Genomic DNA, 142,546 nt, shown 5'->3' on the forward strand with positions numbered 1-142,546 from the left:
CTGGCGCACATTAAGCACTGGTGAGGGCACATGCAGTGATGACTCTTGCACGACGCCTTGGCACTGGGATTGCGATTTGCTCCTTGCCCTGCATCCAAACAGCGGGGCCCTCCCACTCCACTTGCCTCTGAAGGGAGTTTCCATGCCATTCACGTTGCCTCCGAGTGCATTGCCCCAGGCGTGGGGCGTGGGCCCATCCCCTGCGCACCCAGCTCCGGGGGCAGCTCGCTGCTGCTCCTCGGGGTGGGTGCCGCGTGTCATTGGCCAGGCAGCGGGAGCACGTGGGGCTGGCTGTAATCTGCAGGCTCAGCCTGGGAGGGGAGGGCGCCCGTCTGACTCACTCGCTGACTCTAATCCCGCCGGAGGAGAAGTCAGGACACAAACAGACTTGAGGAGCGAGTCCAGCCGGACGGGCCAGGGAGCCGCGCAGAGCCGGGGTGGCGAGCCGGAGGCCGAAGGGGGGGAGATGAAGGCATCGAGCCCTTTGCCGACGCTGTTCGGTGCCATCCTCGCCGTCTCGGCTGTGACGGGTGAGTTTGGATCAGAGGCGTAGTTTGACTTCTATATTTGGGGGTGGGGGGCAGCTCCAGCCAGGGCCAATGGGGCTGTGTGTGTGTAGGGGGGGGACCTGTCCGAGGCTTGTTTGTGGGGCAGCTCCCCCTCCTGTCCCCCTAACTACGCCTATGGTTTGGATCTTTGGCCTCTCCCTCCTCCCACTGTCTGTCCCGCTTCAGGGTCTCCCGGGTGTCTCGCCCTCCCCATGCTGAAAATCTGGGGTGCAAGGGCGGGGGCATACCCAGCCTGGCCCGCTTGTCACTCTCCGCCTGCTGCTGCACATCAAAGTCCGGGATCCTCTGGCTGTGGGATTCGCCTCGTCCCCAGGTGTCGGGGTGGAGAGGGCCAAGCAGCAGTTGCTCAGTCCCCTTCCGGTTCTGGCTGATGTTGAGAGCTGGGAGAAGGGGCCCCAGCAGGAGGGGTACGGCGCTGTACGGCGGACGCTCAGCATTGCCGCCATCAGACCTCACTAACACCTAGCTCTTTGCTCAGTAGTGCTTCACTGGCCTGAGTGCACAAGTCCTCGCAGCCCGCCCCTGGGAGTCAGGGCCGCTGCCCCCGTTTTACAGAGGGGGAGGTGAGGCACAGAAGGGGGGTGAGGCTGTGGGTGTACAGCTCAGGACTCACACCTGGCGGCTGTAAATAGAACCTAGGAGGGTGGGCTCCCGGCTTCTAGCCACTCGCTACACAAGCCCATGGTCCTGACTGACATCCCAGGCCCCAGTCTTCTCCCCCAGAGCTGGGAAGAGATCCCAGGAGTAAGCCCATGGTCCTGACTGACATCCCAGGCCCCAGTCTTCTCCCCCAGAGCTGGGAAGAGATCCCAGGAGTTCTGGCTGACAGACTCCCCTGCTCTAACTATTAGATAACACTTTCCTCCTATATAACAAAACACCCTTCCTTGTTTGTATGGCCCTTAGCTGGGAAGGGAGGAATGGGCATGCGGTGAGCGCAGGGCTGGCCAAGGGAGGCGGGGAGGTGGTGAAGAAGCTGTACTGGCGGGGTGGGAGGTAGGGATGGGGTGAGGGGCTGAGAGGGTGGAATATGTGGGTAACAGGTAGAGGTGAGGGACAGGATATGGGATGAAACACTGGGAGTAGAGGGAAAAGAAGGGGGGGGGCACTCGCTGGAGCCTGGGCCCTGGGGCAGTGAGGGAGCGAGGCTGGCACAGGGGCAGTGGAGGGCAAGCAGTTTTGGTTGGGAGGGGCACCCATTTTCCCCTGACCCATGCTTCCAACCCAGAGGGGCTGGGATATGCAGCCCAGAGCCTCACAGGACGTTATTTTTGCCTCCCTGCCAGTTCTTGGAGCCACATAAGCAAACATTTCCAAAGGTGGCTGGTGATTTTGGGTGTCTCAGTTGGGAGCCTAGTGTGGGACAGTTGGGGCCTGATTCTCAGGGTACTCGCAGCTCCAGTCAAAGGCAGTGGGGAGCGGGAGGTGCTGCATGGCTCTGAAAATCTGGCCCCAGCTGTCCCAGACACTGAGGCACCCCAAATCACTGGTGGCTTTTGAAAGTATGGCCCTTCCCTTGCCTGCTGACAATGGAGTGTGGCCAATGAGACCTGCTGGAGAGAGGACAAGGGGGAGAGGGAGGGGGAAGCTCAGTTACTTGTGATATTTAAAATGTGCATAGCTTATTGGGGCCCATTCTGCCCTGGGGAGGAATGCGGTAGAGTGGCTTTTCCAGCCCCTTCTCCTCTACCTGGTCTCCTCTGCCTTGCTGTGTCCTGGCCCCAGTGTGAACCAGATGCTCCTGTAGTGGAGGCAGCTGGCACAGCAGATGCTTGGGGGACACACACTTGTCAACCTTGTGTCTCTGTACGTAGCCAGTACCTCTCCGCAGACCCAGCGCTGTGTGTAAAGCCTTGGCCAACTGGCTATAAGGATCCTTGATACTGAGTTTCTGATTCCCCAGGAGACTTGAGGAGCATGGGGCAGGTAAATAGCCCCCACTCCTTGATGAATGAAATGGGTAAAGACATCCCCACTCCCCATTGGCCCTTCAGCATCTCCCTTCTCCTTCTCCTCCTCTGCTGTAGCTCATGGCAGTGCATTGATGGAAGATGAGGTCATGCAGAGCCAGGCTGGGTGGCACAGGCATAAATTTGACCTGGTGCCCAAGCTCTTCCGCTTTCTCAGGCTGGGCTATAGGGGCAGCAGCAGCGTTTCGGAAGCCTCCAGTTAACACAGGCCGGCCCGCTCCATCTGCCACGAGCACGCCCTGTGGATGTGGAGGGTTGGGATGTGGGATTAGTTCTGAGGAGCCTTGCTATTAAAAGACTAATTGGAAATAACTCCCTGAGCAGTGGCTTAGGCTAATGAGATCTGTGCTGTTCAGTGCAGCTCTGGGCAGTGAGCTCTCAGCTCATTAAGTACCCACACAGGTAGTTGTGTGTGTGAGGGGAGGCTGTCCCGGGGGTCTCCACCTGAGCTAAACCCTTGATCTAATGCCTGCAGCATGAGCCGACGGGGCAGAGAGAAGCTTGGTGTCAGGAGACAAGCTGCCCCAGTGCTTGCTAATGAGAGACGCAACCTTTCACCCACGGGTCACCCATTTGAATCCGCCCAGGTCGGTCACCCATTTGAATCCGCCCAGGTCGGCATGGAGGGCCCTAGAAGTTATACCCAGTTGCCAGCCAGCTGTTTGGCAGTCGTCCCCCTCACCCCGCTGTGTGAAATGAACTGGTGGGTTGCAGCCCAGCTTCCGGGCACAGCCAAAACCACTTTCACGATTGGCTTCTCGGCCGGTAGTGTCATTAGTGAAACCAGGGGCCGAATGGCTATAGAGGAGTTCCCCCTCTTGTCCCTATTGAGGGTGCTGAGGCCTCACTGGCTGACAGGGGATGGGCAGGAGGAGTTTTCCCTGTACTGTGTGAGCTATGCCTGTCCTAGGAATGGAGATTTTCCATCTCCAGGGGAGTCTCTCACAGAGCGCGGTCCTGGACAAAGGTTGGTCTGCTGCACAGAGCCATCTACAGGTGGGGAGCATGTGGAAGCAGGTGGGAAGACTTCTCCTGGGCACTCCTTGGGGCAGATGCCCTGACGGACCCTGGGGACCTCCCCCTGCACCCAGGAAATGGACACAGACAGGAAGTGCCCTCTGGATAAGATGCATTTTCTTGGGACAGGTCTGAGCCGCCTGGGGGGCTGACCCGCCTTGTGCTCGCTTGCTCTTTGGAGCAGCAGCTGGCCCTGTCTCCAGGCCGTGATAGGCCGCTGGCCTGTACCCCCCTCTGCTCCACTCAGCCTGGCTCCTGGGCTTCCACACTGTTTGTTCCTTAGGAGATGCCGGTTTTTCAGTCTTTCACAAATATAAACCGACTTAACTGAAATATCAGATGCTCGGCCCATCTGATTCCTGGGGTGAGGGCATCTGGTGCCCTATTCAGTCACCCCACTCTGCTCTGCTCCCTGCACTGCTGGGATACAGGTTTAGGGGGTGGAAGGAGGAACGTTCGCTCCTCCACTTACTCTGGAGGGCAATGTTGGCTCTGAGTATCCATAGTCCACCCCTTCTTCCCAGGAAGTCTGTGGTCATTTCACAGCCTCCCCTGGCCCAGTTAACTAGGAGGAATGGGTTGGAGCAAAGCACATTTAGGCTGAATAATAAGGAAGTTCCTGAAGAGTGAGATTGCCTAGGGACAAAGCCGTGGGGCACAGACTGAGGAATCAGCTGCCCTGGCCCCCAGTGCAGGATGGTCAAGGTGTGGAGGGGTATGTGGTGGGGAGGGGGAAGGACATGGGAGATGGGGAACTATCACTGTCAAACTGCAAGATGTGGCAAGATGTGGGGTGATGTGCTGGGAAGATTGGTGTCAGCAGCTCCTTGGTGGCTCACTGTGGGGTGATGTGCTGGGAAGATTGGTGTCAGTGGCTCCTTGGTGGCTCACTAGGGCAACTGGAGTCAAAGCAAAGGCCCAGTTGCAGAACAGCGGGCACTGATAGTTCCCTTCTCCCTGAGCCTCCCACGCCCTCCTGCTCCTAGCATGCCTCACCTTGGGCATTACCCTGCAGTGCTGGAGGAGGGTGAGACATTCAGGCACAAGAGGAGAGCTGGAAACTCCTTGGGGGACTTACGAGGGACTTTGGTCTCCGGGGCAGACGCTGTGGAATTGCACCGAGAATGTAGGGTGGTACCATGGACACTGTGAGGGTGGGAGCTGGGCAAGTTTCCTCCTCCCAGCTCTGCTGGTTCCCTCTGTACTGACTGCTCTTCCAGTCCTGGAACCCCATACATAGCTCTGCCGGTGCGTCTCAGTCCTGCCTTGCAGCACTGGGTGTGAACTCAGCCTGGGGCCCCCCACGTACAGCTGTGCCACTGCACTTCAGACTGTGCTGCACCCAAAGTAACATGGATGAGCTCTGTAAAGGCAGGATATCTGCTTTTGAATTTTCCTGAAAGATCAGATTTCAGTCAAAGACCTGAGTCTGTAGCTGGCTCATGTGTGGTTTCCCTGGCAGTTAGTGTTTGTAATGACTTGTGGCCTTGGTTACAGGTGATTTCTGTGATGTGAACCACTGTGAGAACGGGGGTACCTGCCTGACTGGTAGCAGTGAGACTCCATTCTTCTGTATCTGCCCTGAAGGTTTCACTGGGATTGACTGCAATGACACGGAGAAAGGTACAGCCCATGCGAGAGGCGGGTCCAGACGCTCTGAGACTAGAATCTCATCTGTATGTGATTGTGATGCATCAACAATAACACAGCAAAGTGCGTGGATCTGCAGATCCATGTGTGCCCTGGGGGTGCTAGCACGTAGCAAAGTTCCCATGTCATGACCCTGTCCACTGGCTGCTTCCAAGTTCCAACCCTGCCGATGATTTGTACAGGGTGGTGTTTTAAAACTGGTGCCTATAACAAGGACATGAACATGGGTAGATCTTAGACTCTTAGGATGAGCTTCTTCTCATGGGGAAATAACTAACAGACTGTCAAAGTATGTGTCATACCTTTCTCCAGTGATTGGTCTACTGCAGGATAACATCATACTACTGCTACCTAGCAATGGAGTGGTAGAGGTCTCTGTTATGGAGCTGAAGGTCCCAGTTTCAAACACGGATGACAAACAGGCTTGTACCAGATTCACACACACTTCAGGAGCACTAACCCAGAGCCAAATGCTGTTATGTCAGATCCATACATGACTTGGGGTTGTTATGCTTATAAGAAGCACATAGAATCTTTTAAAAGGAGCTAAGGCAATACTCTGTGTTATTTAGTGTACAATTTAAGCATTGAAATCAGCATATGCTTACACATGCACACACGGTTCTGCAGCTGGATCTCATAGTTACTAGTCCTTTGTGTTGTTCGGTCCATTCCAATGGCCAGCTGAAACTGCACATGAGGGAGGGGGAACACACCCTTCTTTTATAGTGATAAGTTCCCATACAAGTCTATGGACCTTGCTGTGCCACACTGGAGCTGTCAATCACGAGGTATTCAAAGTTGCTCTGTTTAGAATTATTTTGAGTTGTTCCCCGGGAGGATCCGCAGCTGTTTCTTATCTGTCCCTTTGGCTCAACTCCTTATCTAGTCCTTGGGGTGTAAGCCTTTGCTTTAAGGTCATCAATCTGCCATCCGGGTGATTGATAATAAAGTTGGTGCCTCTTGACTGCTCCACTCCCCTCTCGACCATCTGGCCCAGCTGGCCTGTCTCAGTTAATCACCATACATTCTTCACTCACACCAAACCCTAAATAAGGCTATTACAGCCATAAAACTTCTATCCTTCTAAGAGCGAATGTTAACACAATCAGCAAAGAATAAACTCAGAACAATTTACTAATTCAACGAATGTTAACACAATCAGCAAAGAATAAACTCAGAACAATTTACTAATTCAAGGTTACAATTTCTTCTTACTAATTCAAAGCTAGCAAAATGGAGTACAATTCCACTTGAGACAACTTCTTCCCATTAGGCTTTTGGCCTACAGGGTCACCAAGTCACAGTAACGGGCATCCTTATACCAGAGCCCTGCACCCCTGGAACAGTGTGGATTCTTCCTTTCCCTGTTCCCACTGGACAACTGTTTGCTTCCTCTGTTTCCTTCCCCAGGCCCCTGCCACCCTAATCCCTGCCACAACAATGGCGAGTGCCAGCTGGTGCCCAACCGGGGTGATGTCTTTATGGAATATGTCTGCAAGTGCCCTGCGGGGTATGCAGGCATCCACTGCCAAAAGAGTGAGTATGGGTTGCTTCTGCAAGGGTGGAACCACGCACTGGCTCTGGGGGAGATGGGGACATGACAAAAGACCTCCCTGCAGGAGGAGCTGCCAAGGTGGGAGAGGAGCATGAAGACCAGGTGTCCATGTGGTGGATTGTGTTTGTGTATGTACCCCCGTTACCGTCCAGATATTGTTGGGGTATGTGTAAGTGACTAATCCAGCAAAATACCCCACTGAGTTTGTTTTCATCAAGGCATCGGATGTTTCTCACCCTGAGCTGCTGGCAATGCACTAGGCAGCCTTGCACGATGACTCTCCGCTCACATGCCTCTGAACTGACTTGCTGGCTCTGGTGCCCACTGGCAGGGATTAGGTGATTCCATCCATTCTGCAGCAGCCCAGCTGTCAGATCTACTCTGGATTGCTGGTCCTGGAGCCACCCCTGGAAATCTAGGAGCTGGAGTGGGAGGGGAGCCCTAGAGACCAGCGTGAGGTGGGGTGTGGGAGCTGGTGCCACTTGGAATAAGTAGTCCAGCTCCAAGTGAAATGCAGGGACTGGTGTTGGGTGCGATGTGGAGAAGTGCCAGGAGAGGCAGAGGTACTGGGTAGGATGCGATTGCCAACTCTTGGTCGGATGCAGGGCCTGGTGGTTGGTACAATGTTGGACCAGAGCCAGGTGGATGCAGGGGCTGGCACCAGGTGGGTTGCAGGGTTCAGCATTGAGTGCACTGAGAGAACTATAGAAATGATAAAGATACTGAGGGAGAAGGTAGTGCAATGGGTATGTCTGGCCTCTGCATCTTAACCATCGCCTGGCCAATGGCAGTTCTGCTTTTAGGACACCTGTGGCTCTGTCTGCTCCAGAGGGGAATTTGTGCATCATCTGCAGTGTAGAGTGGGACCCTCCCCAGAGCTTCACACAGATGCGTAGAAGAACCAGTGCCTCTAAGCCCAGTCCACTCCAGTGGGAGAGGCTCCCTCCCACAGTGGCATAGCTGGGCATCTCAGCTAGACCCCCCCCACCACTACAAGCAGCCTGGCAGTCACCCGAGGGCCGATATGAATGCAGTTTGGATTAAAGCCCTCACTTAGCTTGCCAGAGCAGCTGTCTGCTGATAACTCTCTGCGTAAGTGATGGGACTCCCCATCCCACCATGTGGTGCTGGGTTTGCGGCTGGAGTGGGCAGAGGCTCTCTCTCATCTTCTTCACTCCTGTCTCCCCTAGACGTGAACGAGTGCTCCTCACAGCCATGCAAAAATGGAGGCACCTGCCTAGACCTGAACGGCGACTATGCCTGCAAATGCCCCTCTCCATTCTTGGGGAAGACCTGCCATGTCCGTAAGTCCCTGACCGTGACAGGCGGCTACAGACCCTGCCCCCCCCCCCAACTTCCTGTTGCCCCTCTCTGCTCTCAGCAGTACCAGCAAGCACAAACGAGGCCTTGTTGGTTGGCATTAAGAAAAACAGAGGTCGATGGCTTTTGAAGCCAGCTTCATTGTTGTCCATTAGCCCCATGACACTGGAGAGCCCAGTGCTAATGAAATTAGTGCTGGAGGAGGCAACCCAGAGAAATCTCCTGCTCTTCTCACATCTCATGACTCTGGGATAGTCCCAGAGACTGGATCATAACACATCACAGAGTGGGCTTTCCCTTTTCAGATCTCCTTACATCTTGTTGCTGTGGTGGGACAGCCGTGGTGGCTGGATAGTGGAGAAGGGAGGTTCATACAAGGAGCGTTCCCTCTTCAGGTTGTCCAGGCCTGTGACGGTGGTGAAAAGCTGCCTGGAGAGCTCTGCACACACCTGGACATCTTCTTTTCTGAGAGCATTCAAGACAGTTGCTGACCAACTGGTCCTGAACAATCTTGGTTCGGGAAGTGCAGAGGGCATAGCTCTGCGGAGGGGTTAGGGTGAAGCCAGATGCGACTGGGGAGCAGAAAGAACCAGCCACCTTCTCATTTTAATGAGACACCAAACCAGTGCCCCAAGTGGGCAATGAAGGTCCTTGCTCTGGTCTAGTTTCCATTTCATACCCATGAGACAAGAGGTGTCTCCAGAGAACCAGGAATGTGATGGTCAGAGTGTCACCTTCTCTTTCTCTCTTTTTCTCCTCTTCCTCTCTGTTCTCACTCTTCTTTTACTGATGACCTGCTCCTCTTCCTTTTCATTCCCAATCTCCCTCCCTTTTCTTTCCCCGTTTCCCCTTCCCCTGCTCCAGGCTGTGCTGTTTTACTGGGCATGGAGGGAAGGGCCATTGCAGATGCCCAGCTCTCGGCCTCATCTGTGTACTATGGGTTCCTAGGCCTGCAGCGCTGGGGTCCCGAGCTGGCCCGACTCAACAACAATGGAATTGTCAATGCCTGGACCTCCAGCAACTATGACAAGAGCCCCTGGATTCAGGTACCAGCTGGCTGAACACACAAACTTTCCCTTGGGTGGGTCATGAGCTCATTGCAGAACAGGTTCCTCTGAAGCACCAGGCACTGCCCAGTGCTGGAAGTGGGATGCTGGGCTTGTTGGAACACTGGTTTGTTCTCATGTGGCAGTTCCTACCAGCGCTTCCCCATGCTCCAGGGCTGGGACTTGGGGACTGCTCTGAATTCTGTTTGCCAATGGGAATGTAAACCCACTGTCCTATTCCCTGCTGAAATCTCCACCTTGGAGAAGGAGCAGTTTCAGATCGGAAGCCTCCTAATGTTAACATGACTATAAAAAGGCGGTGTCCCAGGGCAGCATCCCTTTGGGGGCAGGCAGCTGGCACTTCTTGATGCAGGATGCTCAATCTCCTGGGAGGAGGCACTCAGGAAACACCTTGCATTGCTCTGCAGCAATGCTCTCTGGTGGTACAGATGGGCATCCTTCTCTCCTTGATCAGGGGACAGGGATCACGGTGTGAGGCTGTGGGGATGGGGAGTTCTAGCACAGGAATAATGGGGCAGCCTGCAGATGGACAGAACACCCACCGCAGGTCAGCCCCTTTCAAGGGTGCTGAGGCTGAGTTGGTTCCCAGGAGTCCAGCTGGGCTGCAGGTCACATAGACTAATACTCTATGGGAGACCTGGGATGACAGGGGCATAGCACGGACCGTACTCTGTGTTAAGCTCTGTAGCATGTTCCCTGTCCCACCCCAGTAACCCTCTGTCATGCCACAGGCAAACCTGCTGAGGAAGATGCGGCTGACAGGGATCATCATGCAGGGTGCCCGTCGTGCGGGCTGGGCAGAATACGTCCACTCCTTCAAAATAGCACACAGCCTGGACGGGCGTGTGTTTGTGTTCTGCAGGGACGAGAAACAGGATCAAGACAAGGTGGGTACTGCAGTAATGAGCCTGCTGCCTCCACGCGTGGGGGGGAAACGGGCCTGGGGCATGGGGCTGTGTCAGGGTGGGGTGAGGAGATCGATGCACTGGGGGTGTTAGCACATGGGCATGTTACCACTGTGAAATTATGGCACTGGCGGGGGCCTTGTGTCACTTTGTGGGGGTGGTGTCTGCTCAGAGGAGATGCTGTGTGATTGCAGGGGCTGCAAACAGGATCGGGGGGTTCTCAGAAAGGTATTGAGTACAATAAATACCAGTGGTTTCATAAAAATATAAATGATTATACACACACACTACAGCTGCCTAGACAGAGCACAGCAACTAGTCAACATTCAGAGAATCCCTGATTTGTGACTAACACCCCAAGTTTGCTTTGCTCTGATTCACAAGCTTCTGGGTAGCTTCTGGGTAGTACATCTCCTGTTTAAAATGTTTGTAAGCCTATCAGGGAGCAGGCTCAATGCCATGTTTCTTGGGTGACCAGCCACACAACAAGAAGAGCCAACAGTGAAGAGTACATAAACTCCCTACAGGTGTCAATGATTTGTTCAGCCCCATCAGGCCTAGTCTTGACAGCAGATACATTTGTGGGAAACAAGACTGGTCTTTGAACAATGTGCTAGAGGGGCTGAACTGGTAACAAGTAAATCAAGCGTCTCTACTATATGCTACAGTGTACAATACTGTATATGTGTATATTTACAGAACCAATAGCACATATATACTGTCTACTTCCCTATAAGTCACCTGATGTATAAGCTGTCCTACTAATTGACAGCAGTGTTACCAACTCTCAGGATTTTATCACACATCTTGTGATGATTGGTGTATTTCTTAAAACCCCAGCTGCTGTGATCCTGTGACTATATGAGAATCTCAGCCTTCATCATAAAAAAAAAAAAAATTTAACCCTCATGGTTGCAGAGAAAAGCATGTAAATGTGACCCCAGTGTATTTGGAAGGGTAAAAACAAAAAGAAACACACACACACACAAGACAAGTGGGAAAAAAAGAATCCAACATTTCTTGTTTTAAAACAATCTCATGATATTTAAGCCAATCTCCTGATTTTGGGGGGCTTGACTCATGATCTTGTAACATTTTGGTTTGGCAACACTGAGTCCAAGGCATTCTTCAGTGTTGGTGGTGAGTTGGTCTGTCACGTGGCTTTTGTTACTGAGTCTACAAGATAAAAATCGGTCCGCTGGGTCAGGGATTACTATGGACAAGGGTATGGGGTAGAGAAGGGATGAGGACTTGATACTGGCCCCCATTCCTGGCCACTAAACACACTCATCTTGGTCTGTGCCCTTACAGGTTTTCCTGGGGAACACAAATAATGATGGCATGCAGTCCAACACGTTCAATCCTCCGATCACAGCCCAGTACATCCGCATCTACCCTGTGATGTGTCACAGGGCTTGCACGCTGCGCTTTGAGCTGGTGGGCTGCGAATTGAATGGTAAATGTCTGCTCCGGGCCAAGAATATGGTGTACTGCTCCAGAGCACTAATGCCCCTGTCTGTTGGATCTCTGAGGCGGATGTGCATGTCCACGGCACGAGCTGTGATTTCATCAGATCACACATGTTGGGCCGGGTCAGTGCTTGGATGGGTGACCTCTAAAGATACCTCAGATGTAGGAACCTTGTTGAGACTCAGTAGGGGGTGTTCTTCCCTCTGTCAGTGCTAACCTTAGTGTCTCAATGTGGCACTAGAAGGCAGTGTGTTGCAGGGGAGTGGTGCGGGTGACGGGGGGGGGGGGGAGGGGTGCTGTCACCTCGGAGTCATTACTGATCCCAGTGCAGTGCTGTGGGATTTTGTGCTGCTGGAGGTGTTGCCTTTCTGATGAGACCTGATCACCCTTAGTTGCGAAAGATCCGTTGGCTCTTTTTGTGAGAATAGGGGTGTTAACTCCAGGGTCTCAGCCAAATCACATCCTAGATAATGACATTCTACTCCCTAAATCCTTCCCAGGCAGTCTCAATCAGGATCTTCCTGCACTCAGTCCCAAACCCCTGAGCAGTGCTGCTGTGCGGCTGTTGAACAGCTGCTGAGGTCATTTCCCTGCTGGCTGAAACAACTTCTGTAGAGTTTGCAAAATTCTTTAGGATCAAAGTCCCCTAGAAAATGTAACTTAGCAGTAGGCTCAGCCAATCAGATTTCTCTCTCGCTAGCTCAGCATTCCTAACATGACACATGTGCTCGGCAGTGGTTGGCGAAACGGGCCCAGTTCCGAGTCTCTGGATTGCTCCAGGATTGCCCTTCTCGTTGAAATGTTGTACGTTGTGTTTGTCCAGTCAGTGCTTTCAGGGAGGCTGGGAACGACCCTCTGCTGCCTGGCTGTTTGGTGGCCCCGGTGTATTGCAGTGGGACTGGTGCATCCGTGTATCAGCTGGGGCCTTCAGCAGAGGCCAAGGATCAAACTGGGCGTGAACACCAGCCTCCCCTTAGGGGAGAATGGTCAGGGCTGGGGCCCAAGAGCAGGGTGGAGGGGGAGTTAAGCTTGCCCTGCCACTGCCCACGGCTCGGGGGGATAGAGGCCTCCGTCTCTAGCGCTGTGAATCTTCTAAGTTCACCCTATGTTTCGTGCCCGTGGGTTCCTGATCTGGACTCTGCCAGGGCCCTGTCCCTCACAGGGATGGGTGAGGAACCTGGGAGAGAGAGGCCTGCAGGAATACTGCAACAGGGGTCCAATCCCTGGGAACACCCAGGGCAAGCAATTGGAATTAGCCTACATGGACGCAGGATCTGGAGTTCATCTGAAGCCTTTCAGGGAAAGTGAGCAATGCTTGTGGTGGGGGCTGGACGTGGCCCTGGGGCCAGGCACCGACTGGCAGGTCTGGGCCCCAGCTACTTTGGCACTGGGTGCTCAGGTCTAATTCCAGGAGTGTCTGTGTTTTGGTTTTCCCCCAGTCTTCTCTTTGTCTGCATCAGTGACCACAGTGACACCCACTGGTAACAATGAGAATTGCAGGGCTGGTCACATCTTGGCTGCAAGGTTACAGGGTGAACTGGACCCGTGGTACAATCCAGCTAGGCCAGAGGTGGGCAAACTACGGCCCATGGGCCACATCCTGCCTGCAGGCCCGTCCTGCCCAGCCTCTGAGCTCCTGGCTGGGGAGGATTGCCCTTGGCCCCTCCCCCGCTGTCCCCCTCCCCCCCGCAGCCTCAGCATGCCACGCCACCAGTGCTCTGGCCTGCCGCTACTGCTGGGCAGCGCGGTGGCGTGGCTGGCTCTGGCCAGGCCGTGAGCTCCTGCTGCTCTGAGCAGCATGGTCGGGGAGCGGAGGGGTTGGATAAGGGGCAAGGGGTTCCGGGGGGCAGTCAGGGGACAGGGAGCAGGGGGGGTTGGATAGGGGGTAGGGTCCCGGGGGGCAGTTCGGGACGGGAGTGTGGATGGGGTCGGGGACAGGGAGCAGGGGGAGGTTGGATGGGGCGGAGGTTCTGGGGGGGGTGTCGGGATGGGGAACAGGGGGTGTTGGATAGGTGTGGGGAGTCCCAGGGGGCCTGTCAGGGGGCGGGGGTGTGGATAGGGCGTGGGGCAGTCAGGGAAGAGGGAGCAGGGGGGTTGAATAGGGGGATGGGGGTCCCGGGAGGGGGGTGGTCAGGGGACAAGGAACAGGAGGGGTTAGATGGGTTGGCGGTTCTGAGGGGGGCAGGAAGTGGGAGGGGGCGGGGGCCAGGCTGTTTGGGAAGGCACAACCTTCCCTACCCGGCCCTCCATACAGTTTTGCAATCCAGATGTGGCCCTCGGGCCAAAAAGTTTGCCCACCCCTGACCTAGGCGCTGCCCCACTTTCCCCACTTGGGGGGCTCACAAGGCCTCAGGCAGCCTTCACACTCCAGCCTGGGATTTGTTTCCCTATGGCGGTGGTTTTCGAGAGGCTTCTCTAGGCTGGGCATTTCTACTGGGCCCAGAAGGAAAAGGGACCCTGCCCCTGGAGTGGACTCTGCACATATAGCCCAGGAGCTGTGTGCTGTGCTTAGAGAGGAGTGGCCCTCGGAAAGTACTGGGCATAGGGCCTCAGGCTTCAGCCACATTTCTGGAGGGGCAGTACTGGCAGTGTTGTCCCTCCTGCAGCAGGGGGCGCTGTCACGCAGTGAATGGGCCTCTCTGGGGAAATTAAGGCAGAGGATAAAATGCAGAACTGGAATAAATTGTAAACCCACCCAATCCAATGACCTCTGCTGCCTTCTCGAGAGGGACAGGGAGTTTTGAGGTCCCAGCTCTTTGTATCGTTGGGGTTCCTGATCTGTGCTCATGGCTCAGTGCTTTTCATGTCTCTACGTTTGTGGTCTCTGCTCTTTGCATCTTTAGTGTCCCTGCTCTGTATTTATCAGGGATTCCTGGGACCCTGCTCAGTGTCTGTTTGGGATTCCTGGGTCCTGCTCTGTGTTTGTTTGGGATGACTATGCTGCTGGACTCCTCCCTTTCACTGTGTCTATAAACCATTGTGTTACAGTGTATTTCAACACGGCAGGTTGTTCGGAGCCGCTGGGCATGAAATCCCGCCTGATCTCTGACCAGCAGATCACAGCCTCCAGCATTTACAAGACTTGGGGCATCGATGGCTTCACCTGGTACCCACATTACGCTCGCCTGGATAAGACAGGCAAGACCAATGCCTGGACTGCACTCAACAACGACCAATCTGAGTGGCTGCAGGTGTGTCTCCATCACCCCTCAGTGGCTCTCCCAACAGGGAGGTAGGGAAATCTGGTGATGGCCCTTGGGCCAGGAGTACATGAGCTCCAATAGCAAAACTGATTCTGATTCACTCTGTGGCCTTGGGCAAGGCACCTGAGTTCTCAGCCTCAGTTTCTCCATCTGTAAAATGGGGCTAATAGTCCATTACAGCTGCCTGAGCAGCCACATATTCCTATTGTGAAGGGCTGGATGCAGGATGCTTTCAGTGTTACCAGGTCCCGGGGAGGGGAGCTTGGATACTGGGCAGAATACAGGCAGTGTCTGTTCTCTGCATCTGGGATGGCAAAGGAATCTCGGCCAGAGATTCATAGACTCTTTGGACTTCCCTCCCCCCAACTTTCCCTCTTCCCATTCTCACCCTCCCTTTTTTCTAGGGGTCCCTGCTGCACCCCTAGATCTAACCATTTGTATGAGTGACTGGAAGCTGCTTGGAGTGGGCAGCAGAAACCCTTGTCAGCCCCACCACTTATCTCCTGTGGCATCCCCATTCTGCATGGATCAGCCCATGGGAGCTTAGCTCAGCTTCTCTGCCACATGCCTGACCCTGCAGCTCAGAACTGGCTGCCACCTGGCCTCAGTTTCCTGCTCTGTGCTGTTTTTTCAGCCAGCAGAGTGAACCACAGAGGAAGCTCTCTCATCCCCTCCTGAAGCCAGTGTGGTTACTCCAAAGCCTGCCTACAGTTTGGTTGCTGGCCCAGGGGTGGGCTACAGGAGGGGCCAGAGACTTCTGCAATGCAGGAATCTTGTCAGGTTTCCTGTCATTACCCCAGACCCCAGCTCCTTTCTCAGGTGATTTCAGAATCCTCTGTGGGTGCAGCTCGGGCAGGGAAAGTGAGGTGCCATCCCTCCAAGCCAGAGAGTCTCTAGGGAGCTGAGCAGTCAGTCCTGCCCTTGGGAGCCAGGCAGGGCCCTCCAGAACAAACCTTTCCCCAGCATTTGCCTTTATCTGATCTTCCTTGTAATGCTGTAGCGTCCCAGACAGGTCCCTTCACTGGCTCCTCCCTTTGCTGGGGTGTTTCTAGCTCATACTCTGTGTAACCCGGCTGCTGCTCCCTTGGCTCCTGCCTGTCTCCACGCCAGCCTTGTTCTCTCCCTCCTTGTTCCCTTCCCACCTGTGAGGAGGTTCAGCACCAGCGATGGCACCCAGGCTGGGGGAAGCAAAGAAAACTTTGTCTGCCTGAATTGGGACTGCTCTGGGGCCTGGTGCACATTGCATGACTTGTGTGACTGCTCTGCAGCCCAGAATAGCTGGAGCACAAAGAGCCCTAGCTACTCCCTCTCCTAATCCTGAGCTGCCAGCTCCTGCCTCTGGCCATCCCCCTGTCACACCATATACCAGGCAGCAGTCATCCCTGCACGGGGAATTCCTCAGGGTACTTTTCCACCCCCTCAATGCACTGGGCTGGAGTGGGGGCAGAATCTGCCCATGTTCCCAGTCTGCCAGGTGGGCTATAGGATGCGTGCAGTGGACTTCCTAGGCACTGATGGATCTTCACTTAGCAAAGGTGCGCAGAGCTGAAGTGTGTACATGCAGAGCCCAGGACTGGAACAGCAGAGGGGCTGCTGTCAGCGGAGCTGCATGGGCAAGTCTTGCACAGCTCCTGGCTCTCGGCTTACTTGGGACCCGACTTGCTTTGGGGGCAAAGCGAGCGGATGTCCTTTGAAAAAGTCCCGTGTCTCTGGCAGATTGACCTGCTGACTCAGAAGAAGGTGACCGGTGTCATCACCCAAGGGGCTCGGGATTTTGGGCACATTCAGTATGTGGCAGCCTACAAAGTGGCTTACAGTGATGATGGGACATCCTGGACCGTTTACAAGGACAACAGGACGAACAGCAGCAAGGTGGGTGCAGGGAAGGGGCTCTGGTAGCACAGGGGGAAACTACAAATCCCAGCATTCCAAAGGGGCTGGAATGGGCTGGCGCCCAGACAGCATATGGCAGCAGTGATGACAAAGGGTCAGAGGAGTGGTGTCACCAGCCAGAGAGCTGCTGGTGATACCACCGTACTTAGGTCATCAGCGAGGAAGGCCAAGGGACAAGAGCAGCTGTACCTGGGGTTTAATGGGGTAGGTGTTGTGGGACCCTCATACTGACCGTCCTTGCTGTGTATGGGGGTGTGTGTGTGGGGGGAAGCAAGTCACTGCTCAGCAGGACACTTGCACAGCTCCCCACAGGGCTGTGATCCTGTCGTGTGTCCCCTCCCGCAGTGCCTGCGACCTGGCATTGCCCCCTGGCAGGACCTGCTCCTCGTTCTAATGCCTCCTCCCCTCCCTCCACAGATCTTCCAAGGAAACTATGACAACACCTCTCACAAGAAGAACGTGTTTGACGTGCCCTTCTACGCCCGCTTTGTGCGCATCCTGCCTGTGGCATGGCACAACCGCATCACGCTGCGCATGGAGCTGCTGGGCTGTGATGAGTAATCTGCTGGGGAAGGCGGCGTGGAAGGGAAGGACTGGCCTGCCGCCTGCCCCCGCCTCCCACTCCGGGCCTTTCTCCTGCACGCCTGCTGCTGTAACATCCCCCTCTCTGTGTCTCACCCACGCTGCCCCACGACGTCTGTGTCTGGTTCCTGGTCAGGGCTGGAGAGCGGCAGTGAGTGCATGACTAGCTGAAGCTGATAGAAATCTCATGGGAGGGCTTTGGGTCCCCCTCGCCTTTGCTTTAGAAAAGCATGTGACAGCCCCGCATTGGTGGGGCTCCCGTATTTGCACTAACACGCAAAGGCCCTTGCAGCTCTCTGGGCCTGCAGCTCTGCACTTTAGGGGGCTGTCCCAGCTGAGGGGCTCTTGCTCTCTGAGCCCCTCATGTTGGTCCAGGTGTTTCCCATCCAGGCCCTTACGGGGCTCCTTGCAAACAGAGGCCCTAGCAACCTCCATCAGATCCTGAAAACTACTCCCCCTTGTAGCTCTGCTTCCACTGAAGGGCCCTTAGCAATCGAGAGCTCGTCTGTCTCCCATCACCTTCAGGATTCAGGGGAGCCTTTGAGCAAGATGCCCTGGAGACAGGGCAGGCCCCTCCACTCATGACCTCTATCTTTCAAGCATAGCCAGGTAGCTGGCTTCCCCCTTAGGTGTGTTGAGGGGAGAGGGAGCTTCCAGTTCTTTGGCTCCTAAAGTAATTCAGAAGGGCCCTTGGGAAGTATCTGTTGCTACTGAGTGCACCAATCACCCCCTCCTTGCAGGCTGCTGCCCGGCAGCGCTGTTGCTCTGGGTTCTGTCAGTTCAGCATAGTGGCAAGGGAGTGATGAGAAGGGGCGGGGGCATAGATCAAGTCAGAAGTCACAAGGCTCCAGTGTGGGGAGAAGCTGGCAGCTGGGAATCTGTACACACAGGGCCTTGTTTTCAGACCGGGCATCTGGCTTTGCACTGCAGAAACTGCCCTGCTCCTGCAGGGCACGCATGGGAAGATCTGTCCTGCCAGTGGAGGAGCTGGGCACAAAGGGGAGACGTGCGTAATTTCTGTTGTAAAATCAGGGGGGCTGGGAATGTGGCCAACAGCGACTGATCCAATGTCCAGCACCTGCCCGTAATGCCCCAGGGCAGATACTGGTACACCTGCTACTCACAAACACTGCAGACACAAGAACAGGACAAGTGCTATCTGCATTCCCACTTTTGGTCCCATGAGCATCGCTTCTGAGCACCCAGCTGGCCAGGAATTCATACAGGACAGCACAGCCAACCTGCCAGTCTCCACTAGGCTCTCATCCCCCACTGCCACCGAGAAGTGAAGCCCCGTGCCCCTGCCCAGGTAGCCATTGTTCCTGGACTCCAGCTACTGTAGTGCATCACAGTGAAGTCCACAGCCCAAACCCTCCTGTAGGCCAAAAGGACGGCCCCAGCAAACACAGTTTATCCATGGTGTTTCACGGTACCAAGTCCCATGATGGTGCCCTGCTAAAGGAGAACCTAGAGATTCTCCAGCCACGTTTTCTGATGTTTCCTCAATTTTATCATCTCAGGACAGTGCAAGGCAGGGGTGGCACACAGAACAAACTGGGCTTGTGGTATGGAGCTTTGAAACCCTCCTCCAGCCCTGCTCACATGCAGGGAACTCCCTAGCAGACCCATGGTACGATTCTTGGCACAGAGGCGACTGGCATGTTGCATGATCCATGAATGAGCCTGGGGTGAGGGCTCAGGGTGTTCCGTGCTGGTTCTGAACCAAACTTCTGCCACAGCACTCCAGGGTCCTTGGAGAGAGAGAGAGAGAGAGTGTATCTGTGTGTGCTGCTGATCAGTCAAAGCCTCTGGCCACCTCCCATTGAGACTGCTCAGTTTGCATAGTAACTCCCCTTGCTTTCCCATGAGACAGTCTCAGGATGTTAATCCTGGGAAAGAGGGGCCCAGGCTCTGCGGTGTCTATAGCTTTTCCCCCATCATTGGGCAGAGGTTTCCCTCAGTGGGGTTGGTGTCCATCATAGCCAGTCAACATGTGGTTCTGAGTGCCTGCCCCTGGCCTTCTGGTTCATGGTGTTACCAGTTCTCCTGATTTTAGTGTGAGTCTCATATTTGGTCTTTTCTCAAAGCCCCAGCTCCTGGGGCCAGGTGATTACAGGAGAATCTCAGCTCTCATTTAAAGAGAAAAACAAAAAGTAGATTCTGGTCATATTGGTTGCAGAGAAAAGCTTGAAAACATGACCATTAAATGCTCCAAACCTAGAAGGACAATCAGAAGAACCCAACATTGATTTTTTTTTAAATCTCAGGATTTTTAAGCCAATCTTGCATTTTAGGGGGCCTGTCTCATGATATTTGAGTGCTTCAGGATGGTAATACTGGGTCCATCCAGGCACACTACCCGCTACAAGAGTGAGAGTGGGGACAGAGAGGCACAGCGACTGCCCCAGAGGGTGTGCCCCTCACTGACCTCACAGCATGGCAATAGCTTGGCACCTGGCTGAGCAGAGGCTCCAGATTTGGGATCAATCCCCGTTGGCAGAGATGTGTGTGTCTGGTGTGGATCTGACTTGAAGCATCATGCAGAGCTGGACCTTCTTCATGTGTGTTTATGAGGGAGATGGATTCTTTGGTGTAAATGATGGCATGAGCGAGTCTTGGATGGGAAGGCAGCACACCCTGTAAGTGTGTCTGAGAGTATTAAAACGAGCTGAAACTCATGAGTGTCCACCTGCTTATTTGGGTCTGTGACTCAGGTCTTGCCTGGTACAGTGCTGAACATGGAACAGGATTCTGCCCTGCTCCTCTTCCTCTCCTGCTGCACCCCACATCGCTCCCTTCAGCACTTCCCAAGCCTGTGTCTCCTTCAAAAGAGCCAAAGGGCAGAAGGTCCTGGAGGATAGGGGATGCCCCATGTGTCTGAGGTCTGGGATTCATGTTCCCACTGCTTCAAACCCGCTCCCCGCAACACAGCCTGCCATGGCCTCAGCCTCCTCCCCCCACCCCATGGCGCGTCTCCTGGGCTCTGCTTACGCGGCCAGCAGCAGCACCACCGATCTCCTGGGGGCAGGGCCGCTGTCTGGAGCTAGGTATAACATGAGTGAGGCCAGGAACTTTGTTAGTTCCCTGTGTGCCCCCTTCAATCTATCACCATATAATTACCCAATTCACTCAGCTCAGAGCCCTTGTGCTCCTAGAGCATCCTCTGCAGCCTGGGAACTCCCTCTGCGTTCCCAGCTCCCTTTTATCTCCATGAATGCTCTGGGGCCTGGGATTAGAGTCGGACTTACTCCAGCTGCAGCCCCCTTGCCGGGAGATGAGCAGCGGTGACGGCTGCTCCTGGGAAGAAAGGTCTGAGGCAAAGCAGCCGCTTAAGAGGGAAATTCCTCTGCTCTGGGGAGGCATCAGGAGCCAGGAAAAGCCATAAATTCACAGGGGCCCAGGAGGGTCTGGTTATCTCTGTCTGTAGAGCTGGCAGGAGGGTAACAGGACCCCATAGGACTGGGATAGGGCAGCAAGGGGGCGAGGGAGGGGAGTAACTTGGCAAGAGCTGATGGAGCAGCAGGAGCCTAAGTGAAAACTGGGCTAAGAGGCCCCCCCCTTCCTCTCCGAGCTTTCCAGTCACAGTGCGCTGCAAATCCTTCTGTGGAGGGGGATAAGAAGGGGCCGATTCTTGGTGGGGGTAGGGTGGGATCATGCCCTGCCCCAAACCTAGCGATGGGAGAATTCTGACCAGTCCGACACAGGGAAGCACCTGGAACCTTTCGCTTTCTTGAACTTCTTCCCCTGGCTCAGGCTTTAGGGCCGCTGACACGGCTCCCATGACTCGGGGCTGCGGGGAAAACCTAGCTTCCCGAGCCGCCTCAGCGATGGTCCAGGAAAGGGGATTTGATTCTGGGCAAAGTTCAGGCCAGTGTCTCATCTATTCAAGCCCATCTGCCCCACTCTCCCTACACTTGACCAGATCTCTAGCGTGCTGCGGGACAGGATATGGGTTTCTCCATCTTTGTAACTAATTCCAGGGCTGGCAGAGCTTGGACAGCCTGGACAGGGTCACTCCCTGACCCAAGAAGGCTTCCCGCCAGCACCAAAGCATTTTTTCCTTCCCTGAAGATGCTGTAGCCACCCCACCTTACCTCAGCTCAGGACCTACACAGCACTGGGGCTGGGCGATTCCATAGAGAGCAGCACTCTCCTGAGTCAGTGCTGACCCCCGTACAGCGCTAGGGGGTGCCAATCTGCAGGAGATAGTGTGGTGCCTCAGCTGGGGTTGCTCCCCCCTCCAAATCAGTGCTGACACTCAGCATAGTGCAGAGGGGTGCTCTGGAGAGGTGCCATTTTCCAGCTCAGACATTAAAAGCCTGGCTGCTTTGGGCTGTTAAAGGTTCCGTTGCACATTTGAGGAAGCTGCTCCCCAAGAGGCAGGCTGTTTATAACATGGGTGTGACACACAGGGGAACTGTCTGGAGACTGAACTTCCCTGGCCCTGGTCTCATAACAAGGATCAGACTCCCAGAGGGTTATCCCTGCCAGTAGCTACTGTTATAGCATTAAGCCTGGTGTCCCTGCTACAGCCCTGTTGGGTAGTTACCTTGGCCCAGATCCACACAGGTATTTAGGCTCCTACCTTCCACCGAGACCAACGTGAGCTTGGAATACCTTTGAGGACCTGTTTCAGAGTAGCAGCCATGTTAGTCTGTATCAAGTGACACCATCATAGGACCTAATCACATTAGCCACGCCATCAGGGGCTCGTTCACCTGCACATCTACCAATGTGATATATGCCATCATGTGCCAGCAATGCCCCTCTGCCATGCAAATTGGCCAAACCAGACAGTCTCTATGCAAAAGAATAAATGGACACAAATCTGACAACAGGAATCGTAACATTCAAAAACCGGTAGGAGAACACTTCAACTTCTGTGGCCACTCAGTAAAAGATTTAAGGGTGGCGATTTTGCAACAGGAAAGCTTCAAAAACAGACTCTGAGAAACTGCTGAGAAACTGCTGAGCTTGAATTAATATGCAAACTAGACACAATTAACTTGGGTTTGAATAGAGACTGGGAGTGGCTGGGTCATTACACATATTGAATCTATTTCCCCATGTTAAGTATCCTCCTCACACCTTCTTGTCAACTGTCTAAATTGGCCATCTTGATTATCACTACAAAGTTTTTTTTTTCTCCTGCTGATAATAGCTCATCTTAACTAATTAGCCTCTCACAGTTTGTATGGTAACTTCCAACTTTCTGTCTGTGTGTGTTCCATTCTATGTATCCGATGACGTGAGCTGTAGCTCACAAAAGCTTATGCTCTAATAAATGTTAGTCTCTAAGGTGCCCCAAGTACTCCTGTTCTTTTTGAGGACCTAAGTCCTCCTGCCTCCCTTCATGCCCCACCCCAGTTCTTCACTTCCTCTCCCTTTAAAAAAAAAAAAAAAAGTGGGTGATATAGCTGGTGTCTCCCCAGAAGTGGCTGCAGTTCAGAGGCAGGCAGGCAAGCGATCTCTGCCCTCCTGGCCTTCACAGCACTTGGGGATGGAAAGGACTCCAGCAATGATTAGTAATCAAGCAGCCCATGTGGTAATTTAGCCCTGGACATCCTCATTTGGCTTCGGCTTATCTTTGATCTGGGAGGCATCTCCGTGCACTCTTGGTGTGGGTGGGAGTTGCTAAGCTGGCACCAGAGGGCCTTTCTTGGCCACTTGTTGCAGCTGATACTCAAACTGTCCCAATCAGGTAGTGCGGATGCTGTCTGGCACCCCCGATGCTCTGCAGGTGAAGCCTTCCTGGGCAATGCAGATGAGTGGCTAACCCTGTAGGGAAGCAGGAGGATGAGGCCAGGAATCTGGCACCAGCTGCTTTCAGGAACATGATGCAGATCCCTGGGCAGAACAAAGCATGCGAGAGGCATGAAAGCCCTGCAGAGGGACCCGTTCCTCATCTCCTCAGGTTCCTGCAACAGGCGGAGTGTCCAAGAGGAGCCCAGGGCACTGTTACTCATGGAAACCCATTTTCAGTGAATCACAATGTGGAGTAGAGACTATCCCTGCCCCTCCGCCCAGCTGCTGAGCCCTGGCCAACCGACCCTGGTCTGCAGCCCTAGCTCTCCCATGAGCCCCCTACAAAGCACGCCATCTCCAGGGGCAATTGCCTCTCACCCCCCTGACTCGTGGGGAGATGCACTCCTAGCCAAACCAGCTCCCTCTGGATGGTTTCCAGCTAAGACGTGAACCAGCAGCAGTGGGGAAGGAGGCTGCATGGGGAGCTCAAGGCTGGGGGAGGATTTCCAGCAGCAGGGAGGTTTGTGTGGGGAGCACAGAAGAGGGATCAGGGAGGGCAGGAGATAGCAGGGAAATGGGTTGTATGGTAACCACAGGGAGTGTTTCTAGCAGAGGGGAGTGCAGTGGGGGGGGTCACTCAGGGTTCCTGGTGACCTGGCTTTATCTGAAGCATTCCCATAGCAGAGAGAGCAAGGCTTTTCCTGCCCAGGGGAAAGTCCCAGCTGCAGAGGCCCTGGCAGTGATGGCTTCTGACTCTCAGGCAGAGTCTCCTGCCTTTTAACTGGAAATTGGAACAAAGCCTTACCCATCAGTTATTTTGGAAGCACCCTCTTTTTCCTTTCCAGGCCCAAGTACAGTCAGCCTGGAGCACCCCGTGCCCTGGAGGTCAGGACTAAGCCCAGCAGTAGAATGGCAGGGAGTGCTGCAAGGCAGGGCAGGGCTTAGTTGCATCTGCACATGCTTGGGAGACTTTTCCAGGTAGTGTCCATTCTGCCTGGTTTAGTAGGCACCAGCCTACTCTCACCTTATGCCTGTCCACACCCCAAATAAATACATGGGCTGGATGCCTCGACCCCCTCTAGCAGGGCTATGGGGCAGAAGCTGAGGCCACCTTCCTCAGGCTCAGCCCCTGCTGCAAGCATCCCAGGGCAGCCCTTTGACGTGGCCCCTCTTTGACCCCAAGGGCAGCAAGAGGGCTTGGGCTCTCCCTTCACGGCCCAGGCCCCCCTCCCTTGTTTTGGCAGCATCCTTCGGAAGTTGTTCCTGGAAGAGGCCGGAGAGCAGCTCGCAGGGTTCGGGCTGCGGAGGCAGGAAGCTGGCTGCAGGCCCCTCGAGCTGCAGGTCACACAGCAGAGCAGAGCAGAGACAGGCCCTCGCTGCCTCATGCTTCAGCCCCATCAGTCTGTCAGCTCTGCCAAGGGCCAGGGAGGCTGCTGCTCCAGGAACATGGGGGACCGGGGGAGGGATCCTCTCTCCCCCACCAACACAAAGAAATGCCAGGCCAAGATTACAGCCCCCTCTGGGCTCTCCCCTCCCCAGGGTACCCATTGCAGCCTCACACACAAGCTCATACGCTGCAAAAAACCTAAGTTTCAACAGGACTCACCCAGCAGGGCCTGTCCCAGCCTGCAGCTGAAGCACAAATCAATCAGAATCTGCCACAAGAGACCCCCTCCTCTGATCAACTAAACCGCACCCCACAGGCCCAGAGAAACAGGAAGTCTGAGAGGGCCCTTGTCAGCCTGGGCCCCACGCTATGTTATCCATGTAAACCTTGCAGAGACAAAGCTCCATCCTGCCTAAGGCCTCTTATCTGATCAGGAACCAGCATCAACACACAGGCACTGGTCACAGTGACCTTGCCTGGTGCTCAGGCACAAGGCTTCTCTGAAGCAGCAGCTGGGCCAGGGGCTCAGCCACTGCAGAGAGCAGCCAGACCCACCACAGAAGTTCCCACATTCTTTACAAGGCTTTTGTTTAACCAAAGGGTCTAGAGCAGCAAGTGTCTGGACACGTTCCCTTCCTGCAGCTAAACTCCTCCCCTACCACCCTTCGCTTCCCCCTCAGAGAAACCCAATGACAGCAACCTGGCCCCTTTTCTGCACCTAACCAGGCTCAGCTGCACCTTGTTGGCTCAGCTCAGGGCCATTCCCAGCAGGACCTCACCCGAGGTTTAACCCCCAAGCCTCCACGTTGCAGCTGGGTTCAGCCTCCCCCCAGGAGTGCCTCTGGGAGGGGTGTGTCAGAGCTGGGCACTGATTGGCGTGGGCTCTGTGTCTCTTGGGCTCCTCCAGGTGGCTCAGCCGGCTGGCACAAAAGGGAGGATGGCCCAGTGGGGAAAGGCCCAGCATCCTTCTGTCTGTGCAGCACAGAATGGTGCACATCCTGCCCCCGGCACCCTCCACTCAGGTCCTGCCCCTCTTTTCATTGATGCTGCTCATCCCATTCAGGGAAGGAGTCACAGGCATTGGGCAGCCAAGTCAGTAGGGGAAGGAGCTGCCACCAAAAACAGACGCATGAAAAGTCGCCACCTCCCCTCACCCTGACGGGTTTCCTGCTCGGCACAGGCTGGCCCGGCTCGGTGGCTGGCACCGCATGTGGCCTCCCTTGGCCAAGCATCCGGGAAAGGAGCGAGAACTCGTCTCCCCTTAACACATTCCAGGGCCTCGGCGGAGCCAGGGCTGCTGGCGCACAGGGCACTGTGCAGCTTTTTCCTCCCCACTGAAACAATGGAGCACGGGACTCAGCGTCTGGCCAAGGAGCACTGTGCCCTGATTGAAGGATTGCCAGGGACGGTGCTTCCTAGAGACACTGAGACAGGGGAGAGACAAAGGCACAAGAAAACAACTCGTGGAAACAAAAGGTGGCCAAGAAAACTACCACAGGTGGGGCAGGGAGCTTGAGCCAATGGGCAGGGAGCATCCAGATGGCAGCTTCTGCTCTGCCTGGCGCTGAGGAGAGGGCTGTGGACCTGTTCTCACTGGCTCCATGAAACCTCACCCCCAGACCTAGTTGAGGGAGGGAGGGAGGAAGCAGCTTCCTGGGCTGCTTGAATCAAGATGGAGCGCAGTCTACAGGGACCAGCGCAGCATGAAAGGGGAGGGCCGGTCCTGAGCTGCACTGGGCCACCTACACCATTTCAGGAGAAGGTGTCAGACTCCAGCACCCCTTGCAGGGTGGGTCCTCAGGAACCAGCTACTGTAGCAACCTCCTGCCGGGCGCCAGGGAAGATCTAATCAGGCCCTCATTGTCAGCTCTCTAGCAAACTGTTTAGCTGATAAAACCAAGCAGATTGTTGGAGGGTTAACAAGCAGCGACCAGGCATCTCTCCAGAGCCCTTCACACAGGGCCTACTAATAAGGAATGGATTCTGTGACATAGAAATGAGGGTTTCCCCAAATCCATGCAGGCACCAGCAATGCTTTAAGGCTGCTAGGTAGATGCTGCCAGGGCAGAACGAAGCAGCAGCCATCCTGCTCCCTGTGAGCACTCAGCATCTGTATCAAACATGAGTGCCAGGCACCTGATCCAGCCAAGCCCGGTGCTCAGGCTAAGTCTGTTCTGAAGCTGTGGCAGGGCCCTGTATTACAGCACTAATGTTAGCTGCTTTAGGTCTGACAGCCCGGTTCTTCCCAAAGCCTTCTGGGACCCTTAACTTCCACCAGGGCCTCAGAGCAGATGGGTAGAAGTGACTCCGGTCTACCACCCCCCTAGAAAGGCAGCCCCTGTGTTACTGCTCTGGGCTACTTAGGTTAAGCCTGCCTCTGGCTGTTGAAATTGAACCCCGAAGCCTAGAAGTTGGAGCGAGCACTGCCCAGCCACCCACACAGACATTGCTACTAGCCTTACGCACCCCACCTTCTTAGGCCGTCTCCTCCTCACTTACAAACACTGTCCTTCCCCCTTCCCTGTGGTCTTTCCTTCTGCCCCCTGGTTAGATGCCATTTCACCAAAGTCAGCACAGCTAGATAGCAGCTCCAATCTCCATTTCCCACTGAGGTCTGATATCCAGCTTGCCATGGGAATGTTTTCCCTATTTCTGCCTTGTCAAGTCATCTTCCTCACACCACGTTGGAGGGACCAGGAACCGGTATGCACGCAAAAGGCATGGGCATGTGTGGAGTGTCTGCCTGACCGGCCGTGCACCCACCCGCTCGTTTACAGTGTTCCAGCAGGAAACAGAAACTCGTCAATAAATCAGATAAATTCTGCCACCGTGCGAATAACCCCAGCAGCTCGCGGTGGAACTGGAGCTGGTCTAAGCAGACAGTGGGAGAACAGGCAGCAAAGGGACTTGCTCTTTCGTTCAGCCGTGTACGCAAGCGGAGGAGGTTACCCCTGACTAGTGACAAACCAAGCTGGAGCACTCTGCATCCCATCATGGACTGTCCCTCTCATGCCTTTCCTAGCAGGCCCAGATCCCCACGTCTCTTGAGCCATTGGAAAGGAGTAGCTGGGCTGAGAGGTCACAGCACCTATTTAGTGCTGCCCATCAGGGCTTCCTATCAGAGACAGGAGCGGTTGGCTCATGACTGGGATAGTGGGGGGGCTGGCCCGTAAAAAAACTTCCAGGCATTGGGGAGCAGCTGGCTTAGTGCTTCTCAGAGATTATTAGAATCATAGACTATCAGGATTGGAAGGAACCTCAGGAGGTCATCTAGTCCAACCCCCTGCTCAAAGCAGGACCAATCCCCAATTTTTGCCCCAGATCCCTAAATGGCCCCCTCAAGGATTGAACTCACAACCCTGGGTTTAGCAGGCCAATGCTCAAACCACTGAGCTCACAGAGATCAAAGGAGAGGGTGCAACTTTCAGGGACATGGGACCACACTGAACAGGACACAGACAGGCCCTGGCTGGTACCATAGTGAAGCACAAGCTGTACTTCTCAGTCCCAGAGCCAGGCAGTGCCTGTGTGCTCACTGAGGGTTGGGTATTCAGTTCTAGCTCCTAAGGCCCTTGATTCTTTTGCACATAAGGAACCACCCCATCCAGTTCTGAGTTCCAGTTCACCCCAGGAAAGGCTGCCCCCAGCTCCGAGGCCCGACCTGCCACGGGAAAGGCTGCCTGGCTGGGAAGAGCTGGCGGTTTGTTTTTGAAAGAGTTGTTTTCTTTCCGGTTTGAATGAATCCAGGTTGGAGGGTTGAGCGGGATCCGGGCCCCAACGCCTCTGCTCAGGGGCAGCTCATTTCCTCATCATAAAATAACAAACCTGAGATGTGTGGCTGCAGAGCCCCGGCCCAGAGAGGGTCAAGGGTCAGAGGGGTCACTGCGCACACAGCTCTCTAATTCCTCTTCTCATTCACACCCTGCAGATCCGTCAGCAGCACAGAGCTATAAACAGGGCCTGTGGAATCCCTGGCCTCAGGGAGTCTGAGTGGGGAAACAGTCCACCCATTCTCTGTCCCGGCAGGGCTAGAGCCCGAGGACTTTCACCACTGAGGCTAATGTTTGCATGCCCATGTGCATGTCTGCATGTGTGCATGGGTATGCATTCATTTGAGCACACGTGTATGTGGATGCTGACCTGTAAACCAGGAGAATGGCAGCAATCTAAAACCCAAAAGGGCCAAATTGTTGCCATCAGCTGAGTGCCAGCAGCCGTGTGCCATCCGCGCTCTGCCAAGGCATTGCGCTGAGAAGAACAACCAACCCCCTCCTCTCGGTCAGATTTCTCTGGTGCCCTTAGCCATGCAACCCTTTCCCAGGCCACCAAGTGTGGGCAGCGACGTAGTGACTAGGCCAGGGCCCCGTGTGAAACCCAAGAATGGGCTGGTGTGGGCTGTTTATTTATCTGTGTTAACGACCACGTGGTGCCCATCATCACACTGCCCAGGCATCTCGCAACTCATTGAGATCAAGCAAAGAAATATTTATTTGTGACATCCCAGCCTTCTCCTCCTGACCCCCAGCAAAGCCCATAGCTCTGATCAAAGCATTCTCTGCTAGGGAGATCAGAGTGCACACTTGGGGAGCTCCCCGGCCCAGCTGCTGCTCTGGTCCCTGCCTAGTTCTCCTCTCATGGCCCCTTGTTTCTTCTTTGGCTCCATGGCTCCTCCTCTGCCCACGAAGCTAAACCCCAAAAACCTTCATCTGAGTTGGGCACGTGCCTTGGACTAGCAGGATTCAGAGTCCCCATCCAGACTGTGATCTCAGGAGATGCTCAAGGGGGATGCTGCCAACAGGCCTGGCTAACCCATGTCCGGCAGTGCCAGGCTCTGCGATGGTTTCCTCAGCATGGTGCCTTCTCTCAGTGCATGGGCCATTCCCTCCTGGAGTCTCAAAGAGCCTCACCCGTAGGCAGGAGTGGGACTGCTGCACACTTGACCTGATGACAGGCAATATACTCTATGGCCGAAGGTTAGAAGACAGTAGAGGTCAGACTGATGGGAGGTGATGCACCCCACCAAATACCTGCCTGGGACAGGGCATCGTGCCATGGCTTGAATCCCTTGTTCGGCTTTTTAGTCCCCTTCTGATGCGGGGCAGGTTGTCACAGATGTGGCCATCTTTCTTTGGCCAATGGCTTCCATCTGATGTCTTCTGGGGTCCACTCTAGAGAGACGAGATCCCCACCTGGGCCAGCTCCCTCTCCATGCTCCAGTGCAGGGGCAGCAGTGTGCAGAAGGGCTCTGTGGGGCACTGGTCAGAGTCTGAGATCCACTGGCCTAGGACGATGCCGAGATGTTAATGGAAATTCTTTGATCGCTTGCGGAAGCACTATCCTAACTCCCCTTTGTATTCTGGACAACAGACTGGAAACTCAGTGACCGTCATTCTCCATCCCTCCTCTGCCCCCACTCTCCGCTCCCTGAGGCACGGATGGGAAATGGAGTGTGTTTCCCTTTAAGAGGCTGGCTCTGGAGTAGTGAGGATTGTCCTGCTGCTGTTTCCTTTTAGCCCATGCAAGAGCCCTAAACACATTTCACTTCAGCCCTCCAGCTTGACTCAGGCGGGGAAACCCAGGAGCTCCTCAACTTTCCCGAGGACACTGACCGGCTCCCACGTGTAAGTAGGGGATGACTGAAGACCCCAGAGCTTTTCTGCACAGGGGATGGGGTGGGAGAGCAGGAATCCTGCTTTCTGTGCCCCTTTCCAGTGGGACTGAGCGTGGATCCGCTGGTGGGGACATTGGAAAGAGTAGGGGGCTGCCCAGGAAGTTAGTGGGGGACTGCAGGAACCCTGTTAACTGCACGGAATCTGCCTGCTAACCAAGCCCAGAGTTGGGAGACCCCTTGGGAGTGAGGCTGGTGCTGGAGGTTCTGCTGGGACAGGACAGAGAGCACAGGCGTGATCGCTTGGGGCTTAAAACCAACCTATGATCTGTCTCAAAGGGTGACTCTTGGGGTAAGGGAATCCCTGGATACAGGGCAAGGGGCTAGCGAATGCTTTGCTGTGCCAGCGGTGAGGCTCTGATAGTACCAGCCCTTGGCACTCGGAACGGGGTCCTTCGGGGCAACTGGATCCCAGGTGCATTACAGAGCAAAGTACTGGCTACAAATGGAAAGACAAATAGCTGGGGGCGAGAGGAAGGAAGTGGCAGAGGCGGAAGGGGGGTGAGGGCTGGTGTGGGTCGAAATGAAACACAAGAGCCAGATAAAGGGAGCCCAAGCTTCAAATGCAGAATCCCGGGAGGCTCAGCTCGGCACGTGGGTTCGTATGTACCTGGACTTCCCATGCTGGAAGGATGGTCCTGGTGGATCTCTGGTTGACCTGGTTTCAGAGGTGTGTAAATGACAATAGTAGCTAGTGGACTATAGAGCAGTGGGTCTCTGCCTGTGGCCCGCTCCATCCTTTGAGGATCTCAGGCCAGTATCTCCCTCCAGATAGGGAAACTGAGGTAGGGTAGGGGAAGTGTCACCCAGGGAGACCGTGTCAGAGGTGCAAATAGAACCCAGGAGTCCTCACTCACTGCCCTGAACTCTGGCCACAAGCTGCCTTGCTCCCAGCTGGCTGGGTGTGAGGCTCCTATACTAGGACTAGAACCCCTGTACCCTGGGGCACCGGTCCAGGCAGTTTCCTGGGCTGGTGCAGCAGGGAGCTGACTGTGTGGCTCTGGCATGCATCACTCTGAAGGGAAAGGGCTGCATACCTTCGCGCTGCCCGGTCTCTGCACGCTCCCTGCTCTCACATCCCCCAGACGGATGGATGGTGGCGGTTTCAAAGGAGCTTGTAAACCCTGTCTAAACAGGGGGCACCGATGTCAAATTCCTTCCAGGGACCGACTCCAGTAGCAGACTGCAGAGCTGATGAGTATAGGGCACCCTCTGCAGGCTCTAAGGGAGCTTGCAGCCAGCCAAATATTTCTGGAAGATATGCTCCAGTTCAAACCAGGAATTATTTGGGGGAACTGCTATGGCCTATGGTATGCGGGCAGGCAGACTACATGATTACAGTGATCCCTGCTGGCCTGAGAATCTATAAATTTCTGGGAACTGCACCTAGTCGGTCTTGAGCTGGCTCCACTTGATTTGGTTCTCCATGGCCTATGAAGCCTTAAGAAGTGTCTGCTCATAATGCCGGAGGGTCTGAGGAGCTTCCCCTAAAGAGATCTGGGATTTGCAAAACAATTGTTCTCTTCCCTAGTTCAGCTCTAATGTCTCCCACTTGCCGTATGTTAAAGAGGCACCTGCTGAACGCGACAAACCCGGTCAGTTCTTGTCCTAGTGATAACATGGCTTAGTCCTAGATGTAAGAGCGGGAGAGTCCCCTGCCAAGGATAGCCTTGGGGCAGGTTTGCTCCTGAGAGGGTGCTCGGCAGGGTTCTGTCCAATGGCGTTAAAGGACCAAGAGAGGGAAGGAAGTTCCCTGGAGAGCTGGGTGAGGAATGGGTTTTGGGGGGTCCCTGGCAATTCCAAAAACGAGAATGAAAACAATGGTTCCGGGGCAGCTGAAATTGGAGGTCCAGTTCCAACCATATTCATGGGGCTGCGACTGGTTTTAAATGACACGGAAGGAAGTTTCAAAACAAAAAGTCATTTTGATCTGAAAAATCCAAACGTTTCCGCTTTTTCAAAACTTTCCCATGTTTCTGACGCAGTTTTGACACAAATTTGCAAAATGTTTCAGTGTCGCTGAATCTGCTGTTTTCGATGGAAAATAGTTCCAGCCAAACAGTTTTGCCCAGCACTAACTCCAGGTTCTTCCCTCAGATTTTCAACTAGGAGGTCGCACATCCCAGGGCTCTTTGGAGTCCTCCATTCCCCTCACAAGTCCCCTATTTGCCACCCTCTCATCCCCTTCTATTTCAGAGACTCTGTACGACCCTCCTCACCCCCTCCTTCATGCTAGGAATGCTGTGTGCCCCTTTTCACCATACCAGCATCCTCCAATCTCCCCACTATGCCAGGGCTCTGTGTGCCCCCTCATTGTTGTGTGTATTACTATAGCATTTAGGATTCCCCATCGTGGACCCATTGTGCAAGGTGCTGTACAAACACAGACCAAGAAGAAAACAGTCCCTGCCCCTTCCCTCCTACATGCCAGGGATTCCATGTGCTTCCAGTCCTCCCCTCCCCCATGCCAGGATTCTCCATTCTCCCCCCATGTCCCCTCCCCCAGACCACTGTCTCCCATTTCCCCCTCCCCTACATGCCATGGGCTCTGGGTGTCCTCTCATTCCTCCCCCACCCCATGCCTCCTATTCCTCATTTCACCACCGTGGCAGAGGCTCTGTGTGCCCACCCATTCCCCACTCTGCCACATGCCATAGGGTCTTTGTGCTCCCCATCCTGGGGTCCCCCATTCTCCCCCACAAGCCCTGGGCTCTGTATGCAGCACTCAAAAGTTATCACATTACACACAGAGAAATGCCACCAGGAGTAGCGTAAGGCCTTGCAAACTCGGTCCCTGACAAAAGCTGCCCAGAGGGCGAGAACGTCCATGGACTCTCTGAAACACCTGTTGTCTCATCCTGCCCTCACGTGCTTTCCCTGGAAAGCTCAGCGAGTGGCGAGCAGGGGATTGTTTAGGGGAGGAAATAGGGGTTTGCAATGCTGCTTCTGTGGCTATTCTCCAGACGGGTACTGGAGTCCTCGGAAGGGCTCAGCAGCCTGGTGCAGAGATGTAATTGGATTCTAAGTGTACCGTCAGAGAGGTTAAAGCTCACGTTGGCATTTAGCAAACTGGCTGTGTTTTGGTGCCGGCGGCCGTGTGAGGAGTGGGGTGGGAGCGCTGTGTGGGGAGCCCCTACAGCAGGCATAAGGCTGCCAGGCATCCAGTTTTCGACCAGAATGCCGAGTCGAAAAGGGACCGTGGTGGCTCCGGTCAGCACCATCGACTGAGCTGTTAAAAGTTGGTGGTGCTGAGGGGCTAAGGCAGGCTAGTCCCTAGCTGTCCTGGCTCCAAGCTGTGCCCTGGAAGCAGCCAGTAGGTCCAGCTCCTAGGCGAGGGGCCAGGAGGCTCCAAGCGCTGCCCCTGTCCCGAGCACTGGCTCCGCACTCCCATTGGCCGGGAACCAGGGCCAACGGGAGCGGTGCCTGCAGGTGAGAGCAGCATGCAGAGCCTCCTGCATGCCCCCGCACCACCACCACCTAGGAGCCGGACCTGCTGGCCGCTTCCGGGACGTAGCGTGGAGCCAGGACAGCTAGGGACTAGTCTGCTGTAGCCCTGCGGTACTGCTGACCGGGAGCCACCCGAGGTAAGCCTGCGCCCCAACCTCGAGCCCCAACCCCCACCCTGAACCCCTCATCCCTGGCCCCACCCCAGAGCCCGCACCCCCAGCCAGAGCCCTCACCCCCAGCTGGAACCCAGAGCCCCCTGCTGCACCCTGAACCCCTCATTTGTGGCCCCACCCAGAGCCCACACCCTCAGTTAGAGCCCTCACCGTCACCCCAACCCCCTGACCCAGCCCAGTGAAAGTGAATGAGGGTGGGGAAGAGCGAGCCACTGAGGGAATGGGAATGTAGTGAGTGGGGGTGTGGCCTCAGGAAGAGGCAGGGCTAAGGTGTTGGGTTTTGTGGGAGTAGAAAGTTGGCAACCCTAAGCAGGCACTGTGGGGGATGGCAGTAGGCGCTCAGGCTGTGAAATATGCCCCTGCTATACTCGGCCTAGCCTCTCCCAGCAGGCTATACTTTAAACGGTAGGGGAGTATTTTCAAACGGAGCATGCTCAGGCAGTTGCCTGTACGGGGTGTGTGCACTAGCTCAGTGTGTGCAAATGACAAAACATACGTGCCCCAAGCCCAGCGGTGAGTGCAAACTCACTTTTGCACATGTAAATTCTATCCCGTGCATGTGCACGGGCGAGCACGCGAGAACTGCACACAGAGCGACTCGCTTGTGCGAAGCCGCAGGTGGGCTAGCAGCAGCTGGGCCGAGGGGGAGACAGCCCCCTGGGCATTGCCACAGCCTCCTCGCTCTCTTGGGCAGGCAGGCGTTCCTCCGCCCCCCGGGAGCGATGCTGCTGCTATCCCTGGTTGTGACGCTTCTGCAGCTGGGCCGAGGCAGCTGTGGGCTCCCCTTCTACAACGGCTTCTACTACGACCACGTCATGAACGACAAGGGCAACGGCAATGGCAACGGCGAAGGTGCGTGTGGTGGGGAGGGCAGGGTCGACCTGGAGAGGGGATGGCCCTTAGTACCAGCCGCTAGGAGTGCATGGTCCAGAGAGGCTACTGCTCGTGTTTATGGGCCGGGAATCCTGGTGCAGGCCGGGCAGGCATCGATCACCCACTGCCCTTCCCCGTTCCTGAGGCAGTAGGCACGTGGGGTGTGAAAGATTGGAGTGTTGCCTGGAGGTGTAGATCGGGGTGGGAGCTGTTGAGGAGGCTGGGGCAGTCAAGGGGCAGAGGATGTGGGTGTGAGTCGAGGGTCTTTGCCTCCTAACTTCGGGTGGGTAATTCAGAGGGAGAGAATGACAGTTGCCAGGCTCACACCAGGCATGTTGGGGCTGTTTCACCCCACAGCCAGCTGATAACATCCCCCTCCCATAAAGCTCCCCTCCGCCGGGTGGAACGTAGGGGAGTTTTCCCCCGTCGCCTTACCTGCAAATCTCCCCTTGCCCTCCTCTGCCCTGCCAGGATGCCAGGACTGCGTCCCCTTGGCTCTCGCTCCAGTTGGAAGATCCCTGGGGGAGTAGAATGGAACTGATTTGAACCTGGTCTGATGGGGTCCTCTGCCCCGTTCATCCGTCTCACTCCCCCCTCTTCCCCGGTCCTCTCCTCTTGTGCAGTCACAGAATTAGAGATAGCAGAGGTGGAGCAGCTGAGGAGCTGCCATCCGGTCGGGTCCACCCTCTTGCCCATCAGGCTGGGGCTCGATTGGGCCCTGCAGCCTCTTCCCTGGAGATTCGTCTCCTCCAGTTGCAAGCGGCCCCAGCAACTCGCACCCCTTCCCTTCTGAGATGACGGCTCAGCCTAACGGCCGTTTGCTGTCCGAAAGGGCTTCCTGAAATGCGGGCCAAATATCCCATCCGAGGCTCCAGATCTACCCTCTTGTTCCACCCTGAACAACCCTTCTCCCTCCCAGGGGACCCTCAGGTTCGCACACTTGTGCGGCTGGTGGGGACTGGGCTCAAATAGGTGCTGCCCCACAGGGAAGTTGCCCTCTGCTGGGCACTGGGTTCCCTCCAACCCCAGCAGCATCTGATGCCACCTGCCTCCCTTCCTCTCCAACATTCATGCAGGAGCGGCGGGAGGGGGCACGGGATGCCACAGGAGGAAGTGATGATGAACGGCGGGGGTGGGGAGGGTGAGCGAGTGGAGGAGGAGGGGGTAGATAGTGTGAGGGAAGGGGCAGAGTACAAGGGGGGGTGGGAACAATAGTGCAGGAGGTGAGGCTCACAGGGCCAGATTGGTATCAGTCAATGGTGTGGTGAGTTGCAGGAGTTACTGTGCTCAGAGCAGGGCAGATTGCTCCCTCCCCCCTTCCCTGTCACAGACCCTCCCGTCCCTATACACGCCTAGCTCTTCCCAGGTCCCTATACACCCTGCTGGAGGGTGCTTGGCCGCCCTGCTGGACCGTAACTGCCCTAGAACCCCTTAGTGGGGATGCCTGTGGGGTAGGCTGCCCCTTCCCTTGTAGCATATGTGGGGAATCCACTCCCCCGTGGGCCGCAGAAGCGCCCTGAGCTGGAGGGACGGGGTCCCCTGGCAGTACTCATTCCCCCTGTGGCCCCTCTCCCCCGCCAGTTCACTTCAATGGCGTGAAGCTGGTGGTGGAGACCCCGGAAGACGCAATCTTCACCTACCGCGGTGCCAACATCACTCTGCCCTGCCGCTACCACTACGAGCCCACGCTGCAGACGCCACGCAAGATCCGCGTCAAGTGGTCCAAGCTGCGGGAGGACAACACCAAAGAGCGGGACGTGCTGGTGGCCATCGGGCTGAAGCACCGTAGCTTCGGCGAGTTCCGGGGCCGCGTGCACCTGCGCCAGCGGGGTGAGCAGGAGGCGTCCCTGGTGATCAGCGACCTGCGCCTGCAGGACTACGGCAAGTACCGCTGCGAGGTGATCGACGGGCTGGAGGACGAGAGCGGCATTGTGGAGCTGGAGCTGCGAGGTGAGCGGGCTGGCGTCCGGTGCTATGGTGGGAGGGGGAGAGGGGGCAGGGGAACAGATGGGGCAACTCCCCCTCACACAGAGATTTCCCTGGGGTTACTGGGGACAGTAACTGGCACCCAAGAAGCTGTCCCCTTTGAGGCTCCTGAGTGGGATCAGCGTAGGTTCTGGGTCCTTCTGCGGCTGCCCCTCTCTGGGGCACCCCCATGCCCAGCCAACACGGGGGTTGTGCGTGTGCCAGGACACAGCAGTTCAGGAAGAAGCTCTCCCACTGGGTGGGTGAGGGTGAAGGAAGGTACAAGGTACCTTCCTCATAAAAATTGCCACCGAATCCTATGGCCCTGCTCACCCAGATCGGCATCCCTGCAGTGTTATTGCCACGTGCCATCGCCTTGCACTTGCGTTACGTCAGGTTAGACTCGCTGGAGCTCCTTGGGGCAGGGAGAAAGAAGGGATGTCTTCTTATTCCTTGTTTGTACAACACCTAGCACAGCGGGGCTCTGATCTTTGACTGGGGCCCTTAGGTACAGTACTACTGCAGCAATCCAATAACACTGCACTAGGCTTCTGTGGCTCACCCTCCGTCCAGTGCAGCCGACACTCGCACTACCCGTGTATTATGCAGTGCACCGGTAACCTACAGCCACTCAGTGTGGCTCCCCCTAGTGGAGGCTGGGTGAAGGAGTCTGCTGCTGGCTTTGCGCTGACAGAGCTGGGCGTTTTACCCCAAGCAGAAGAGGCGGCTGTTTAAAGATCCAAAGGCCCCGTGGTCAAGTCCTGCTAACAGTGACCTCCAACTCCAGGGGCGCGGCGTGATGTCCAGTTGTAATGCTGCAGGACTGGGGGCCTGTCACTAAGGCATACACTAGTGTTTTTTTTAAGATGGTAGCTCTCACAGGTGGGAGGAGGGGGCATCAGACCACAGAACGCATGTGTCTCTCTCTCCCCCCCTCCCTGGCCTAATTTCTCGCTGCTGGATCTGTGCAGCGCAGGGCACACTGCACAGGGAATTGGTGCTGGAGAAAGACTAAGCAGGGTGTGAAACACCCCACCTGTGGCTCTGTGATCCAGACGGAAAGTCACCCCCTAGGATGTTCTCCTTCTCCATAGGCTCAGACCCCAGCTCCGCATCGCGGTCCCAGACTCACAGCCACCCAGAACGGTGGGAAATGTCCCATTTCCTGCCACCTTGTTGTGTTCCTGACCCAGTGCCACCCAGTGCAGCAGAGGGACTTGTACCAAGCCGCCTTCCAGCCATTTGGAGGACGGAGGCTTTGAGTGAGGGGCAAGTTTGCTGGCTACTGGCACCAGCCTTCAAAGCTCTCCCAACTAACTCTGAGCACGCAGAGATCATGCCTCACTCTGGCCACCAGGTGTCACCATTGACATGTGTCATTGTCCCTTTGGTCTTCGGACTGGCCGCTTGATTCCAATAAGACAGGGGCTGCGCTGAACTCAGATGAGATCCTGGGCCTGAAGTTTGAGGTGCTCAGGGGCCTTTCTTTCCTGGACGATCCAATGAGTGAAACCCCAGGAGAGAGGCTGTTCTCACAAGGGGCTTTGGAGACGCTTCTGGGACGTCTCTGAACCCTAGCGCGGTTTGGGGTTCGTCTGTGCCTAGGTCTTGATCCTGTGAGTTTGGAGCCATGAGCTTGGGAGGGGGCAGAGTCCTGCTGTAACACCCTCTGCTTGCTGGGAGCCCCACACTGGATGTGTTGGTGGGGATCTGTACCGTCCACCCCAGGGGTGTGTGTCAGGTTGCGGGCATAGCCAGAGGGGGCTACCCTTCACAGTGGCTCTGTGACCCAGCCATTCCCTCTCTCTTTCTCTCCAGGGGTGGTTTTCCCATACCAGCCTTACCACGGTCGCTATCGACTCAACTTCCATGAAGCCAAGAAAGCCTGTGAGGAGCAGGACGCTGTGATTGCGTCCTTCGAGCAGCTCTTCAAGTCCTGGGAGGAGGGGCTGGACTGGTGCAATGCCGGATGGCTGCTGGATGGGACAGTGCAGTACCCCATTTCCATGCCCCGGGAGCCCTGTGGTGGCAAGCTGGCCCCCGGCATTCGGAGCTACGGCGAGCGCCACAAGAACCTGCACTACTTTGACGTTTTCTGCTTCTCCTCTGCTCTGAAAGGTGAGCCTGGCATCTGCAGGGCTCATAGTTAGGTGGGAGACCTGCTTGATGCTGCAGAGAAGGGGGGTGACCAGTAGAGGGGCGCTCTTTTTGCAGGGCACAGTGTGGTGGCAGGGGGTGCCGCCTGTTGGAAGGGACACTTCTTCGCTGAAATGTAAAACTGAGGGCCTGCGAAGACCCAGTAGAACTTCTCTAAGAGTCGGGGTGTTTGAGCCAGCCAAATTCTAACCTGGGTAATTCCATCCACCTCCCTAAATTCTCAGAACACCTTCAGTTAGATCTGGGATTCTCCTCCATTGCCCAGACTGAAATGGTAGGTAGCATTGCTGCATGCTGGTAAACTGCATCCATGCCCCATGCTAGAGGTCGCTGGGTCAAGCAATTGCTCCATTTCGGTTACAAATCGGTTTGGGATGCAAGGCGAGAGAGACTGGCAAAGCTGTGTCATTCAAATGGCTAACATGGTACCAGCCTGTGCCAGCATCAGGGGAACCACCGGTTCTGTAATACAGGGCCTGACTCTTCCTTCTGCGGACACAAAGGGGCCACAAACCCAGGAGAACCAGCACTGCGAGAACTCCCCAGGCTTTGGGGCATGCCTGGCAAAGCTGGTATGCCCAGCTGTTGATGTGTGGTGAAGTGTTTAGATCAGGGAGGGGCAAACTTTTGGGCCCGAGGGCCACATCTGGATATGGAAATTGTATGGGGTGGGGGGTCCATGAATACTCATGAAACTGGGGGTTGGAGTGTGGGAAGGGATGAGGGCTCTGGCGGGGGTGCGGGCTCTGGGGTGGGGCCAGAAATGAGGAGTTCAGCATGCAGAAGGGGGCTCTGGTATGGGGCTGGGATGCAGGTGTGTGTGTGAGGGCTCCAGGTGGGGGTGCGGGCTCTGGGGTGGGAATGAGGAGTTGGGGGTGCAGGAGGGTGCTCCAGACTGGGACTGAGGGGTTCAGAGGGTGAAAGGGGAATCAGGGCTGGGGTAGGGGGTCATGGCACAGGAGGGGGTCAGGGGTGCAGGCTCCGGCAGCTCTTACCTCAAGCAGCTCCCAGAAGCCGCGGCATGTCTTCCCTCCGTCTCCTACGTGGAGGTATGGCCAGGCGGGTCTACGTGCTGCCCTGTCTGCAGGTGCCACCCCTGTAGCTCCCATTGGCTGTGGTTCCCGGCTAATGGGAGCTGCGGGGGTGGTGTTTAGGGCAGGGGCAGCGTGCAGAGACCCCTGGCTGCCCCTACGCGTAGGAGCTGGAGGGGGGACATGCCGCTGCTTCCGGGAGCCGCACGGAGCCACGTCAAGTGCAGAGCAAGCCCCCCAACCCCACTCCCTGGCTGGAGCACCGGAGCGGGGAAAGCCCCGGAACCTGCTCCCTGGCGGAAACTCAAGGGCTGGATTAAAATGTCTGAAGGGCAGGATGCGGCCCCCGGGTCGTAGTTTGCCCACCTCTGGTTTAGATGGTATCAAATCCCTTTGGCCCCTTCCCCATTCTTGTGCCAGGGAGAGCACAGCCTGTTTCTGAACTCCCTAACTTATGTGAATTCCCATTCCTAGCACCTCCTGTGGGCGAGGGGTTTTCCTGTAGGGCCGGCCATGCTCAGTGTTCCTCCGCCTCCCAGTGACCACCCCCTCTGCCTCTCTCCTCCAGGGAAAGTTTACTACCTGGCTCACCCGGAGAAGCTGACGTTGGAAGAGGCCAAGCAGGCCTGCCAGGATGACGGGGCTGAACTTGCCAAGGTGGGGCAGCTCTATGCGGCATGGAAGTTCTTCAGCCTGGATCGCTGTGATGCTGGCTGGCTGGCAGATGGCAGCATCCGCTACCCCATTGCCTTCCCCCGGCCCAACTGCGGCCCACCGGAGCCGGGGGTCAGGAGTTTCGGCTTCCCCGACAAGGGCAAGTTTGGGGTTTATTGCTACAAGCTGAACTAAGGAATGGGGAGGGGCTCCCTCTTTGCCAGTGGACACTTCCCTGCCTGGTGCTTCCTGGATTTAAAGGGTCAGGTTTCCAGGGTGTTGGGGTATTTTTTAATTTCAATTGTTATTTTTTTATTTTCCATTTTTTTCACTAAAGGGAATCTTCTCTGGGTTGCTGGGCCCTGGCGTCTCGCTAATCAGCCAAGTGCCACCTCTGCGTCTCTCTCGTGGCTAGGAATGGGGCACCAGATCTCCTTCCACCCAGCCAGTGGAGGGAGACTCAATGGTCTCTCAGGTTGGGGAGCTTGGTGTCTGGTACCAGCTGGCTCCATCCCTTGGTCACAGGGTCAGTGAGATAAGAAGTGACAGGTTCACGTACATCCACTTGGGCTAGACATTCATTTCCTAGCAGGGACGCATCCAGGCACTGGAGAAGCACAGCGCGTGCAACTGGGGGATAGCAAAGGCAGACGCTCTGTGGACATGCTCCAGTTTCACTGGTACCAAAGGGGAACAGCTGTCTCTAAAGCACAGACTGCTCTGCCATCCCATCCCAGCCAGCACGGAAGGCACCAAATCAACTGCAAGCCAGAACTTAACACTCTCCCCCATCCCCCAGTTAATGTGGGCGAATGATCAACCACACACAAGTGACTCACAACTCACCAACATCCTTCCCCTGCCCTCAAAGTCCTTCCCCTTCCCCTCCCAATGAAGCGCAGATGAGGTCAGAGATATTAGGCATAATTCTAAGCCTAGAGGCCCAGAGCTAACACAGCTCAGGCCTCGTGTGTCCCGGGAGACTCCCTCTCTCCCCCGCCCACCCCCCTCCAGTCCCTTCTTTCTCTGCAGGATCTGGCTGTGTTTCAACTCTCTGAGACTCCAGTCTGAGGTTGGCGGTTTCCAAGGGCACTGAAAGGTGGTACTGTGTGTGTACTGGGTGGAACTCTCCGGTTTGCCTGCCTTGTTCTCCACCGGCCCCTCTCCCAGGCACCACTTGAATCCCAGGGGCTCGGTCTTTGTGCGTTTTATTGTGAAAAGATGTATTCTCCTGGACCTCTTCAAATAAAGCTTTGGAGAAAGCCCCAGAGGTCTGAAACTGTGTCCTGGGTGGCAGGACAAATTCTGCGGCGTTCTTCCCGGCCAGCAGCGGCAGCTCTGGGGACACCACTCTGCGAAGGATTTTAGAAAGGGAATGCACTCGGGGTACTGGGCTCAAAGTGGAGCGCCCAGGACTTGGAAGAACAGGAGGTGTTGGAGATAAGAACCGAAGGGCATCAGCGGAGCGGTCTATGAACAAAGCTGTATGGCTTAGCAGGCCCGGGGGGCAGAGTGGGGATTAGGGCAGAACTGAGGAGCCTCCTCAGAAGTGGGGGGAGAAGTAGCAGAACTGGAGCCGTGGGGAAGGCAGAGTGAAGGTTCCTCGGCAGGTTGTGGGGAAAGGCAGGAGCAGAAGAGCAGGGTGGAAGGCTGCAGATCCGGGTGGAGGCGCATCAGCAGTTGTGTATGGGGGATGGGGGGGAGCCCTGGGCTGGAGTAGCTGTGAGGGCAGGATGGAGGGGTGTTCCCTGGGGATGAAGTGGGGGGAAGTGCATTGTCTGCCAGTGGCCCATAACTCTCCTGGCAGCAGATCAGTGTCCGCTTTCCCGATGGTTTGGAGTTTTTAAACAAGCAGGAGATTTTCCAAACAAATTACTCAACACAGTACTGGTGCTTCCCTGTATCGGTAAGTTAGGTGCCTTCCCATGCCCTTAAAATGCCATTTCTATTATGGGCTGTAGTTCCCCGGACTTACCCCAGCAACCCTCTGTATCCTGGTGAAATGTGTCAGAGTTTGTCTCAGCTGTGAGCTCCCAAAAGTCCTGGCGCTCTGGATATGAGATCAACAGCACAGGTCTAGGAACTGGGCTTCTCGTATTTGCAGTCTCGTCAGTTGTTTCTCTAATTAGGGCTAATTAATTGCCCAGGCCAGACGGGAAATGCTGAGCATTGCTGAGCTTGACAGGCTGCTGAATCATCTTTAAAGGTTAATGGGGGAACGTCTTCATGACAGGAGATTGGTATGGCTGGGCCGGTCTCAGACACTGCAGTCGGGGGAGCGCGTGACCAGGGCCTCCCAAACAATGGCCTGCTGATGATGTGCTGGTGGCTGGCAGAGAGCTGACTGGGTATGTGTCTCCGCCTTGTAGTAAAAGAAGCTAGAAGTGCATTGAATACTTTGCTACTGTTAATTTTCCATGGGAGTAGCAGCTGTGGCTCCCACAGGGGTATTTGGTATGTACCCCGGGGGGCAACCCAAGTGAGCAGAGGGGAAGCCTGCAGGATCATGAATGGGAGGAGAGGGAAGAAGAGAGGCTGGCTGATTGCATATGGGAGGAAAAGTGGGATCTGTGCAATGGCATGGGGGGGGGAGTGATCTCCACTAGAGAGTTGCTGTGTTGTGTTGGGGAGAGGGAAGCGATAGCTGTGACTGGCTATGCCGTGCAGCTGGGGTGGGGCTTCTTTAACTCATCTGCTGCAGCTGCTGTGCCCTGAGGATGTAGGTTTTGCCCCCAGATTCCTACCTGCAGTGGTGAGTCTGGCTGAAGCTGGGGGATACCGAGACCTCGGCTGCTGCCCCCAACAAGAAGGCTGCTCCCTGCACAGTTCGCTAATAGAGAGAGGAGTTAGTACCTCCAAGAGCTCCCCCACTGCAGGGAGCAGCATGTGTGTGGAGGAGTAGTGTGATTTCCCATTGCCTGGATAAAGACAGGCCCTACTCTCCACACCTGTCCATGGAGCACCGGTCCCCAGCACTGAACTCCCTTCCCAAGCCAGAGACCCCACGGCTATAACGAGCTACAGCAGCAGATGCGGCTCCAAGGCTGGGATGGGACATTCAGGGGAGGGCTTCTGAAAGGGAGAAACCCTCTTCCCTGCTGTGCTGCATCCTAAACCTCACTGCCCTAAGCCTGATAAACGCTCCTGCTTCAGGGGAGACCAGAGAAGTTTGGAGAAGCAGCAACAACAGGAAACTTCGTCACAGTCCATTTGGGCTCAAAGGCTTATGGGATGCCCATTGCGTTCCCCCTAACAAGCACACTGCCCGGCCTGTTCAGGAAGGCACCGTTTGCTTGGGCTTTTAAGGCACATTTGTTGCTTCCACTCATATACACATTTGCCTGGGGAGGGGACCCCGGTGTGCACACTGCTCTGCCCGGCTAACACGCATCCACATGCACTCAAAGTGTTCCCACAGACAGACACCCGGGTGCCCGTGTGCTGGATGCCATCATGGCCAGCATCAGGGTACCGAACCATGGGGTGGGGGTTGGAACTTTAGAGCTAAAAGCACCAGCCTCTACAGCATGAGCTAAAGAGCCAGGCTCTGAAGCTGGAGCCGACTCCCAGCCTGTGTAGGTAGGGCACAGAGGGGCTGCTCGACTCACACCACAGACATTTCACAAGCACACACGCCCAAACGTACAGTGGCTCACAACCACACAGCTGCCTACACGCAGTTCACCAGGTAACAGGAAGAATAAAATACAACCGGTTTTATTGTCCAGGTTTCACAATAGCGCTGACAGCAGCAGGCACTGCCGTGTGTCAGGTTCTCATTTTAGGCACAAGACTTATAATAAAAAAAGGATTTTTTTTGTTTTTTGTTTTTTGTTTTTTTGCTTTTTACAAAAACAAAACCCCAAAGCTCCCCTCCCAGGCTGGGTCTCCCCGCCCCTCGTCATGAGCAAAAGCGCAATTCAGGATACGCACACACAGGCTCCTACCAGCATCCTGGAGACTTTGACTAAGGCATTTAAATTACCCCTCCCACCCCCAAAAAAAGACTATTCCAATTTTTCTCTCTTTATTATCATTTCTCATCATTATCATCATCATGTTTCAAAAATATAAATAGGTGCAGGGAACCCTGGTGCCCTGCACGGTCCCCCAGAAAGAGCGCGCCATCACAGGATGGGAGCTGCTTCGCCATGCGGCCTGGGGACGGGGAGACTCGGCGGCCGGGAACCAGCGGTGGGAGAGAGGGGAGGGGCCAAAACCAAGAGGCTTCCCTCCCGCCTCATCCCTCCGTCTCACTCTAGCCCTTCCGTTCCCCCACTTTACATGCCCCTCTCATACATTCAGCAACACTTCACAGCTATTGACTGCCCCACCGCACCACCCCCTGCCGTACTGCAGGATTCTTTTAAAATAAAACAAAGGTGGCGTCCACCCCAGCCATTAAATAACAGAAATAATTACATTGTTTGTGGATAAAATCAGGAAAAAATAATCTTCTTTATTATTTAACTTAACCCCCCCACCCGCCCTCTGCAACCCTCCCACCCCTTCCCCGAAGGCACAAAGGTATTCGGAACCGGACGGCTAGTCAAAACGCTGGAATCTAATTCCCTTTGCTTTGGTGCGCTGAGGTTTGTTTGTTTTTTTATATATACACAAAGGTGGGGTTTTTTCTTTAATATATTTTTTTTCCTTATATGACAAAAAAGCAACAACAACATCAAGAAGAAGAAACTGCCTCTGCTAATATAATTTCCATAAAAATCTCTCGCTTCCCCCTCTAACGGGTGGGTGTCTGTGCGGCTCTGCCATTGGTTCTCGACCGATTCCTTGGGCTCCTCTTGTGTAGTCTGCGTTTGTAGATGGAGGCTGTGGGAAGAGGAGGAGAAGAAAAGGCACCTTGTTACTGGGAGAAAGTTACAGAGCCCCTGCTTGTCCTTAGCTGGCTCACCCCAGGCCTCTCGTTCCCTGGAAAAACACTGCGGGGGCTGCTTGCAAGCTCTGCCTCCAGCCATTTGGGCAGCGCGTGCCCCGGCGCCAGCCCGCTCGCCACCAGACAATCAGGCCTTCTCTTGCCTCTGGTGCTCTGGGACCGGAGGAATCAGTGGGGCGTTTTCAGAGCACTTTGTGACGGCCCCTGTCCCCCCCCCCCGCAAACACTGAATTTAAAGAGAGTCAGGTGCCTCCTGGGAGCCTGTTCAAAAGCATCCTGTTCAGAGACAACTCCGCCGCTGTCCGTCCGATATGGTCTATATTTCTTCCCCCTCCTTGTGAGCAGACGCGCATAGAGGCAGCCAGACCAGCTCAGACCAATGGCCCAGCAAGGAAGGAGACCGCCCCTCCCAAGCACCCATAATGCACCCAAACATTTTGTTTAGGGAGGCAGGGGCTCTGGGGTCTGTCCACAGCTATAGCACTGCTACACTGTGTGGCATTGGGCAAATCCCTTCCCCTGCCTGTGCCTCAGTCTTCCCATCTGTAAAAGGGGGATAATTCCAATTTAAGCCATGGTTGCATAGCTCTTGGGCTAATCCTTCCTTGATGTTTTATGTTTCCTGCTTCTGTTCAGAGCCTTACTGCGGGAGTGGGATGCAGAGAACAAGGGCTGGGTAGACAGGCTAAGCTGAGTCTTACAGAGCTCTCCTTTAAGGGGAGCCCCCACCATGCACCCATTCCTCACTCCTTCCCTCAGTGCCTTTAGCTCAGTTGTGGATATTGCCAAAATAAACCATATAAGCTTCCCCCCACCCCGGCCCTGAAGTGCAAATTTCTCCCTCCTTGGGAGCCCAGGTAGATCCATTTTAGCTGCTTCTCCTCCCCTCCCCATGAGCTGTCCCCCATTTTCCTCAACAGCCGTGAGGAGCCCTGGGCTCAAAGGAGCCAGCGCATCAGGGAGTGGGGCGTTTTGACTGGGCAGAAGCTTTCAGGCTATTGGCAGCTGCACTGACTCAGAAGAGTCAAGGCTGCATCTCCAGCTGATCCCCGTGGTCCAGACTCATCCGGGAGATCTCAGATCCAATAATCCTGGTAACACATGAGCTTTAACTGAGACAAAGAACAATCTTGACTCTCTGGCACAGGGAGGGAAAGCGTCCCTTCCTACTGGCCTGAATGGCAGCAAACCTGTTCCTTCTGTGGGCGAGGTAGTGGATGGAGGACACCCCTGTCTGGGAGCCATAAGTATCTCTCTTGCTTCTGCACTTTGGCTCTCACCCATCTCACCCACCTGCTCCATGTCCCTCAAGTTGCTCCACCTAGAAAGAAATGGAGGCAGCTCCCTCCAGAAGCCATCAGTCCTACACCTGGAACAGCCAGGGAGGCTGGGGTGTGTGTCAGGCAAAGCCGCTGCTCTCCCTGGTTGGGTTGCCTCGACAGCTCTCTAGTTGCCTCGACAGCTCTCTAGTCCTGAACTCCTGAATTCAAGTCCCCGCCTCCCCACACTGTATCGTGTGGATTGTTTCCAGGAATCAGCCCATGGACTCCTACAGCTTGGCCCTGGCTGAGTGCCAGCCTGGAGTCTCAGAGGCCTGCAGGGGCCATGGTGCATAGAATAGGAAGGAGGAACAATACGTACGATCTATGCAGCCTATCCGTGGTTCCTCCCAGTGGCCATTGGGCTGGCACCGAATCGTAGGCACGTGGCGTTGTATGTAGCCCTGGTTGCACTGGTACCGTACCATGGAGTTTATTTCATATCGGTCCTTCTTCCTTCCAAAGGTCCTGGCGTTCTCTACCACAGGAGGGTCCCCACAGGCAACTGACAAAGACAAGCAAGACAGTGAGCAACTGGCAGCTCAGTGTGTGCCTGCTAGGCAATCAGCCAACGAGAGCCGCAAACCAAGCAGCTTGGGTTTAACCATGCTGCTCAAGGGGAGCTGGCCACATTCACATACAGTCCCTGGAATAATAACCAATCAACTCTGTTTCCCTTGTGCAGTTTGTCCCAAAGGATCCCAAAGCGCTTTACAGGCTGTACATACAAGGACTGCTTCACTAACCACTGAAATGCAGCCACTTCTGGGGTGGAAAGGGGCAGCTGCATATACAGGGATCATTTCCCACCCCACCAGGAATTGGCTGAATGGCTAGTGTGCTGTTCACTGCTCCTGTGCTGCATGGGGTGAAGTATGAGCTGCTCTGCGCTGAGCCTGAGTGGCTGGGCCCCTGAATGTACATTACTTGTGAAACACAGATAAAGCATCAGCCTGTCTGAGTCACTGCAGTGATGGCAGAGGCCTCTGCACTGCAAGGCTGGCGAGCACACCCAGCTGCAGTGCAAACAGCCTGGCCATCTCCCTGCCGATGCCTTGGATCCAGACAGGAAGGGGCTTCTGCACTGGAGCTTTATTTGGCACCTATTACATGCCAGCACTTGATGCCAGTGTTGCTAAGTGCCTGCCATCACCCGGGCCTGACTTGCTGTATTGCCACGTCCCTCAGCCAGACTTGGGGGCTACGGAGGCAGTTAACAAAGGAGGGATCGTTTCCTTTGTTTGGGGGGCTCTAGATGGAGGCACTAAATAAAAGGCAGTTAATTACAAACCAGCCTCCTTTTGAGATTCTGCTGCAGTTACCACTGGCTTGGAAATTTAGTCACGGGGGATATTAAAATTCTGCGGCTGGCTGGGAAACTTAGCAACAAGGTTCCAAAGGGTTCCATCCCTCCCCTCCAGAAAGGCAGGACCACAATGAGTGTCAGGCAGGAGAAAGCTGCTGCCAGGAAGGCGTTTGTTGTTTCTGTGCCATTGGGGGGCCTGGTGGATGGGAGCGGATGGCTTGGGGGAAGCTAGACTTTACTGGCTGGCTCGGAAGAGGGGCAAAAACTGTCTCCAAATGGGGGATGTGGGGGCTGATGGTAGGGGAAATGGGAGTGGTACCGCCCCCCTGGGGCCTTGAAGTGGGAATGTTTGGGGGTTATTTCACAGGAAGATTGTGAGCTATGGAAGGGCACTTTCCACCCTCCATAAGCTTCCTGTTAATCCACTCCCTCTGCAGTCATAGAATCATAGACTTTAAGGTCAGAAGGGACCATTATGATCATCTAGTCTGACCTCCTGCACAACGCAGGCCACAGAATCTCATCCACGCACTCCTGTAACAAACCCCTGACCTATGTCTGAGTTACTGAAGTCCTCAAATCGTGGTTCACACCACCTCTTCAGCTTGATCCAGGGCTGGATGGGATCAATGCTTGGATACGAGACCTTCCAGGAGGACCCAGGTGTGGCAAAGAGCAGTGAGAGTGACCCAGTGGTGAGTGCTCTGGGTCAGCACTGACTCACCCCCCACAGTGCAGTGCTAGGGAGTACTATGCTGCAGGCAGTTCTAGACAGTGCTGTGCTGAAGAGGTGGGTGGGTGTCTCAGCAGGAGGGACGGACTCTAGTGGCCCAGCATAATGCTAGGGGGTGCGGTGCTGCTGGAAGTACCATCCTTGGGATGACGCATCAAGCCAAGGTCCTGACCATGAATGTTTATTAAAGATTTCAGGGCACTTTTTCCCAAGACTTGAGGTGTGTTCGTACTGGGGTCCTGGCCAAATTCTAATTCTGCCTCCATAAATCCTCTTTGCTGTTTCAAATCCACATAGGATATGTCTTCATTTCCTCTACTAATATCTTACACAGGTCGCTGTGCAAAAGTTAAGGTTCACGAGAAATGAGTTAAGTTTCCTGGGTTTATGGCCAGTATTTATTCCTGTTAGAGTCAAGGGGTGACTCAAATGTGGACCACTGAGTCCTGCAGTTGCCTCGGTCAACTCCGTGGAGGGTACGTATCCCAGCCTGCAACGCTGCATCTTATCGAAGCAGAAGCCACATTGCTTTCTGGGACGAGTCATCTCATAGGCTGCCCATGCAAATTAAGGAGGAAAGGATCTGCAAACTGCTCTATTTGATCCACCTTACATATAGCCCTTAGCACCCAGCAAGTTGCCAGTGGGACCCTTGGTAGGGCAAAGTTTGGCTGCTCTCGTGCTATTGGTTTAATAGCTGTAGCCTAAGCCTGGACAAACACCCCAACCCAGAAACGAGTAGCACCAGGACTCACCTGTTCCTTTCTTGCATGTGAAAGGGAGGTGATAGTTGCATGGGACATCATTCCACTCGCCTTGCTCATGCCAGATCATCACCACACAATCCTCTCCTGCCGCAAAGAAGTTGTCGGGCTGGCTGGGCCGCCAGTTCTCATATTGCTGTGAAGAGATAAGAAGTCCTTCCTCTAAGTTATGAAGACACTTGCTTTGTTCTCTTCAGCTCTCCCTTTCCCCTTGCTTCTTCTCTCTCCCTTTCGGCTCTTTTCCTTCTGCTTTTGTTCATTCACTCTCCCTTGCTTCTGTTTTTCTGACTGGTTCTCTCTCTTCCTCCTGGGTCTGTCCCTCTCATCAATGGAAATCATGTATTTTTATTATCTGTATTATGGTAGCGCCTATGAGCCCATTGTTTTAGACACTGTACAAACAGAGAACAAAATGACGGTCCCTCCTGACCCCAAAATAGCTTATGGCTGGCTCCATTCAACGCTTGTCCCACTGTTCACACCAATGGCTCTAGGGTTCTGTCCCCAGGCAGCAGCTTCATGTCCTGACACAGCACAAAAAGTCAAAGCTTGCATGGAAGCGGGCGGTTCTTTCCTGAAATGACTCTCAGTGAAGAAACAAGACCCCCCTACCCCTGCACACAACTCACGAGGGAATTTCCATCAGACCAGCGGAAGTCGTGTTCGATAGCCCTGTCACTGAGTCCAATCCACTGGTAATCCTGGGCATAGTCTGAAAAAGAAAGACAGGGAGAGACGGGTAAGAAATGGGAAAAGGAGTCCCTCCATCACTCACCTCTCCCATGCTAGTCCAGGCGACACCAAAGGGCTCTGCCAAGGATCTGAACACCATAGCTACATGGTCTATATCTGGACCACATCAAGGGTTGCTTGACAAGGGGTAGTTCTGATTGAGGAAGCCAGATTGGTTAAAGGTGAGGTGGATACATCTCCTTCAGTTAGGAAGTGAGAGCGTCTAAGCTGGCAATGCTCTGGAATGTCACTGTAAAGGTGGCTCCAGTTTGCCAAATTTGTCCCATGACAGTCTGCTGTTCCCATGCCAGCGGCTGCCATGCGGCTACTACGGTTGGAGGTGTTAGTCCTCATGTGGGCGAAGGATCGTTCTTCCTCTGCGGTCCACCAGCCCTTCAGAGCGAGGCCACAGAGAGGGAGGCCACAGCACAAAGGGAATGGTTCAATCTTGATGCCTCAACACAAGACCAATTGGGCCACTTTTTTCACATGCCTGCAGGCACCCACGCCTCCCCAACTCACTAATGGGGGTGAGGGAATTGCAGACTGGCATTCAGATTCATTTAAAGGGACAAACGGGTGGTGTCAGCAGAAGGCATGTTCCCAGAAACCCCAGACAAGGCTGTGGAACACAGCAGAAGCTTCACCTGTCCTAATCCCCTTAGACTGAACCTTGGTCGAACAGGGTCCTGCTCCCCAACCCAGCTGCCTGAGGATCCCACTCCAACCGGATCCATGGTGTGTGCTCTCGTCTCTGAACACAGGGGGCAGGGAACACAGCTCCTCCGCCCCTGGAAAAATGGGAGAGGTACTCCCCCCTCTCCTGAAGTGTCCAGACTCCTCCAGCGCCTCCTCCTCCTAGCCGCTGCGGCGAAACCCACTCCCGCTCTGGGTTGGAGCTATCTGGAGCTGCTGCCTGACCTGGGCGGCTGTCTCACTGGCTCCAGTGTAAGGAAGATGTTGCTCCCACCCCAGCTCACTCCCAGGCCTTGCTATTTCTACCCAGTCTGGAGAGGGGGGTGGGCAGAACAGTCAGGGCTGCCACCCATCCTGCTCTGGGCAGCCCCAGGGACCAGCCCTGCAGAGTCTCCTGCAGCCAGCAGGGCTTTTCCCTGCCTTTCCTCCTCTTAGTAGCCAGGGGCACAGTGGCACCAGTGCTGAGGGTAGAGGGAGACTGGCTCCCCTTGGCTCCTTCTGTTGGCTGGTGTGGGCTGCTCCCCACATGCTCCGCCCCACCTCGGCCCACCCCCACCCCTAAATGGACAGATTGATCTGTGCCCAGCCACTCTCAGATCCTGGCCATTACCCCCAGCACTCACTGTTTACAAACTCTTGTTCTTCTGGAGTGATGATACTGCTCAGGTGGGACTGATGTTCCCGGCACCGGGTCTCAGCTTCCACCCACGTCTCTCTCTGTTCAAAGTGCTTGTAACAATGGCCCTGGAACTTGGTCCAGCCCTCGTCACAGTCCTCCAGGTCTGAAACACACAAGAAAGGAATGAAAGGGAACCGCATGCCTGAGGGCAGTGTGCCAACCAACTCACCTCTTGGCTGCCCAAGCATTCATGGAACAAAAATACAACACATGGTTACACCCACTAAAGAATAAACTTTGATATTTTTGTATGTTACATCCACGGGAAAATGATCAGAAGGCAACCAAGGAATAGTTTATGGAGGGGAAGTAGGTTAAAGGCCCTGCAATTTACATGGTGATAGGCACTTTTGAAAAATCTAACAGACAGATTCCTGAACATTTCAAGCTCCAAGTCAGGTTCTGAGACTCTGGCTTTGAGAAATAGCCCCAAACAACACCACTTCCCCCCCCTCCCACCCCCCCAGAGTTGTCCTGCTGATTTTGCTCGCCTTGGAGAACAGCTTTCACCTTTAAAACCTGCATTTTACTCCCCACAATCAGTGCTAATGCATCAGAGATGGGAGGGAAGGGCAGGAGAGGTCAGAGTTTAGATTCAGTTGGCTACATCACTATTCTGAGCCTTCTCAAATGGAAAAAGCAACCTGGTGAGATCACAGAAAAGGGAGGCAGGGCAGGACTTACCATATGGGAGACAGAAAAAAAAACTTAAAGAAAATATTTTTAAAAAGGAGTAGAAAAAAAGCAAAAATCTGTTGCCTGCTTTAAGTGGTTATTGCTGGTGATTATTGAGAAATGCCATCAAAGCAAATTAAAGGCACAAAATATTTGACGGGCTCTATATTATGGTTGGGGCCAGAGCTTGAAAGGGAAAGCCTTTAAAAGGGAAGTTAGCTCCTATCCTCTTCCCTGCAGAGAAATTAACCAGTTTAATTTATTTTAACAAGGGGGATTGTTTCTTTTGAACTGAAGCTCTAGTCCAATGTGGAGAGGATGTGTATGGGAGATTCTCCTCAGGTCATACAAGGAATAGACACGCAGGAAAGGGCATTAGCTGGTAGATGAGTCCTACATTAGGAAATGTGGGCACTGGAAATGAATACTTGGGGCCACAGAAACTCTGGCAACTGACTCACAGGCCACAGGGACTATGAGACTAGCTGTGCGGGCCTTGGGAACATAGGAGAAAAGGTAAGCAAGGGATGTAAGACAGGAAATACAGAGAAGTAAAACGCAGTCTTTTTAAAAAATGGAAAAGGGTAGAGCAGATGCAAAGGAATAAACAAAAGATGGCACTTTGGGGAATCTTTTGTTCTCTGCCATCAACAAAGTCATACCAATACCTTCTGAAAACCAAAAGGAAACAGGGACAGATACAGAAATGACAACAGTTGGGGCAGATACTATTATGATGATAAACCCATCTCCTCCAGATAGACCCTTGCATTGCAAGCAGTCGCACTCAAACGATGGAATTACTATGTCTTTTGGGCCTTGAATGTACTATGTCCCATCATCTCTTATCTCCTCCTCCACTGACTAGCACCTAGAGTCAGAACAGCCAAGACAAGATACAAAGTCAGAGAGGAACTGTCACTGTGAGGCAGATGAGATATGATGAGCCTATAGATGAGGAAGAGGAGCACTGGTGTGGAAGGAAGATCTAGTGGTGACAAGATGGAGATTTATTTAGTAGCAGTCTTTCAGTGGCAGAGAGAGTTCTTCCATCTATCATCCTTTCTCAGCTCCTTGTTGCCTAGGGTGGTGGGATTTCATTATTCCTTTTGGCCACTCAGCAAATGTCCCTCTAACCCCATGCAGGGCAGATGTTTTATATTCCACTTTCATGAAAAAACCTCTCACCTTGGCTATTGTCCACCTTTGCATTCCAGAGTACCCCATCTCCCTTTAACTCATCAATTCCTCTTACTCCATTCCTGTGAAGCTCTTCAACCAGGGGTACACACAAACCCCATGCAGACTTCAATGTCTGACCCTCCAAAGACTGGCTAGTTGGTGGGTCCTTTGAATTCTCTTTTTCTGCCTTCTTCCTCTACAGACCAAGCAGACCATCTCTGCTGAACCAACCTTAGGGAGCAGGAGCTGTGAGAGCACTCACAAACCTGGATCTTCTCCACCACATCTCCGAGAGCAGGGGAGGGAGTATGTAATGTGCCTTTCAAAGTCTCTTTTTCTGGTGGCTTATGTCACACCCCCTTTATAGACTATCACAACCATTGAGTTGGGATGGAACACAATGCACAGTCTCAGTAGGACATTCTAACAGAAAATGCAAGGCTTTCCTATATAGCAGTTACCTATGCAAAAATGTGGAGAGCAGTTGCAGGTAAAATCTAATCCCATGAAGTGGCTCTCTCTCCAGGCTTTAGAAGCATTTAAGAATGACTGACTTGTGTGTATGGCACAGAAGAGCTCATCTAAAATGCTAGAGCTCATGATGTTCTTAGGGAATCAAATAAGTTAGAGAAGGGAAAGTAGATCATACATTCTACCTTGGGGGTAATGTTGGGTATTAAAGGGGGCTTTTTCACTGATATTTAGAGCAGTAGGCTGCTCTCATATGTCCCAGGGTAATCCAGGGTAAAGATACCCCTTGATGTCAAGGTCCCATTAATAGATGCACTGTTATGAAGAGAAGAGATTAAACTAGGTTTGGGTCAATCATTGGAGTGGTGTTTCAATACAGCCGTTAGGCGGAATACTCCCTATTATAGGAGGTCTCTTGCCTCTTCTCAGGCGAGGCTCCTCTAGCAGAGCAGCAGGAGGTGCTAAAGGTCAGGACTGAGGTACACTGGAAGAGGTAAATGAAGGAAGCTTGCATGGTGCCTGCTCACAAGCGCAGCCATTCCTATCAGTTCCTCTCCTTTCATGAGCTCTTCCACACACTCATATTAAAAGGAGAAAGAGAGATGCAGAGAAAGAGAGAGGGAAGATCAAATGCGCTTTCCTATTGCCCATTTGAAGGTGAACAGGTAGTACTTTTCAACCTACTTCTCCCTGGCCTTGCAGAGCAATGCAGGAACATTTTTCCTCCTTGAGAAACAGACAGAAAATCAGGCTTTCAGGGACTTGCAGTAAAACAAAATCTTCCTTTGTTTTCTCCCCCAAACCAAACGGCATTTGTGCACACAAGAAAGTGTCACTCTGATAGAAAACCAGGATATTTCAGTTTCCCTCTCTGTGACTCACACTGCTTGCCATTGTCGCCATGAAAGTCACATTCACTCGAGGAAACGACACAAAGGTCAGGTGGAGACGGAGAAGAGTCACAGGAGTGAATGAAAGCCCTTCATGGGTGAATCCGCACAAAATGAAACACGGTCATTTCACATGGCTCAGTTCATGCATCTTTCACTGAAATCACAGAGGAGCAGAGAAGGTTCACATGCCATGAAGATGTACCTGGGACAGTGTCCGATTATTACAGGTGGATTGGAAGGCTTTTCTTTGGTCCAAAAGCATATTTGTGCTTATGTCAAACAGTATCACACTATCACGTCCTTTATGCAATTTTACAAGAGAAAACTACAACAAAGAGAATAATTTCCCTTTCTAAGAAGCCAAGGAGACACCAGGTTCCCTAGGAGCTCTAAAGCTCCCATTGTCTCCTAGAAGTTAAGAGAAATTTCCCAGAGAAACAAGATGTTGTGATCAAAAAACAATAATCACTTGTAAGCAAACAGCGTAATCTTTTGCCCAGTAAGACGCATTTTATCTGCTGTTAGGAGTTAGCTTTTTGAGATGAGGGCGGGATTGGTGGGGTTAAGTTTTTTTGGGGGAGTGCAGCTGTTAGTAAAATTAGCTGAAGCCAGGTAGGCCGTACCGATCTCACACAGGTCCCCTCCGTAGCTGGGAAGGCATAAGCATTTGAAAGAGTCGATGCCATCAGCGCAGGTAGCTCCATTCAGACAGGGGCTTGAGTGGCACTCATCAATGTCTGCAAGAAATCAAGGGCTGCCATTAGGACTCCGGGCAGGGAACTCCACCAACAGGAGAACTTGTTTCTTTGCTTGTTCAGGAGGGAGCGTCCATGGTTTTGGGAGCGCTCGAGAGTGGGTTACGGGTTTCTTTTAAGAACTACTGCTGCTGCTACTGTTGAAGAAATGAAAGCAAAAAGCCCAACCCACCCTAGGAAGCTGACATCATTTTCCACTCAAATTTCTGTCACTTGATCACTGGACAACACTATGGTGATATCAGGGCAACATCAGCAGAGGTCGGAGGGATGCCTTTCAGGGTATCCTGCTCAGTATCTTTGGATATCTGTTGTGTCTCTTCCTTGTCCATCTTTGCTGCCTAACTTGACCAAATGTGCAAACTTGTGGCTGTGTCAGCCTCCATCAGCTAAAGTCTAAAAGACAGACGTGGGGCTTCTCTTAAGTAAGAGGAACATCTCAAACACAGCGTCATATCTTCCCTCTCCCTCCTTGGCTTCTCATTTTTGACTTTTTCTAACCATAGTCCAGATGTCATGCTTCAGCCTGAGCTCCCAGGGCTAAATCCTCACCTGTTCCAGAGCACAGCTGCTAGTGAGGGGGCTAGCATAAAGCCAGCTGTGCCAGCTTGACACCAGTCAAGGATTTCCCCACACTGTGTGAACTGCTGGCTGCCCATTTAGGACAGTTTTATGGACTCTTTGTACTGCTCCATTGATACAAAGAGCCCTTTGGGTGGGTCCAGATTTGGCCCCAAGTCTTCTGTCTCCCAGTCTGTCAGTTATCCCAACATGGACAGTACATGTCATCACTGTAATGGCATGCCTAGCTCTCACCAGTTCGGGAAGGGAAAGGAAGGGAAGCGGCTTGGATTAATTGGGTATCATGCTCAGAATGAGACCAAAATGGACAGTTTGTATCTAATATGCCACAAAATCCATCCTTCTACATTTTTTTCTTAACATCTCTCCAGTCTGAGACTTAATCCTATTCCTCAGTGAGTCTTGAAACCAGAAGGAAGAAATACGTTAATTAGAATGAAAAGACGGCAGAGATGAAGTCAGTGCAAGAAACCATAGACAAGCTCCAAAGAGTGAGAATGTAACTGTGCCCAAATACCTACAGAAAGGGTTGTAGACAAAAAATAGTAGTCACTGGTTAGCTCCTTTAGTGAGACTTTTCTTCTTTCTTTCAAAGTCTTGCTTCTCAGACTCTGACGTCCTGGAAAGTCTTAAAGATGCTGACTGTAACAGAAGTCATCTGGCTGACACCTCACACTGCACTTCAGTGCTAGAGAGTTAGTGGGAAAGCAGACTCGGAGAAGATGAATCAGAGAAGGACGTGGACATGGCCATAATGAAGCAGAACAACAATCCATCCAGTTCAATATTCTGTCTTCTGCCTCATTGGATCAGACTAACAGTCTGTCTAGTCCAGTACCCTCTCTCCAGCTATACCAGAGCAAAGCAGTGATCCACCTAATCAAGTTCCCTCTCTTCAGCCATAAGAAAACAGACAAGTGTTTTACCTTGTCTATCTTTCTAGTCACCCACAGTGACCCATGCCAGATGCTTCAGAGAAAAGTGTAAACTCCTATAGCACATCAAATTGTAAAGTATTAAATGATGGGGGAAAGTCTTCCTGGCAGCAGCTTGTAGTCAGCTTGCACTTTGAAGCATGAGGATTGAGAGCCCTTGTTATTTATATTCTAATTTGTGTCCCCAAAGTATTGCAAATATTCCCCAAATGGCTTATCAACCACTTAAACCAGCTTTGCACTTGGATCTTCATGAGTGCAGGGTCTGCTTCTACATTAAAATACTAATTAATGTTTTCTGAGCTATTCTTTTTAGTGTAATGGGTGGGAAATGAAATGCCCAGCTTTCATCAATGCTAATAAGCATTTTGGGACTTTCCAGAACAAAAAGGGAATTATTGACCTAGTAGAAAAGAATGGATGAGTCAGGTTGATTACTACTTATCTGCTCACGTCTTTGGAACTTAGAAGATTTAAAACACAAAAGGGAAACTGAAATGTGTTGAGAGGAGATTAAAATCCCAGTACACACCAGGTTCCCCAGCAACAGTAGCAGCAGAAGTTGATGCCATTCACAGTGGTCTCCACCTGAACAAGTAAGGAAAGATTCTCCTTTGTCCATTAGCTTCTATTAAGTGGAAAGCACGCTGTAGAAATGGAAATAAAGCATGTACAGGAGCTAAAGCAGAATGTTTAGCAGGGAATAATGGGTTCTTCATTTGTCTTCAGTGACAGGGACTAACATTTTATGTGCCCAAGGTCTCTTTCAGATGCAGATGATCTGCAGTGGTCCCACCTACTCAGGCCCTGGAGGAAGAAGGCAGCAAATACACACGCAGGCTAGCGCACTGCATCAAATCAGGAAATAACATTAGAATGGAACTTGCTTTTGTGCTTGTATATATTATGAACTGTACATATTATATATACTATATGGATACTCAATATATATACCCCATATATAGACACACAGGGTACATTTTAACAGTGTTGTAAAAATAATGCAAGGAAATACAGAAATACTTTTTGAAATGCATGCTGCAAATATTTTGAAACACATGAGGATAATAAATATCAAACTAGCCATTTGGCCTGTTAACTCTTTGGGGCAGGGACTGTGCCTTCCTCTGTATTTAGAAAGCACCTGGTCTCAGCAGTTACTGGTAAATTCAGAGTCTCACACATGTCAAGACATATGGAGTTGGTGTGGCCGATTCTCCATTCACCCTGTAGTACTTGGTCTTAGAGATTTTTCTGAACAATAAATAATATCACCGACTAGCATCACTCATGATATAGTTCCTAGATACACTAGAGAACGGAACTATGATATTGCACACGAGCTCTGGGCTCGGAGCTTTACATGAAAAGGAAACTTCAGTAAAAGAAATTTAAATCACCCAGTTACTTAATGCTTGACATTTTTTGTTATCCCTTTAGTTGCTACAAGCACATATTACACATCCACAGTCTTGCTCACCATTCAACCCTGCACAACAGAGACTCTCAGAGGTGAGGTGAGGATGCAAGGACCCTTCAGCAGCTGGCAGCTGTCACATATCTTAACACTGAAGGAATTTACAAAGCCACTGTTATTGGATATTTGTTATTTTATGTAAATTTTCCTAAAAATGCATGTTTGTCTTCTCACGACTCCCTTGCTGGTCCCCCTCAAATAGCTTCTCTACCAGGACAGGAAGAAAAGATTATTACTATTATTTAAGTGCTAACAATGTACGTGGGGCAGTACAAGACAGACTGAGACAACCCCTGCTTTGAAGAGCTTCTAGTCTAAGAGAAAGACACAGAAGACAGAATGCAATGGGGAGCCGAGAACAGGGAGCCCATTTAAAACATTAACTCACTTCTGGAGGGCATCACGGAAATAAGGGGTCTTTAGAAGATGATTTATACTCACCGTGGTATCATAGAACGTTCAAAAAGACCATTCAAATGTCTTGTCACAACATGGGTTTTCTAGCTGATGTATTCTTAAAGGGACTAGCGTTTCAAGCCTCACTTTAAAAAAAATGTTTTCATGATTTAAAAAAAAAAATGAAAACAGGGTGTCCTATTTAATAAATGTCAACTGTTGGTTGATGAAAGCAGAGAGGTAGCCGGATTACTCTGGAAGCTTCATTTAGGCAAACACAAAATAGCTTCACCAGCTTGTTATTCCCTTCCTAAGCTCTAATGTTCCCAGGTATGTATTGAATTTACTCACTCCTACTCTGTTCAAGTAGTATACAACTAGATCTTCCCATGCAGTCTTGCAAACTTAAACACAATAACACTGTTCTAGAACATGAGAAACTGGAAGAGAAACCATTTATAAACAAATGTGAAACTGACCATTTTACTATCATTGCAAACATGAACAAACAGCATCAGTGATGAAAAATACATTAGAGTTTCAGAACTGTTTCCCTTTTAATTATCTAAAATGTTATTGGCAGTAACAGTGGTACAGACTTTTTAAAGATACAATACATGTGTTTTATTAAAAAGGCAACTTAGATCACTGATAGATTTGAATACTGATTAAACAAGTTTAGTTTTGTGTTTAAAATATTCACTAAGGAGGAACAGCATGCAAGCAGGAAGGATATGAAACACCACTCTAACATAGAAAAATTCCTACAGTTTTCTTGGGAATGAGAGTAATCTGTTTGGAAATACAATCTGGCATCCAAAATCCTGACTCCATTCTACAGCTTGAAAAGCAACACATTTTCAAAGTGTACAACAGCCCCCACACTGACCTGTTTTTATGGGGTTTCCTGGTGTGTATGAACCACTAAATAGAGACTCAAAAGACCAACTAAACAATATTTTTTTAGAGAGCCAAGAAAATCTTGCCAGAAATCATAGCTTTTGGTTTCCAGGAATTCCTGGGAATATTATGACAGGTTTCAGGGTAACAGCCGTGTTAGTCTGTATTCACAAAAAGAAAAGGAGGACTTGTGGCACCTTAGAGACTAACCAATTTATTTGAGCATAAGCTTTCGTGAGCTACAGCTCACTTCATCGAACGCATACCGTGGAAATAGACTCGGAAGGGAGAGCATCTTATCGGCGGGTGCGACCCTGTCTGCACCCGGTGGACAATCAGATTAATTCATCCAGGCTGGTTGGAAAACAGTTGTCAGTATGGATGCAGCACCCCAACTTCGCAGTGAGACGTGACTCTCATCATATTCACATGGTACTTCCATGGTATGCATCCGATGAAGTGAGCTGTATCTCACGAAAGCTTATGCTCAAATAAATTGGATAGTCTCTAAGGTGCCACAAGACCTCCTTTTCTTTTTGGGAATATTATGAACATTGATCTGGTGGGTTAAGCAGGGAAGAAGATCCCAAAGCCAGTAAGGTGGCATCTAAAAGATAACTCCATTCACACGTTACCTCTGTTGCCAGATCCTGATCAAAGTGGAAAAGAAGCAGCTGGAGAAAACAATTCTTTTAGATGTGAGAGATAAGTAATGGCTCTTGGCAATAGTACAACTGAGTAGTGACTTGGCAGCAGATGGAAAGAGTCTAATTTCTCTGATTTAAGCCATAGAAAAATATATAAAAAAAATGAAATTTAAGCCTCAGGATACAGAGGAGGAGAAAATAACCTGCCACAACATAGAAAATATTCTATTAAACTACAAAACTCAGACACTTATCAGGAAACATGTTTATTTTGTGGTTCTCCCTCTCAGTGCTATGTTTACGAGTGATGACTTGATTGCAAGCACTGAGAGCTCAGGAATCTCGGGAATCCTTGGCTCCACAATATTATATGTAAAAGAAAACTCACTTTATCTGTACAACAGGCCATTATTTTAGGTTGTATCCTCAGAGCTGGTTTTCCATAAGCAAATAAGCCTTTGACTTAATGTCATAAAACAGCCAACAGACACCAAATAACTGGATTGGCCAGTAAAGACATCTGCCAGATCTCAGCTGGAACTTGTTAGAGCTACCTTACCCTCCTTCATAGCCTGACTCTCCCATTAAATAGAATTGTATGAATCACTTGTGTGATTTTTTTAAAAAGGTTATTCTTCTACTGCTTTCTTTTAATCAATAAAATATATCCTTCAGGCCATAAAGAAGCATTTCACCCATTAGGACTCCTTCAAAATCACCTAATACACTTCAGCTGTTTTGGCTGGATGGGCAGCAGATCCAGAGAGATGCAAATCTTTTGGTAAATTGCTGACATTTCAGCAAATGTCAGTTTTTTCCTTGACCTGACTGAAGTCTTTAAAACCATCAGCTAGTTCAAAAGATGTAAACCACAGCTTTTTCACTGAAATGCCAGTACAGTATTTTTGCTAATACTTGTGTGCCCTCCAATTTTGCCAATTGTAACAGGCTTCTGCACACAGTTGGCAAGAGTCTGGATGAAGAGACCAGTTATGTGAACAAGACTTCAAATTTGCAGGGCCGCCCAGAGGATTCATGGGGTCTGGGGTCTTCAGCTGGGTGGGGGGGTGTCCTTCCGCTCTGGGTCTTTGGGGTACTTCGCCAAAGACATGGAGCAGAAGGACCCCCTGCTGCCAAATTGCCACTGAAAACTCTCATGGGGGGCCCTTGTGGGGCTCGGGGCCTGGGGCAAATTGCCCCACTTGCCCCCCCCGGGTCGTCCTGCAAATTTGAGGCTCTTGTGGGACCCTAATTCTGAGGGCAATAACAGATTGCTGACAACTGACATGCCCACATGGACCTGAGCATTCCTTGGCTAGAAGCCTGGAAAATGCCAGCATCCAAGGGTTAACCTTCAATCCACTGGCTGACACAACTCCGACTTTGGCTTCTGGCGTTGATATCTTGGGGGAATCATATGGTATGGTAGAGGAGAGAAATTTTCATTTTTAAAAAAACTGATCACTGAATCCACTTGAAAACCTCACCAAAGTAGGCATAGTAGGAATTTATATGAAAAACTAGCACTAAAGGCCCACTTCAGCTGGGTCTTTGCTTTGGGCTCCTTCTTGCAAGATGAAGTAGATTCCATTCTGCTTTATTATTAATTATCTTTTTTGATTATTCTTCTGGCACCAACCAATGGTCAGCACAGCACCAGACACAGCTATCAAGACAGTGCCTGTCCCAAAGAGCTCACTTTCTAGATTAGGAAGACAAGATGCACCAGGAGAACCAGAAGAAGGAGGCAGCATAGGTCCATTATTAAATACTATTTTTGCTCTCAATATGCAGATTCTCCCTTTCATTTCTCTAGCATCTCTCATCTCAAAGGATCCCAAAGCACTTTGAATACTATCTTTATAGTAGAATTGGGCTAACATTGCAAAATAATCTTTGTGAATATTTGTTCCATCTTAAAAAAATCACTTTGTTTACACATTTAGGTCTTATTTCTAGATTAAATTCACCCTTTTGTGGAAGTCTAGTACAAGGACCAGGCATCCCTTAAGTTCGGCTCTGAAATAGGACTTGTGTGGGCTCTTTGCCCACTGGTGAATTTCACTCTCCATGAATATGTTCGCAAATGAGCTTTACTAGCCCAAAAGGCACATTTTCTGCTTGAATGCTGGAATAGTCACTGAACACAGATTCTAAATCACATCTCTCCCTGCAGCACAGTGCACCTAGAACTGTGCTGGGGTACCATGGTCAATACTTACTCATAAGGAGGAGTGCCCCCTACAGAATCACCCACACCACTCCCTGCAGCATGGGCCCCCTGCTACCATGCTGAGGTACTCAGGTGAGTCCTGAATAGTCCCCTCAGTGACAGTGTAGAGAACAAGTGCAAGTGGGATATTGGAATCCTTTGATTTCACTGATTCATGAGCAAAGGGAAGAGACTACAACTCAAATGAGAAGGAGAGTCCAGTGAGTCATGTAGCCTCCACAATACTGAAGCTTCATGAAGATAGAGGCTGGCTCCTGTCACCTGTTCTCCATCTATATGTATTAAGAAGTGACAAGGCTCTGATTTCAGGGCTTGGTCCTTCATATCTGAACTATATCTCAAGTCATGCTGGTAACCTTGCAAACATGGAAAGACTGCCGTTTGATTGGCTACCGAAGGTATGGGCGGGGTTTGAAGTGACGATCACATGCACGGGATACACCATCAAAGAAAGTACCAGACAAAATAAAAATTTTATTAGTAAGACATCAAAGAGAAGGAAGTGGGGAGAGAGCAAGAGAGCACTGATGTATCAGAAATATAACAAGCTTGATGGCCAATTGAGACCTCATAGACATAATGATCCTTTGTATCACTATAGCATCATCCACCTGAGGTTATCAATTGCATTATGAACAGAAATGAATTAAACCTCGCAACCTACCTCAGAGGCAGGTAATTATTAACATCTCTATTTTTGGATGCAAAAAGTGAAGCACAGAAACGTAAAGTGATTTACCCAAGACTCCTCTGTGATTCAGTGGCAGGTATGGAATTAGAGCCCAGCTCTCTGCTCCAGCCAGTAGAAGCGCTGCTTCCAAAAAAAGCCCCTGCCTAACCCAAAGCAGTATGCATTAGTGGTTTAATTGAGTTAAAGTAAATTGAGAAAGTAGTTCTGGGGGCTATGATGATGGTGGTTTTTTTTTTAACTAGAAATGACTGAGCAAGTCTGGTTGCATTCATAGATTGTACCATATATAAGCAAATATATATGAAGGTAAAATTTCAAAAAACTTTAGAGGCACAATTAAGCACATAAAATATACACACAAGTGCAGACCTAAAGTTTCTTAAAAAGAGGCCCATATTTTATACAGCGTGCATGTCCATCCTTGCATATTGCAACCTTGACTTGGGCTAGCACAGGTTACATTCTGGTTTGGTATCAAAGTGAAACTGAGCCAGGAATGGGAAGTGCCAAGGAATTCCATGTTATCCTTGACTTAGTTCTCCGCACCCTGACAGGCAGCGATAGCCAGATAAGCGGTCGCGGTGGAAGAAAATTCCTGGTTAATTGCTAAGGGAAGACTTTTTCACAGTAACATCAGGTTAGGCAGTTTACACCCTCACTGTTCGAATAATATTGAGCTGGTTGTCAGCCATGAAAGACACATGCTCTTTTCACAATCTTAAGTACCGTCACAATTTATACGTACGCCAGTGAATGAGCCCACCAATCCACAGATTGAAAGTGGAGTGAAACAGACATGTGCCAAAAGAGCCAATAAAAAATACGAGTTAATTTGATTTAGACGTCATCTCATGTGCATCATCCGATACAGCCAGTTCCAGCAAACAGAGGCACAAGACCCAATACATCAAGCAGAACCTCAGTTCACGTCTCCTCCTTTAAAGCTTTGAAGAAATATATTTTCTTTCATTCCCAGTGCATAGTTGGGCCTGACAAACTGATGCAAAGTGCCTTGCACCTTGGATGGGGATGAACGTCCACCAAAAGGTCTCTTTTGGGTATGACAATTCCTAGCTGCCATAGACAGTGAAGTGACAGCTGGATTCTGGTGGCAGAAGGGCACCCAGGCTAAGTAAAGGGAGGTGAGGTGTTGTCTGCCAACAGTTGTCAAGGGACAATATGGAGGACTAGGAATGTGGTTTGGCATGTGCACATACTGCCTCCAGCAGGTGCAGTTCAGAGAGCAGAAAATTCTGATTTTCTTGCTGGCTTGTTTTTGACCTTTGGAATCCCTTGAATGCCACAGAAGAAGCCAGGAGGTCCACAATAGGAGACCTACTGCACCATAACAAACATCATGAAACACAAGGCATCCATCCATTAGTACATATAGCTCCTAATGCTCTGGATATAGGGGTATATATACATAGGTCAGGATAGGGGATAAGGAAATAGGACAGTGGAGAATATCCCATGCTACAGTGCTTCTCTGCCTCTTCCTCTCACCCCCTCAATTGCCAGGATGAAATTCTCCTATTGATCCAGAGTGGAAGGAGTAGCTGCCTTCTCTAGGGCTTCAGGAGAAGAACAGAGCTTCCCTGTTTTCTCTGGGCTGGAGCAACATTTAGCAATGATGGTGAAAGGAAAGTGAACTCCTCCTGGTTTCCTCCAGATATGCTGTGCTCATGGTCATATCCACAGCAGCACTCATTTTAGGTTAAAAAATATTCTCGAGTTGCTGCACATCCCCACCAAAACAGAGGCCAGAGCTTACCTATATCACAGCGGTCCCCCATGTACCCAGGCGGGCACAAGCAGGTGATGTTTCCATCTCTTTCCTGGCAGGTTCCCGCTCCACAGGGCTTCTCATCACATGTCTTGGGTATAACTGTAACTCCCAAGAGAGAGGGATATCAGCCAAATTATACTGATGCCTTTTGCTGTTATGCAGTATGACTACAGATGCTGCATAAGGGGGAGATACCTGCCATCCATGGCTCAGTGCTGCTTCACTCTCTACTTGCCATGTTACTCTGCAGTTCTCTTTGGTTTAAGTCTACTTTAGTTTGACTCCACTGCCACAGAAGGTCAGAGTCAAATAATGGGGATGGAGGAGGGCTGGATAATTGTGTGGCCAATAATAGCACTGATAGTTATGCTTGTTAAGATAAAAGCAGTTGGATATTTTGTGTTTCAGGGCATAACCTGATTGCTGCAGGTGTGAGAAAAGAACAACCCCTCACATTCCCTTCATGTGCAGAGCTGCACAACTTAGCCAGGTGCATTATGATTGTTCCATCATTTATCAGCCACTGTGAGAGGCAGGATAGTAGACTTGAGGGATTAATGGTCTGATCTGGTGTGGCAAATCCTACATCCCTATAGCTTTTTGTTCAGATAAAATATTTCTTAAATGCCCTTTTTCATTATTTTAGTGAATAATAATAAAAAAAATAATTATTTGCTGTATAAAAAAGGGAAATCCCACCCTTTTCTATAAAAGAAGATGGGCTGGAAAAGCAATACATATTTTTAACAATACCTTCTGCAGTGGGTTCTGGCACATTGGTGGCTTCTGGTGAAACTTGAGGCAAGATAGCAGTGGCAGTGGGTGATATCTCTAACGTTTCTAGAACAACAGCTATTTCGGTCTCTTGTTCTGATACCATGGGAGTAGAGGACTGTATTTCAAGCTGGGCCTCTTCAGGACCCATGGGCTCTTGTGTTAATTCAGTGTCTGGCATACTGGTACTAATTACAACGTCTGGAGCAGAGGTTTCCCCTGAAACATCTGAGAGTGGGTGTGTGGGTGTTCCTGAAGAATCTTCCCTCCTCTCTTCCGGTGCTCCAGAAGTTTCACTGACCACAGCTATGCCAGATGTTTCTATGTTAACTTCAGGTAATACAGATGTTTCACCTCTGGTTTTGTAAAATGTAGAAGTTTCTATGCTAATTTCAGGCAATGCAGATATTTTGTCACTGGTTTCATGTACTGTAGAAGTCTCTATGCTAATTTCAGCTATTGCAGATGTTTCACCACTGGTTTCATGAACTGTAGAAATTTCTATGGTAATTTCAGGCAATGCAGATGTTTCACCATTAGTTTCAGGAACTGTAGATGTTTCTATGCTAATTTCATGAAATCCAGATGTTTCTACAGTAATTTCAGGAAATGCAGAGGCTTCTCTACCAATTTCCCCAGATGAAGAGCCATCTCCACTTGACTCAAAAATAGGGGGGAGTGTCACAGCTGTTTCTCCACCTAGCTCCTGTGAAACTGTTGGTTTTGTCACAACTTCAACCAAATCAGAAGTGACCAAGGTGACGCCTGGAAGTCCGGAGGCCTCTCCACTAACTCCGGTCACTGCTGAGGACTCTCCACTTAAGTCTGTGACTCCAGAAATGTCTCCACTAAAATATGGAATGCCTGATGGCTCTCCACTGATGTCTACTGTCCCTGATGGTAACCCACTAATATCCATAACTCCAGACACTTCTCCAGATATTTCTCTTTCCCCTGAAGGAAGTCCACTGATTTCTAATATCCCAGATGGCCCTTCTCCTACCTCTTGTGCAACAGATGTCTGTGTTACAACTTCCACTAAAGTTGTATCCACAAGAGAGACAGTGGGAAAGCCAGATGGGAGTCCACTATAATCATAAATTCCAGATGGCAGGCCGCTAACAACCTCAACTCCAGAAGTTTCTCCACTGATGTCAATTACTCCACTTGGAAGTCCACTCATTTCAGGAGCTCCAGAAACCCCTCCACTGAAGTCTATTTGCCCAGAAGGCTGACCACTAATATCTAAAATTCCAGACACTGTGCCTGATATATCTTCGTCCCCAGAGAGCAATCCACTGATTTCCAAAAACTTTTTTGCTTCTGCTTCCGTAACTGATGGGGTCGTCACTTCAACCAAACTGGTATTTAAAAAGGTAACGCCTGAGGGCTCTCCACTTCTATCAACACCAGAAACGAGGCCACTTAGGTCTACAAGGCCGCTTATGTCAGGTATCCCAGATGGTTCTCCACTGAAATCGATTCCTGAGGGAAAGCTGCTGATATCAGGTATCCCAGACGGTGCTCCGCTGATATCAGGTATCCCGGATGGTGCTCCGCTGAAATCGATTCCTGAGGGAAAGCCACTGATATCAGGTATCCCCGACGGTGCTCCGCTGATATCAACTCCTGAGGGCAACCCACTGACTTTTCCACTAATGTCCCATTCAGCAGATGGTAACCCCGATAGGTCTTCTTCTCCACTGACCCCAATTGTTCCTTTTCCTTCCAGTTGACTTTCTGCTACTGTTGTTACAACTTCCACCAAAGTAGTATCCACAAGAGAGACAGTTGGAAAACCAGATGGGAGTCCACTTTCATCATACTCTCCGGAAGGCAGACCACTAGTAAGCTCAACACCAGAGACTTCTCCAGAAGGTAGCCCACTGATTTCTGGAATTCCACTGATTTCTTGAAGTCCAGATGTTACCCCACTAAGGTCCGGGATTCCAGAAGCAGACACTAATAGTTCTTCCTCGCCAGAAGGTAACCCACTGACTTCAATAATGCCCGAGGGCAGCCCACTTTCATCGCCTGACGGCAGTCCAGAAGGAAGTCCACTGAAATCCAGGTCTACAGATGGCACTCCGCTTTCTTCGATCCCTGAGGGCTCTCCACTAGGTTCAAATGTTCCAGAAGCTGATGGTTCACCACTGGTTTCAAGTACTCCAGATGCAGATATCTCCCCTGAAGGCACTCCACTGAGAGCAGTCTCTCCACTGGGTTCATCTGGTATTGCACTAACAGGGGGGAAAGCTGATGGACTCACTGGAAAAGAAGCAGGGGAAGTGGGGGGAGAGAGAGAGAGCGAGGAAGAAGGATTTTACAAATTAGTTTCAAGGAGCTATTGAAAATTTCCTGTTTGACTGTGCATAAAAACTGACATCTAATAAAATAGTGACAGACTCTGAGGATGAGGGCAGAAAATCCTATACACTTTCCAGATCGCCCTCCCTCCCCTAAACTCTGTTAATGAGGATTATCTCAAATAACTCTGGAAAAGTGGTTCAATTTATCACCTCCTGTGACAGTACAAATGCAACACAAATTCCCAAAGGATAATCACCAGAACAAAGCCAGCATTCCAGCAACCATTAGTAGATAGAAACTGCTGCTGTTTCTGCTGATAATACCTAGAAGAAGAAAAAATCCAAACCTATCCTGCTGTTTTTTTTATCTCAGTGTTGCTTCCAGTAAAGCTGCACCACCCCTTGAAAGTCAGAAACTGAAATCTGTTTCCTGACTGATTTTCCCTCTTTACGTGCACATCGATGCGTTATTGTAGGATAGCTCAGGAATGCTGGGCTGTTGGCACTGGTTTGTTAGTGTAGGGTTGGCTGATGTGTCCAGTATGCTGGCTTTGACTATATTTATTTTAAAAAGAAGTGCACCGAATCATCTGTTTTAAAAAATAAAAAAAGTCTGAGCTCAGTTTTCCAGAACAGTGTGTGTAAAAAGGCATGTACAAAATTGACGCTTGCATTTGTGGTAACTGTTTGTACATATTCTGTACGTGCGGTTTTGAAACTTGGGGCCATAATGAACTACCTGAATTTTGCTAACAGCTTAAAAATACCCAAAGATGCCTCAAACTTTTGGTCAGCTGACCACTCCAGGCCCCCTTACCAAAAAGCTGGTCACAAGCAGAGTTGGAACAGCTGAGAGTCCCTGGTTTTATTTGCTCTAAGTAACTAAAAGCCCACACTTTCTTGTCATAGAATAGCCTTTCTCCATTCATATTAATCCCCGTTTGCCTTGGGTTGTCTGTGAATAATGTAGCATCCATGAGGAATACCATGTTTCACTGTGTGATCCGGGGGTGTGATGGCTTGAGCTCTAGGCCTCAGAGCTTGGCTAAAAGGTGCATGTGAGGTAAATCTGGATTACTGAGCCAGAGAACCAACTCCCTCTGAAGAGAGAGCTGCAGTTTAAAGCTTCCTACCTCATCAGGCTACTTCCCAGCTGGATTCAGACAGGGATTCTCCTTGGTAAGGACACAGTATTTTTGTTTCTGGATTGCCCTTGCCCTAAATGTTTCCTCTGCCAGCCAGGTTAGTCTCTGGGCGCAGGGAACTGCCTGACCCACCTGATAGCAAGGAAATGTCAGTTGGAAAGACTTCTGTTCCCCACTCTGTCTGATTTTCAGGTTCAGTGGCAAACTCCATTTCCACAGTTGTCTCCTCCCCAGAGGGCACTTCCTCCAAACCAGGGATCACCTGGGTTACAATCTGCTCCTCAACAAATTCATCCTTGTCGAAAGATGGCAGGGCTGGAACAGAAAGATATTGAAGAGAATTTCTATGATGGCATTGGATCTCTCAGAAGCCTGATGCTGCTTCATAAACTATCCCAATACCAGGGTGACAAGCAACATAGAATGGTCTGTAATTAAATACATGGCATTTCTCTTAATAGGAGATAGACTAAATTAGACTGGAGAAAGTAGGGGCAGAGGAGACTTCATAGCTTGTTTCCATCTCAAATTTTCTAATTCTGTGAGAGTAAAATGAACGTAGAACCCTGTGCTATCAGCATTGTGTGCTATGGCAGATGGCTTTGAAGAGTGGGTCGGTACCTCTGAAACAGAAGGCATGGTGCCTTGACAGTGGGTCAGGAAATCCCGTCTGGTTGGGGTGCAAGTAGATGGTTCTCACACCAGGTTTGTCTCCCCCACAAGCAGGACGTGGAGTCACAATGGGATATCGGATGCTGCCATCAGCAAGCCAGCCAGCGCGGCATCTATCCAGGCCCAGCTTCCAGGCGGCATGGAGTTGCCCAACAGAGGCCAGCGTGGCATTCTGGCTCTCACAGTATTCCTGGGCTTCTAGGAGGGTGAACTGATCTGCTTGGGTTGCAAAGAACACCTCACCTGGAGGAAAAATGTCAAGTGTGAGTCACTGACACATACAACTATGGATATTTCTGCCCATCCGCTGTACATTACACACACCCCCTAACAGCCATGCTCACAGGCATGTGGAGAACATACCCTTCAGTCGGTCAATGTAGCAGTACACGTCGTACATCTCAGAAGCTGGGCGCATGCCATACGTCCGCACGCCTGGGGAGCTGTCCTTGTCTCCTACACATTGATTCCTTGGGGTCACAATGGGGTATCTACCAAAACAGAAAGAAAGGGGCCGCCCCAGTGAGGGTCCTGCATACACTGCAATTGAAGAATCTCAGTGGGTGTTCCTGTGGAAGAGATGCAAGCTCTCCACTGAATAATGATAATACTGAGCATTTAGAGGTGCCCAAAGTCCTTAACAAGAATAATAATGGTAATACCTAGCTCTTGTATTGGACTTTTCATCAGTATGATTTGGAAACATGTCATGGATGCTCAACATGGGAAAATGTGGCACACGTGGAGAACACGTTCACAATTCAGCAGCACATTACGCTACAGACCGACCTGTGTTTTATCCACGTCAGGTGCTACTGTGCTGTCACTGGGTCCTGCGTCCAGGTGGGGTTGTGCGGCACATTGGCTGTAACCCAGGTGACTCCGTTTCATGGCTGAATGTTTCTTTCAGGTAATCTTTACCTGACCTGGCCTCCCCTTACCTGACAGTCTGATCCCTCAGCCAGCCGGCGTCACACTGATGAAAGCCAGTCTGGTAGGCAGCGTGCAGTTGTTCGGGTGTGGCGATGACAGCACTGTTATCCAGACAGGCCTGCTGGGCTTTGGTGAAGGTGAGGGAATACCTGCTGGTGGCCGGTCGGTAATGAAACACGACACCTGGGGGAAAAGGGCGAGAGCAATGACGTAGGGACACGGAGACCCCCAGGCACCCTGGATGGATATTCAAGAAGGGCCTTCAAAACCAACCTGGTAGGAGCAGTACCTCCTGGAGCCATATTGATCCAAGTCCCTTGTTTACTAGTCTCTGCTGTTATTAAAGAGGCTATAAAAGGAGGGGTTATCTTGGGGGTCTCCCATTCCCCCCCACAATGATTGCAATGCAGTGACCTCCCCTTCAGCTGCAGGGGGATGCACAGAGACCATTGGAATCTGGTGTCGGCCAATGCAGCTCTCATCCTCAGACAGAGGGGGTCATTCTACACCCTCACGAGGTGCCCTACAGGCTCCCCTGACCATTCCTGTGCCATGCACAGAAGGAGAGCTGCTGGCCGTGGGCAGATAGCTATTCCTGCCATGAACTTCTAGGGGCAGGGGAAAGGCTGGGAGTGCCCAAACCAGACACACTTTCCCCAGTAGAGCCAAATCCATTGCTAGATGGACAGTGTTCCAATTTTGTCAGCTGAAGCAGCGGTGTGGCTGGCCCTGGAGGAAATGGGTTGTGAGGTTTCTTGTTGTCCCTGTGACTTACCAGTGGGAGAAATGGGAGAAATGGGCTGCTCAGGAATGAGACCACTCTCAGGAGCAGCTGTCACCTGCACAATCATCTCTTCCACTGAGGCAGACTCTAGTTCTGGCGTGGCAGTCACCCCCAAGTCCTCCTTCGCTGAGCTCACCTCCGGTGCCCAACTGGTGAAAAGAGTGTCCAGGACCGAAATGGTGACCTCTTCAGGAGTCACCCATACAGCTGTGACTCCCTCTTCAGTCACGTTCTCTGCCTCCGTGAAAGCTGTCTCGGCAGTGATACCAGTGGCAAAGAGGTCTGGAGTCACTGTAAAGCCTTCGTCCAGCTCTGAGGCAGTGGGTGTGAAGTCGATTGGCTCTAGAGTTGCAATGCTCCCTCGGGCTTCCTCCTCTGTGACATTGTGTGGGAGAGGTATCTCCACTTCGGTTTGAGTGACGGTCCAGATGGTGAAGTTCTCAGGGACTAAAAAGTCCTCGTCTACAACAAGAAACAAATGTTTCCTTTACTGGCGTCTCCAAGGGACACAGGCCCAGGCTTTGGAAACAAATCTATGTGCGGACACTCAAGAAAGGGGCTGGATGTACGGATGCTCTGATGGGAGACAGGGAGGGCGATCGGATGGTTGTGGGGGCTCTGATGGGAACCTGGGTAGGCGATAGGATGGGTGTGATGGGAGATGGGGCTGGTGATGTGATCAGAACTAGGGTAGATAATGGGGTAGTTGTACAGGTGTTCTGAAGGGAGATGCTATTGCACAAGGCATATGTGTGATGGGAGATATAGACCATGTGAGCAGATGCCACAATGGGTGCGAGCATGTGGATACTCTGGGAGCTAGTCCATCTTGCAAATGAACTCAGTGAGCCTGTGGGGCACTGGCCTGCTGGGTACCGGGTGCCCCTGTTTGGAGGGTAAAACTCTACCTTTAAAAAAGTAAAATATTGACCATTTCCCCTCCTCCAGCTCCTCCTCTCTCTAAAGCGCTCTACAGTGGAATTTAATTGAATTAAAAGGGGAGTGTCATATGAGTCAGGGAGTCAGAGCGCCCTTCTCTCCACCTCCCCATACTCTTGACTCTAATCTGCTAGCGCATCTCACACTAATCTAGTCTTTTGTGACCTCTAGTGCCAGCAGCAGGTAATTTAAAAAACAAAGCTCAAAATGGGGAGAGGAAAGGGAGTGCTCCTGTAATGCTGCAGTGCAGGCAGGCCCGAACCTGGGAGTGAAGCACAGAGAGATGTGGAGAGCCAAGGAAGTGCCTGTCCTATTTTGAGGCAGGACCGAGCTGGGGAGCAGTGCATGGAGGGAGCTGGGAAAACAGGAGTAAACACTGCAGAACAAATACGACCAGACCTCCACCCTAATGCTGCTTTGCTTTCTCGGTTGGTTTATTTCAAATTCCATATCCTTTACCCGGCTAGTTCATTGTTGCCAGTACCTCACAGACCCGAGAGGCTTCCAAGATCCAGGCATCAAAGCTCAAATGCTTACCTGTCATATTAAGTGGTTTAATAAGTAGCACCTGAGAGAGACTGCGGGGCACTGACATGTTGAGTCTGATTTGCTGGTGTGGTGAGGCCACTTTGTGCCACATGGCTGGCATAATCTGATCCCAAAGTGGGCTTCACTGGCCCTGGGAAGATAACCCCACCCATTTTGAATTTGAACCTCCAACACCTGGTGTAGACACACCCAACCCTCCCTCCCTGCTGCTGGCAATTGGTATAGCAGGACAGGGGCATGGCTAGCAGATAGAGGGTGTAGCTGAGATGCCCATGAGCCAGGCCTATCCTTAGCTGCCACTTGGGCCCCTTATGGAAATTTGCAGCCTAAGCAGCCCTCTAATCTAGCACGGAGCAACCAGCCTTTCACAACGGCTACACCAGGACCAAGGAAATGCAAAATGGAGCCCTTGCACACGGACCCCTACCATAGGCACTATGCAAAGCACTGCTGCTCAGGAGCTGACCTATTGTTTTCTTTCTGCTCTCTTATCTATAATATTAAATTACTTAATATGTAAGATCTTGACCTCTGCTGCCTGGTTCCTGGAGAGCCATCAAACTTGGAAGGTGTTTGACAATCTGGAGTGGATAGAGGCATATTACACTCACCTCCCATTGAGAACACTCAGTTGTACTACAGTGCTAACATATGCTCTGAACTCTTCTCTCTCTGCTTGGACAAGAATGGAGGGGCAGGGGGAGAGCGCCTGTAAATTTACATCTGCTTTTCTTGTTTAAGTGAAACGGTATGAAGTTTTTCTGTGTTAATTGTGAGGTGGGGCTAGCAACAGAGTCAAAGGCATTCAGAGATGGACAACAGAAATGATCGATGGGGAAAGATGACAAGTGATGTATCTGATTCTTATGTTGGTGGTCATCGCCATAATATTTGAGTTAATCCTGCACTGTCATGACTAAGAGGGGATCTCATAGCCATCCGCAAGTATTTGAAGGAAGTACCAAAAGTAGAGGGGAGTTTAGGGGAGTGACTATTTTTATTATTTATTACTATTATTTATTATTATTAATTTTTTTTTTTTATAGAATAGACTGTGAAATGGTCTCCCAAGTCCTGTCTCTTGACTCACTAAAACCAGAAGTAGACACAGCACTGGGAAACAGAGCATGACAATCAGGCATTGGACAAGATGGGACTTAACAGGAGTTTTTCATCTTTAGTTTCTGTGGCTGTGTGATAATTCAGCTCTGGCTGGGAAGCCCCATACTCAGCTCCTGGAATCTGTTGCTAACAAGTACTGATGGAGGCATGGTACTTAATTCAACAAAACCAGTGCAACTCACCTGTGTAGCAGATGGCATCATAGCGCGAATGAGGGTGAGGGTACCCCGTCTGATTGACATGGAGGTACACTGTCCGCACCCCCACCAGGTTCCCACCACAGTTGGGACGTGCCTTGGAAATGGGATACCGAACGCTGCGGTCTGCCAGCCAGCCTGCACTGCACACATCCATTCCAGCCTTCCATGCCAGGTACAGCTCTCCTGTGGTGGCCAAACGGGACCCAAGACTGAGGCATTTCTCTGCAGCTTCCTGGAAGGTGAACTTCTCTGGGGAGGTGGCATAGAAGACTTCACCTGCAATCACACAGCCATTGACTCAAGGACTGACTGTAGTGTTTAATCCCTCTTCCATCTACCTCTCTCTTCCCTTTGCTTTCCTTCCCTAGGGGCTGGTGGGATGAAGAAAAGGTTAAAGAGACTAGATAAGTACAGCTTAGAGGAGTGACAACTAAGGGTGGGGACACGCACATGATCACTGTCTACAAATATTAGGAAGGTGCAAATTTCAAAGAGGAAGAGAAATTTTCTAGGGAGGAACAAGGGGGTATACGTTCTACTTGGACTCATGCAATGACATTAAGATAAGGAATATTTTGGGGCCTGGTTTTCAGAGGTATTGAGCCCCACTGCTCCCATTGACTTCAGTTGTAGGCCTGGGTGGTCAGCACCTGTGAAAATAATTTCCCAATGAGAGATACCAGAACGTGGAATCGTCCCCTCACATAAATAATGGGAGCTCCATTGCTTTAATCAATTAAAACCAGAGTGGACAAAGCCCAGAAAAATAGGCTTTAGGGGATAATCCAGCCTTGGCAGGGGATGGGACTAGATGGGATCTCACATGGCTTTTGAATCTCTAATGTCTCTGACTTCTAGCTTCTTTGCCTCTTGTTTTATCCTTGTCTGCAGTGAGGATGCTCATGATACTGCCAGCTCAGTCCCTTGAGAATTACATAAGAGAAACCCAAGCTCACCTTGCATTTCCTCTGCATAACAATAAACATCGTATGTTTCATCTGTCTCCCGAATGCCATAGGTCCTCACTCCAGGAAATTCATCCTTGTCACCATAGCAACCCTCTCGGGGATGGTGCATTGGGTACCTGAGAGCGAGAGTGAGAAAGAGAGCATGCACAGGAAATGTCTAGTGAGCAGATAGAAGCTTCATTGGAAAGATGACTGCCACATAGCTCTGTGGTGCAGGAGGCAACAGGACAACCTGAACAGGTGGTGGAGAATCAGAATTCTGGGGGGAGGGAGGAAGTGGAGGCAGACCAAACCCCCAGAACTTTTCCAAGACAGGAGAAGAAGGAGAAGTGGACTTGCTCCCTTCCATTCCTGACATTGGAGGTGAGGGGAGAGGATCCTCCAGATGTTCCCCAAAGATACTGATGCAGGGGGAGTTGCTGGTTTTCAGACTCCTCTGAGCCCTGCTAGATGACTACCTGAAGTGTGCAAAATAGAGCCACATCTGCTGAGCTTGGCATAGCAACTCTGCAGTTCACATGGGCAAAAGTAGAGGGCACGGGGACTGGGATTAAACCACCGCTCTCAAGTCTCTGGGCCATTCAGTCCTTAGCTTCTCAGCTGTGACTGCCAAAAAAGGGGGCCAGTTGTGGGAGTGGTTTTGTGATGTGGACACCTACCTACTGGGAAATGGACTGAGATCCACCAGCTCATTCCACACCAAATGACTATCAGATGGTAACTGCTAGTCATTATTTACCTGAGACAGGATTTAAACTAATTACCTAGGTGTGAAAGGCTCTGTATCCCATTTCCAGCCCCTTCTGCCTGGATAGCCCTCTTTTCTTCCCTCTTGGCCACCTTCCTTCCCCTCTTTCAGCTGATTACCTGACAGTCTGATCAGCCAGCCAGCCGGCATCACACTGATCAAACCCATCGTCATAGGCAGCCTGCAGCTGTTCAGGGGTAGCGATGACAGCACTGTTCTGGATACATGCCTGCTTTGCCTTCTCAAAGTCCAAAGTGTACCTGGTGGAGATGGCTCTGTAATGGAACACGATTCCTGGAAAACACATCCACCAGCGCACACACACACACACACACACACACATCAGTCAGTGAAGAACCAGCCCCTCACCAGTTTCCCTTTCAAAGGGGTTAGCAAGTCAGAGAAAAGGCATTCTATCTCATGTAGAAACTCATGCGTTTGCCACAGATCATTCGTATTGCATGGGTAGTCTACTGTGCCCTGAAGAGACTCTGTTCTTCCCCATGGTATATTCCACCATCCCAAGGCCACCAGGCTTCAATTTAAGGGGAATTAGATGTACTCCCTTTGGTGAACAGAAAAATCTACAGGAACAGACCTGCTGTCCAGTCCAGGTTCTTTTCTCCTGTGATGCTGGAGCACCCTAATGCTACATCTAAATCCAGTGTTTTAATGCTGACTGCTTCAGCATAAACCAACATCCCAGAATGCAACAAATACATCCCCGTCAGAAGGATCCAAAACTTTCAAGACATTTAAAGTGGCTGGCATGGCATTGCACAGTGTTGTAAAAATACTCTATGGAAATTGGCTACTTGTGTGTTATAAGTACAATGTTGTACTATTTTATTATAGTCTTGAATGTGGTAATGTCCAATGGCCCAAATCAGTATTGAGGCTCCAGTGCACCAGGCATTGTCCAAACACACAGGAAGGCATGGTCCTTGCCTTGATGATACATACATTTTATACTATAGCAAATGTGCTTTGAATAGTTATATGTACTGCAAATGTAGTTAAGCCATACTATTCCATATAGAGTGGCCTTTAAAAGGAGTGTGTGGCTGTATGCATACTCAGGCCTGGCATAAGAAGGGTTAAACCTCTTGGATGCTTTCTTTCTTGGCCCCTCTTTTTCTTACTCACAATTTTATTGATGAGAGTAACAATGTTAACTGGGGGAAAGTTAATTGTGTGTTATATTGTCTACATATTAGCTAACTAAACCACTTTTACATTTCTTGAAAGAACATAAGAACGGCTCTAACAAAACAGGCCAACGGGCCATCTGGAAAATATCCCATCTCCTAACATACTAGGTGAGACCAAACATCCTCATAGGTCCAATATCCTGTTTCCTGCTACACCACATCAGACCACCATCCATCTCATCCAGCGTTCCATCTCCTGCCCATATCAAAACAGACTGGTGCCATCTTCTAGCACACTGGGTGACACTGATGGTCTGTTTAATATGGCATTCCAGATCCTGCCCACATTAGAATAAATCAGTGGCCTGTCTTGTTTGGATCCTGCTCACATACAAGATCAGATCAATGATCCATCAAGTCTGGCATCCTGTCTATGACAGCGAGTGATGCCAGATGCTCATGGAAAGGGTAAAATGCCTCCACTCCTATTCATAATGCACCTGGTCAGATTTCTTCCTCCTTCTTTCTCCACAGGCAAATCAATGTAAGCATCAACACTATCACCAAGAGGAAACGTTGAAGTAATGGCCTCACCTTTCACTATGACCTCTATCGTATCCTGGCTGTCCTCAATACCATGCATCACCTCGCAACGATAGATCCCAGTGTCGTTGGACCTCAGCGCTTTGATTTCCAAGGTGGCATCGGTGGGGATGGCAGGATAGTTGGGCAGAGAGATCACCTCCGTGTACTCAGTGTTGATTCGAACTTGCCCCTCTGTGGCCACTAGTAAGACGACTTCCTTCCCATTGGAGAGTCTGCTCCATTTGATTCTTGGGGTCAGAGGAGGCGTATAGGGGGCTGGGGTGACATGATCCAATGAGTCGATGAAGTAGCAGGGGATGGTCAGAGAGTTTCCCAGGATGACACGCAGGGGAGACCGTTCAGGTATGCTCACACTCAGTGTGTTACCATGATCTGCCCAGTCCCAATATGGAGAGAGAAAAAGCAAGGATTAATCAATAACACACATCAGTCATAACTACCAACATTTTCAAAGTAGCCTCAATCTAGCTTGTAAATCTGCACCCACAATATTAGGAAATATATCTATTTGTATATATTCTAATAATATAATTTGAAGTAATTGATGTTCCTAAAGCAGCCCCTGAGCCTTGGTAACAGCCCTGGTGGAATATTATGCTATTACATTGAAGGTAGGTTGGGGGCCTTGGCGCTAGGTTACAAGTTGGGACTATCTTCCACCCTACCAAGCACAGCAACAGCAAGATGTCATGGCGTTGCAGCAGCCCAGAGAGGAGGCCCTTGGCAATGGTGGGTGAAATTAGTGAGCTCATAGGTAGACCTGTAAAGTTGCATGGGTCTGCTGTGTGAGGGGCATGTTGGCCTGTTACATGTATGGTCCTCTGGACTGAACAGTGGTCCCGCCGACTGTACATACCTGAAACTTCCACAGAGATGGCTGCAGTGATGACTCGCAAACACACAAACACTAATAGTAAAGTGGTCATAGTTTACCTGCAACAAACAACAAATTAGAGGCAGGGGTTAATTACTGCTGGGTGATTATAAGGGAATGGACCCTTCAAGGACTCTTAAGAGGGAACAAGCCCATTAACCTACAGTACCCAAACACACCCTGGCAGGGTTTTTTTACATATGACCATCAACAAAAGAGAGTTTTCAGAGCAACACCTTGTCTAATAGAGGGAGGGACAAGGCATCTTGCTCCAAACAAGGGTGTCCATTATGTGCAGTAACATTACTATTCTATTCTCACACTCTCTCTTGTGATCTTCACCTCTGTTCAGAAAGACAATTTTGCCATGGAGTTTCTCATTTGTTTTACATCTATTCCAGCAACGACCACTGGTCAGATGCCCTCTCTAGCTAACCCTACACCGTTGCCTGAACCACCTGGAATAGAAGCTTCTTCACTTTACCAATATCCTTCCTCTACTAAGCCAACATGGAATCCTTGGCCAGCTGCTTGGATGTAATTTTTGTACAACTATTCTAGCGGAAGTCTGGCCCCTTCAGGGTGAAAAGGCTAAAGGTCACAACACAACCAATAATCCTGCCTTTACAGTCTATACCACTTTAAATACAAATGGATTCCACAGCTCTTTAGCAACTTCACTGTAAGGACTACATGACATATACATTGCGCAGGGATCCCCTTCATCAGGGGAACTCACCACTTCAGAACAGTTTCAGAGAGACAGTGGAGGACTGTCCTGTATCCAGGTGAAACGGCAGAAGGACTGAAGGGAGGCAGAAAGGAATCATGCAAACTGGAATTTGGCCAGAATAGCCAGGTTAATGCCTTTAGTCTTGTGTATAATGCCATGGGATTTTAAATAACCACTAGTGGGCAGGACCTCAGTTTTATGTTTCATTCACAAGATGGCACAGCACCCACTAACTCTGCAGGGCAACACTGATTCAACACTGAGTCAAAAGGAAGAGCCCCACCTACTGGATCATTTAGGTTTTCCTTGGTGGTCACCTATCCAAATGCTGGCTATTTGTCTTCGGAAAGCTAGAGGGAGCCCAGCTAGTGTTGATGTGGCTGCAGTCACAGAACATTATGAGAGACAGCGTACATATCTATTGGCTCAGTAGTAAAGTTCATTAACTAGCATACTTGAAACCTTGGCACAGGACAAGGGAAAATATAAATTACATCTTATAAAGTCAGGTCATTAGGCTTTCACTTCTGAAGAACTCGGTTCATATCCTACTTAAGCCAAAAGAGAAAATGTGTTTATAAATCACAACCTGGTACTTTATCTACATGAACAAATATTAAACCCTTTGGAAATCTCTACTCAAGAGAGGCTAAACATTGAACTAGCAGGGGCTGCTGCAGGTCAGGGCTGAGGTGCATTGGCAGAGATGTGTGTGGGCCCAGATTTGGAATACTTGGGTTGTTGACGGTCAGGACTTATGTGCATAGAGGGTGGGGAAGGAGCTGCCAGACAACACTGAGGAGAGCCATAGAATATCAGGGTTGGAAGGGACCTCAGGAGGTCATCCAGTCCAACCCCCTGCTCAAAGCAGGACCAATCCCCGACTAAATCATCCCAGCCAGGAGTCATGTGGGTGTCTACGACTGGAACAGAAATGGGTGCTGCAGGGTAAGACTGAAATATTTATGAGAAGTCTCAATCTTTCCTATTGTATTATTTATTGTGTCTGGCTCTAGGCAGTACAAAAAGTCATTTTTACGAATATTTACTTCATACACATTTTTTATCTATCTTGTAGCATCCATGACCAAAAGCTCCCTATAAAATAAATACATTAAAAAAACAACAACCCCCACCCCACCAGCATAAGACTGCCATTGCTCAGTCTTCACAGTACCCCCATGGCATTTTATCAAACAGCAATGCAGAGGTTGAGTAGAAAGTTAACCAGCAAGAGACAGGGAGTAAGATATTAATTTGCATCATGAGGAAACACTCCAGTTTCTCTCTGGCTGCTAAAGTTACGTACCCATCACTGTTAAATTTTAAGATCAGTGCTGGCTGTTATTTGTTTATTTGTATGCCAAGGAGCTTGGAGTCCCACTTTAGACACAAAGCCATAAAAGCAGACAGACTCAGTTCTAGTCTCTAGGTAAGGACTGTAGCACTGGGAAAAAACTCAAGCCAAGTGTCGGCAATGTATTCCTGGTTTGTTAGAAAGAACAAATCCTTGGAGATAGCATGACTCAGGAGATTGTTTATGTAATAGGGAGCCTTTCACCAATAGGTCCCTAGCTTTAATAAGGCCCAGGCCATTGGTGACTTAGGGTATGTCTACACTGAGCACTGGAGGTGTAAATTCTAGCTCAGGAGACATACCTGCACTAGCTCCAATCAAGTTAGTGCACTAGATATAGTCTAGAGTGTAGCTGAGGCAGAGCGAATGGTGGGAGGGGATAGGCACCCGAGTGTCTCAGACGGGCTTGTCCCTCCTACGGCTGTACTTCTATTTTTAGTGTGCTAACTTGATCAGAGCTAGCGTAGGTTATGTTTCCTCAGGCTGAAAATTACACCTGTCAACTTGAAGTGTGGTCCTATACAGCTGTTACCCTCTGACGATCCACTGTACGTTAAATGAATTGGGAGCGGGGAAAGGGGTGCTCAGTCCAGTTTCTAATGTGGTAGGTGAGCACATCGTGCAAAATATGTAATTACAATAAGCAGCCTTGGGGACTAATTGGATCTCTTGATGACAGAATCAATAGAGAGGCCAAGGATTGAATGGGCCATGGAGATGGAATTCCCCTATCATCCCCAGGTGTTGTGGTGGGGGAGTCCTCCAAGGCAGAAGGCACATTGGTGGGGTCAGCATGTTGGAAACTCATACTGTCACAGCTTGCATTGTACCTGTTCTAGCTTTAAAGAAAGCTGTCACTTCTCCAGAGTCAAAAATCTGGAACCTTTCAGCAGCGCCAGCGTTATGCTGAAAACGATTTAAAATAAATAGCCTTGGATTAGCAAAGAGACAGGCATCCTTTTGTCTGGGTTTTTCTGCAGAAGAAACCTGGAATTGAAGCATCTTAAAGAGCACTGAAACAGAGAAATCAAATATGATGGGCCCTGGCTGTCTGAAAACACCTCCAGGGCTTTTACCTATTATAGGCTGGTATTGTCACTGAGCACTCAAAAGCTGTAACAAAAAAGTTGTTTCTGTGTCAGTATTCTTTGCCAGGGAGACACATGAAGCAGGAGAGCAGGTTCATGCTCGCGCTGGTTAGAATTTGAAGAGTATGATTATTCTGAATGGGTGAAATTCACTCATGTATGGAAAGCCAGCACAAGCCCCATCCATCCCTGGAGTCCCACTTTGCTAGGGTGACCACACTTCCTAAAGTAAAAACGGGATGGCCGGGGCTCGCCTGAGTCACAGCCGCCCCGCTGTCCCACCTGTAGGATTTGCCACAGCCACCCACACTATCCAGGGCTGGGGCTGACCATCCAGGGCTGAGGCTGGGGCTGACCCCCTCCCCGATCTCTGAACCGCCCATGGCTGGGTCTGATCCCCTCCAGCTCTGAGCCCCCTGTGGCCCGCAGCTGAGGATGAGCACTCGAGCCCTCTCCACCCATGGCTGACCTGCCCCAAGCTCTGTGCTGCCTGTGGTTGACCCCCACCCCCGAGCTTGGCACCACCCGTAGCTGTGGCTAATCCCGCCCCCCCCCCGAGCTCCAAGGGGCTAAGCGCACGAGCTGTGTGCCACCCATGGCTGCCCCCCCACCCCAGGCTCAGCACTGCCTGGGACTGGGGCTGACCCCCCATCTCCTCAGCTCTGCACCCTGTGCCACCCACAGATGGGGCTGATCCCCCCAACAAGTTCCAAGGGACTGAGCACCTGAGCTGTGTGCCACCCATGGCTGACACCCCCCACCCCAAGCTCAGCATTGTCTGGGACTGGGGCTGACCCCCCCCTTCCTCGAGCTCTGAGCCCTGTGCCACCCACAGCTGGGGCTGAGCACCTGAGCCCTGTGCTGCCCGTGGCTGGGGCTGATGCCCCCCCCGCCCGCCCACCGCCTGGTGCTGGGGCTGACCTCCCTGTGCCGCCTGCAGCTGCAGCTGGGGCTGATCCCAATGCCAGCTGGGGCTGACTCCTGAGCCCCGCAGCCCAGCACCTCATGTTGCTGCCTCCCTGCCCCCCATGTTCCTCCCCTTTTTTTGGTAAACTGGGCATTTGTCCGTTTGCTCTTTCTAACTGATCAGCTGGGAAGAGCAAACGGGACAAATGCCCATTTCTGTCAAAAAAGTCAGGATGGCCGGGACAGAGCTTAAAAGTTGGACTGTCCCAGCCAAAACGGGGCCTCTGGTCACCTTGCACTTTGCTTTGCGCTGGTCCTTCGCACAGGGGGTTATTTCATCATACCGTAAGAGCAGGGGAGACAGGAACATTTCCAGGTTTGGTTTATTCCTGAAAAAGAAAGGCCCTCCCTCCAGCTCCCCTCACCTGCAGCATCCCACAGACAGTGAATTCTTTCTCTCAGCAGCAGTTCAAACAAATTAGAATAATAGTGTGTGGAGTGCATTGTGCCAGCTTCCTAGCCCTGACTCCTGGCCAGGGCGACATTCAATCAGGTGCCTATTCCTCACGGTCATGTTTGCAACATGTTCTCCACTTCTCACTCTTCTAACTACCGCAGGGAAATCTGAGAGCCCTGCTCTGTGCTGCTTAGAGTGTCCTGGATAATTTGCCATCAGTAGCAGTGATGATTTTATATTCTACTATTCTGTGATTCCGTTTTGTTTCTGTAGGGATGTCAGCTCGCCTGGCACTCGACAGCGGGTGAACATCTCTGTTTTAAAGAGCGCTCCTGTAAGCGACAGGCCCTTGCCTAAAGACCTCAGCGTGTGAAGGTACAGTCCAGTACGATGCTGAGCAAACCCGGAGTGATGTGTGCTTGCTATGGCCGGGATACGTCATGGGCTTTCAAGGAAAAGAAGGAGGCATAGCTCAGTGGTTTGAGCAGTGGCCTGCTAAACCAAGGGTTGTGAGTTCAATCCTTGACGGGGCCATTTAGGGATATGGGGCAAAAATCTGTTGGATGATTTAATTGGGGATTGGTCCTGCCTTGAGCAGGGGGTTGGACTAGATGACCTCCTGAGGTCCCTTCCTTCCAACCCTGATATTCTATGCTTCTATGAAGGAACTTGGGGCCATTAATCATGTGACTGTTCCACCATCCTGCCTAGCCCTTGTGCTCCTGGCTGGGAGGGCTACCCCCAGCCCCTCCCCCGCTGTCCCCCCTCCTCCACAGCCTCCGCGCGCACAGGGCTGTGAGCTCCTGCCACTCTGAGCGGCATGGTAAGGGGGCGGTAGTGTGTGCACGCGACAGCAGCAGCGGGTGGGGGGTCCTGGGGGCAGTCAGGGGACAGGGAGGAGGGGGTGGTTGGATGGGGCAGAGGTTCTGTGGGGGGGCGGTCAGGGAACGGGGGGGTTGGATAGGGTGTGGGTGTCTCAGGGGGCCTGTCAGGGGGCAAGGGAGTGGATAGGGGTTGGGACAGTCCGGGGACAAGGAGCAGGGCGGGTTGGATAGGGGTGGGATCCTGGGGGGCCTGTCAGGGGGTGTGGGTGTGGATAGGGGTCAGGGGGGAGTCAGGGGACAGGGAGCAGGGGGGGTTGGATAGGGGTGGGGTCCGGGAGGCCTGTCAGAGGGTGGGGATAGGGGTTGGGGGGCAGTCAGGGGACAGGGAGCAGGGGGGAGTGGGATCCCGGGGGGGGTTGGATGGGTCAGGGGTTCTGAGGGGGGCGGTCGGTGGGGGGAGGGGACTAGGCTGTTTCGGGAGACACAGCCTTCCCTACCCAGCCCTCCATACAGTTTTGCACCCCGATGTGGCCCTCAGGACAAAAAGTTTGCCCACCCCTGGTCTAGAGATAGGTTGGGTGGACAGTTAGGAAATGGATTCCCATTGGCTGGGATATGGGGGGGGCAGTTCTCCCCTGCATCAGTTGCATTTTCAAGGCTTTTCACAAGGAAAAGCATGAACATGAAAATGAAATGCTTTAAATGAAAACTGGAAGCTTCTTTACAGGGCCCAAAGCTCCCCTCTGCTCCAGTCTGTCAGGGCTCTTAACCTCTCTGAATACATAAAACATCATTTGAGGGTTAGGGCTAATGTGGGGGTTACAATTAAAGTTGTGGTTAGGGTCAGTTACTCTTATGGTCATAGACAGGGTTAGTGTTAGTAGTTAGGATTATGGTTAAGGTTAGTGTTACAAAGATGAATTTTAGCATAGGGTTAGGGATATAAACTGCCTACCATAAAATGCATAAGAAGTAAAATATACAACCAAGAAGTTCTATAAATGCCTCAGTTTGAATGCTCCTGAGTATCTGTACTGCTAGAAAATTAGTTTGTTAACTCACACCAGACACTAGAGGTCCCTTTTGACAAACCCAAATTACCTGTGGGTGTCATTATCCTCCAGTAGAAAACCTCACCCCTAGGCAGAGAGATCCTGAGAATGGGTACTTTGGGGGGTGGGTATCTGAATAGGTTATACCGAGAAGACAGGATCTACCAAGCACCAGCATAGGGTGAGAATTGTTTCTGATGGCAGCCAGTGCCACAAATGGAGAGTCAGGATTGTACTGAGCATCTTAGAAGAGTTTGTGTTATGGGAAAACAACAACTTCCACCCCCCAGGGTGTGTTTAAAGTGCTTTAAAGGCTGTGTTTGTGTTTAGCGAGACTGCAGATCCATTGAAACTGGGCAGATGGAGTTTGCAAGACAATTTCTTCTAGCTTTTGTGGAAAAGAGGGAGAGGAGGAGGTAGGAGGTGTTATACAGGGTCACTGTTACCAACATGGAGTCTCTGAGCACATGCTAGATCAACCAGTCTGGATTAACAATAGTCAGACTTAACAGTCACTCAAAATTCCAGACATTCTTCCTCTTCTAAGCATTAACTGAGATTGGAATGAGGCTTGGTTAGCATTTTACATTGGATTTATTTATGCACTTCCTAATTCAGCCAGGTCTGGACATAATTGAGAAAAAGACCTTGAGTTTCCAAACCATCCAGAACTGAGAAGGGTTGGATAGCACAGGAGATTTCTGCCCTGGAGAACAATTGTCATTTTAACTTCGGTTTATTGCCATTTAATATTAAGCCCAATTTTTTCAAAGATGGACTTATGCACGTGTGTAACCTCTAGTTTCAGCTCACGCATCAGGGATTGTATGCAAACAGTCACGAGGGGACTGCAAGTAAAAGTGCATATTTGAAAAATCTGAGCATTTTGGAATTTTTAAACCCCTCTCTCCTTTGACCCCTTCCCCAGATTTTCACAGAACCAGAAAACCTTGTGAGAGTAAAAGTTGCATTTTAGAGGCAAGGAAAGTTCTAGATCCAACAAAGTGCTTACACAATAACATCCCAGGAAGGTAGGCAGATGTGGCCCATTTAGAGCCCAGTCTGTCTATCCAATATATTTGTTTTTTGGAATGCATTTTCCATTCTTTTTCTAGCTTGCTTTTGAATCTATACTAAGCACTTTGTTTTGAATCTATAAGCTCCACAGTTTCTCCTTATGCTTTTGGTTGTCCATTCCACATTAATCACCCTTGCAGTAAGTAAATTTACTTTAATCACCCTTAATGCCCTCTTTTTCTTGGATTTATTTCACACCTTCTTGTTTCTGAGCCTGTTACCCACTGAGAGATTGTCAGCTTTTGAAATTTGGGACAAAGTGGACACAATGACACATCTTGACGTTACATCATTGCAACAGACCATCTTCAGGACAATACAAGTTTCATCTCATTGCAAAACTCATCTGATGCTACCATGCTCCACACAGCTTCCATGCTTTGATTTGACCCAGGCACATTAAAAGATTTGGAAAACTTTTGATAAACCTTAGTAGGGTTTCAGACTGGTAATAAAACAGCATTCATGGGCAAGAGCTTGTGCCTTTAGCATAGCAACATTTTCCAGAAGAACATAGTTCTTAAAATTTGGATATAAAGAGGCATCTAATAAGAGACCAAACCAGCAATACTTTAGTCTTGGATTCTCATCCCTCAAAGATTTAGTCTCTCTCTCTTTCTTCCCCTCCAGGGAATGCACCTCAGTTTCTCCAGGGAACACCAACCACCTCCATCCAATCTGGTGTATTTCAACTAACTCTCACAGCTCAGCTACTTGAAGACTTAATAATGATGGCAAAACTTTGGATGAAGGCTTAAGGAGAATTAAGAAAAGGTACCTCCTCTTGACAGAGGGGGATGTCAGGTCTTTGATCCCTCATGTACATATCTATGGGGCGTCCCAGGTGCCTTCAGAACTGTCAGTGGCTTTTTGTTTCAGTGAGAATATGGAGTATTCCCTCATCACCTCCACAAACAAATCCCCCATTGTCTCCACATGCTATAAGCTCTTTTCCAGCACTGAGAGCTTTTCTGTTCAAATCCCAGCCTGCTCCAGGAAATGGGAGGGAAAGAAGAAAAAAAAAGGGGGGGAGGGGAGAAACAATTTTATTTCTTTTTTCTTTTAAAATAAGGCAAGTTTTGGAATAGAAGTATCGTAATAAATATGCTCCTGTGACTTTTTGTGTTTTCTCAGCTGTAAAGAAAATAGGAAAACTATTCCATTCTGTCTGGCTTCCAAACCATTCTGAGACTAAGCCCTTTATGCAGTGGGCTGCTCGGATGTTGTTCCCGCCAAGGCCGTTTTTGACGTGACTCCTGGGACAAGAAAGTCCTTTTTGAACCAAGAATGAAACGTGGCAGTGGTTACTGTGATATTGTGTCACTGCGGTGTGTTACCCACAGCTTAAGGGGGGCTGATATTCCCCACATCAGTTTCCTGCGTCAGACAGTGAGCTGGAGGCACAGAAAGAGACTTTATTAGAGTGAGGGTAGCAAGAAAAGGAGGGGTTGCTTAGGACTCAGGAAAGCAACAGATTTCATCACACACCTCAGCCAACTTATCTCACTCCTGTCCTGGAGTACTCCATGCTGCTGCGGTCAGGGGCTCTCTTATACACAGCTCGGTGGACTGACAGGACTTGGCCCCTTCCCCCTGACTGGCAGGAATGTTGTGCACCTCAAGAACACATGGCTTAGCCCTTCTCTTTTGATCTGTCTATGCAGTAAATGGAACCGAAATAACCAATCAGCTCTAATTTACACCTTGGGTTATTTCAGTTTAAGTCCCTGTATGCACACTCTTATTTCAATATAAGAGCTCTGTTTCCATATAACATAACTATAACTACCAGCTTAATTAAATCAACACAAAGGTAATCTTATACCAAAATAAGAGTATCCACACAGACTTACACCAAACTAACTAAGGGTGTCAAGGACAACCGATACAGTTATTTCACTTTCCATTTACCAGGCGGACAAGCTCCCACTTTCTGAGGAGTGAGATGCCAGGATGAGATTCCAGTAACAACCTGAACAACTAATACTGCTAAGTTTCAGGTAGTGGAATTCAAACCCCGACAATAACAGAACAAGGAGTAATGGTCTCAAGTTGCAGTGGGGGAGGTTTAGGTTGGATATTAGGAAAAACTTTTTCACCAGGAGGGTGGTGAAGCACTGGAATGTGTTACCTAGGGAGGTGGTGGAATCTCCTTCCTTTGAGGTTTTTAAGGTCAGGCTTGACAAAGCCCTGGCTGGGATGATTCAGTTGGGGATTGGTCCTGCCTGGAGCAGGGGGTTGGACTAGATGACCTCTTGAGGTCCCTTCCAACCCTGATATTCTATGATTCTATGATTTGCATGGAGCAGATTTCCTTTTGAATGCATAATACCATATAAACTCCTATGGGCTGTACCTACCACACAATGGGCCACCTTCTTCTCCTCTCATTTATGCCAGTCTCACACCAATGTAACTCCATTGACATTAACAGAGTTACTCCAGAGCCACAGTGGTGTGAGTGAGAGCAGAATTAGACTAGACACACTGTCCTTCTGGCCCCCAACAGCGCAGTCACATCTCCCACTCAACCACTAACATTAATTTTTCAACAAATCACTAGTGAAACTAGTAGCAGAGAACAGAATGCCCTGCAATGGACACCATCAACTTTTCCACCATTCAAGCATTCAGGAACAAGGCGTAATATATCTGGGAATGAATGGGAAACAAGTTGCATTCTTCACACTTGATACAACATCAGCACTGAATTACTCTTGAGGTGCCAGAGTAACAGCCGTGTTAGTCTGTATTCGCAAAAAGAAAAGGAGGACTTGTGGCACCTTAGAGACTAACCAATTTATTTGAGCATAAGCTTTCGTGAGCTACAGCTCACTTCTGTAGCTCACGAAAGCTTATGCTCAAATAAATTGGTTAGTCTCTAAGTGCCACAAGTACTTCTTTTCTTCTTGAGGTGCCATGGTTCCCAGTGCAGGTCATGTATGGAGATCAAGTCATTATCTCAAAATCTTTTTCAGTGATTCAGGAAAGAAGGATCACCCATGTCTGTTTCTACTTGTGTTTTATATGCACATTTCTTAGACAGTCAGTTAAATGAATGCTTAGCAAATCCTATCTCCCTGGCTTCCCTGCCAAGTCCCACAACACATCTACAACATTTAGGGGGGTAAATAAATTCACTATTCATTTTCACCAGGAGGTGCTCAATTCTTGGCATGGGTTCCAGGTCTCAATTTCCTTGTGCTGCCTGTGTGCCTATGATGGGAGTGTCTGTTATCTGTTCCACCAGCTATTACACAGGATTAGAATATCATTCTCCCTGTAAACTGAAGAGAGAGCGTGTTCTTCATATATCTAATTCTTATTGGCAAATGGTTGGGCTGGGTAAAATGCCTCCAGTTATCTGGCTCCTGGCCCTCTCTATGTGTTAGTTTATCCATGAAAGCCTAGGACATCTGTGGGTGCCAAATACAAGCAACCATAATAGTCCTTTGCTCTTCTCTAGCATGTGCCATCTGAGGATTACAAAACTCTTCACAAAAGTTAGTTAACTGAGGGCTTGTCTACATTACCGGCTGGATCGACACGCAATGATCAATCCAGCGGGGGTCAATTTATCATTTCTAGTATAGACATGATAAATCGACCGCCAATCGCTCTAGCATCGACTCCAGGACTCCACCTCAATGAGAAGCTCTCCCATCGACACACCGCAGTAAAGACACCGTGGTAAGTAGATCTAAGTACGTCGACTTCAGCTACATTATTCACGAGGCTGAAGTTGCGTAACTTAGATTGATTCCCCCTCCATAGTGTAGACCAGCCCTAAGCCTCACAACACCACCATGAAGTGCATAATGGCAAGGATCACCATCTCCACTGAATTCCTGGGGAGACTAAGACATGGAGCAGAGAACTGACTTGTACAGCAAGGCAGTGACAGAAATGGGAATGGCACTGAGGAGTCCAGATTCCCAGTCCACTCAACTAACCACGAGCCACACTGTCTCTCTCTAGAGCCAGGATGGATAGCTGTCACTTATACCACAAAATTCTCCTTTCTCTGAAATAAAACCAACATACCCTAGCTCTCAGATCCATGACTGCAGACTAGAATTGGTTGGGGATTTTTGGTTGAAAAGTTTTTTCAATAGAAAATGTAATTTCTTGTTGCCTAAAATTTTTGATTTTCTGTTGATTTTTTTTGTTTTGGGTCTGGTCAACTCCATCTGAGCTGCTGGAGTTCCTCATGCCTCCATTATCCATTATGGGCCAGGTTTTCTGATGGACTATACCTCCCATGATGCATGGCAGTCTCTTCTTTTGTTGAACTACCACGGCGCATCATAGGATATATACTCCAGAACAGGGAAATAAGATGTCCAAACTATAATTCCGATGAGGCATCGTGATAATGCAGAGGGACACAGATTAATGCTGAACTGACCCAAAATGAAGCATTTTGATATTTCTGGATTGAAATTTTCTATTCCATGACAAGTTTTCATGTTTCAGCTTTCCATCTTAATTCAGGACTTCTGAAGGTATTAGGGGACACCATTGCTTTTGGGTCAGAGGCCTGCAGCTGGCTGGCTGATTAGCTCCTCCCACTGCACCTGGGAAAAAGAGCTGCGACTTAATTGGCTGATCCTCATAAAAGAAGGCAGCAGGACATGGAGGGGAGGGACTGCAATACCTGCCAGAAAGCTGAGGGGCTCGTGGCAGTGTGCCAGATGGACTGTGGCTGGAGCAACTGCAGAAAGGAACTGCTCCAAGAGCCAAATACACAGATGAGTGACTATGAAGTCCTGTCATCACTGAGTTCTGAGGTGAAAGCCAGGAAACTTGGACTGATAAACTTATGGGTGTGAGGAACAGCTGTGGGAAAGGGACCACTTGGCCTACACAGATTTTTGAGGGAAGAGTCTGTGAAGCTTTGATCTTGTTTTGTTAAGAAGGCTTGAAATGAAAAACAAAACAACTAACTCTGCTGGAAACTGCTTCCCTGGATTCTGTGAGACGGCTCCAGACGGACTTCCCCAGAGAGGAAACTGGCTCAGCAAGCGCAAACTCAGATCCAAACAGGAGGAGGGGGCTGTATGATAGGCCCTGATCCTGTACAAGGACAAAAACAGATTTTGAAATACTGGAATTTCCCACAGGGTGAAAATTCTGATTTTCAATTGCTTTAGGTGACCTGTACAGTCGGATAAGCAGTTGAAAAACCACCTACACAACCTTTGAACTCCTTTGGGAATTTAGCTCAGCCCTATGAAGTAGAAAGACAATTGCAGCTGAATGGAAGTTGTGTTCATGGGAGATACAGTCCAGAACAGGGGCATAAGATGTCCAGACTACAGCTCTGATGAGGCACCATGATACGGACTGAGGATAAATAGTGTGTTCCAAAAACTGCTGAGAAATTTGATTTCTCACCTAGAAGTTTGGATGCTTTTTTGAACCTTTCTGGTCTGTAAACCAAGCTAGAAATGCCACCACAATAGGTTCTGCTATGAGATTTCCAATACTTTCAAGAAGTATCAGGAGAACAAGCTTTGCTGTGGTATTTTGGTGAGGGAAATTGTTTCTGATATAATTGGCTTTTTTGAAATCCTAAAAAAAGTTCTGGTTTTGTTAGAGCTCTCAACGAAGGTTTTGGTGGTTTCTTTCTTATGTAAACTCCTTTGCTTATTACTAGACACAGTCTGCTAAAGAATCTCATCACATCTAACATTTCAGAAAAATCTTCATATAGAGAAATCAATTTATTCCCTGCCAAAGGGCAAATCTCCCAGGAAACAATATACTGTTCCAAACAATCGGGCAATGACAGAGTCTTCACCAGGGCAACAAATTCCCCAGAGAAGTATGGATCGATAAATAAATGAACAGTGGGAAAGAGTGCTTTAAACACTAATTAACTGACCCATGTATCTGCTGAACTCTAGCTCTAAGTGTGATGCATCAGTTGTAGTGTGGATAGAGAGAGAGAGATAAAGGGATGGCTGGATACAGCGTGATAAACTACCACTAAAGAAACCAAGAAAGAGTGGCTGTTTAACAGTGCTGGGTCCGCTAATAGAGGTGTTATAGGACTGCATTCCGTCCACATGGGGATACTTTGGGGGCAGACTCTGAAAACAGGAGGTTGCTTAATAGGACTGATGTCTCCGTACTGGTTTCACTGTGTACCTAACGTAAGTGCACTAATGTTAAGCGACAGTCTTGCAAACAGTCTCCAAATATCCTAGTCTCCTGCCTGGTACATAACACCTGCTTCCGCCACAGTGCTCACATGTGCAGTGCACTCCCCAAGGAACTACAGAGACAAGGGGCAGATCATTTTCCCTTCATTCTGTGTGAAGTTGACTCTATATCATTACTGGCATCTAGTGTCATTAGCAGGCATGGCCAGGAACTTGGCACCTGCTCATTTGCTCTTGAATTTTGTTCTTCGTGTATCCTCCATTAAAACATCATACAGCAGCATGAAATCTACCAGCTCAGCACGACTTCTATGGCTTGCTCAGGGGGAATGATTCCTACCCGAGAACAGCTCAGCACACCTCCTGCCCTCCCCCAGTGAGTGCTTACTCTCAGCTTGCCTGCAGCATGCGTCCATTAAACTCTAACACTGCCACACTAGCTTCCTGGACACACAATCAGCTTCAACAATGGAACCCTACAGACAACCATATACCAGAAACCCACGGATCAACACACCTACTTTCATAGATCCAGTAACCACCCCAAGCACAACAAGAAATCTGGTATCTATAGCCAGACACTCAGATACCACAGAGAATATGCTCCGAGGAGAAAGTCTAGGATATACACCTCAACACACTCAGAACCGCCTTCACCAAACAAGGACAGTCCACCAGAGAACTACATCGCACCATAGAATGGGCCACCCAAATACCCTGAAAGAACCTGCTTCAGTACAGAAATAAAACCTCCTCTGACCGCATACCCTACCTGCCACCCAACACTTGAATCCATATGGGGTATCATCAAACTACAATCCAAACTCAATGGGGACCCCATCCTGAAAGAAATGTTTCCTGAATTCCCTCTTCTGGCCTTCAAACAACCCCCCAATCTCTCCAAGCTCATCATCAGAAGCAAGCTCCCCGCAGACCATGTCACACCAACTCAAAGCAGCACCAGACTCTGCCAGAACAACAGATGCAAAACCTGCAGCCATATCTACACTGCTACAATGATCAGCACCCCCCACAACACACCTTATAAGATCCATGAATCCTACACATGCCTATCACAATATGTGCCATACCTCATCCAGTGCACTAACTATGTGAGTGAAACCTGACAATCAGTACACCCTCCAATGAACTCACACAGGTAAATGATAAAAGACAAAAACACCACATCAGCTGTGGCTGAACACTTTTCACAAAGTGATCACTCTATATCTGACCTATCAGTCCCCATCTGCAAAGGAAACCTGCACAACACTTTGAAAAGACAAACCTGAGAGCTTAAATTCATAACTTTGCTAGACATTAAAAATCATGGACTGAACAGAGACATTGAATTTGTGGTTTATTACAACAATCTGTAATCCATTAACTCTCTCTTTTTGTCCTATGACTTCAGAGGTGTTAACGGGTGACTTGACCTTTAAAGGTCCTTTACAATATGTGCTAACTATTTATGCTAAACTCTCTCTTCCACCTTGCACGTAGGTGTGACACTCAGGGTACCTTTCCCAGACCTGAAGAAGAGCTCTGTATGACTCGAAAGCTTGTCTCTCTCACCAACAGAAGTTGGTCCTATAAAAGATATTACCTCACCCACCTTGTCTAGCAGACTAGCTGTCTACAAGCCTCAAAGGTCCTGGTTCAAGTCTTAACTGTGGTCACATGCACAATGATTCCAACTCACTGCTCAGGCCACTAGTGAGGCGGATGTGACAGACAACAACGCTCACCTATCATCATTATTTAGCACCCTAGGTGGGCATAGTGTTTTACAAACTTGTAGGAGAACGAGGTTTGTAATCTGCCCCAAATTGCTTACAGACTAAATCAAATGGGTCTAACACACTGATTGGTAATCAGACTACTGTAGATAGCATCCAAGTGGAGATCAGAGATGGGAGCTCACAGAGAGAAGGGAGCATTGAGGAGAAAGGAGGACCATGTGCATGAAGGAGGGATGAAGACTGGGCTTTGTGCCCAGGAAGACAATGCTGCATATGTGCAACATGCCTGAATTAGCATGGCAGGGAGACACTGAACTCTGGGGTCTGGCTGATTTTTGAGCAGTTGATTTCTCATTCCGCAAATTGTGTTAATCCCTTGTTTGTTTGTTTGTTTGTTTAATTTGTTTGTTTTCATTTCCTTGGATTTTTTAAAATGAAAAAATGGGGGAAATGAGAAAAATCCATCACTATGTAGCTTGTTCATTGTACAAACTCTGTAGGTTTTGCCAATTAAGCTTTTAAATTCCTTGAACTGTATCTATTTAGCCTGCACAGTTTACCTGCTCTTTGCCACCCGCATCCAAGCTTGCATCTCTCCCAGTCTCTCCTGCTTAACTGAATAGAGACAAACCTGAACACATCTGTTCTCTGGATCCCTCCCCACACCCTGCTTTCACCATCACTCTTGACAATTCTGCTATTCTTCCTGTCACTCAAGCTTGCAGCCTTGGAGTTACAGAATCATAGAAATGTAGGGCTGGCAAGGACCTCGAGAGAGAGAACTAAATATACACAGACCAACCTGGACAGGTGTTTGTCTAACCTGTTCTCCAATGATGGGGAGTCCACAACCTCCCTTGGAAGTCTGTTCCAGGGCTTAACTATCCTTATAGTTAGAAAGCTTTTCCTAATATCTAACCTCAATCTCCCTTGCTGCGGATTAAGCCCACTGCTTTTTGTCCTACCTTCAATGCACATGGACAACAATTGATCACCTCCTCATTGAAGCAGCTCATTTGAAAACTGTTATCATATCCCTCCACAGTCGTCTGTTCTCAAGACTAAATATACCCAGTATTTTTAACCTTTCCTCATAGATGTTTGACTCCTTCCTTTCCTCGTCTCCTCATATCCAGGCTGTCATCCACTCTTGTCTCTTCTCTTTCTATATTTGTAAAATCCACCGATTCCTCTCTGGCCCCTCGGCCTAATCCCAGTTCACATCACTGCTCTCTGGCTAGAATAGTTAACTTTCCCCTCTCCCGCTTCCATTGCTCTCATCCTCCTTCTCTTCAACCTAATGCATTAGATAACAAGCTTCCTCTCCCACCGCTTGTTATATATTTATACCTACATCGATATAGATATAGATATAGATGAGAATACTTTAAAACACTGTGTACAAAGCCTCTCACAAAGAGAATTGCCTAATAAGAGGCGCAGCAAACTGGTTCTCACTATGATCAGGTCAGGTCAGAGTTGTGGGCAGAATCATCTTGGATTTTACCTGTTTCACCCCTGAATGCATTAATTCCAGCAGTGCCATTTCTGTGGGTACATCAGCTGCAACAAATTCAGCCTGTTACATTTGCTCACCTGACAGCTGCCTTAAAGATCTATTCATAGAGAGTGAAATTCATCCCAATGCGGAGGATTGGCCAAAGGCCTATGCACCATTTAAGCCCTACTTAAATCCTGTTTTGAGGGCTTAAGGGGGATTTAAATGGGGCACAGGCCTTGGGGGAATTTAACCCATAAAAAATAAGTGATATTCTGAAATCTCTGTTCCACGGAATAGGTCACCTCCCAGAACAACAACCCAACTCCACCTAAACTGCGCTTTTCTGTTAGCGATTGCAGCCCATACACTAAACATGAGTGATTTATTTTTTAAATCACTCCTCCTGTTACTAAACAAGAGCAGTTTCTAATTTCCAATTTACTGGTAAATAGAAGTGAAATTTTCCCTTGGAAACAAAACTGGCCAGACTTGCTAATCAGCTCTGTCCCCTCTGCACTTGTCATGTAGCAAAAGAGTCTGGTACCTGGCCGCAAATGGCCAGGAGGGCATTCCCCTGGCACAAGGTGTCCTGTGACAGCTACCCTCATCCCCAGTGTAGGGAACATGTCGGGATGGATGCAGGACATGTCAGGGGCCGGGAGGGGAGGCAGCAGAATGAAACACTGTGGCACCTATCCTCCACTGGCGTAGAATCCATTTTATGGACCAGTCGTGTATCGTAGAGCAGCCTGACAGCCACTCTAAGTGTCTCAGAGTCGGAACTGGTATTTAGCATCAGGGAACTGTAACTGGTCTCCTGACAGAGCTTAGGCGCAGGAGGGAATCTGGCCCTATGTATGTCTATATATTTATCCACCAAGATGTCCTCCTTTCCCTCCCTACGCTCTTAGAAGAAAACCTGAAAAAACGAAGACCCAGACCTTCGTTTGTCCCTGCCCAGTTTGCATGCACATGTGCAAGTCTGGTGGACACCAAAGTGCATGGGCCTAAATACAAAAAAGCTGTTAGAAAAATGGCCATTTTAGTCCATATTGCTGCCGTTTGCCCAGCACTTTATGATACAAAGTCTAACAACTCTAGAGAATAGAATCTCTCCCTTTTTTCCCATGTGGGAGCATCCCTGTCTGTAGGATGGGAGCTATGTAGAAATCTTTCACCTATCTCTGTATCACTGAGGCCATGTCTACAGTACAAAATTAAGGCAACCTAACTTACGTCGGCACACAGCCATCACAATAAATGCATTGCTTGTGCATGTCTACACTTTGCTCTTTGTATCAGCAATGCACGTCCTCACCAGGAGCGATTGTATCAATTGTACTGTCAGCGTGGGGCATTATGGGACAGCTCCTGAAAGCCAGTAACAGTTGACATAAGCAACACGTCTACACTGATGCTGCATTGACCTAACTACATCGACCTTCACTCTACGCTGCTCTACAGCTATTAAGTCGGCGTAGCAGGGCAATTAACGTCAGCAGGAGTGAAATTTAAGTGGAGACATTTCCATAGTTAGGTTGACATAAGCTGCCTTGCGTCGACCTAACTCTGTAGTGAAGACCAGACCTGAGTTTCCTTCACAAGCTCAGACCCAGACAGGTTCTCCTTATGCCACAAACTAATGCAGTCAGCTCACTCAGTGACATACGCAGTGTAAGAAAGCCAACCCAGCCTTCTCTCTCTATCTCCGTTGTCCCCAGCACAGATTTCTCAAACCACTGCACATGCAGAAGCTACAAGCACAAACCCAGATGCATAAAAAGGTCTCTGTGCTTGGAAAATGAACCACAAAAGGATGAGAGTCCTCAGCAGGCAGTGAATCAGCTACCTCATACACCTGAATGATATAGATTAATTATTTTATATTCTAATAATAATCATTAGTACTTTTCATTAGAGATGAACTGTTAGGTTAATGAAAATGTTTGATATTTGAAAGAGTTGGAAACAGACCCAATTTTCCTTTTAAAGAAACTTTTTAAGCACATTTTATTCCCGGTATGTTTTAAAAAATTTAAAAACTGGATCAAAACTATCAAAATTTTCATTTAAAGTAGTAAAACGATTAGCTAATGGCTAAAGCAATGTTTCATTTACCAAAACCTGGGCTTCCTGTCATTGAAAAATGTCTATTTTATAGTGTTTTCAATCTTTTTTCAGTAAAAATTTAGCAAAAATATATAAAAGCACAACTTTTTTGTGGAAAACATTTTGGAAAATAATGACAGTTTTTTTGTGATAATTTTTGTTTAAAAAAAAGGCCTTTTGCCCCAAAAGCCCTTTGTGTTAAAAAAAAGTTTTACTTTTATTAAGTAATTCACTAACATTAATTAACTACTCTTAATAGCCACCGGTGGGAGTGGTGCATGCTTAGGCCCTCTCCTCCTCCGGTGGGAGTGGTAGCATCCTTAGCCCCACCCTCCTCAGAGATAAGCACCTAAGTCCAGGCTGCAGGGAAGTGCCTAGCTCTGCTAGTGATCTGCAAACGGGAAAGATAGGTGCATGGCTGCCTAAGTGGAATGTGGGACCTGAAGCAGGACAGCTGGCAGGGGAGAAAGGGAAGCTCCCTTATTACCTTTAGCCTAGTGTACTCACCCAGGATGTGAGAGACCCTTGGGTCAGTATCCTCCACCTCCTGAGTGGGAGAAGGGATTTGAACAGGGATGGATCACCTCCCACGTGCATGCCCAAACCACCGTGCTATGGAATATTCTGACATGGGCTCCCTCACTCTCTCCTGTTGAAGCTGTTCCACTTTAATTAAACAATGGAATATTTAAATACTACTTTAACCAAAAACAGCGTTTAGAATGATGGTATGGCCCAGTGGTTTGGGCACTCCCTTGAGAGGCGGTAGATCTCTATTCACAACCCTTCTCCCCCTCAAGAGGAGGGGGGACCTCGAACTGGGGGTCTTCCACATACTGGGTGAGTACATTAGGCTAAAGGTTATAAGGGAGTGGCTCCTCTTACCCCGACTGTTTTGTGTGAACTTGCCTAAGGCATCTGATCTAGTAGGCCTGCTCAGAGGGCACCTACCAGATGGTGCCCCTGCACATAACCTCGGCAGCTGACTGCTCATCTTCCCATTTGTGAATAGGTCTGGGGCTTAGGCAGGACACAGGCACCTGGGGGCCTAGAGTGAGGCTGCGGTGTGCATACTTAAGTAAAAACTTAGGAGCCAAGTGAGTTTAGGCACCTACAGTGTTAGGTGGCAGCTGAGCAGGTGTTTTGTGGTTGCTATGGAGCCTAAAGGCAGGACTTAAGGGGCTGGGTACCTTCATGGATCCCACCCTAAGTTTCTGACCCAAGTCCACTTGGTCATTATCAGAGCCAGAATTTTTGTCAGTGGGAGCGGAATGGACATCAAAATGTAATATTATCCCTTAGCTCCTTCTTGCCATCAAAGAGCACTGCATACACCAAACGAGAGTTTAGTAACAATTGGTTACCAGCTCCACTGCTGGCCGTCTGCAGCCTTCCGACCCTGGGCTGGAGGCAAAACGTCAAACAGAGCCAAAAAAAGTCAGCTTAGAAAGTGATCTGTCTGTGGGTGCCAAGTGTGGAGACAGCAGTTTGGGCTGTGAGCCAGGGAAGTTCAAAATGGGCTTTTAAAGAGCTCTAATCAAACCATTCCTAATTAAACACATTGGCTTTTTAGAAAGTGCCCTAGGGAAATATTAAAGTTGTTTGCTTAGGTACATCACAGACCCCTGCTGTCTAAGCTTAGATCAGCCAGAGGGCAAGAACCAGTTGCCGCTGAAATCCATCAAAATCTAATACAGGACAAGAGGGAGAGGACAGAAAGGAGGCAGGGCAGCTGGGAAAATACCCTCACGTTAGCGTTTGCTTGGGATGTCAAACTGGCTCTCTTTGCACAGTTTTTACTCTTTCTGGAGCACTAATTAGTAGTGTGCATGCAACAAGTATGAGCCAAACAAGGGGCCAGATCCAGTTCCAGTGGAGTATGCAAAGTGAAGCTTATTTACATCAGCTGAGGACATGGCCCAATGACCCGGAGTGGGACACGAGAAGTGCCCAGGTGCTCTGCTGGCTCCTCTGCACCTAGGGCAATTTCCCCCTCAGGGAATTTTGACTCTCCACCTCCTTCACGAAAAGGCCAAAGCAATTTCTTTTCCTGCTGTGCCTGGACATTCCCAGCAAACCCTTGCAATGCCAAAAATGGCATGGACAAGTTAATGAATGTGAAGCTCAGCAGGTGCATGTCATGTTCCAGAAAGAGCCTGCGAAACTGACAAAAGGGGCCAATCTCCAAAATACATGTACAAGGGCAGAAACTGGACAGAAAATATCTTCTACGTATTTACCTGGGTTGCTCTGCTTTTCCCCCAGCCCAGCCCAGCCCAGCCCTACCCTACCCTTTAGCATTACAGCAGGCTCCCCTGTTTCCCTCTCTCTCACCCTGTTCCTTGGTTCAGCCCTGCCCTGCAGCATTAGCAGCGTTACCCTACTTCCTCACCTCCTCCTGTGCTTTGCTCCATGGCTCAGTCCTGCCTAGCAGCACAGTGGGGTTTCTCTGTCTCTTTGAGCACTGACTAGTCTCTGTTTCACTCAGCTGTCTATGCCTTGTTTTAAGATGTGCACAAATTAGGCTCTAAGAGCCAGATTGTGAAAGGAAAGGTATTTAGGCACCTAAAGATGCAGATAGTTGGATTTTCAAAAGCACTTGGACACCTAACTCCTACACGGCGCCTCTCTGCACGTTCGGGTGCCTAAATACTTTACAAACTGGCCCCAAATCCCCAAACACTGGGGCTGCAGCAGAGGATCTGGTTACTGAGCTTGATAAGCCAGCACCTTCCAGCCATGACAGCTACTCATCTAGCAGCCTATCCAGTCCCCCGGCTGAGCCGCCTGTCAGAAGAGCAAAGGCACTAACGTGAAGCCTTTCATTTACCCACATTTCAGCAAAGGACCATATTAAAAATATTAACCCAGGTGAGCCCGCTGCCTCCCACCAGCCTAAAAACCAGTGGGCACATCACTCTTCATCACATGCACACAGAGAATGCTTGGTTGAGGCTCTGCTGTGGTGATATGCAGACTAGACGTGCACAGCCAACCACTGGATGAGAGACACCAATAACTGGCTACATTTGCTCTAGTTTCTGACCACTGGTTGGGCAGATCCATGTCCTTATGTTACCCAAGAGCATTGTGGAAGAGCATGGGGGTGGGGAGCAGCACCTGGATGACAGCAGCAAAGAGAAGGAGGGTGACTGGTGAATCTGTCAATGTAGCACCATTACTGTGGAGGAATTTGTTACCCATGGTATGCAAGTCACAGTCACAGCAGACAGTATCCAAAGGCAAATAGAGATTTCAGAGGCCTGTGCCTGGGGCCATTCTTTGACTTTGCCACTTACTACTAAGATCTGCATCTCATGTGGGTTCACACCTAGCATTAGTGACTCACAGTGTCATGTTCGTGCACATATGGTCTTAGACATACAGCCTGCAAACTTGGCTTCTATTAAAGACACAACATATAACTGTACACAACATGTGACTATTGGCATTTTGAACATAGCATGTGACTGCATACCCAGATGTTGTTAACGACATACTGTGATTGCATATACAGCTGTTATTAATCACATGCTTTCTTATGTGACCACACCCCAAGCTGACTCTAAGGACATAGCATGGGACTGCCCACCTGGCTGGTGCTCATGGTGTATGAGATGAAACAACAGGTCTCTCTGCTGCATAGAGTGGGAAAAGCAACTTTCCAGCCATCCCCTCCATTTGGGCAACGAGCCTTCAGCTTTGTTACAGGTTCAGTATCTGCTCCTTTTTGCTCTCCGTTTTTCCTTTCTAGTGCTGGCACCGGAAAGTTTTCTCTGCATTAATTCCAGATATTGTGTAAACACTAGGCTTGGATTCTCTTAAACAAGGCTGTTTCAGTCCAAACTTTCCTACCAAAATGTTTCCGGTCTTATAAATTCCAGGGATGAACAATTTAGCTTCATCTATAAGGTGAAACCTCCACCCCTTATCACCTTTTTGGCAGCTGGAAGACAATAGCAAGCATCTTTGCATGGGAGAAGTCCTATGCATTTCTGGTAAGCAGTTGGGAAAGGGAAAGATGTTGTCTCTTGTGATATTCACTAGGCAGCGCCAATGGGCCAGGCACATGCCACTGGCTTGCTGTAAATATTGTTGAAGATTTGAGGTTAGGGTGTGAGACTCAGTCTCTTCCTGACTACTTTCTTCACAGCCCTGGTATTTCCTCATACAGGATGAATGATCTTTATTTTACCAAGATCATTGATACTGTTGGCAGATATTGGTGGCATTGATACTGGTGGCAATCATCCATTACTCGCTCTTTGTTTTCCCAATGCTCAAACAAAGCAATCAGTTGCCTGTGGAAACCCAGCTGCACAAATGTGCAATAAGCACGGACACCAGCATGGTCACTTCAAACTGGCAAGCGGATCATTTCACAAGGCAGGGAGAGCCGTATTGCAAAAGCGAGCCATTTGTTCTTTCATTCATGTTCAACTAAGCACCAGCATTCACCAAGCAGTTCAGATATCTTGCTGGAGCAGCATAGGCTCCTGGCATTAAAGCATGTGTCAGCTTTGCTACTGATGACAAAGGAACCTGCCCCTCCCTGTGTCTGAAAAAGGACTTGTGCCAAAGCATTTGAGCAAGTTTCTCTTTAGGGCTGTCTGTGTGTGTCTATGGTATTTGTAAAGGTACACCTTGGTATCTAAGCATCTCACACGGAGCAGGTGTCTTTGTGTTACATTTACAGTCTAGTTTCATGGGTCAGCGCACAGTGCCAACTGAGGCCACTGATGTGACATTCCAAATATAATCTGAGAAGGAGACTCTGACATAGGAAACATATCCCCCTTTATGCATAAGGTGGAGCTTTCTCAGATGGGAACTCATGTGGCTCAGAAATGTCCTGCTGCTCCAGGACAGGTGGGAATGAATGGCTCACGGATCAGAGATGGGAGACAGCCTTTCAGCGCTAAATCAGACCTGCCAATCTGGCTCTAGTCTGGAGAATTGTATGCTATGCAGATGATTAGGCCTGGGAAACAGTCTTTCACTTTTATGCTGCTGGGCCCAGTCAGGTCCAGTTCAACAGTGACTGCGTGTTGCTGCCACACTTAAACTATTCTCTGGTCCACAGTGTGCAAAGGTAGTTGGCCATTTCAGTCCACATCTCAGAAAGCACCAGGCTTAGCCTCACTGGTGGCAGTTTTAGCAGAGATGCCGAGGAGGCATGAAGAGTGCATTTCCCTTTTCCCTCCAAGGCCGGGACAGCATGAGTGGTACTGTACCACTGCCTGCTCTGTAGGTAAGCACAGGGCTTCAGTCTCCAGAACACGTTTTCCCAGCACTTCAAATGATCTTTAAAGAAAAGCGTGTTGAGAGTCGGGAAGAGTTTCCTGCCTCAGCTGAGCTCAGCATATGGAAATTCACATTTGTTTGCAGAATTTAGCATCACCAAATTTCTAGTATATACATTTCACACTATCTGTCTCCAGTACAAAGGCAGCAGCAGCCCGAGAGGCCTCATCCTCTTGTCACATCACAGAATCAAAGATCTGTGCAAAAGACCTATTAAGCCACCCACCATAGGACTGATCCTTTCACTGTACCATCCGGTATGTTGTCCACTTTTGACCAGCTCAATCAACGGGGCTTCCAGCACTTCTCTTGGGAGACTCTTCCAGAGTCCAGCAGACCTCACTGTTGGGACATTTTACTTTATATTCATGCTGATTTATTCCTGTGGTCAATGTTGTCTTATGATTCCTAATTACACCTCTTCTTGCTACCTTATACAATTCTTCTCCCTCTTCTATATTTACACCCTTCACATACTAGTAGATAGTTCTCCCATACCGTACCCTCTTTGCTCAGCTAAGACGTACGGCTTATATTCAGCTAATTTAGCCTTCCTCATAACTCATCCTTCCATTTGTTTTAATTCCCTTCGGTTGGCCCACTTCTTCCTGGGAATGAAGTGCGCCAAAGTGAATCTATCTGCCTTATCATGTTGCCATGTCACCAGTCACTTCAAGGATATTTTAGCCTTCAGGGCTACCATACATAGAAACAGACTTTAAGGGGATACGATTCTCTATCTCCCTGAGACTGTTCTTATTCACACACACAGAATATCAGAGTTGGAAGGGACCTCAGGAGGTCATCTAGTCCAACCCCCTGCTCAAAGCAGGACCAATCCCCAATTTTTGACCCAGATCCCTAAACGGCCCCCTCAAGGATTGAACTCACAACCCTGGGTTTAGCAGGCCAATGCTCAAACCACTGAGCTATCCCTCCCCCCTAATTCTGAGGCATTTGAGCAATCCGGTCAGATGGAGACACTGCTCGGCTGCAGCCAGTCCATCTTTTTCAATCACTTTATCCCAACACTAATTCTCTGTCTTTGGTTCAGTCTGTTCCTTTCTTTTTTGGGCAGAAATCCACTGGAATTAGGGCCAGAAAATAAATCGCCTCTTAATTTTTTTCCACTATTCTTTCAAACCATGCCAAATTGTCCAATTGAAACAAGGCAGATGACAATGAGAAGATAGTTTATAGCTGAACAAGCTTGGTTTGGGTCAGGTACAGAGGGAACACCCATCAGACAATTCAAAGACTCCAGAGAAAGCCCTATTTGATCAGGCTGGCTGGGAGCTGGAAAAGGGAGGCAGGAGGCAGGCGGAGGAAAAGGGAAAGATGCCTCAGGAACTGCTCTCTTCGCAATTCCTCTACAGCTGCTGACCCATCAGTGATAGTGGCAGCTGGGCTGGAGATGACACACAAATCTAGTGAGTGGAGCAGGTGACAGATATTGCAGTGAGCTGACAGTGGAAGGAAGACAGGAGAGGGAGAGAGATGATAAGGCCATTACCCCCTCTTCATTCAAATCCTTCCTGAAGACCCTCTTTTACCTCAGCCCCCCTGGAGAAGTTAGTCACAGCAAAGACAGGTTTATTTATGTATATCATTAAAAAAACTCCTGATCTGCCATGCCATGCCCAGGTCTTCACTAAGGAACCACGTAAGCTTATTATGCAACCCCCGAGCTTCCTCCCGTAGCAGTTAATCACTGTCTGAAATCAGATTGTAAGCTCTTTGGGGCAGGGACCATGTCTTCTTCTCTGTACAGTGGGGTGCCTAGCACACTATTGGGCACAGTAAAATAACACCACCCAAACCAGTACTTGTGGTCATGCACTAACTAGCACCACTAATACTAGTAGTCATGCACTAACTAATAGTCACCCCTAACTAGTTTCATTCCCTTTTAGCTCAAACTCAGTTTTCATTTTAAACACAATAAAGGATGTGGATAAATCTGAGAGACTCGCAATTATTTATGAGAGACATTTGTTTTTATTTTCAGTTCAGGGCCATATGAATGAGTAGATGCAATGAGTAGATGTTATTTCATGTTTGTATTGCAGTAGCTTGGGGCCCATTGTGCTGCACAAACACATACAAAGACATGGTCCCTGCTGCCAAGAACTTACAATTTAAAAAGTTTGTGACCAACCAAGTTGAAAGGTCAACCGTGAATTTGAGAAGACCATGTGATTCCTTAATAAAAGCTAGGCCCCTTTGTGAAATAGAAAATCACTGTGTGAGGTGCAGACTGGTATGGGAAACCAATTTAACCCTAACCCAAGTCTGACACACAGGCCCATTGGCGGTTCACTACTCTGTGTCAGCAACTCTTGTCAGGCCTGTCACACTACACCTAACACACTGTTGTCATAATCTGTATCATATACAACCTGGTAACATGCTGGTCCTGGAAATCATTGTGTGGTATATGTACAGGGTGTATACAAAGAGTTATACCTATGCGCTAGAATTATGTTCCTAAAATGTGGTTGGCAAGCAATGCGTAAGCCCAGTTTGCCCTAGACAAAGGAACGTGTATTTGCTTGTCTGACCAGCCTGGTTGTCAGGCACAGATGATGAAGGTACATTTACATATAAAGTAAACAAAGCTATCAAGCGGGAAAGAAGATAGCATAGCATCTATGCCCCAGAATGAGAGAGAAACTTGGTCCGGGCTTACTTTTTGAAGGATACATTTCAAAGGTTTACTGGACTATAAAAGGAAGGGGACAGGAAGAGTCAAAAGAAACCAAGTGCTTTGAGTTCTGAGTGTTGGGTCCTGGCTGAAGAATTGGCCAAACATGCAGGAAGAATGACTGCGGTAAGAAAAATGTCTTTGAACAAAAGACTCTAGTTTGTTAAGTTGAATTTTAGTCTTGGAAGTGTATTAACTTTTGTTTGTTTGTAACCATTTCTAGCCTTATTCCTTATACTTGGTATCATTTAACCTATGTCCTTTTGTTAATAAACTTGTTTTACTTTTTCCATAAACCAATTCAGTCCTTTGATTGAAATGGAGGGTTTGTCAACCCCAATTAAGTTAATCAGCTGGTGTGTTCTGTCTCTTTAAAGGAACAGCAAACTTGATAAGGATTTGGGGGTGCTACAGTCAGAGGTGGTGAGCACTGAAGAGTAAGATGTCACTGAGGAACTTGGGAATTGGTGTTCACTGACTGTTACCCGACGAGGCAAGGTCTGGCAGAATCCTGGAGAATTTGCTGGCAAGACAGACAGCTGGTGCGTCAGGGAGGTGACGAAGCTCTCATTTGCTGAGGCTAGTGGCTCAGAGCTCTGGGAATCCCAGCAGATTATTGTACCAAGCCATGGACATTTGTAGAACCCATGAAGTTAGTGAAGTGAAGATTTGGGTTCTGAGGCCTGGCTTAAAGTTAAAATTTAGGTCACTATAGCTACAGCACTCAGGGGTGTGAAAAATTCATACCCCTGAGCACCATAGCTATGGCAACCTACTCGCTTCTGTAGGTTCCATCAACCAAGCTACTGTCACTGGGGGAGGTGGTGTTCCTACAGTGAAGGAAAAACCCCTTTCGTCATTGCAGCTTGTGTCTACACTATTGGGTTATGCTGGCATAGCTACAGTGCCATAGGTATGCTAGTATAATACCCATAGTATAGACATGGAGTGAACTTGGTATGGAATGAGCAGAATCCCGATAGCATCATTTCAAAAAGAGAAAGCTAGGAATGAAGGAAACCAGATGAGCAATTAAATAGTAATAGAGGGTTTTCTGAGCGGGAAGAAAAAAAATCCTATGCATGAGATGTGGTTGAGAACACGAGCCAAGAAGTAGCTCTGCATTTGGTGAAATACGCCATAAAGTGCAACAGAAAATATTGTTTTCCTAAAGGTACGGGGAGCAGTTAAAGCCAAAGGTATCCAGATTCTGCGAGAACATCAAGGCAGCAACACAGATCCCCTTGTAGGTACAGTGACTGTAGAGCAAACTATTTCAAATTGGCAAATACGCCTAAACATTAATGGCAGAGATGGATCCTTTAAATGGAATACTGAGGCACCCTGCAGTGTTATTCCAAAGAAAATATACAATACTGTCGCTACAGAAGCGGTATAGAAATCTGAAGTAAAGCTTGTTTCAGATCAGAACTTAAAATGCCAGTATGAGGACAAGTAATAATTACAATTTATTTCAAAAAACAGACTCACTTACATTTCCAAAGGATAAAGGCAGGGAAATTACCTGGTAGCCTGATCCTATCTCCGTTGAAAATAGGAATATTGTGATTTACTTCAATGGTAGTAGTATTTGGCCCCTGTTTTAGGACTACAAATTGATCTAGACATGATTTTATTAGAAGTTGTTTCCTGTAACTGCTACAGAGCCCTCAAAGGAGTCCACTTAGAGAATTCTGAGACCAAGAAAGTCGGGATGGAGATTCCTATATTAAGACAGAAAAGTCATTAACTCTAAAGATCCATTCACAAAGGCAAATCCCATTTGTCTTAGCAGATAAAGTTAGAAACTGTAATTGATAATATAGAAAAGTTAGGAGTTACTGAAAAGATAGTACAACCTATAAACTGGTTCAATTCTATGGCTATGATAGAAAAGACACGTAAGTCATGGATGTGCATTGCTCTATGTAATGTAAATAAAGCCATGAAATATGGACATTATCCAATAAAAACTACCAAGGAAGTGGCAACTAAACTTTCAGAAGCACAAATATTTTTAGTATTAGATACAGAACATGCATTCTGGCAAATAAAATTAGATGTGTCATGCTCTAAGCTAGTGACTTTTAACACAAACGTATTATAAATTGAAGTGAATGCCATTTGGTATTAGTTCTGTCCCTGAGATATTTCAAAGAGTCGCCACAGATCTCTGAGGGATTATGAGGTGTTAAAGATATAGGGTAAGATTTTCAGCCCTGCTCCAGTACCTCTGGGGCCAGAGTGCTGTACAGAGGCATTAAAAGCCTCATATCTGGCTGGGAAAGGAGTTCCCTGGTACAGGCACTGCAGAGACAGCTGTACTACTGCCTCCAAGGATACCCTTGCAAGCCCTATTGTAGGTGAGATATTGGAGGTGTGGCCAGGATTGCCACCTGTCCAGTTTTTCCCAAGATCATCTCTTTTTTGGGGTAGCTGTCCTGGGAAATCTGTAAGGGTGCTCAGTACATGCTGGCATCTCTCCAGTTTTATGGGCTCAGGGACATCCTGGATGGCGCACAGTTTTGTACCTCAGAGGTGGCAACTCTAGGTGAGACGATTGGAGGGCCATGTCAGAAGTAAGGCCGCAACATTGCAGAGCTGCAACTTGGCAAGCCTGCCATCACTGAGACAGGCCCTGAGGGCTGTTTAAGTTATACCCAAGGCCTCTCCCACCCCTGGAGTAGTCCAGGATCAGGAGGGAGCAAGGTGGCCTAAAGACACCACAGCTCTTCTCCCTCCCCCACTCTGAGGGGAACAGCACAGAATCTCACCACTAATGTACTAGATTTGAATGTGGGTTAGTGATATTAAAGGAGACAACGGAAGGCTTATGTGAGTATTGCTGAGAGCAAGTGAAAGATACTTAACACTGAACATTAAACAACCACAACAATTGGTCTAACAGAAGTCACCCCTGCATGACATAATTAGAGATTGATTACTGATTCAGATATAACAATAGCAATAGCTAAAATGCACACACTACAGGATAAAATAGATCCATGGAGATTTATGGGGATGTTAAAGCATTTAGTAAAATTAATTTCCAGTCTGGTCACTAGTGGCCAGGTTTTCAAAGGTATTTAGGCACCTGAAGAGGCAGATAGGGAAGTTGGGCACCCAGACACTTTTGAAAATCCCACTAGGCACCTATCTGCATCTATAGGTACTTAAACACAGTTGTAAATCTGGCCCCAATCCTTTAAAGTAGCTGCTGGCATAACTTTGCATTGAGAAGTCAGATATAAGAGACATTTGAGCAACTAAAATGACAAATCACCAATTCACCACGTTTAAAATAGTAGTATTTAACTAAGCCTGTTGCACTGTCAGTAGAGGTATCTGCCAAAAGAAGAAGTGCATAGTTTATGCCGGAGAAGTAACCAATTGCATTTGCCTGGAGGTTCCAGAATAGAACATGACAGCAATAAACTGTGCCTAAATTGAAAAGGAAATGATGACAGTTGTATTTGGTTATCTTCAATTCTGGCAATATGTATTTACAGAAGCATCAGTAGACCCTAAAGATGCTGCTAAGTTTTGCATATGAGAAAGAAAAGAAACCAATCACAAAGTACTTGAAATTTTGTTTAAAAAATTCTTCATCTTTCACACCAGTTAGAATTCAAAATATGGCATTGAGGCTCCAAAGACCTGATTTCTCAGAAAGAATATAGATAAGATGAGGAACTACACATTGCAAATTCCACTAGCAGGGAAGTAACCAGTTCAAGGCCACCCATAAAAGAAACTGATGAATATGAAATTAATGCAGTGAAGCACATGCCCATAATGACTTAAAAATTAGATTTCAAATTGAAACTCAAAAGGCCAGTTTTAAACTGAACCAGATGAAATTTTTAGGACAAACAGTTTGTCAGCTGAAAAATGCAATTGTGGGTTAAATTCAGCAAATAATTTTGGCTGAAAAAAACGAAAAAGCAAAAAGTTAAAAAAAGTAAAAATGTTTCATTTTGACATTTTCGAAATGAAACATTTCAACTTTTCATTTTGAAATGACATTTCATTTCAAAATTCAGCTAGCTTTATTTAAAAGAACAAGCAAAAAAAAAAAAAAGAAAAAAAAGGGTAAAAAACATCCAGAAGCTTATTTTGTTTGGCTTGAAACATTTTTTTCAGTTTTTCATGTTGGCCCCTGAAACAAAAAATCAATTATTCACTCAACTCCAGTTTAAACAAACTGAAATTAACAATTTTACCTAGATGGCCTAAAAAAAAGCAAAATTGAGGTGGACCATGTCTTAACAAAAGGGGAAGGATTGGGGAAAGAAGATTAGAAACTCTTTGAGGCAGGGACCATATCTCCCCATATGTTTGTACAGTGGTCAACACAATGACACCTGATCCAATGACATCCTGATTGAGGCAAATGGGAGTTACCACTATACCAACAGGCTATATTTAAGTGAGAAATTATTATGGTTGAGATTTTAAAGGAGACTAAGGGAGTTAAGCACCCAAGCCCCAGTGAGATTAATTTTAATAACTGCTCATTTAAATACATCTCTCTCATCAAGGTACTGGAGAATGTAAATAAAAGGCAAAAGGCATTGGGCTGGATTCTCAGTTACATTAAGGCCCCTTTACACCCCTCTGTTGATTTACATTGGCAGAAGGGGTGTACATGAGAAAGAGTTCTGTGCTGGGATGAGAGCTCAGATAGCTGATATGATTACTCCAACCAAAGCAAATACCAGTCTTACAGATACAGCCGAAAGAAAGGCAAAAAAACCAAAACTGTTACTATAATAGTATTGTAATGTTATTGACATGAACTGGGACTGTATAGATCATTGTTGCAACCAAGGTCCTGTAGTGGCACCAAATCTTGTATTAAGGGGAATCAAATAAGGTGTCTAAGACAAGGTTATGGTTTGCTGGTTATGATTATGCTATCTGTATATGTGTATCATTTTTGTAGTTGAAGTTACAAATATTGGCTCTATATTGTATGTATTTCAAATTTATGCTATGCTTCTGGGTGACACCCCAGACAAGTTGGTGTCAGCACTGCCTAGGCTGCTTGATGGCCCATTAAGGACCATCAGCTATACAACTGACTCATTGAGAGAAGGCAGCTACACCTTGTGACTCAGGTCATTCCTATGGACAGAACTCTGAGGTTTTTCATGCCATGTGATGGACAGCTTGTCCTTGGGACAAAGAAAGCAGAGACCACATGGCAAGAGACTGTAGCTCACGAAAGCTTATGCTCAAATAAATTGGTTAGTCTCTAAGGTGCCACAAGTACTCCTTTTCTTTTTATAAAAAGCTGCTGCAGCTCCTCCATCTTGTCTTCAATCCTGCTTCATACCTCTGGAGGGACTTTGCTACAAACAGAAACTCTACACAAAGGACTGATGACCCATCCCAGCGGTGGATGTACTCCAGAGACTTGATTTGAACCTGCAGTTTATTCCATCACTGCTACAAGCCTGAACTAAGAACTTTGCCATTACTGTGTGTAATTGATTCAATTTAACCAATTCTAGCTCTCATCTATATCTTTTTCCTTTTATGAATAAACCTTTAGATTTTAGATTCTAAAAGACTGGCAACAGTGTGATTTGTAGGTAAGATCTAACTTGTATATTGACCTGTGTCTGGGGCTTGGTCCTTTGGGATCGAAAGAACCTTTTTTCTTTTACTAGGGCATTGGTTTTCATAACCATTTGTCCCCATAACGCGTGGCACAGGTGGTGATACTGGAAGTTGGGGTGTCTAAGGGAATTCCTTGTGTGACTTGTGGTTAGCCTGTGGGGTAAAACCAAAGTCCTCTCTGTCTGGGGTTTGGTTTCTCTTAGAGGTGGAAAAACCCCAGCCATGGGCTGTAACTGCCCTGCTTTAAGCAATTTGTCCTGAATTGTCACTCTCAGTTGCGTCCCGCCAGAACCAGCATCGTTACAAGTATACACAACCACTGTTCAGCCTGACAGCTGAGCAGCCACTCTACTGGAGAACAGATAGATAAGAGCTGGAAGCATTAAACCAGACCAGAGCCACAATCATATGCTGCGGAAACAGACAGAGGGAACCATCAGGCTATCCCAGATATCTGATGATGTTAACAACAAATTAAAAAAATTACAGGTGCAGATGTGATTGTGCTAGGAATAGGTAAGGGAATAAGAAACTGTACCAAAGCCAGCAGAACCATAACAGGCAGCTGCATCCCCAAGGTCACCCAGTGCAGAATCACTGCAGGCATTGCCATCACAAGTGCAAATAGTGCTGGGTTGATGTCACAACATAATCCACCTGGAGTGAGTCATTTTAGTGGCAGTGTCCTGAAAAAACCATCTGGACACATATGGGACAGAAATAAACAATCACTGATTCCAATAAGTATTTCAAATCCACCAAGTCTTTCTCCGCTATGTTATTTCAAAGTTGTAGGTATTGCCTTAGAGTCTCAGACTGATGAATTAAAAGAATTTTAAAGGGTGTGGGGGAAGGAAGGGTGGGTATCAAATTACTAGTATGGGAATAACTGCAAATGAGATGGGGAGCATATCTTTGATGAGCTTCTGAGCATACCCAGTGTGAACTAGATATTTCCAGAAGCCTGAGGAGACTGACACTGAGCTGAGTGCTAGTTAAAGTGGAATGCCTTCTCTCCTGTAGCAAACCAGATGCCCAAGAGCTTTCTAAACATTACAGGGATCACTTCACCCTCCCAATGAAATGCAGCTATCTCTGGGGTGGAACACTGCTGTTGTTGAACAGCCAAACAACCCATCCATTCATGATAAGATGAAGAAGACTATGTTCAGCTGAAATGTAAAGAATCACTTTAGGAAGACAAAATGTAATTACCCAAGCTGGAATTTGCTGAGAGTACCGCTAATGTCCCGACTCTTTGGTAAGGTAGCAAGGGGTCTTTAAGGACCTTGAATGGCCAAGACCCCTGTTTTATGTCTCATCTGAGGGATGGAAGGTCCCATGAGTACTGTGCTGAGGCATTGCGTTTAGTGCTGGTTCAGAGGGAAGAGTGTCCCTTACTGAACCACTCACTGTAGCACTCTGGGGTTCCCGAGGGAGGGAGAGCAGAGGTGTCTCCCATCCAAGTACTGATCAGGCCCAACGCTCTTTTGCCATCAGTGGCAATCTGATTCCAAAAGCAGCAAGACACAACACAGGATGGAAAAGGACCAGCTGGAAAAGGTCCAAGGTGGAGAAATATCCTGTGAACTCATCTTCTCCCTGCAATATCCCACACAATCACATCATATCTGCAAACATACAGAAAGGGAAATGAAAAGCCTGATAGAAAACCTTTGGGGACCTGGCAGTGTTGTTATAACTTGTCTGCCTCCCTACTACTCTGGCTCACCCATGTCACCAGGGACAGCAATGACCCTTTCAGCTGAAAGCAGAGCCAGGCTGCTGCACTGACTTGGCTGTTGAGCTCAAGCCCAGATGATATCCTCCTCAACTGGTCATTTATATATACTGTAGGCATTTCTATGATGCTATGACCATAGGTTCTGATGTGATGACCCTCCAGGATGCATTTAGAATGGATACAGGGTGCAAATAATACTCAGTGGCCTACGTTCTCAGTGCTTAGGTGGGAGCCCTTTACTAAGGGTATATCTATACTACCCGCCGGATCGGCGGGCAGCAATCGATCCAGCGGGGGTCAATTTATTGCGTCTAGTCTAGACGCAATAAATCAACCCCCGAGCGCTCTCCCGTCAACTCTGGTACTCCACCTCGGTGAGAGGCGCAGGCGGAGTCGATGGGGGAGCATCAGCAGTCAACTCACCGCAGTGGAGACACCGCAGTGAGAGATCTAAATATGTCGACTTCAGCTACGTTATTCACATAGCTGAACTTGTGTATCTTAGATCGATACCCCCTCCCCTACCAGCGTAGACCAGGCCTAAGTATTTGCACTTCAAATACTATACTGCCTCAAGGTAAGAATGGTCAAGATAATACTTAGTCCTGCCATGAGCGCAGGGGACTGGACTAGATGATCTCTTGAAGTCCCTTCCAGTCCTACTATTCTATGATTATTTGTAGCCCACAAACTATCTGATGGCAGGTACTAGTCTTAATTGCAGACCAAGCATTACACAACCACGGGTTACTGTGTACATATCAATTACTATAAAGCAGCAGGGTATTATTTATACAATAAATGCTACATAAAGCAGCAGGGTATTATGTATAGGGCAAGCAATATAGAGTGGAATGGTATTTACTGTACAGCAATGGTACTGTATTATTTACTCACCAAGTATTATACAGGGACAGGGTGGCATTTACATGCCAAGTTCTATACAGGGGCAGGGTAATATTTAAAAACCAAATACTATACTAGGGAAGGGTATTATTTACAGGCCAGATTCTATGCAGCAGCAGCAGGGTGTAATTTCCAATAGAGGGAAAGGATATTATTTCCAAGCCAGTTAGGATAGAATGGAAGGGTAATCACTACTGTAGAGCATCAAGTATTAGCTACAGGCTAAATCCTATAGAGCAGCAGGGTATTATTGACACACCAAATACTATACAGACCTAGGTATTATTTACAAGCTAAATAACAATGGCAGGTTATCATTTACATGGGAACTATCCTATAATTTCTAATAACAGAACTACTTGGTTATTGCTGATCTTGAAAGTATGTTGCAGATCATGCAATGGTTATTAATTTTGGACCTACTGCCGCTTTGCTATAGTGCTGTAAATCTAGAGCAATCCATTGAAATCAGAGGACCACCATGTGTAATGACCTGCAGGGGTCAGTATTTCTTATGCTGTTACAGGGTATTTATTGAGTAAATAAATGCAAGTTCCATGTAGGAAAGAGTTACAGATTACTCCACCTTCTGAACAGAGGCTCCAGGAGCAGATGCTGATGAAGAATAAGGACTCCAGATGGAGGGGACTCACTGTTCAGTTCCACCTGTTTCATGAAGTGCTTGTTCCCACCAGGTATCTTCTGACTCTTGCCCTTTTCAGTTTGCTGTCTAATCTCACATTGGATGTTTCCCTTGGTTGTCCTCAAGTGCTTTCTCTTGGAAGCTGTTCCGTTATCAAATTAAACTTCTTATCTAATCTAAAGTCCCTCTTCATTAATTTAAGGCTGTTACTCATTGGGCTGTGTCAGATAAATCCTCCCTTCCTTCTGTTTTTGCCTACATTATTGAAGACAAAGTCTCCGAGACCTCTGACTGATGCTAACCCATGTCATTCCAGAAGCCATAGGCACACAGGAATTGCCACCTCAGACCAAACAAATGGTCCGTCTAAGCTAATATCCTGTCTCTGACAGTGGTCAGCATGAAAAGCTTTGGAGTGTAAAGCTCCCATCATGGAAAAATATGGAATAAACTGCTGAGGAGGAAGTTTCTTCCAACACTAGGCAGTTAGTGGTTGCCTTATGCCTTGGAGCATGACGGTTTTACGTTCCATATTTTTTCCTAATGTAAGCTAGCTTATTGGCCATGATTCAACAGACAGTTTCAACCCTCTCCAGCCTAACTATAGCCACTCCCTGCCCCACCAAATAGTTTCCTGTCACACATATTTTCTACCTAAAAGACAAGGAGGTTTTCTATGTCGGCCTTCACTTCATAAATGTTCCTTCATTTGTCCCCCTGATACTGCCTCTGCTAACACAAAGTGCCCTGTCACTGGGCTTTCTGTATAAGCACATGGGGCTATAGGAGAAAGGTCTGTATCGCCTCATTTCTCCCAGACACATATTACACCAAAGTCCTTTCGAACAACCTTCACTCCAGTATCATTGCCTGGTAACACTATGATAACCGGGACCATCTTTTTGTTCTATTTGTACAGCACCTAGCGCAATGGGGCCCTGATCTATAATAATAACAAACACACCTCCCAGGCCCTATAGCACAGACCTCCCTTTCTCAAGACACCTCCTCACCAAAATCCCTTATAATAATAACCACACCTCCACATGGTGTAAGCCTTCCTGCTAACTAGCTTCAGGGTTAGCAGTGTTGATTATATTTTTTCACACTGGTTACATGACCAGCTTTGCTAATCTTGGGGCAGGGAGGGGAGAAAGGGAGGAGCCCACACATAGTTTATCTCAGAATTTTGCTCCTCCCCTAAGGTTCCTCTTACTGCAAGACACCTAGCTTTTCTCTAGCTTACATCAGAGTCCAGAATGCCAGCCTTAGTGAACTTCCATGCAGTGATGCCTTGGCTGATGAAACTAATGATTGCAAATCAGAAAGTCCAAACCTAAAGCACATGCCACAGCCTCCCATTCCTCTCCACTGTCACCTCTTCCTCTCAAAGTGACATTGCTCTGTCCCCTTCGCTTAGTCATCACCAATTGATTCCCAAACACACACTAGATTCTCCCTTCCCAAGGGTCTCTCTAGTGAGACACAGTGAAATGCAGCACCATGGAAAACATGCAACTCCACTAACAAGTGGCTTCAGCTGAGGACAGCAGGCATGGGTCTGAGAGCCAGCAACACCGAAGTTCTGTTCTATGCCCTGACTCTGACCCTCCTCTCCTGTTTTAGGCGAGTTACTTCACCTCATTCTACCTCAGATTTACCCATCTGCTAAATGGGGACAATAACATATCCACCTGCCTCATGGAGACTCATGAAGATTAATCAGGTAATGAGCTAACTCCATCTCTAATGTAAGTCCATTAAAGCCAACAAAGTTCAAGCAGGGATGGGTTTGTAAAGTGGAGGAGGAAACTCTAGCAGCTGGAGAGAAGCCGCCTGCCTGCCTGCCAGTCAACAGCCTGGGGGTTTCCAAGCCAAGGCCCATGGAGACTTTTGGGCATCATTTGGGATTGAAGCCAAGTGTCCCACTATTCTCCCACACACACATACACACCCTGTGCCCTCTCTAGTCTGGACCAGCTTTCAGCAATGTGTGCAAAGGGCAAGCTGATCCCGAAGGAGATGCAGCATCTTACAGGGAAGAAGTGGAAATTTTTATTTAAAAACAAACAAACAAAGAAAAAACCCAGGCAAAGCCTCAACGTGAAGAGAATCTAAAAAGCTGGATGGTGACCGTTACAAATGCCTCCCCCCCACCACATCCATTCATGAGCCCAACAAAAAGCTTCTTTAGGTGTATACTGTAAGTCCATTGAAAGCGAGGGAGAGGGAGCTACTCACACACACACTCTCCCCTTGTACATGCAGCCGGAGCCCGCAGATCAGCTCCACACACAGGCTGAGCTGTTCTGCTCTTTCACAAGGAGGCTCTGAGTTTTTAAAAGTAAACTGTAAGGTTTCCGTTGTTGCATTGGGCTCAAGTATTTTTTTATATAACGGCTCCCTCTCTTTTCCTTCTCTCTCTCCCTTTCACCCTGTAAATGGCCCTGAATGTTCTGAGCGGCTCTGCAGTAGCTGAGCTCTGGCACTGTATGTGGTCCAGACCCTGCCATGAACACGGCTTTTGTTGTTGCTGCTGCTAGGAAGCTGGCTGTGAACTGCACACACAGACCGGTTTGTTCAGCGCATGGAAATTGGAGTGGGTGGAGGGAGACCAGGCAAGACTGGCATCATCTTGTGGGAGCAGAACACGCTGCTCGAACCCTGCAAAGGGAAGGGGGCAGATGGGGCAGGAGGGTGAAAGGGGGAAAGAGGCCTTGTTATGTTTAGAAGGATCCTGTTGATTTTTAAAATGGGACGGTGCAATTGAACAGCTGGCCACCGCCACTGTAGCACCCAGCTGAATGCAGACATGCTTAGATCCTCCGCCGGTGTCAATCGGAGTAGCTCCAAAGAAGTCAATTGAAGCCAATATACACTGGCTGAGGATCTGCACCACAGAAGGGAAATACTATAACACATTTCTTTCCCCCAGATTTCAGGCTACTGTATGAATCCCTGATTAGATATCAGATCACTGAACAAGCCATGAATAACTTGGGTTCCCCCATCACTTATATATGTATTAATCTTTTCTTACATTGTTTTATTGGGTATTAGCCATTCTCCCCCGCCCCCCCCCCCACCTGCCCCGACACTTTACCTTCCCATTCTAATTACATAAGAGTGTAGTAGTGGTGAATTCCTATTTGTTCTGAAGATGTAAAGCACAGGTGCCTGCTAAATGTTATTTAATGCTCTTTCAAGTTAGTCTCTCTCTCTCATGTTCCCTTTCCCCACTCCCTCACTTTCCTGTCTTCTCGGGTTTCTTTCCCCACTGATTGTCCAAGACTTTGTGCCGCTGTCAAGTAACTGCTGCTGTAGGTGGAGTTGATTACAGGGAACATTAAAAAGTAGTTCCAGTGGAACAGATGGACCCCCCCCCCACCCCCGCAAAGGCCGTGCATGTTACTGAGAACAAACAGCCGGTGTATGCAAATCTTCAGACTGCTCCAGCTGCCTAAATCCAGCCTCCAACCCTAACCTGAGAAGCATGTGAGCAAGCAACACCTTTGCTTCTACAGTATGTCTCCCTCCCCCGCCAGCACTCTGACACCAACTTGAAATGTCTCAGTGAGGGGGGAAATAACCACTTTGATCTGTCACTCTACAGACAGAATCAGTCGAGATATCTACTTATAGCAAGCATGGGAATTTAATATAAAAAAAATCAGATTATGTGTGGCATAACTCATCCAGAGCAACCAGCAATGCCAAGGAAAGAGGATTAGTTTAGAGATACCCAAGCTTTCTACAGATCAAAGTTTGCTTCCCCAGATGTTAAAGTTGTAAATCAGCAACTCTTACTGGAATTAGGCCAGTAGCTCAACTTCCAAATTTGTGTGATGCCACTGGGTGGGAGAAGAGTCTGAAAAATCTACTGATTGTTTCCTCCCTCAGAGCCAAAGACCCTTACCTGGGTTTTATTGATCAGTCGTTTGAAAAAACCCCGAACAAATAAAAAAAACAAAAGCAGCGAGGAAGGCTCAGCAACCCCCCTTGCTATTGCCCTTTGGGAATTCTTTTTCATTTTTGCAGACTAAAACCAATGGCATTTGATGAACATTAAAGTTTACAAACTAAAGGTTTTAGTGCTTGGCCAGAAAGCTCAGAAGGAAAGAGTTAAACCGGGGCAGGCTTTCCGCAGCATTCGGTGGGAAGATTTTTATTTGGCATCAGATTTAAATGAAAACTTTTAAAAGCAATTAACTGATTTAAGGAGAAAATGCTGATAATGTTTGGGAGAAATGAATACATGAAGCCTGCACTCCCTGCAGACTATTGCTCAGAATAAACTCTGTCTGTGCATTCATTCAGAAAGAGAGGCAGGTCCTTAGAGAGGCTCTTAGCATCTCTGCTGCCTCTTTCACTACAGGTTGCTCAGTTCCAGCTGCCATGATTCTTACACAAGCAGTGTGCACACCTCCAGGGCCCAATCCCTTTTTATTCCCATTGCTGGGATGAATTGATGTACCAGCCATCCCCTATGCAGGGATCAACAGTCCTTTAGCTAAGTTATTCCCTTTGCCCTCTATGGAACATCATAATAAACAATAATAATAAATAATAATAATAAACCCAGGTTAGGACATTTCTAAAGAAAAGAAAAAGCAGCGGCTCCTTCCCACAGTGCTCATCATCAGTGTGAGAACTGTCCTCGGTGCTCAGCTGCCAGCTGAAATCAGTCTTAAAGAGACATTCAGGGTTTAGGGGGTCGCTTGGGAGGAGGGGGGGGAACTAACCTCCCCTCCTCCACTCCCACCTGTTGATCTTGGCACAGCTTTCTTTAAAACCAGACACTAAGCTTTCTTTTTTTTTTTTTGCTAAGGGAACCAACAAACTCAATACCTAGTTGCCGCTTCTGGCTGTAGGTTTAATATCCAGAAAGTGCTCCTGGCAACCTTGAACAATATTTACGTTCTAGGCAAACTTTCCTCTTGCTGGAGCTGTGCGTGTGCGTGCGTGGAACTTATTAGAGAAGTTTGGGATCACTCTGTTAGCAAATTCCCTCACATCCTCCAACCCCTGCCCACCAGGGAAACAACCAATCCAAATATCGGTACCCTGCTTCCTTAGGGCACTGAGGAAAGAAAAAGAAAGGTTAAAAAATACTAAAGCAGAGATGATGGATGAAAGTGCTATACGTTACCTTTAACAGTTCAGTGCAGTGTTTCAAGAATCTAAGTCCCATACACCTGGCCGCAAAGTTAGGTTTTCTCCTTTTTTGTGTTTAATAAGGAAAGGGCTTGCCACTTCTTGCTATTACTGTATGTCTTCTTCACAGCCTCCAGATGGGTCTTCTTCACAGTCCCCCCCAGAAGAAATCAAAATTCCCTGTGTGGTATGTCAGGTTCCTTTCAGACAGTGGCAGCAGGAGCAGCAGCACAGTTGAAGAGTACTATATTGGAGTGTGAAAAAAGAGAGACGGTTTGCAACATCAGACCATAGCTGCCACTGGCTGTAAGAGAGACCTTCAGACTCCTCCTGTCAGCCTCCTTAGATACCTCCTGGAATAGCTGGCAGATTACTAAGTGTATTGGATCCTCCTCAAACTCGCAGAGTAAAGGTAGGCAGGCATCCAGGAGAAATAACACATGGGCAGGGGGAAATAGGAGGGCTCTAGGACAGAAAGGAAGCCCAGCCTCTTGGAAAGTGGAAAAAAAGCAGAAAAAGAAAAGAAAAGATGACTTAAAAAAAACTGCAAAGGGAGAAAACTGAATGGGGAGGAGGGGATGGGGATTAAACATAGCTCTCCGGTTTGGAGCCAGCTAGACTGGGGACCACAAGTTGATAGAAAGGAATAGGTTAGGTAATGAGAAGAGAGAGATGCAGGGTTTATGCTGAATAAAATAAGAGAAAGTTAATTAAAGAGTGTTAGAATATGCCTGCAATGCAGTCGATATCACTGCAGTCTGATTGGGAATTAACAGACTTATTTGGAGTAATGTAGAATGGAGAGAGCCCGGAATGAGCAGAAAATTTAAAAAAAGTTTAGAGAAGTGGCTCTCAACCTTTTCTCATTTGCGGACCCCTAAAAAATTTCAGATGGAGGCTCGGACCCCTTTGGAAATCTTAGACATAGTCTGCAGACCCCAGGTTGAAAACGACAGTTCTATAGTAACAACAACCTTTCACAGACCCCTTAGACATAGTCTACAGACCGCAGGGGGTCCGGGGACCATAGGTTGAGAACCACTGTTTAGAGCACTCATGGTGTGGTTTTGACTGTGTGACTTAGTGAGGGGAGGGGGTGAGAGTAGAAAGAAGAGGGGCACAGGCGGTGGAAGGAGGAATTTGGAGATGGAAAGCTGGTGAGGATTTCCAGTGCTAAGGAATGGAAAGGGCCTCAAAACCTCAGTAACCAATGAGCACTTAAAAGTGATGAAGTAACGAGATACTGTCAACGAAAAAAGCCTGTTTAAAGGCTGGGTAGAATAAAAGATGAGGTGGGAGAAAACACCGAGCCAGGAAGAGCTTGGAAATGGTGGGGAATGAAGCAATGACCAAAAAACCTCAGCTAGCTTCCAATAAATAAATGCAGCCTTAGTCCTGAGGTAGTCTGATGACATGGGGAAGTGCTGAGGGCACAGCGATTTGAAACATTTCACCGGGTGTTCACTCTACTGGCCGTGGGCAAGTTCCAGTGGCAGTGAAGTTGGTCTCTGAACAGATAGAATACATTTGCTTTTGCAGATTTAAACCTTGGCTGGTAGAAAGACTGGATGACAGAGGGGATGGCTGGCTGGTGGGACATTGCAGAGGATTTCATCTCCAGGTTGCCATATCCAATCCAGCCTATGCCAATAGTGATCAAAAGCTGTTACTCTATGATGGCTGTGGGGTGGCCTATATGCAAAGAGTAGCTGGTTCAATCTAGTTGATAGGTGTCCACCTGAAAACCTCCCAACTGATACTCCTTAGTGGCAGCCTCAACAGAAAAACCAAGGAATGACTGGGCCATGGAGCCTGACTTCCTCTCTCATACCTACAGAGGGCCCTCCAGGTTGGGCTGAGTGTCTGTCCATCATTTGTAAGGTGCTTATTGTCCCACCACCATAGTGTCCATTTGGAATAGCACAGTTAAAAACACCTCTTTTCACCTCTCGCTGTCCACATTTGATCTGGAAACTCTGTGATGATAAACAAGGAGCCCCACAATGTCATCTGTACAGCACAGAACTGCAGTTTAATGCCGCTGCTTGTGCAGCACCGGCTCTGTGGAAAAACCCAGGACTTCAGAGGAAAGAGTTGCTGGCTTTCTTAAAAGGAAGCCATCTCCCCACTGCCATACCTCAGAGGAGAGAAAGTCAATCAGCCAAGCCTGAGAGAAAGCTCCTTAGGACTGGCTGTGTGACTAGAAGTCGCCAGAGTGATAAGAACAGACACATGTGCAAGGCCAATGGGAATCATCTTGTCGGTCAAGGAGCTTCTGAGTCCCCTCATTCCAAAGTCAGCTACTTCCTTAACTACCGATCCTCCTCCTCTCTCGTGATTAGAGCTGAGCAAATAATTGATTTTTTGGTTCAGAAGTTGACCCAGAAAACCAGAAAAAAAAATTCTGTTTGTTTCCAACCAAATCTGAATTTTTAAATTTTTTTATTTTTCTTGAGGAAATGAACTGCTGAAAAAATCTCATCTGGGTTCATAGAAACGTGCTAAATATCGACTCGAAACAACATTTTCAAAACGAACCATTTGGACCTTTCCAAAATTTTTGTTTTTAGTTTGTTTTTCAGCTGAAATATTTGGCAAATTCGACCCATATTTATGAAGAGTTTTAGTGCCCCCCAAAAAACTACAATTTTTGGTGAATTTACTATTCCCTGAAAAAGAAATCACCGCACTCGATTTGTGACAGCTGTTGGCACACACTTTCCTTCCTGGATATAAGGACAGGGCACACATCCTTCTCCAAGCTTACTACCAACAATGCTTCATCACTAGGTCTTGTGCACTCTCTGTTAGCCAAAGATGCTACCTTTCCCTGGCCCTGGATGAGATCCTCGAAGTTGCTCTCAAACTGCTCCCCTACATGGCAGTCTAGTGGATTGCAACTCCTCAGCACCTCATTACCAGTTGTCTTTGAATGGCCCAGACCCTCAATGAGGAGGTGTCCAGAAAGAATGTTGACCTTCTACCACTATATCTGTTTGGAACTTCTTTCCCCGCTGGCTCTGAAGCCCCAAAGCTCTTCAGTGGCTTTTAGTAGCTTGGCCCTGCCTGTGACAGCTGGTGAAGTTTTATATCCCAGGCATGTTCCATGGACAACTTACTCCCTTGTATCTAAGCCACATACCTCCCCATTCAGCCTTTCTCCCTCTATCTATCTCTTTTGACATGGTATTAAATATCTATTTCCCTCTCTGTTCCCCACTCCCTCCCTTGCCTTCCTGTTTTATGATTATAATAGTTTTTTCTCTCTCCCTGAATTTTTTTTAATCCCATTCCTCATTTCAAATATGCCTCCTTGTCTGTTTCACTGTTAAACCTGATGTCCACAGTCACCTCACAAAAACAACAGGGAGTCTGATGGTACTTTAAAGACTAACAGATTTATTTGGGCATAAGTTTTCATGGGTAAAAAAACCACTTCTTCAGATGCATGAAGTGAAAATTACAGATGCAGGCATAAATATACTGACACATAAAGAGAAGGGAGTTACCTTACAAGTGGAGAACCAGTGCTGACAGGGCCAATTCAGTCAGGGTAGATGTGGTCCACTCCCAATAATTGATGAGGAGATGTCAATACTAAGAGAGGGAAAATTGCTTTTGTAGTGAGCCAGCCACTCCCAGTCCCTATTCAAGTCCAAATTAATGGTGTTAAGTTTGCAAATGAATTGTAGCTCTGCAGTTTCTCTTTGAAGTCTGTTTCTGAAGTTTTTTTGTTGAAGGATGGCTACTTTTAAATCTGTTATTGACTGTCCAGGGAGATTGAAGTATTCTCCTACTGGCTTTTGTATGTTACCATGATGTCTTATTTGTGTCCATTTATTCTTTTATGTAGAGACTGTCCGGTTTGGCCAATGTACAGGGCAGAGGGGCATTGCTGGCACATGATGGCATATATCACATTAGTAGATGTGGAGGTGACCTTATAGGTCACCTCACAGAATCCACACCCTTTCTTGGTGGCTTTGCATCCATCATCCTGACAGCTAATGTTCGCCGACCACGCAGCATGGAGACACACTTGGATAGGCAATCTGCCTACTCACAAGAAAGTTATCATATCTCAGAGGCAGATCTGGGCATAGAGCTAAATCATTCCCCCCATCTCCTTCATCAGCTCAGCGTGAGATTTTAATTTAAAGAGAAACCCTTTCCCAGGTTCCAATATGTTAGAGGTCTAAAGGGCAATGGGGGAGATCTCTCTGCAGTCAGTAGAAATGGCATGACTCTAGAGACACACCTTGCAACTTCTTACATCTTTGTTTTCTGTGTCTTATGCCTTTACATGCCGAAGAACTCAGCCTGTCTGCGAGGGGTATGATCCTGTCTGTGAGAGGTCTGATCCACCATCCATGGACCAGAGGATGAGAGCCCAGGCCCAGAGACGGCAACCATATTACTTACCAAGTTACTACAGCCTGTAACAAGGGAGAGAGATACATGCACACGAGTGCACAGCACATGGACTCTCATGGACACGCTACTGTTCAGCTTTCTTGACCTAAGATAACAGTCAGTTCAGACTGAATGTGTATGCTTTGCCCTATGAGTGACACTCATGTGAGCAGTTATGGGTAGCGTTCAATATATCAAAAATGGAGTGAAAAAGCAGGAATCAGAATCCCATAAAACTAGATCCCTCTAGTAATGATCATAGAGTCTGCTTTGGATCTCCAGGACTTCATGTCCTTCAAACACATCTCAGCCTTGGCCTCCTTGTTACTCCACACATACCCCAGCACAAAGTTCAACCCTTTCTCACCATAACTGAAATAATCCATAGGGAAATTAACCGACATTTTTTGGTTTCACCATGAACAGGCTGTGAACCCTGGATTGTCCTTCAGCACCACCTGTGGTTTGGAGACGAGAAGCCCATTTAATCCTTTTGTGGTCTGAAGCCAAAGGAGTTAAAAAAATTCCACTTTAGACCTGAGCAGCTAGAAAAGTGGAATTCTCTTCTTTTCCTTGTCTCCTCATTAGCAATTTCAGGAAAAGGACAGAAACTGTTCAGTATCTGCTAACTGCCCCAATTTCTTGTCTATGGGGAGAGCTCATGGAAAAACCACAACATATTTTCACAGAAATTGTGATTGAAAAATAGCTACTTTGGGGGGCATTTTAAAAAAAATGACTAAATCTATCCCCATGTTCCTTCAAGAGGGGCTTGAAGAAAGGTCATTTGACTGGTTTTTTTAACAGGGGAAGTGGCCATTTAGAGGCTTGTGAAATGTTTGGAACAAATTGCCAAAGGATTTCCATCTCAAGTAGGTAGTAGTTTTTTTTTTTTTTTTACATCCCATCATTAATTTTAAAAGGACCCATTTGCCTGAAAAATTCTGCTTGGCAGTGGGAGTGTAAATATTTTCATTGCAAATGGACTGTAGTTCCAAAACAAAAAAGGAGTCCATTTTGGAGTGAAGATGGCTTTGAACTAAAAACGGGTGATCAGCCACCTTTCTCAAAACAGCCACTGCCCTGAAAAAATGTACATACTGAAAAAAAGATTGCGATGATAATAATGGACATCATAAAAATGCATATAGAGTAAAAACAGCCACAGTGGGTCAGACCAATGGCCCATCTAGCCCAAGATCCTGTCTTCTGACAGTGGCCAATGCTAGGTGCCCCAGAGGGAATGAACAGAACAAAGCAATTGTCAAGTGGTCCGCATCCACTGTCATCCAGCCCTGACATCTGGCAGTCAGAGCATCCCTGACCATCCTAGCTAATAGCCATTGATGGACCTATTATACTCTATGAACGTATCTCATTCTTTCTTGAACCCAGTTATAGTTTTGGCCTTCACAACCTACCCTGGCAACGAGTTCCACAGATTGACTGTGCGTTGTGTGAAGAAATACTTCCTTTTGTTGTTTATAAACCTGCTGCCTGTTAATTTCATTGGGTGACCCCTGGTGCTTGTGTTATGTGAAGGGGTAAATAACGCTTCCTTATAATAACACCGCATTTGTGAATTAATTTCACTTTCTCAAATCCACCTAGAGGCAGAACTCTGGGTGATTTTATAAAACATAAAACATGCAAGACACAAGGAATAAAATCCTCAAGATACATAACAAACCGTCCAACCAAAACGAGCTACATTGAACTCCTCACTCATAGTAATTATAGCTCCCACAATCACCCCATATAAACCTCTGCCCCTACCACCCTTTGTCTTCATCCGGGGGGGTGGGGAAGCAGGCCTTTGCAGCATCCTTGGAGCCAGATGATTATTTACTCTGAACAGTGGCAGACCAAGTTGGAGGGGGTGGAGTTTCAGAGTAAATGGCTCCTCCCCCAAATGCCCTAGCCCCAGTCCCCCTCTCCTCCCTTTTAATGAGGGAGCTGCTCCCTGCTGGACCACATCGGGTGGGGTGGGAGGATAGAACACACAGTGTGAAACAGTGAGTTTTTGCCTGGAATTCAATGCAACAAAAATGGCGACATTTGTCCTGCTTTAGGGCCAACAGTTGTAATGTATACCCCAGTGCAGCCAAGACTCAAACCTTCCTGTCCCTAAATGGCTACCCTGCATGCTGTGTTATAGGGAATCCCTATCCTCCTTCTTACATCCACTCCCCCTTGTGCTGCTACTGTCTTATCTCTCAGCTGGAAGTCACTCACACAGACATCCTGGCTGGTCTATACTGTCACCCGCAGACCTCCTGGGGCTAGTAAGGGGCAGCCCTTTTGAAAGCATCCTTAGTATTTCCTGTTGCTTGCATCCCTTATTGCTTCAATACACAGGAGGATCCCAGGGAGTCCAGCCCTTCTGGGCTTGTGCCAGTTGGCAGAGATGGATTCTGTCCCTGTGCCATGGGGCGGCTTTGACCATTCTCATTAAGACCATCACCTTTTGTCAGACACACGAATTATTGGAAGAATCAGTTACCCCTTTGTTTAAAGTCCTCCGTGTGCACTTCATTTACCATTTGTAGGACAGTTATTGCACGTTAAACACTAATTAGTAATTTTTAAAGACTTACTGTGGCTAAATAAGGAAGGTAACCAGAGGGTGGATTGTATTGCTTACTCAGTGTGAAGGGGACTGAATGGAGGACTTCCGTATTTAAGATTCTGTAGCAGGTCATAGTAAGAAACCATTGAAAGGCCCTGGGAAACCCAGGAGTTTGAGGCTTTAGCTATTCACTTAACTCCTACTAAGTACTTTTATAGTGTCTGTCATCTGAGGAGCCCATTATCCCAAAGTACTTTGCAAACAGTCATTAATTACATCTTACAGAATCTCGTCAATAACCAACAACTAGTACACAGTTATTTGTGAAAAGCTGAGAATGCTATATAAATAAAATCCATTGTGCACATAGCCAATGGAGGCACACAGACGTGAAGTGACTTGCCCAAAGTTACACAGGAAGTCTGTGGAAGAGCCAGGAAAGGAATCTAGGAATCCTGATTCCCAGTCCCACCCTCTTCTCTAAGCAATTTAGGTATGTCTACACAGCACACTGAGCCCCCATCTATGGGACCTGGGCTTATGGACTCTCATTTCCAAGTCCATGCTTGAGCATCCACACTGCAAGGGAAACCCGGGCTTCACAACTGTGCTGGTGCGTCCATACTGCAGTATGCAGATCTGAGTCAAAACTTCAGCTTCTTTGGGTCAGTACTATTGTATACACCAGTTCCTAGCGCCCTTGCCAGCTGAAGCTGCTCAAGTTCTTGGCTCATAGCAGGTTATGGGAGAAGTTGACTGTTCATGATGTGGAAGCAGACCAGAAGTATTTTGGGTGGTTTTAGCCCTCAAACACATCCAGCCAAGCTATTTGTGTTTGAATGCTCCCAGCAGCCACAGCCATCAACATGGATCCTGACCCGGTGCATCTCTACCTCATGCTGTCAGTCCTGTTTCGGGACATAGGCAGAGCATCTGGGAGATGCTAGTGGACATTTCATTGGTAGCTTTTGTACTGCTGAAGGCCCCTCTCGGAGGAGGACACTGATGTGCCATCTGCCACGCAGCTGATGCTGCTCATGCCTGTTGTTGTCTTAGCTTAGACTCCGCCTGCATAGACTGGTGCTTCTGGAGCAGGGCCACAAGCTGGGATCACATCATCATGCAGGCCTGGGATGACCAGCTGTGCGTCCAGAACTTTCTCATGAAGAAGCAGACAAAACCCTGGACCTGTTAAAATGGCCCAGGAACCACTGCCACTTTACGAGAATGGCACATTAGCAATGGAGAAGTGGTATATTTTTCCGAATCAGAGACAGGCACCAGAGCTTAGGGAGAATGTGGTAGTCTCTCGAAAAGCTCTGCCATCTTTTTAAACAGATAGGAAATAAAAGTCCAGTCTGACTGCCAGTTCTGCTTGCAAGCTGAGAATCTGAGCATCTAGGCGCAGTTCATGGGGAGATGATACTGCAGAGCATTTAGAAATGAAAGGCCAAAAGCTCCGTAGCGCCTAAGGCGGCATGAAGACGACTAGTGCTGGCAAAACAGAAACATTCCATGCTCCTTTGGCATGCTAAAGGCTGTCACCTCGTTGACTGAATATGGAAATGAGCCACTAATTTGGGGCGTGTTGGGCATTTTGTGTAGTTCCTGCTCAGTTTCTTGACATTTTGCAAACTTCTTGGTTTTCGCTTGTCGTTAAAAAATGGGTTCAAATTACACCAAGCTAAGTACCCTGAAAAAACCCAAATGTGACAACTCCATTTCATTGTAGGCCCGGCATGGAAACACTAGATCTCCATACAAGCCCCAGACAATGTTCCTGACAAAGGTAGCCATTGAGTAATTCACACTTCTCCTGTGTTATCTGGGGGATGGGGACAGGGGAAATGGGATGTACTACCAGTGCTGGGCTAAGGTGTGTTTTTGAATCAGTTCTATAGCTGGGAATATTTAACTAGTGGCATTGGGTTATTTATCAGCAGGTACATAGCTTAACATCTGTGTGGCTGCACAAGGTGGCATGGATAAGGGCACATGGGTAAGAATGCTAAATGTTTTGTGAAGTCACATCTGCAAACCACTCATGGGCAACATCCTGAGTGCAATTAACATTATGAATCATGTGCTGCCCAGTTGACAGAGCACAGGACTGGGAATCAGGTCTCTTGAGTTCTGTTCGTATGACTGTCTCACTGAAAGCCCATAGCCCCTCACCGTGCCCCAGTTTACCCCCCCCCCCGTAAAATGGAGATAATCATTCCACCCCATTGCCCATGAATGTTTGCGAAGTGCTTTGAGATGCATGTATGACGGGGCTGCATAGCAAATACACAAGACACCTTCGTGTGCCTCTCTTTACAGGACGTCTCATGTTCCTCGTTTGCAGTTTGGGAGCCTCAGGACACAGTGAGTTTTGGTGTCCTTCTAACTGCTGAGGCCCTTGTAATTCAGAGACCAGTGTCTGCTGGGTGCCAAGTCAAACTGGTAAATGGCATTTCACTCATTTAGTAAAATAATGGACTAAACCTCACTCTTGGCCGGTGCCCCATTGGTACATTGTCAAGTGGGCAGCTGTGGCACTCGCCTCTCACTGCACAGTGAACACATCCCTCACTACATGGGCAGCCTGGGCAGAGGGGCTTCTCATTTACCACTTGGACAGCACTGGTACCTCGCGATGAGGGCAGCCATGGGACAGGCCTTGCCAGACAGAATCACTTGGGGGCAAACAGTGGCGAGCCCGGGGCATTGTCCAACCTTTGCCTCAGCTATTTCACAAGCCGCAGCTCACACGTCCCTCACCCTGTTCCACACAGGGGCAGCCGAGCAAGATAGAAAGGGTTTATTTGGGGGCCGACCCAGTGCTGCCGTGGCTCTCGCTGCTCGTTGCCAGGTTTGACCCTCACCTCGGAGTACCTTGCTCATCCAGGGGGAGGGCTTGGGGACCAGCAGGGGTTGGGCAGGGTAGCAGGCTATGTCCCTGGAGACAGGGAGTGAGGGTATGTCTCATGGCTCTGCTCTGGATAGTAGCGGATTGCCATGCAGGCCATGGGAAGCTAGAGGGAGAAGCTGCAGAAACGCCTCGAGTTAACATTTAGGAGGGGCCCTAACAGGTCCTAGGAGAGTCAAATCTAGTCCTCAGCAGGTAGGACATCACCGTGACAGGGCGCCTTGAAGGCATGGGAGGCAAACAAAGAAAATGGGGGTGTCCTCAGGGCTTAAACAAGGAGATGGTGGAGCCCCAGTTCCCATGCCCCCGAACTGCCTTTGCTCCCCTGGTTGTATGAATGGGAAATAAACCCCCCACCTTTGGGAAGTGATCCGCCCCCACAGCCCCGTTGGGTCCCCTGGTTGGAAACGGTGCCTTTCCAGAGCCTCCGGCTCCAGGACAATGTACCTATTCAACCTGCAGCATCTGGAACTCTCCCCTGGATCCCTCTGAATGAGTCGCCTTCTCCCTGCTCACACTGGCATCTCTTACACTTTCAGACATAAACAGCAGCACTCGCTTCCCTGCCCCCTCCGCTCCCCCAGCCCCAATATGGTGGTTTATTCATCAGCTGATAAAAATAGAAGCCAAGGCCTCCGGGCGGGCCAACGCTCACAGAGTGGGGTTTGTTTAGCAGCTATTTTTTCATTTTCCATATCCTGTCAGTGTCCTTCCAATTGCTCAATAGGTCTGTCCAGAGGGATCTGGAACAGGACACCTCCAGTCCTGGATCCAGTGCTGGACAGCACGGGCTGCTCGACTAGTGCCATTATTTGCATTCAGGGGACTCTCTCGTCTTCTTCTTTCCATTGTTATTTGAGAACAAACCCAATGGCTCTGACTTTGGGCTCTCCTGGGGCCCCATTGGCCTCCTTTATAGGGTTAATATACTGTCCTGGGAAAAGGGATGGCAGTTTACATCTCCAGGCATTGGAAACTCAATGCCTCTGGGGTGCTGGGGCCTGCTATCTCCCCCATCATTTCATTTTCCAGAGAGCCTCAAAGAGGCAAACTGAAAGAGGCTCGTTTTGCTTCTCACCAGCCTGGACTATGAGCCATTTTCCAACGCAGCAGATTAATGCAGGAGCCATGAGTCTCTCAGATCTGGGCCCTGTGGTCAGGGGATCCTTGAATGAGCAGTGAATCAGATACACGGATGGTGCCTGCTGGCTGGACATCTGTTTCTGTGGAAGGGCTGGATAGGAGGTACACCCCAGGCCCATAATATCCTGATGATATTCTCCTTCCATCTTCCTGACCAGTCTTTGGGACAACTAGAGAATCCCCTGGACAACGATTCCCCAGGGACTCTGTCCCAGGTTACATACTGACGCCAGTGCATGCTGGATCAGGACTTTGGGGGTTTAGCGAGTGCAGGCCAGATGCCTGTCTGGTGCAGGCATAGTGAAACAGCTTATTGTCATATACTCCCCTAGTGAGTGTCTCCATTTCACACGTTCCTGGGAAGGAGTCAGGGTGGCTGTGACTGGGTCTTTGGGCATCTGGGTAAGGTGGGAGGTGAGTGTTGTTCTGATGGATCCAGGCCCAGTACAGTCTTAATTCATCCCTAATAAAAGCTGAAGCCAGGTTACACAGCAACAAGCAGAGAGTATCCACCCATAGCATTAGCATGCCGCCATGGTACGCCTCCCTTGGCATTACTGTGCCACTCTCATGGCTCACTCATGCCACAAGTATCATTCAAACAGTCTGATAATTGTTCTCTGGAGTGTGTAGGGTGAAGTGACATTTCCTCTAGAGAGGCTGGCTGACTCATTCCCTATAGCCAGGCAAAGTCTCTCACTAGGCTGGTGTCAGTGCTACATCCCTCTGTTTGTATGTATTTCTCTCTCACGCCCCATTTCAGTTTGGCGCGACCTCCTTTTTTGCACGCTTGCCCTGGTCTCAACCTGTCAGCAGGCTGCTTCTGAGAACCCACCGCAGTCTCCTATGGAAACCTGAAAGCTCAGCAAGAAAGCAAAGGGGCCGGCACAAAGCACCGTATTGATACAATGAACAAATGAACACAGTGCTAATTTTATGTTCCTCCCAGCCCAAGATGGAGTGCGTCAGGAATACAGCACCTTTTGTATGGACACAGGACATCTCCCCTGTTTGCTTTTCTCCCAGAATTCCCTTCCTCGTTCAACACAGTACAAACAGCTTGCTATTGACCTTGGAAGCTGACGAGAGATTACGTCAGGGGAGGCAGGTTTGATATTTATGGCCTCGCACCCTTTTCCCCTGGCTGCAGAGGTTACCTACAACACACACACTCAGTGCTAAGTGTAGCGCTGGGCTCTGAAACGGGGTCAGTCACCACGCCACACCCCTCCTGCTGGAGAGGTACAGCAGAGCGAGGCGAAGGGAACTTGCTGACTCCAGGGAAATCTGTTTGTCAAGGGGAGTTTTTTCAGAGAGATTTACCTTCTGATTCATAAAAAGAAAAGGAGGACTTGTGGCACCTTAGAGACTAACCAATTTATTTGAGCATGAGCTTTCGTGAGCTAAAGCTCATGCTCAAATAAATTGGTTAGTCTCTAAGGTGCCACAAGTCCTCCTTTTCTTTTTGCGAATACAGACTAACACGGCTGTTACTCTGAAACTTCTGATTCATGTTGGTTTTGCTCCAGGGCTTTCTCTCACTAGTGAACTCTGTCCTGAGGAAAAAGGGTCAGCTTATCTGAGCCTGTGACATGGGGGCAAGGCCCCCGGGAGGTCTCACCATAGGAACACCAATGGCCTGACCCTGGGGAAGGAGTCAACTTGCCAGCTCGAAACTGACTATCCTGGAGTGAGCCTCTCCAAAGATATGTGGGGGCTCCTGCTTGGTAGCTCAGCCAATCTTTGGCCTTTCTACTAATATTACCAATGTGGGGGCCAGTTAATACCATGGTGACGAGATTTCTGGGTTATGGACACTTGTTGGCTAGCAGCTGCACGGAGACCCAACAACTCCTTTCACATGGGGATCATTGCACAGAACCCCCTAAGATGGGAACCATGTTCAGTCACGTCCAGGGCTTTCTACAACTCCTGTGTAGTCATGGATTGCATGTGCCCTTTGTGACCGGGGGAGTGAGGGGAGGACTAGATGACAGAGCACCTTAGCATTTCACCTCGGGAAGACTGGGTTCAAAACCTGTATAGTCACAAAACCAAATATATCTGATGGTCTTTCTCAGGTTCCATTATGTGGAATCCTTGTAACAAGTGCCGATTACCAGTCTGCGCAGGTAGCCCCCACACTTGTCTAGCACTGGGGGCTACAGGTCAGCACTAGGGGATGCTGGTAGGGCTCAGAACTGGGATAACAGGAAGCACTGCCGGTCAGAAAGAAGCTTCATCAGCAGAAATTTGTGGGGGACAAAGGTTTGGAACACCAGGGGTGGGGCAGCAGCAGCTCAGGATTGGGGTGCATTGGCAGAGCTGTGTGTGTGAGCCCAGGATTGGGATAGCAGAGGGTGCTATAAGTCAGGATCAAGGGGCATTGATATAGCTGTGGGGGCAGACCAGATCTGGGATAGCAGTAGGTGCTGTAGATCAGGATTAGGGTTCATTTGTAAGTCTGTGAGAGGGACATAGCTATTAATTTAGGGACACAGCTAAGTAGCTCTTAGATACTTTATTAAATGACCTTTGCTCTTGGGGAGAGTGCTGTGACCCTTGTTGCAATTTTGAAAGAAATACCAGCTGTATGGGATTTTTATGGATTCATTTTTTTTTTTTTTACAAATTAACAAAAAGGCAAACAAAGCTAAACAAACTTCTTGCTAAAACTAATGATACCTTTTACTAAACTAAGTAACACTGGAACAGCACAATGATCAAAATCGCAATTAGAATTGAGTCACTAAATTGACAAATTTCAGAGTAGCAGTCGTGTTAGTCTGTATTCGCAAAAAAAAAAAAGAGTACTTGTGGCACCTTAGAGAAAATTGACCAGATTATGGAATGAAATCAGCAATCAACTTAGTTGTTGGATGAACACAATCAAGACTTCAGTCCTGAAGTTAACATAACACATGAGCAAGTCTTACACATACTATCCCTGGAAACCTAAGGAGGCGTAGTCTATTTCTCAGCCTTGTGAAGCAGTTCTCAGACGCCTTCAAGGTTGCCGTTTACTAGGTGACTTCTAGGTTGACTCTTTTCCTGACTGATTTATCTCTACCGTGCTGTAGCGTGATTAACAACAACCCATAATTTCCCCTTTGGGGCAGTGTTGTTTGTGCAGGCACGTTTTTACAGCCTGAGGTAACATGAAGTGATGTACGATAGGATAGACTTAGAATCGGGAGATGCACATGCTATTTCTTGCATATACACACACCTTTTAAAAAAGCGGTAGAGAAAAAATTATGAGTACAAGTAGTAGGCGTCCCTGCCACAACACAAAATGGGAAGAAGAGAAAAAGTTATCTGAAAAGAAAAAGGTTAACTCTTTATCTTGCATGATCTTGCAGAACAGCTGAGCCAGGACTGCAGTTCAGGGATCAGATGATGTCATCTCCAGGCAGTAACGAATGCTGGCTGGCAGGCTTTCCCAGGCCGTTGCCTGGCATTCCCTATAGTAGACTTGGTCTCCACCTTCCCAGAAGAAGCTCTCAATGCTCTGGTAGCCTGGGAGGATCACACCTTCTTCTGAGTTTACCTGGACATTGAAGGTTGCCCTTTTAACTTGCTCCACTTCATGGCACCTTCCCAGAGATCTTCCGAGTGAACAGGGGGTTAGAGGTCTTGTACTGCAACAACATGATCCAATCTGGGTTTAGGGTGGGTGAGTTTGACCTTTGGTCAGTCTGGAAAGCCCCATCTCTTATGGCGGTTCTGTAACAACATATATCTCCAGACCGCAACAGATGTGCTCCAAAAATATTAAAACCATGGGATCAACAGGAGATGACTCCATGGATGGGGTTTTGGCCCCTCTTCTTTGGGAAGGGTGCCGATGGTCAAGTTCCTTTAGGGCTCTAAATGTTCTGGACATGATCAGTGTCCTAATGACAATTATTGTTTCTTACTTCAGGCATACACACACTCGTCCATATTTCATTCTCTCAGCATTTCTGAAAATATTCTGGATTTTTTGGGGAACGAACAATTTTGGCTCAGCCAGGAAATGGTCACCTCTTAACAACTGAGCTGTCTTAAATTCTCGTCGTTCATAATTCTATTCATAAAAAGAAGCTAAATCTAAAGAAAAATTAACGTTTACAGAACCTAAAGAAAATTGAAGGCTATAGACTAGGCCTCAATCACCAAGGCCCATTTCCCTCATGTCTGCAGGGGAGGGGCGGAGGGGAAAGGGGGGAGTTTGCACACTGCTTGCTTGTGCTGTATTACTCTTTAGCCAGTTCTCACGTGAGCATCATTTTAACTCACAAAATTAAATTAAATCGTTAAAGATGTGTGTACGAGCGACTCCTGCCCAGCGATGATCTGTTCTGAAATAGGGAGGGAAAGGGTTTTTCCATGCCCCCATCAGAGCTTGAAGGAACACCCCTCCAGTTGATCTCCTACTGTCAAGGTCACAGTCATTGTCCTTACAGCTTTGGAGGCCATGAAAACTGCACCTACTGGTGGGCTCACTACACTCAGCCATTAACCTTTCCTCTGTTGCACCGATCATGGATTGAAAGAGAGGGAGGTGCTGGGTACTTCCAGACAAGCTACACAAAGGCCTTTGATGGGTGTGGCTGATAGACCATCCAGCCCCAGGGTTAGCGGGTGAGTTAGCAAAGTTTGTTGCTTCCCCCTCAGTTGGATTTATTATTAGTGTTTCCCTTGCTTCTTAGTTTATTTGCCCAGGAAACTGCATCCTCTGGTTTCAGTGATTTCCCCTTGTTTTCCAGGGGCTTTTGAACAACATATGGAATGTGTTGTTTTTGTTTGCAGAGGGAAAGGATTTTTCTGTTTGGATTGTAGGGCTGGGTGGGGCTGGGGTGTTAATGCAAAAAGTCAAGAAATGTCCTTCAAGGTACTAATAATAACATCCCTTCACCCTCCTCCAACTGATGGAAGGTGTAACCCGCCTTGCCTCATAGCTCTGGACATTCTGAGAGCCAGATTAAACCCCCGTATGAGAAATTTACAGCAGAACAGAGAAGGAGAAATCTCCCTGTCTCCCTCCTACATGGAATTAGCAGGAGATTCTGCCCCGAGAAAGAGCAGTTCTCTGGAGATCTGCCAGGGTCACAGGGCTGTCCGTGTAGAGGGCCTGTGCCACCACACCAGCTCCAGGGCCTCTTCCTCTGACTCCTTACAGCATAACTTCATGACATGCTTCACAAGGGTTTCTCCATTCACCATTGTCCGGGGAGACAGAACTCTAATGGATGGTTTCTATTTTTTGGCCCTGTGGGGATTGTAACTGGCATTGGGACAATGTGCGTCTCCCCTAGCTCCACCCTGCATCCTCTGCTAGGCCCAGGAAAGATAATGCCACAAAAGTGGCAGTCTCATTCAGGGTGGGTATAGGGAGAGCCATGCATCAAGGGCTAGGCTGAGGCATATCAGTTAGGCAGGGTGAGGGAAGCTACCCTGTCCCTTCCTGGGCTGCATCTGTCTTGCCAAGAGCCCTTGGCCTTGCACCTCTTACTAGTGCTCGTCACACACACAAATATCATTGGAAAAGCTTTTGAGGAGCACGGTGGCTAATTTGCATGCTCCCAGCATGCAATGCCCCCTCAGCTTGAGCAAAGATGCTGCATTGACTGGTGCACATCCATAAAAAAAAGATGATGGCAGCTGCATTTAAAACTCCCCTGAACAGGCCACCCTCCCAGTGTTGGTACTTCTTGTGAAACGCTCTCATACCGCCTGTACAGAATGGCCTTCGGGTGGCGTGCTGCTAGGAAGACATTTCTGTGGGCCCTCTATGGATTCTCTGAGGCAGGGGTGGGGTTTCACAGAGATTCAACAGGTCTGTGTGAGCAACTTCCGTAGTAGAGAGGGGAGGGGCTGAAATCCAAATTCTCTCCACTAAATTAAAAAAAACCTCTGCAGATCCAAGGCTTTCTGAAAATGTTGTTTCTAGACTGAGACTCGGAGATCGCAGTGTCAATATTTGTGAAGTAGGAAGGGCCCCGGGCAGCTGCAGCACTTCCAGAAACAAGCGCCTCTGTGCAGGGCCCGGGGTGGCTGCTTCAGGACAGGGCATGGCACTGGGAGCTGCACTTACAACCGGCACAGCCCATCCCAGACCCACCCTGTGTGGCTGCTGGTGCAGCCTCCCACTGTACCAAGACGGGAAATCACCACTCCTTGATCTTCCTTAGACAGGAGTAAAAAAATCTCATGCATGCCTCAGAGGGGTGAGAAAGCGACCTGACCTTGGGGCAGTGATGTTACAGCTTCAGGCAGGGGGTGAGGGTGAGGGTAAGAGGCTAGGCCTTTGGTACAGTGACATTACAGCCTCAGAGGGGTGGATAAGAGGCCTGGTTTGTTCTGGTGACATCACAGCCTCGGTCCTAACCAGGGCTTTAGCAGAGGCCAGATCTCCCTGTAGAACATAGAACACCCCTTTGTTAGCAGTTTCCACCTCCTGCCTAAAGCAGGCCTAGGCTAGAACAGATCTGGACTGCAGTACATTGCATCATACCCTAGTGAACCGTGAATAGCATACAACTGGCTTGTTTTATGCTGTATGTGAATTTGCTGCATCATTTGCCGTATGTGTAAAATATAATTAGAGGCCTGCTAGGTAGGTGATGTTAGCAAATGAACCAGTGGTGTTTAGTATTGGAGCTCGGTGCCCACAAAAGATGGAAAATGCCCTCTCTGCATGGAGGGAGTGACAGCTTAGTTCTAAAGCTCCTTCTCTGACCAGCGTATCTTCTCTCTAGTTACCACTGGAAAGGGACAGGAACATGGCACAGAGTAGGAGCAGCAGCGGCTGCAAGAGAGACCAGACTGAAGTTCAACTGACAGTTTTAAAGATGGGGAGTTGTAAACTTAAGCTTGACTACCGATGTCAGGAGAGTCCCAGAACTTAATTAACAAAGGCTGTTGCAGGACAGAGGGGCACTGGCAGAGAAATGTAGGAGGGACAGGATTGGGGGAGCTGGATGAGATAACGGGCTGCCGCAAGTCAGGTCTGAGACGCATCAGTAGAGCTTTGTGTCAGAGGGAGGGGACAACACTGGAAAAGGACTGGGACTGTGTGCTGGGAGGAACTGAGGTGTATTGGCAGAGCTGTGTGTGCCTGGAGGGAGGCAGGGGCAGCAGGACTGGAATAGTGGGGAGCATGGGGCTGCATTTGAAGACTGTGTATTTCACAGGGTTGGAACGGGAGCGTGTTGAGGTGCACTAACAGAGAGGAACAGCCCTTTACTTGCATGAGCAAAATAATCATAACTCCTCTCCCCCCAAAAAGATATGCAAATCAAATGTATCCTAGCCCTCCTGAGAACAGAGCAAATTCTCTGCATTCAGTCAGCCATGTTTTAAATCACATCTGATTAATGGTGCACTCCCACCCCCTGCCACCCAGAAATAAATTTCCCACCCCCTCAGCACAGCTCTGACTAGCAGCATGTATATTCTGTTGCCCTGCGAACAGCAGGTCCTGTAGCTGGCCAATATCCAGGTGGAAAAATAGAAATAAAATATCCTTTCAGGGTTTTGTGCTTTGTTTTACTCTTTCCTTTGTTGGGTTCTTCTACAGGAGCCTGAAAGTACAATTATAAAGAGACAGCCCAGGCGGTGTGGACCTTGGGTAACTCTTTTTGAAGACTATGAGGCCTGCCAAATAGACCAAGAGAAAAGATCTTACTGTGTTGATTTGTTTTCTTTGGTTTATGGGGGGAGGGGGATATTTCACACGTAACTAGAGCAGCCACAGAGAGATTGTATTAAAGGCCCTTTACTGGAAATTTCAAGGGACGGAACAGGGGAAACCTGTGTTAACACTAGCCAGCGGGAGAAGGACCCTGCTTGCAAAATGATGGGTGAAGACAATGCAGAGTGTTCAAACTGCAAGAAAGAAACTGTTCAGGAGAGCAGCAGCCACATTAAGCTGAGCTGGAGAGGATCATAGAATCCTAGACTTTAAGGTCAGAAGGGACCATTATGATCATCTAGTCTGACCCCCTGCACAACGCAGGCCACAGAATCTCACCCACCAACTCCTGTAACAAACCCCTAACTTACGTCTGAGCTATTGAAATCCTCAAATCGTGGTTTAAAGACTTCAAGGTGCAGAGAATCCTCCAGCAAGTGACCCCTGCCCCATGCTGCAGAGGAAGATCATTTGGCTTCTTGCGCCCAGAATCCTGGGAGTGCTGTGGAATTCCATCCAGGGCAGTCACATGTGGAGCACACGGTGAACAGACTATTCCCAGAGTGGGAAGAGATGGCAAGACAAGGGGTCTGACTCATCCCTCCCAGTGACAAGAGCCTTCGTCCTCCCCTCTTGCTAAGCTCTCCCAGTTTCCACTCACCGGCAAGTGGCAGAAGCTGACCACAGGGGGTTGTGCATGCTTTCTCCCGAAAGCCAAGCACTAGCTGATTGTTTTGGCTATTGAGAGATGTTTGTGTGGGAACCAGTTTAAGCAATGTGTAAAATGTAGACTATTAGGCAAAACAGTTGAAGTGTCACCTGAGGCGAGGCGGGGTCTCAGGGCTAACACAATCAACCTTGCGGTTGGGAACAATGGACATCTGTGGAGACATCACTTTGTTTACTCTCTGGACCAAGTGGAAACTTTGCATTTACAAAGACAAACCAATCCCAGGAAAGTTCTCTGAACAGGAGGTCCCCTGAGCTAAGAGACTATAATAGCCTAATAGCCTGTAGCTGTATAAGAGCAGAAGATGGCCCAAGTTGTTATCCATTACAGAGGAGACTTTGCCCGTGGGGTGTTTCATGAAAGCTCTTTGACCTGGACAAGCACTGCAAGTACTGACCATTGGGTGAGGAATACCTTATTAGACAGGAAAGTAACCTGTTAATAAGTACAGGCCATTGATTGCACTTTATGTTTTTCTTTTACCTGTAAATGTATGTTTCCAAACCTTTATACTTGCTTTTATTTGAATCTCTATCTCAAGCTCCATTAAATACACTTCGGTTTGGTTTGACTATAGACATGTCTCAGTGCTTTGTGATAAGGTGTGCGTTGAGCAAAGGTGAAACCAGTGAACAGAGGTGCACTGCTTCCAAGGAGGAGTGGATCGGTGTACATTGCAGGTGTCCAGAAAATAAGGGGATAGGCACTGGAGTGTAACAAAGTGGGGTGTGTAAACTGATAGCCTGCAGAGGGAAATAGGCTCGAGAATTCTAGAGCAGAACCTCTGTGCTGACAGTAACCAGAGGCTGGAACCAGTTCCCCGTGGTGGTCACAGACAGGGTCCCCTCCTGCTGTTAGCTGGTGACAGTGCTTCACCCCAGACATCTCAGGTTATTTCAAGAAGTGTCACATCATGGTGCTTATCCCGGAGCTTTAGTCAATCTTTTAGATACCCTGGGCCCACACCACTGAGTGCCTTGAAGATAAGGACCACAACCAGGAACTTGACTCACTAGTCTATAGGAAGCCAGAGTAGAGAGCAGAGGACAGGTGTGATGTGTTTGTGGTACCCATGTTGCTAGATACTTATATGGCTTCCATCCTGTAGTATCTGAGAACCTAACACCCATTAATGGATTTATTCTCATAATACCCCTATGTGGGAGGGAAATATCATTATCCCCATTGTACAGGTGGGGAGCTGAGGCACAGAGAGACTAAGTGTCTTGCCCAAGGTCACACAGGTTGTCTTTTGTTTACATGTTTTCAAGTATCTAGAAATGGCTCTAAACCTCCCCTATCTCCTTCCCCAAACTTAGACCAAGCAGCATCTGGACTTGTCTGCCTTCAGATTCTGCTCTCCTCTAATAACAGACTGCAGAGCTCACTGCGAGCAGTTTGGAAGCAAACCCTAATATTTGTATTCCTTATTATTACTGCTTGTTCCATTTTTTAAAGCCCTTACATCCTTCCATCATCAGCAGTGCCTTTTCTGTCATACAACATCCTCTCTTCCCTGAGTTACCCTGAGGGAAAGTGGGAACTAAACAGCAGCTCCAGAGCCATTTACTCCATGCAGCACTCAGAAAATGAGCAGAGCATGCTCATGCTTGCTGTCTGCTTTTAGACCTTAGGGAGTGATGGTTAGCGCAGGGAGCTGGGAATCAGGACTCCTGGATTCTACTGATAATAATGCCACTGACTAACTCTGTGATCGTGGGGGTAGGCTACATGACTGCCTCACTTCCCCATCTGCATATATATGGGTATAATTATATTTAACTCCCCCATAGGTATGCTGGCAGAGTGCTATGTCAATTTGTCCCAGGACTGAACAAGCAAAGGATAAGTAGAGTAGATGGAAAAGAGACTTCCCAAGAACAGCCAGATAATGCAGTGACTGAGGCCAGGTCTACTCTAAAAAGTTAAGTCAACCCAGCTACATCACTCAGGAGCAAAAAATCCACACCCTTGAGTGACATAGTTAAGCAGACCTTACCCCCAGTGTATACAGCACTAAGTCGACAGAAGACTTCTTCCATCAACCTAGCTACCGTCTCTCGGGGAGGTAGATTAACTATGCTCTCCCGTCAGCATAGGAAGCAGCTGTGCCACTGTAGCATTTCAAGTGTAGACAAGCCCTTCATAGGAAGCACTTTTCCCTTCTGCATCTCTACTGAGCCAAATGCCCCACTCTGGTGGTAAGGTGTGTGACAGTGTTTTGGTGCTGGAGGGGCCAGCCATCAGATGAGATGTAAACAGAAGGTCTGAGCACCTGTGCTCCGTAAAGATTCCATAGTACTTTCCATAAGTGTCAGGGTGGTGGCCCCACTCTCCTAGACAGATTATATTTCAACTCATTTCTGCCTCACTTAGTTTCTCTTGCAGACTAATTTAGATGTCTATAAGAGGCCTCGTCATGAGCTGTGTAGGGATGCTGCTGGCTGTTAAACAACCACAACTGCAGAGACTGCGTTTCACTGTGAATTTGCAAAAAGCTTTGGGGTCCTCTGGTGGGAAAGATGCTTTAAAGGTGTAAGGTTTTTTTTAATTAATAATAAGGAAGCCCATCTCCCTCTGGATCTCAGAGCTCACACCAATTCTGGGTCCTGTGTGTGTGTATGTGTATCAGAGGTCACCCCATTTCTGGGTCCCAGCTGTGTGTTCGTCTCTGAGGTAGCCCTGCCTCTGGAGTCCCATCTCTCTGTATCTCCTAGGTAACTCCAACTCTGGGCCTCTCTCTCTCTGTGTGTCAGAGATCACCCAGTTTCTGCCCCCTTCTCTCTCTGTAACTCTGGAGGTGGGTGGATAAAGGGGAATGGGCAAGAGCTGGGCAATAACTGAGATAAAGCCCAGGCACTGGCAGGCAGTGGGGACGATGCTGTGGCCTGGATGGGTAGCACCTGGTGAGCAGCGAGGTGAGATTGGCGTAATGCCAAGGCTTGAACAGGCAGAGGAATGATCAGGGCTATGCCCAGGTGGAGGAATTGTTGGTGCTGTGCCCAAGCATTGATGTGTAGGAGAGAGATTGAGGGTACTGCCTAGGCCCAGCCAGTAACTGGGGTTGTGCCTGGGTCGCTGGGGGCAAAGGGGTAATAAGGTTTCTGGACCTGGATAAGTAAGTGGGTATTTTGGGTAGTGATCAAGCACCTGTAGATAAGAGAGTCACTGGGATAGCTCCA

General features: G+C 48.9%; 3 protein-coding genes across 7 annotated transcripts; 2 read left to right on the plus strand and 1 right to left on the minus strand.

The window, feature by feature from the left end:
• Nucleotides 1-304: 304 nt before the first annotated feature.
• Nucleotides 305-19,882, plus strand: MFGE8 (milk fat globule EGF and factor V/VIII domain containing). 3 transcript variants are annotated; one of them, XM_073304161.1, is made up of 10 exons: nucleotides 305-530; nucleotides 5,054-5,179; nucleotides 6,620-6,745; nucleotides 7,955-8,068; nucleotides 8,949-9,130; nucleotides 9,883-10,038; nucleotides 11,368-11,512; nucleotides 14,515-14,717; nucleotides 16,446-16,601; nucleotides 17,040-19,882. In XM_073304161.1, exons 1-10 carry the CDS (start codon nucleotides 467-469, stop codon nucleotides 17,181-17,183), a joined length of 1,416 nt encoding a protein of 471 aa, XP_073160262.1. In that variant the 5' UTR covers nucleotides 305-466; the 3' UTR covers nucleotides 17,184-19,882. The 3 variants fall into 3 exon arrangements, with proteins under 3 accessions (XP_073160262.1, XP_073160263.1, XP_073160264.1); XM_073304162.1 differs by having other exon boundaries at nucleotides 14,533-14,717; XM_073304163.1 differs by lacking the exon at nucleotides 7,955-8,068.
• Nucleotides 19,883-29,862: 9,980 nt separating this feature from the next.
• Nucleotides 29,863-41,563, plus strand: HAPLN3 (hyaluronan and proteoglycan link protein 3). 2 transcript variants are annotated; one of them, XM_073361487.1, is made up of 5 exons: nucleotides 29,863-29,957; nucleotides 34,319-34,476; nucleotides 36,079-36,447; nucleotides 38,281-38,580; nucleotides 40,219-41,563. In XM_073361487.1, exons 2-5 carry the CDS (start codon nucleotides 34,347-34,349, stop codon nucleotides 40,497-40,499), a joined length of 1,080 nt encoding a protein of 359 aa, XP_073217588.1. In that variant the 5' UTR covers nucleotides 29,863-29,957; nucleotides 34,319-34,346; the 3' UTR covers nucleotides 40,500-41,563. The 2 variants fall into 2 exon arrangements, with proteins under 2 accessions (XP_073217588.1, XP_073217590.1); XM_073361489.1 differs by having other exon boundaries at nucleotides 34,323-34,476.
• Nucleotides 41,564-44,829: 3,266 nt separating this feature from the next.
• On the minus strand, nucleotides 44,830-120,190 carry ACAN (aggrecan). Of its 2 annotated transcripts, XM_073304164.1 has the most exons (19): nucleotides 119,916-120,190; nucleotides 78,810-78,886; nucleotides 77,942-78,325; nucleotides 76,316-76,490; nucleotides 75,437-75,564; nucleotides 74,463-74,756; nucleotides 71,662-72,132; nucleotides 70,895-71,069; nucleotides 70,317-70,444; nucleotides 69,903-70,196; nucleotides 69,414-69,596; nucleotides 65,807-68,095; nucleotides 65,039-65,152; nucleotides 55,272-55,385; nucleotides 51,372-51,530; nucleotides 49,950-50,032; nucleotides 49,312-49,456; nucleotides 46,840-47,022; nucleotides 44,830-45,134 (listed from the first exon to the last, which is right to left on the minus strand). In XM_073304164.1, exons 2-19 carry the CDS (start codon nucleotides 78,877-78,879, stop codon nucleotides 45,046-45,048), a joined length of 5,478 nt encoding a protein of 1,825 aa, XP_073160265.1. In that variant the 5' UTR covers nucleotides 78,880-78,886; nucleotides 119,916-120,190; the 3' UTR covers nucleotides 44,830-45,045. The 2 variants fall into 2 exon arrangements, with proteins under 2 accessions (XP_073160265.1, XP_073160266.1); XM_073304165.1 differs by lacking the exon at nucleotides 55,272-55,385.
• Nucleotides 120,191-142,546: the final 22,356 nt, after the last annotated feature.

The sequence above is a fragment of the Lepidochelys kempii genome, chromosome 10 (genome assembly GCF_965140265.1).
Source record: "Lepidochelys kempii isolate rLepKem1 chromosome 10, rLepKem1.hap2, whole genome shotgun sequence".
NCBI lineage: Eukaryota > Metazoa > Chordata > Testudines > Cheloniidae > Lepidochelys > Lepidochelys kempii.

Bases quoted from the DNA above. Each gene is read 5' to 3' on its own strand.
- MFGE8 (XM_073304161.1), top strand. From the start codon at position 467: ATGAAGGCATCGAGCCCTTTGCCGACGCTGTTCGGTGCCATCCTCGCC. The intron at 5,180-6,619 runs GTACAGCCCATG...TTCCTTCCCCAG, and splicing joins CTGCAATGACACGGAGAAAG to GCCCCTGCCACCCTAATCCC. The intron at 6,746-7,954 runs GTGAGTATGGGT...TGTCTCCCCTAG, and splicing joins AGGCATCCACTGCCAAAAGA to ACGTGAACGAGTGCTCCTCA.
- HAPLN3 (XM_073361487.1), top strand. From the start codon at position 34,347: ATGCTGCTGCTATCCCTGGTTGTGACGCTTCTGCAGCTGGGCCGAGGC. The intron at 36,448-38,280 runs GTGAGCGGGCTG...CTTTCTCTCCAG, and splicing joins TGTGGAGCTGGAGCTGCGAG to GGGTGGTTTTCCCATACCAG. The intron at 38,581-40,218 runs GTGAGCCTGGCA...TCTCTCCTCCAG, and splicing joins CTTCTCCTCTGCTCTGAAAG to GGAAAGTTTACTACCTGGCT.
- ACAN (XM_073304164.1), bottom strand. From the start codon at position 78,879: ATGACCACTTTACTATTAGTGTTTGTGTGTTTGCGAGTCATCACTGCA. The intron at 51,531-55,271 runs GTACGGCCTACC...TGTGTGTTTCAG, and splicing joins AGGGGACCTGTGTGAGATCG to ACCTGGAGGACTGTGACGAG. The intron at 45,135-46,839 runs GTACGTATTGTT...CTCTTCCCACAG, and splicing joins ACGGATAGGCTGCATAGATC to CCTCCATCTACAAACGCAGA.